At 32.2% G+C, this 113,433-nt stretch overlaps 10 protein-coding genes, 2 non-coding genes and 1 pseudogene across 16 annotated transcripts; 5 read left to right on the top strand and 8 right to left on the bottom strand.

Moving 5' to 3' along the window:
• Positions 1 to 4,980: 4,980 nt before the first annotated feature.
• On the top strand, positions 4,981 to 5,709 carry LOC123881452 (uncharacterized protein At5g01610-like). The gene has a single exon (XM_045930184.1). The coding sequence runs from the start codon at positions 5,091 to 5,093 to the stop codon at positions 5,577 to 5,579; it is 489 nt and encodes a 162-aa protein (XP_045786140.1). The 5' UTR covers positions 4,981 to 5,090; the 3' UTR covers positions 5,580 to 5,709.
• A 5,055-nt stretch (positions 5,710 to 10,764) lies between these two features.
• Positions 10,765 to 11,600, bottom strand: LOC123881373 (indole-3-acetic acid-induced protein ARG2-like). Its single transcript, XM_045930080.1, has 2 exons — positions 11,381 to 11,600; positions 10,765 to 11,236 (listed from the first exon to the last, which is right to left on the bottom strand). The coding sequence occupies exons 1-2, from the start codon at positions 11,452 to 11,454 to the stop codon at positions 11,020 to 11,022; spliced, it is 291 nt and encodes a 96-aa protein (XP_045786036.1). The 5' UTR covers positions 11,455 to 11,600; the 3' UTR covers positions 10,765 to 11,019.
• Positions 11,601 to 16,619: 5,019 nt separating this feature from the next.
• TRNAL-UAA lies at positions 16,620 to 16,702 on the bottom strand. Its single transcript has one exon. It is a non-coding gene; the product is annotated as a tRNA-Leu (tRNA).
• Positions 16,703 to 16,854: 152 nt separating this feature from the next.
• Positions 16,855 to 20,635, bottom strand: LOC123888379 (annotated as a pseudogene).
• Positions 20,636 to 20,824: 189 nt separating this feature from the next.
• TRNAL-UAA lies at positions 20,825 to 20,907 on the bottom strand. The gene has a single exon. It is a non-coding gene; the product is annotated as a tRNA-Leu (tRNA).
• A 1,487-nt stretch (positions 20,908 to 22,394) lies between these two features.
• LOC123924793 (poly [ADP-ribose] polymerase 2) lies at positions 22,395 to 30,477 on the bottom strand. The gene is made up of 18 exons (XM_045977799.1): positions 30,277 to 30,477; positions 29,990 to 30,200; positions 28,917 to 29,029; positions 28,714 to 28,795; positions 28,089 to 28,324; positions 27,687 to 27,813; positions 27,261 to 27,316; positions 26,545 to 26,618; positions 26,288 to 26,334; positions 26,119 to 26,168; positions 25,814 to 25,876; positions 24,424 to 24,504; positions 24,020 to 24,130; positions 23,826 to 23,901; positions 23,602 to 23,744; positions 23,182 to 23,255; positions 22,777 to 22,882; positions 22,395 to 22,661 (listed from the first exon to the last, which is right to left on the bottom strand). The coding sequence occupies exons 1-18, from the start codon at positions 30,364 to 30,366 to the stop codon at positions 22,563 to 22,565; spliced, it is 1,839 nt and encodes a 612-aa protein (XP_045833755.1). The 5' UTR covers positions 30,367 to 30,477; the 3' UTR covers positions 22,395 to 22,562.
• Positions 30,478 to 41,791: 11,314 nt separating this feature from the next.
• LOC123924672 (gamma-tubulin complex component 4 homolog) lies at positions 41,792 to 50,458 on the top strand. 2 transcript variants are annotated; one of them, XM_045977662.1, is made up of 16 exons: positions 41,792 to 42,317; positions 42,467 to 42,734; positions 42,819 to 42,955; positions 43,365 to 43,463; positions 44,213 to 44,330; positions 44,535 to 44,804; positions 45,022 to 45,102; positions 45,194 to 45,277; positions 46,392 to 46,478; positions 46,551 to 46,606; positions 46,728 to 46,928; positions 47,426 to 47,654; positions 48,578 to 48,666; positions 49,326 to 49,479; positions 49,758 to 49,880; positions 49,964 to 50,458. In XM_045977662.1, exons 1-16 carry the CDS (start codon positions 42,169 to 42,171, stop codon positions 50,030 to 50,032), a joined length of 2,214 nt encoding a protein of 737 aa, XP_045833618.1. In that variant the 5' UTR covers positions 41,792 to 42,168; the 3' UTR covers positions 50,033 to 50,458. The 2 variants fall into 2 exon arrangements, 1 of the variants encoding a protein (XP_045833618.1); XR_006814834.1 differs by lacking the exons at positions 49,326 to 49,479; positions 49,758 to 49,880; positions 49,964 to 50,458 and adding an exon at positions 48,206 to 48,294 and having other exon boundaries at positions 41,962 to 42,317; positions 48,578 to 48,667.
• Positions 50,459 to 54,029: 3,571 nt separating this feature from the next.
• LOC123924592 (blue-light photoreceptor PHR2) lies at positions 54,030 to 58,159 on the top strand. Its single transcript, XM_045977563.1, has 4 exons — positions 54,030 to 55,092; positions 55,772 to 56,001; positions 56,090 to 56,191; positions 57,741 to 58,159. The coding sequence occupies exons 1-4, from the start codon at positions 54,130 to 54,132 to the stop codon at positions 57,820 to 57,822; spliced, it is 1,377 nt and encodes a 458-aa protein (XP_045833519.1). The 5' UTR covers positions 54,030 to 54,129; the 3' UTR covers positions 57,823 to 58,159.
• A 1,594-nt stretch (positions 58,160 to 59,753) lies between these two features.
• Positions 59,754 to 65,904, bottom strand: LOC123924354 (magnesium/proton exchanger). Of its 4 annotated transcripts, none has more exons than XM_045977319.1 (9): positions 65,568 to 65,904; positions 64,714 to 65,192; positions 63,596 to 63,771; positions 62,995 to 63,113; positions 62,752 to 62,903; positions 62,494 to 62,615; positions 61,338 to 61,575; positions 61,099 to 61,228; positions 59,754 to 60,256 (listed from the first exon to the last, which is right to left on the bottom strand). In XM_045977319.1, the coding sequence occupies exons 2-9, from the start codon at positions 65,078 to 65,080 to the stop codon at positions 59,959 to 59,961; spliced, it is 1,602 nt and encodes a 533-aa protein (XP_045833275.1). In that variant the 5' UTR covers positions 65,081 to 65,192; positions 65,568 to 65,904; the 3' UTR covers positions 59,754 to 59,958. The 4 variants fall into 4 exon arrangements, with proteins under 4 accessions (XP_045833275.1, XP_045833211.1, XP_045833419.1 ...); XM_045977255.1 differs by having other exon boundaries at positions 65,669 to 65,904; XM_045977463.1 differs by having other exon boundaries at positions 61,338 to 61,554; positions 65,568 to 65,900.
• A 3,698-nt stretch (positions 65,905 to 69,602) lies between these two features.
• LOC123924269 (60S ribosomal protein L22-2-like) lies at positions 69,603 to 71,164 on the bottom strand. Its single transcript, XM_045977143.1, has 2 exons — positions 70,871 to 71,164; positions 69,603 to 69,935 (listed from the first exon to the last, which is right to left on the bottom strand). Exons 1-2 carry the CDS (start codon positions 71,083 to 71,085, stop codon positions 69,791 to 69,793), a joined length of 360 nt encoding a protein of 119 aa, XP_045833099.1. The 5' UTR covers positions 71,086 to 71,164; the 3' UTR covers positions 69,603 to 69,790.
• A 1,398-nt stretch (positions 71,165 to 72,562) lies between these two features.
• Positions 72,563 to 75,122, top strand: LOC123924187 (outer envelope pore protein 16-4, chloroplastic). The gene is made up of 6 exons (XM_045977032.1): positions 72,563 to 72,695; positions 72,771 to 72,822; positions 72,905 to 72,936; positions 73,044 to 73,077; positions 73,170 to 73,237; positions 74,615 to 75,122. Exons 1-6 carry the CDS (start codon positions 72,624 to 72,626, stop codon positions 74,744 to 74,746), a joined length of 390 nt encoding a protein of 129 aa, XP_045832988.1. The 5' UTR covers positions 72,563 to 72,623; the 3' UTR covers positions 74,747 to 75,122.
• Positions 75,123 to 75,616: 494 nt separating this feature from the next.
• Positions 75,617 to 81,748, top strand: LOC123924107 (caffeoylshikimate esterase). Its single transcript, XM_045976917.1, has 7 exons — positions 75,617 to 75,949; positions 76,047 to 76,140; positions 76,255 to 76,287; positions 80,479 to 80,625; positions 80,736 to 81,004; positions 81,099 to 81,197; positions 81,282 to 81,748. The coding sequence occupies exons 1-7, from the start codon at positions 75,923 to 75,925 to the stop codon at positions 81,585 to 81,587; spliced, it is 975 nt and encodes a 324-aa protein (XP_045832873.1). The 5' UTR covers positions 75,617 to 75,922; the 3' UTR covers positions 81,588 to 81,748.
• A 558-nt stretch (positions 81,749 to 82,306) lies between these two features.
• LOC123924024 (UDP-glucuronic acid decarboxylase 2-like) lies at positions 82,307 to 87,244 on the bottom strand. The gene is made up of 7 exons (XM_045976823.1): positions 86,387 to 87,244; positions 85,979 to 86,126; positions 85,355 to 85,434; positions 85,032 to 85,115; positions 84,866 to 84,940; positions 83,501 to 83,593; positions 82,307 to 82,819 (listed from the first exon to the last, which is right to left on the bottom strand). The coding sequence occupies exons 1-7, from the start codon at positions 86,990 to 86,992 to the stop codon at positions 82,607 to 82,609; spliced, it is 1,299 nt and encodes a 432-aa protein (XP_045832779.1). The 5' UTR covers positions 86,993 to 87,244; the 3' UTR covers positions 82,307 to 82,606.
• Between the last annotated feature and the right edge of the window lie 26,189 nt (positions 87,245 to 113,433).

The raw sequence follows: 113,433 nt of genomic DNA, 5'->3' as shown, positions 1-113,433 counted from the left end.
TAGAATTTGTGGTTCCATGTGGTTTTTAATTGGCCGGCACATATAGTTTATCCTCAGCTATAAATTCTATTTGACTTTTCATCATTCTATTGTCTATCTATCTGATAGAATTGTACATGGCTTAGTTGAGATTTACTTGAGGATGGACGAGAAACAAACCCTGTTACTAAAACCGAAAATTGGGTTCCACAAGAGTGCGCTTAGATTAGATAGCACAAGTCTCTTCTATCTTAATTAAAATCTTGGGTTTAATCCTTGATTTAGACATACATTGTTAAAACTAGTAAACTTATGATAGTATTTCAACCTCAATTTGCGTTGTTTATATTGAAGTTGTATCAGAATCAAACATCGGTAAAGTTTTCAAATTTCAATGTGTATGTATGTGTGCTTGGACACTTCCATTCATTGAGCCAATGAGATTCAACTTCATTTAACGATTTACACACGTCTACCAAAATGTACCAATTCCACAATTTCAGCACATTCCTGTTGCTAAGCTTCTTAATCCTATCAGCCTCTGCCAAAAACACCACAACCATAAACAACGTATATGATTGATTTCCCAGTTGGGGTTGTTACCAAATGACAAATGTGTAGTTGGCTATGAATTATTGGACAGCATTAATGAGCGAATAAGATTGTTATTTTAATGATATGTTGGTTGTGTAGGTCCCTCTTCCACGTAAACATCATGTGTATAAATAGAATTTTCTGGATAGAGGAAGAGGAAAGGATGAAAATAATCAATGTTTTAAGAACCGGACCGGAGGTCGAACCGGTGTGGCTACTGGTTCAAGGGTCAACCGGTCAGACCGGTTCAATCATTATTAAACCGTTTATATTGAACCGTTCATATAACTTTCTTATTTCACAACTAATAAACAAATTAATAAAGTAACATTAACAAAATAAAAAATTTAGAAACTTAAAATAAAGAAATCATAAATCCAAAATGCATAATTTATACCAAATAATTATACATAAATTCGAAATTCATAATTCATATAAATTGTTAAACTTTAAATTGGACAAAATCATATAAACTTTACATAATCATATAAACTTAAAATTGTTTGTTAAGAATTAAGAATATATTATACAATTAAGGCAAATATCAAAATATCAATGAATGCATATTAATGCATATCAATAAGGTAGACATGTAAACAATGCTGGTCAATGCATATCAGAAAAGTATATCAATTATATTAAATTGTATCAATTGTATTTAATAGGTTTTCCAATAAACTCAAATTATAGGCTAGGCATTAAATTGTATTTAATATAGGTTTTCCAATATAGGCTATGGATTAATTCCTTACTACTCCTTTGTTTCCTTCAGAAAAATATTAATTAAAGAAAACGAAAAAAAAATGAATTTTTTTTTTTTTTAATTTTCAAAAGATTCCGAACCGGCCGGTTTTTTCAAACCGCCCCCGGTTCACCGGTTCACCGGTTCGAACGGTTCCGGACAGTTCGTACAGGTTTCAAGCAGTTTTTTCCGGTTCTGCAGACTACCGGTTCTCAGCACTAGCCCGGACCGCTGCTGTGTCCGGTTCCCGGTTGAACCGGCCGGTCCGGTCCGGTTCTTAAAACATTGAAAATAATGAATGTATGGTGTAGTCTAGTTCTGATTTCATTGTTTTCATTGAGTTTTAATACATTAAACTCTAAAACAGATTGTTGAGACATTTTGTGTAGACTTGATCAATATGTTTTGTTAAATAATCAATAATTGAGTGAATACACAGGCAAAGTTAATTTGCCTTCTGTTCATTACAAGAATTGTTCTCGAGTAGAACAATAAAAGAACTTTGATCAAGTGTTCATGGAGTTGCCAATAGTAAGACACAGTGCTGGCTCAAAATCGGTCTCTAATATTAGTCTCTTAGCAGGACTAAAGGGTATAAACCATGGTGGTACAAAATTAGAGTGGGTTAGAAACAAAATTAAATAAACTTAGGTGGTATACAATACAATGTGCTCTGAAAATATTTATTCTCACCCTTACGATTATACCTTCACCTCTACAATGTTTTTTTTTCTTTTCGATTTTACCCATTTTATCATTTTACTTCACCTCTACAAATAATTTCGGAACATTACAATCAATTACCAAAGATGGGTTAGTAACCGTAAAAGTGTAAAAATGAATTTGGGAAGGTTAGCCACAATTAAACCGTGACTAAAGTTCAAAATCTGGAAATAATATTCAAAGTTGCAATCATTCTTCATCACCAGATATTCCAATAATAATGCCCTTTATTTAGAAAATTTTCCCCATAGTATAATTGTAGGGGCGAAAGGAAAAAATTTCAGGTGTCTTTATTTAAATGGGTTCTAGATGGGCCTTATGTCTTGGCCCATATGTAAGTGTATAGACAAGGTAACTAAGGGAAGGCTAGGCCAATATGACACACGAATGTGATATGGATGTTTTCTCTCCCCATCCTGTGAATCTTTTATTCCCCCTGAATTTCCAATTTTATCCTTGAAAAAACTTCGGTTCGTAGAAATCGAAATTTTTTTTGCCTTGAAAATAAATTTTGGTTTCTAAAATCCAAAATTTACTCTGAATTTGCACTAGTAAAAATTCGGTTTCTGCGAATCGAATTTTTTTGCAAGGGCAAAATTGGAATATTGGGGATATAAAAGATTCACGGGAGATGGGGAGAGAAAACATCTGTGATATGAGTTGGCGTCGTACTCACGGAGGTGTGGTCATACATGATGCTCGAATTAATAGAGATCTCAAAAAATCAATGGATTTGTTCAAGTGTTGAGACACTTGAACTCGTTAAACAATGATCACAAGTTTGTGTATAGAGAAAAATTGATTCGGATGGAAAAATTCATCTTGTGTTTTCTACAAATTCTTTGATAAAGATTAATCACCACTAAAGAGTGGTAGAAACTTCACAAATATATCAAGGTAGCAAAAAAAAAAACAAGAATAATAGACCGATATAAAACAAATAAACCGTGAATTTAGCCACAAACTATTAGGGTCCGTTTGGTGCACATGATAGAGAAACAGAATATGATAAAATTATCCTATCATATTCAAATTCTTTGTTTGGTGCACAGATTTGATAAGATAAAATACACCTATTACTTATCATATCTTATTGAGCCTTGGTTGTTTTTATCCTGATTTTAAGCTAGGATAGCAACATGATAGGATAGTCTGACGCCAGTCCTCTCTTCGAGTCATGGTGAATGCATTTTGCTGAATTTTTTATTATTTTGTTCACCATATTTTACTTATGCATACCACACGTGTTACTTTTTCTTTTTTTCTTTTTCCAGTAGCCCACATGTGTTACTTGATTGCTCACCCACATACTATTTCTTTTGACTAAATCTTTGCAAGTCAAAATTATTATGTTCATTAAGGATAAAAAGTGAAACATAATTTTTTTTACAAAATGAAATAGAATAATTTGGGAAGACAAAAACATCACATTTTTATTTTTAGGAATTAAAAATGAAAATTCACTATTTTTTAAGTACAAAAAACTTATTCAAGCCATTTTTTAATACCAATTAAAATACTAAATTATTTTATTTTATAAAAAATGTGTATAAAATATTTTTTTCATTACTTATTTTATTTTTCCTAATGTTAATTAAAAATATAAAATCATTTGAATAAAAAAAATAAAATTATAAAATTATTTGTTTTATAAAAAAATGTACATTTTCTTCACAAGAATAAATTTTTCATTTAAATATAATAGGTATTTTATCATGACAATATTAAGTGTGCACCAAACATATGATATGATAAAATAATGTTATCATCTTTCTTATCATGTGTGCACCAAACACATGACAAGATATATGGTTATCCTATCACTATCTTATCCTATCCTTAGACCATCTCCAATGGTGTAGTACTTATTAGGTACTCGTGGTACTTATTAAGTACTACCATTGGAGCAATACTCATTTGAGTACCTAATAAATACTAGTTCTACAATAAGCATTAGTACCTATTTTGTTTTCGTGAATCCCATTTATAATGTTGTATAGTTATTGGTAGGGCCTATTTAGAACTTTTTAAGAGATGTTGGGTTGGAGAGATTGAGTACTTATTAGGTACTATTATTAAAAATTTATAAATGAGTGATGTGTACACGTGAGACCCAATTAAGTACTCAAAAACGAGTATCTCCATTGTGAATGCTCTTACAGCTTCTTATCATATCATACTTCTATCCGTCCCAAAATATTAGGCCTTATTGACCATTGCACATATGTCAATACATAATTTTGATTACGAATATCTTTAATTTTTTTTAGTAAAAATTATAAAAATTTGATATTTTAAAATATTCATCGAAAAAGTCAAACAAGTTTTAATATGATAATATTTATATTTATATACTTTTAGAAAACTACGGTCAAAACAAGACATATGAATAGTGCATTTAGTCAAAAGAGGTCTTATAAAATGAGACGGAATGAGTATTTTATAAACAAAAATATGTTTTTAAAATTTATTGTATATTTAATTTACTTTGATCAAAATTTGTCCAAATTAAATGGTTTTTATTATTACCGGCTTGGTGATTTTTGGCCCGAAGCCAACCAATGTTCAACCTAGTAAGAGAGATAGTTTGACGACTAAATTGATAAGAGAATATTAAGAGAGTAAGGATCCGTTTGGTGCGCAGATTTACGGCAGGTGCAGTCCATTGCACAAATCCATTTGTAAGTTTGATTTTTGGGACAATAGTAGTCAGTTACACACGTAAGTGGAGTTTTTAGTAACTTTTTATTCTAACGTGGAAAAAGAAAAAGATGACGACATCATAGACACCCGAATGAATCCAGAAAGAAACAAAACAATGACAACAAAAGCGAGCGAGCCGTTCATTTCATTTTCAATCCACTGAAACAAACAACTCTCGTGCGTGTCCCACCAAAAACTCTTTAATTTATTATTTATCATTCCCCAAACGACGTCGTTTCAATCATCCAACTAACCCATCGCACAAATACAAAACGACACACACCACAACACTCAACCCACAATAATCAAAATCAATAAAATTCCAATCCCAACAAAACAACCGCACCGTATGACTAGCCCCGTCACCCTCCTCCTCCTCATCCTGACGGTGGCGCTAACTGTCTCCGCCACACCAACAGCCTACGAAGCCCTAAAAACCTACAACTTCCCCGAAGGAATTCTCCCAAAAGGAGTAACCGGATACGAATTAGACGAATCAAGTGGCAATTTCCGCGCCGATCTAAACGGTTCGTGCAGTTTCTCCTTAGAAGGTTCATATCAATTGAGTTACAAATCAACCATCACAGGTCGTATATCAGAAAACAAACTCACCGATCTCAGGGGTATAAGTGTCAAAGTTTTATTCTTCTGGGTGAACATTCTTGAGGTTGTTCGTAAAGGTGATGACCTTGATTTCTCTGTTGGTGTTGCCACTGCTTCTTTTCCGTTAGATAATTTCTTTGTTTCTCCACAGTGCGGTTGCGGTTTGGATTGTGATGATTTAAGAATAAGAAAACTTAAATTGAATACAAAAAACCCTTCTCATTCTTCTGCTTAGAATAATTTTAGCACTATGGTTCTAAGCATATTATATTTGTTAGTATTAATTAGTAAGTATATATATTTTTAGTGACCTTGAAGTGGTGACTGTTATTAATGTATAATAGTATTATATCATTTTTTATATATATGTGCATCTGTGATGTTTTTTTAAGTGTTTTTTGAAATGGAGTATTTATTGTTAATTGTTAGTTTTTTGAGCATATGTAATATGAATTATAGTATGTTTGTATGAAGGGGAGAGATCAGATTAGTAAATTTTGCAATGTGAAATCAATTGGTTTTTGATTTTAATGGAGATTAGAGACCTTAATGGTGGTATTGGTCTAAGGCTTGATGATAGATATTATGGTGATTGGATTGGATTGGATTGGATTGAATTGAACAAATCTTTTTGAGAGAGTACTAATTTTGATTCTTCATGTCATGTTGAATTAGTTAGTTAGATTTTACTCTTACTAAGCAGATCTCAGAAAGATCTTTGTAGAAATCTGTGGGTTTTTTTATCTCCTCATTTGGAAAGTCTCATCACCAATAGCTCAAAATTGGAATGGTTCTTTCTCTTGCTAAATTTAAATTTTTGGTTATGGAAAATTCATAAGAGGGCGAAAATTGCGATGGGAATTAAGTATCAATTAATAATTTATTTTAAATAATAATTTATTTTATTCAATTCATTAGTATTTCTAGTTTGATACTTGATTCAGTACAAATAAGATTATGCAAGCATAAACAGGGACGGACATAAGGGGGGGCAAGTAGGGGCTGAGGCCCCCCCCTCTTGTCATATATTTTTTTTTCCCATATACTTGTTCATGATACATACTACATAAATTGATATTTGAGAGATGTGTTAAAAGATTAGTAACGACCTTTTAGTGTAAAATATGTACCCACAACATAGTAATTGTAACAATTTACTTTAAAATATTTTGATAATATATATTATACACTATTAAAGTCCAAATTCAATTAAGTTAGTTCCGATCGTTTGCTACAAGTGAAAGATTATTTTCTTGCTATGAAGATTGTGAAAAATAGGTTGAAAAATAAGATAGAAAATGAATTTCAACCTCATTAATACGATTCAGTTGTTGATGAATTTTATGATATAGAGCAATATCGTGTACAATTTAGATAAACAATGTAATGTATTTTTTATTAAGCATATTTAAGTATTATAATTATTATGATTTATTTAATATTTATTATTTAATTATTCCGGCCCCCCGTTTTATAGATTCCTGGATCCGTCCCTGAGCATAAATGAAAGAGTTTTGAGAGAATATTTTGTTCATTCATTGATTGCTTTTTAGGGTCTGTTTGGTTCAAAAGAGTGGGAGGGGAGGGGAGGGATTTTTATAGAGGGGAGGGGAGGGTAAACTTTTAATTACAAGTGTGTTTGGTTCAAAAGAGGGAAGGGGAGGGGAGATGGGGGATTTTAATTATAAACATGTTTGGTTCACTAGAGGAGGGGAGGTATGTTAAAACTAATTTACCTATTTATCCTTATAAACAACATCAAAGAGTCTACAAATCAAACCATATATTCACAACGATTTCTCAAATTTTATGATACATCTAACAAAAGGCTATATAAATACATGAAAATAATTTATTCCTAATTATTAACATAAGTGACAACTGTACAAAAAAAATAGTAAAATATAACCGCAAATAATAATATGTAATGTTTCAAAAAACAAAATATAGAAAAACGTAATAATACAAGCAAAACGTTAACTTAATAACAAATAGAATATACATTGTAATAAAAAACAAAATAATTCCCATAAACAAAAAATAGAGATAATTAATCTTTAAAATTTTAATAATGATAGTTTTGGATTTCAACATAAAATTAGGGATAATTTTGTCATTGTAATTAAAATGATAATAACATTTATTACCTTCCCTCCCCTCCCCTCCAAATCCCCCCAATTTGGGGGGTTGCAAAAAATGAGTTTATGAGGGATTTGGCTCACCTCCCCTCCCCTTCCCTCCCCTCCAAAAAAATGAACCAAACACATAAAATCTAAAATATTTCCTCACCTCCCCTCCCCTCCCCTCGAGAAACCCCGAACCAAACAGACCCTTAAAGTGAGACACAATGCCTGTAAATACAATCCGGATAAAAATGTAAAATGACGTAAAATAAATTATTATCTAAAATAATCTATTAATTGATACTTAATCCCTGTCACAGAAATTGATCTTCTCGTGTGTAATTTTCATGCAAGAGTAAAGTGAGTTTTTACTATTTTTTAATGTTAATCATCTGACTTTAAGGAAATTGTTTCTTAGTAATTTAAAGTTTAGCTGCGAGGTAAGTAAAATCTGATAAAAAAAAATTTAACTCAAGAAACACTTGCAAACATATCTCTAAAAAATTGAATGTACACATCTTAACTCAAAACCTTAACTTATATGTTGTTCAATGTTCACTTTTAGCAATATGAGACTTCTAACTCACATTTGCCACACAACAATTTTCCCTTCAAGTATGAGTCCATTAGGTTCGTATGGCCATTGGCGCTATATCAACGAGACACGCCACATGACCACCATATTCAGGTAGACGTTCGACACAATAAGTCAATCCTTTGAGTAGCCATCGACTATGATACCGTTGTTGGGTCATGAGGGGCGCAAGTGAGACCAAAAGCAACCATAGATATATAGTTTAAAAACTAGGCGAGTTATGTGAAAGACTTCATTAAGTCTTTCATCGTGCACAAGTCATCAATACTACTATAACGAATACAAATTTTATAAAAGTCACCGTTGGGTTGAAAATTTATATCGTATTGATCATCCATATATTTTTTTTTAAAGAAATCGAAAATCATATGATATGTTATTGAGACCCATCAAAATTAACGGTTTATGAGTTTTAATTGAATATTGTTAATCTTGATAAGTCTTAATAACATATCAAATTATTTTCATTTTTTTTTTTAAATTATGGATGATCTATATGATATAAATTTTCAATCTGACGATGAATTTTGTAAAATTCGCATTCGTTATAATAGTATTCGCAACTTGTGCACCATGAAAGACTTAGTAAAGTCTTCCATATTAGCCGAAGCCTATAAACTAATCATATTATAAGAACATAAAACAAGATAATCCAAAAACAAACAAAAGATAAAAATAAAACAGCAATCCATTCGAAAAACTGCTTATTTTAACAAATTATTAGAAACCGGTGAATTAATATATTATCCAATAAAATAATCGACCTCAATTATCAACACCGTCATCTATAATAATGATAAGAACAATAAACTAAGGTGCAATGTATCTTAGGCCTCACACAACTCAGTTCATTCTGCAACAATGTTTGTAAATAACAAAATGATTGGAAGGTAAGTGAACTTAGGTCTCTCACAATAAGCCAATGAGCATAGTTTGGCCTTTGGAGGGGCCAATAATGTTTGTAGAAATAGGAGCACCGCCCCTCTATCATTATAAGAGTTTATAAATAATGGAAAAAGATATTCCCTTTTTTTTTTGTACTATAGATATTCCTATTTACTGCTACTATACCTTGTTCAATGGACCTTGTTTAAATAATACACTGAAATCCGACAATTTTTTGTTATTTAAACCAAAAGGTTTTTCAAGTTCTAGGCCAAGAATCCAAAAATATTTTAAAACAATTTTTTATTTTGTAATCTCAATTTAGAAACTATACTATTAATAAAAAGGGTGTAATATTATAGTGTTATATATCATACACCAAAGTCTCACATGATTTAAGAATCGATGTCAATAGTAGTTTATAAAAAATACATACACTCCTTGGTAGAACGAGAAATTTTTTACATAGAAAGAAAATAGATAGGGCTCACTCAAGATGTAAGCGGACAATACATTGTAAAAACATTTTTATAGACTAGAAGTTGGTACCCAGAAATTACAATTGCTTAGAAATTGAGGTTAATGTTAGATTATAAACACATTTCACACCTGACAAAATTATGAGGGTTCAGATAAAACTTAAAATAGACAATATTTCATGTTGTAAACAACTTGAGGTCACATCATCTATTTTTAAATGAACCAAAACCCAATCCATCAGGAAGACACAACCTCTCCATAAGACCACAATATCTAATCCTTTAGAACTACAACCTTCTCGATTCTCATCGAACTATAATTTTCATTGAAAAAATTAGAATCGTGGATTTAGCGTCAGATCAACATATTTTTATAAAAGAAATGTTAACAACTCTAATATTCACTTTTTAATTGGATGAAACTTGTGTGAGTCTGATCACTTAATTTATATGAAACTTATTTTTAAAACAAGTTATCTTCATTATTTTCAACCAATTAAAAAGTGGACGTAGAAAGAATATAAAAAATTGTGTTTAATTTTTTATTTTAAAAAGTGTCCCTCTGCCCTCATTATTTTTAATTTTTTGGGGTAAGAAGCACTCATATTTTTTAAAGAAACAGGCGAAGTAAAATAGTGGCGGTTCCCACCCGCAAAAAAAAAAAAAAAAGATATGAATAAATTAAAGTAGTTGCAAGTGCAGAGCCGATTTTTAGCATAAATGTTCACCTAATCATTGATAGCTAATATTTTCTGTATATAAAATGAATAATGCTACCAACATACTCTTTAACAAATACACTCCAATACACTTTCTTTTATTGGTTGAAATTCACATGGATCCCATAAAAAAATGTGGACCCATATAACTTTTATGGGACTCATATAAATTTTAACCAATAAAAAAGAGTGTGTTAGAGTGTGTTTGTTAAAGAGTGTGTTGCTAGCACTCCTCATATAAAATTGATGGATTAATATTTAATCATTTCTAAAGCCAATGATCATGTTCCAATAAGCTCCGCAGGGCCTATGTCTTTTCAATTTTACAGAAAAACCTCCACATTTTAATCCTACACACACACACACACAGTTTATTAGATTAATTTTTTTTTTATAAAATTAGATTAAAATATCTATTTAATACACGGTTGTAGATTTCTACAGGGCTTGTGTGGTTACCAATATGGTACGTATTACATGGTGTCCCAAGAATCTTCAACGAACGTGAATATTGTCACGGATCAGTAACTTTAATACAAGAGTTTGTAACCAACCACAACTTAAAATCAAACTCATGTGTGAACCTCTTTTCCAATTCACGAAAAGAAACATACAACACTCAACAATAATGATATTTTAATTTCATTTCTAAATTAAATTAAGCTTACATACGAGAACAAAAAAGTGGACATAGTCTCATAGAGAAGTACGAATCTTTATATAATTTTTTATCAAATGGTCGATAATGATTAATGCGTTAACGGAGTTACAACATGTAATCTTTTTTTGGAGAAATGCTAGTACAAGCAAGATCAATATCAAGACCAAGAAGCCACCTCATTTAAAATTGATGAAATTAAACTAGTAGTTCTAATTACTTTTTGCCCAAAACTGTGGCTCTTAGGTCAGCAACATCAACCTCGTTGGTGTTTTCCGGTTTGTAGTAACCAGTCACGGGGTCTGGGACCCACGTAACCTTTCCGGCATTTGCCACCTTGTCTTCTCCTGATTTGGATGATACTATCTTGCCGCTCACGGAGGTTGCCACTCCTCTTGTTGTGTTTTGTGTCGCTGCCGCCGCATATCCTCGTCTGTTTTATTATAAAACCATAACAAAAATTATTATTATTAGTATAATAAAAAAGTATATAATATAATATTTAATTGCAATTTTGTCCTCTATTCTCACTAGTATTTTGGAAACATTGAATAAGAAAGTGAAAACATTATGGTACCTAGTAAGAGAGTTGGAGAATCCATCAGCAACAAGAGCAGAGAAAGTCTTGATGTTATTGAAGTTGCGAGCCATTGATGTACTTAGAATTTGATTGAAAGTGTTGAAAGGTTAATTAATAGAAGTGAATTTGTGTGTTAATGAAAAAGAGAAAACAAGAGAACGATGAATCTATTTGTTGTGATGGAAAGGTTGAACAAGTGTGGAGAAACAAAGTGGTGTGTGGGGTTACATTTATAGGCCAAGGAAATTAGAGGGGGTGTAATAAGAAAACAGAAAATTCGTTGTATCGGTCGTTAATTAGTCGAATTATGAGCCACGTCAAAATTATTATTATTATTGACAAAAAAGCCACGTCAAAATTATTAGAATCTACTATAACCTCTCATTTTGTGACACCTTTACCTATTGGTTTATTCCTAGAGCCGTTTTATATTTGCCTTTTTTTATTTTAATTTCTACTTCATTTTTTTTAATTAAAAATAAATTAAATAAGACAATTACTAGAAATCCTTTTATTTGTCTGATATTTATAAATACCACTAGTTTTAAATGATTTGGGACCGTGTCCTAATTTAGGAGAACCGGTCGTTTTTAGAGGTCGGCATATATAAGTAAACAGCTTAACATACAAATATTGATGGATTAATATAGGAGGGAAATTAGAGAAGAAAAAAAACAAAAACATTCTAGTAAAAAATAATAGAATTTTTTTACTTCACATTCGTTTTTCTAAGTATATATAGCATTGAAATTTGTTATAAAATAAAAGAAATGAAAAAAATTAGTTTGTGTATGATCAACCTCAACAAAGATGGGACAACTAGGAACGATGGTGCTGAGCATGGTGGATTACTTCGAAATGTGGATGGTGGTTAGATCAAAGGTTTTTCCAACTATATAGGAGTCACAACGTCTATTATCTTAGAGTTGTGGGGTCTTTTCGAAGGATTATGCATGGCTAGGAACCAAGAAATTGTCGGACTTGAGATTCAGATGAGTTTCGTGGTGATTATTCGGAGTTTACAAAAGGATCAACATGAAAGTGCAACTGAATGATCACTCATTCATAAGTTTAAAACCTTACTGGCATTGGAATGAGAGGTTAGGATTAAACGAGTAAAAAAATGATATTATGATTAGAGTTTAATTTTTGAAATAGTTTATTTGAAAGGTAATCCAACACTAATATTTGAAAGCTAATCCAATACTAATAACAGGATTGTTATTTTACTCAAAAAAAAAAATCGACTGTTATTGGTGTTGGATTCCCTTTCAAATAAACGATTTCAAAAATTAAACCTATTTTTATTTTTATTTTGAGGAAGAGTTGGTCATTTTGCCAACCATTTCAACACTTGTTAGTAATAATATTTCAAATTTTTTAAAAACTAAAATACTAGTTATTATTTTATGATTTTATTACTCACCGCAGACAATTTGTTCAATTACCATTTCCCCCTTGTGTTCATGAAAGACTCAAACTAACACAGAAGTCGTGAAGTCTTGGTCCGTATAAGTGTCAAATAGTGGTTGTCTGTTTTGAATCTTCTTCCGTTTTTGAAACTATACACACTTCTTTGCCAACTTGTTATCAAGTGTCATTATTCAATCCTCACAAATTAATTAATTAATTAATTAATTAATTAATGTGGAAAGATGAATTAATTAACAGGTCAATAATATGAATCTTCCAATTTCATAGGTGGCTCTTTTGTGTGAAGATTTTTCACAAATGGTTGGCTACATGACTTTGGGAGAAGAGAAGATTCACCCACATCTCGTCTCTACTTCATGACTACATTTTGCAATACCAATTTTCAAGCTTGCAGCGGAATAATACATACTAACTTATAATTTAACAACTAGGACTACAAGATCTTTCAAAAAAATAAAAAATTAGGACTATAAGAGAGATGTCACATCTCAACAAAAAAATTTCAAACATTAGTTTATGAATTATTTCTTTTATAAATTCAACATTTTTGTCATTTTTAATTGATGTAAGATTTATCCACTAATACTTGAAACTAAGGTTGTCAGAACCGGACCGGTCATCGAACCGGCGAGCTCATCGGTTCAAGGTTCAATTGGTCGGACCGGGTTCAATCGGGGTCTAACCGTTTTTAATTAAATATATATTTTAATTAATATATAAATAAAAATATATGAATAATTGCTCAATATTTCATAATTTCACACATTAAAAAGATAAATATCACAAGTCAAAATAAAATAAAATTTATAATTCAAACCAAATGAAAAATAGATGAAAAACAAAAATCTTTCATATTCCTACGACGTCGTTGTTTTGTTTCATATTTTTTTTTTAAAAAAAAAGTTAAAACGACGTCGTTTTGTCCTTTTTTTTAAAAAAAAAATAAAAAAATATGCAAAACTGCTTGAACCGCCCGGCCGGTTCACCGGTTCGTCCCGGTTCGACCCCGGTTCACGCGGTTTTTTGCTGGTCGGTTTCCTATCCGTTTTTTGCTCAAAACCGAACCGTTTTCATGATCGGTTCACGGTCCGACCGGTCCGACCGGCCGGTCCGGTTTTGATAACCTTATGAAACGTAAAAATCTCTCCTAAGTGTAATTTTCCATATCCTATAGTTAATATACCAATATTCACTTCTCGCTCCCCACTAAGTCAAACCACGTCTCTGATACCACTTGTTGGAAAGCTCGAGAGAAACAACGCAGCAATGTCCCAAGACCATAAGAGAGGAAGATGTCGCATCTCCACCGAAAATCTTAAGGCATTATAATCACGAGTCAACCTTTTTATAAATTAAATATTCTTCTCATTCAAATTTTTTTTGAACGGCTCTTCTCATTTAAAGTTAATGTGAGACTTAATTATACACACTTAAAATCTAACAATAGTTTATATATTTATCTTTCAATTTTATCTTTGTTATCTAATTGATTTTTTTTTTTATCTAATTTCATATTTATTAACTAGTTTAATTGTTAATTTTAATAAGGGGTAAACATTTTTATCCACTAATATATTTGCTTTTTTTTTTTGTTACAATCCACTAATATATTTGCTATCAACTAACTTTTTGAAAAGAAGATTTACGTTATCAATTATCCACTACTTCTTATCCAAGTTCATGTTTATTGATTTGATGTTTAAGAGAAAAAGAAAATTCATATATATTGCTTGATATCATAATACATGTAATGTGATGTCGCTAACTATAAAAAGCTTTTTTATAAGCAATTTTTTTTTTTTTTTACAATAATTATAAGCAAACTTCATCAAAGTAAATTTAAGGTTTTTTCTTATCTACACTTTCATGATTTGAGGTTATTTATTTATCAATCAATAAGAACAAGTCATATGCAAATACACATATGTAAATTTATAAGTTTGTTACAAGTTAGTTGTAGGTACCATATACAAATCCACATATATAGTTTATTTTTATTGGTTGATGAATAAATACACTCAAATTATGAATGAGTACAATAGTCCTCACCTAAATTTAAATATCCTTTGGAGAATAATAAGGGCTGTATATATTCTCTACTTTCACCTGTGTGGCTGTCTCGTATATATATGCTTGGCTCCAAGGTCCACCAATGAGCCATTATGACATGACCTAATTCTTCTCTCCATTTGATTTTCATGTTGATGTTGTAAATTAATAATGCACGTCACTTTATGTAGTGGGGAATGCAGGATATTTTAAAAAATATTTGGTCAGAGGTTCGGATGCCCCATAGGCAAAATAAATTAGTTTTTAACCTAAACAAAAATAGAAAAATCGAATGGAAGACATGCATTTGAGGGTCAACTATATTTTGTGATGTACATCCCTCATTTTGAGGCACCCCTTATCCATAGCGACCAACATGGACACTTCTTAATATCAATTATATATGCCAAATGGATTGAATTATTATTATAAAAAAAAAATACGTCAATTAATCTTATACATACATGTTTTTACAAAAATATAGGAGTAGAGAAGGGTAAAAAACTAAATAAAGAAAAAAAATCCATTTGAAACTTGAAAGTTGCATATACCACAATATCTATCTCCTGTAGTATCTAACCAAAAATGGAAACATGTATTTGGAAATGGAGGCTAAGAACAATACTTGAGAATTAGTTTCTCTATTAAATAAAATGATAATTTGACTCATACCTATTGGGTACCCGCAACAAATATCCATAACGGGTAATGTAAAAACCCGCATTTTGGATACGGACACGGGTATGAGTAATTACCCGTAAAAATGAACGGGTATGAGTGCGGGTACGGGTACCTTAGTACCCACCCCGCCCCATACCCGCATAATATTTATTTATTTATTTTATATATATATATCATTATATAATCACATATGTATATCAGTTTTAAAAAATACAACACTATTAAACTGTTACACATTTTTAATAAAAAAATTATTTATAACATAATACAAACACAATGTGAATATGTCAAAAAATAAATCAACTTTAACATGAGGTTAATAAAATTTTTGTTTATAATTTTGATGAGTCAACATTAAAATCTTTAAAAGAATAAAATTAATTATATTAAAACGATATGATATTTTATAATTGATCAGTTTATTTTTAGTAAAATTGCGGGTAACGGGTACAGGTACACTTAGGTACCCATAGGGTATGAGGACGGGTACAAAGGTTGTTACCCAAGCGGATATGAGAATGGATACGGCTATTTTTTCAAACTTTGGGTATGGAGATGAGTACTATAGCACCCTACCCATACACTACTCATTTCCGTCCCTACTACTAAATGAAAAGAAACCTATTTAGTCTGGATGATTATGATTTTGTGGAAGTGCTTCTATGAAGAGGCTCAAACTTTTAAATCTTCCATTCGAACTATTTACTCTTCTGATTGAGTTTTGTACTTCCAAATTTTGTTTTAGTTCGTGGCCTTTTCGCCTTACATTGTCTCTCTTTCAATATTTTCCCTTGAATGTAGTCTCCTCTAATAGAATCTGCTTTCTCTGTTTTTGCTGCACCCAAAATATATGATTGTTTTATAAATAAAAAAAGGGTCTTGTTAACATGTGCCCTAAGGGCACATGATAAGATATACCAAAATAGAAATTTAACATTTAATGATACAAGAAATTTAATGCTTCAAAAGTCAAAATACACAAATTAGCATTTAATAATTTCTATTTTTACTTCCTTAACATGTGCCTTAAGGGCACAAGTTAACATTCTCCATAAAAAAATAAAAATATGGATGCAGGCTGTGGGGTTTGAACCCACGCGCACTCAGTGCAGTAGGTCTTAAGTCTACCCCCTTAGACCACTCGGGCAAGCCTGCTTGTTTGATAATTAACTTCATGTTTTAATATATAACAATTAGCTATGTATAACTCACATCCATATACATAGAAAAAATATATATATTTTAAATTATATCCATGCAAATATAAACTCCAACATCAACAAATCACAATACTCATTGTCCACAATCTCAGTAGCCATAACATCAACAATAATTACATTTTGCAACTTCAATCACAATTTAAAATCATTACAACATGCTAAACTAGCAAGTGACAATAACAAATGAATGTCGAAAGAAGAAGCATCTTCGAATTCTAACTAGAACATAGCAACATCGATCATTTGAACTATGAAGTCAAATCTTTTTTCTAAACTCCATATTTCTCTGTTAAATATGATCCTAAATAGCTTACAGCTAAAATTTTCATCTAATCACTATGGAAAGTAAACAAATCCAGCTAACTGTGGCCTCAGCATTAGCAATAGCAACCCTTGAATTATTTTGTTCCTCGGTTAAAAAATGAGTAAAATCAGTACATCTCACTTTATTCCCAATCTAGAACATGTTGAATCAAAATTTGTTCCGAAATACTTCTGCGCAAACCTAACAATTCAATAAAAACTGCAATCCAAGTGCAGAAGTTCTTGATTTTTATACCAAACTACATGGACCTTACACCCTTTTGTATGCAAAGGTAATCTTTCATCTTCACAAGCTTTGCAGTAATAATGTTTCCATAAAAATCATCATGCTTGCATTAAACATGATTCTTGTTTTGTAGGAATTGGCCAAAATGGTGATAACTCGACATCTCTTCCTATTATTAGTAGGGTTGGTGACTACAACCCAGTAGATGCAATTTTCTCAGGAAGTTCCTTAAGTTCTGCAACCACCTGCACGATTGAAAATAATATGTGTAAATCATTCATTAGACCTAACATACTAAAATGTCGGAACTCATAAGTCATAAGTGATGGTTTCATATTATTACAATCATTCAATTCTCAACAATTAAACTACATTTTGTTATACGATTCTTTCTTTGCGGAACCTAAAATAGCAACTTGATCAACGTCAAACTATTCAAAAATTTTGCTGACCTCACTCGGAAAGCTTAACTGGATGACCACAAAAATACAGGTTTGGATAATCTTCATTGCCCTAAGATTATGTCATGTAGGAAATTGTAGGTCGTGTAAGAGTTGTTTTATGTTTCTCTCGAGTCTTCCAAAATTACTCTTGCATATTTCTAAGAAAAAAGAAAATAAGGTCGAGAACATTCTGTGCCAAGAGCATAGTAACCAAACATTTAAACAAGTTAAAGATATGTCTAACCAATAATAAGGCCTCTTTGTAAAGATTTACTAGTAAAACAACTTAAACTAATTTCTAGTAATGATCTGCTTGTATGTAAATTAAAAATGGCCATTTCCATTATAAGCCAAAGTCTGCTTTGTAAAAATTGACTGTAATTTAACAAGATTATGTAAAAGAGACAAATAAACAATAACTTGGTGAATTTAATAGAAAGAAAGCAATTATGTTGCAAAAATGGAAGGGAAGAGACTCGACCATACCGTGCGCTGTTGAATTGTGGTCCCTCGCTCAATGGCCACAGCCGGTGTCTGAGGCGACAAACCATGATGCATTAGCTTCTGCGAAAGGGAAGGGAAGGTTGACAGGCCCATATAAACCACCAAGGTAGAATCAGGATCAGCAGCATTTTCCGATACAAACAGATGATCACTTCCTCCTTTCCTCGAATGCCCCGTAAGGAATCTCACACTATTTGCAATACCGCGGTGAGTTAATGGAATCCCTAGCTCTGCAGCTATTCCAGATGCTGCAGTTATACCTGGAAGTAATGAGACCTAATTCAATTTCACAGTTTCTTTAATAAAACATTGCATCCATAGATATCTCTCGCATGCTAAACAAAATGGTTATTAAAACTAAAAAATGGAGTCTTTTCAATGACTTTAGTATACATTATGGATGACATGCTCACTTTTGACAAGACCTTGTTCATTTTATTGTTTTACAATGTATAAAAATAAAGTTCTATCACCCGTTCCCTTTTTTTTGGTTAAGTGGCCTAGTGACCAGAATTTCACCCCTTAAGGTGAATAAATGGAGAATCTTGGGTTCGAACTTGACCCTTGCATATTGCAATGTGCCTATCAATTGAGCCAAAATCCAGATTTCGAAAATGCAAATATAAGTTGGTAGTTGTACTGAGAACAATCTTGCAGTCAATAACCATCAGTTATTGTTAGGAAGGGGAAAGAGAAAACTAGAATTCGAGGACTGGGAACCTCCGCAGAAGATTAAGATAGAGAGAATTCGGGTAAAATCTCGCTTATTTCATTCATTCCTCACATAGAGTATATATAGTCAAGTACAATAACAGAATATAAGGAAAGGAATAATCTATAAATGATTTTGCAGGATTAAGCCTAGCAAATGCCAAACAAATAGCTCAGCTTCTACTAACAGAATTTATTGCTTCTCCTAGAACGAAAACTTCTAGATGCTTTGGTAGATTGATCTATCTTTTGCGATTTTCCTTAGCATCATGGTGGCCCACTTCAGCTATATTCCCTTATCAATCTACCAAAGCATCTAGAAGATTATGTTATAGGAGGAGTAAAAAATTCTGTTAGGAGAAGCTAAGCTAGCAACTTGGCATTAGCTAGCCTCAATCTTGTAAAATCATTTTTAGATTATTCCTTTCCTTATATTCAGTACTATCCTTTTGTTATTGTAATTGACTATATATACTCTATGTGAGGAATTAATGAAATAAGCAAGATTTTAACCAAATTCTCTATCTTAATCTTATGTGGAGGTTCCTAGTCCTCGAATTCTAGGTTTATCTTTCCCCTTCCGAACAGTTATATACAGATCTGGAGGCATGAATATTTCAGACACTTCAATATAGTCAAATATGTAGGCTTATGCAATATGCCATTTTATGCTATCACCACGGATGCTGCAAGTTTGTTCGCAAATTCATCATTTTTGAGTATCTACATGTTAGGGTCACTATCTTGTATGTGCTTCATAAATTGACATGTACTCCTAATTTTCTCTAGCTTAAACAAATAAACAACAGAAAAATTAAAATAAACAAAATAACTCAATCACAATAAAAGAGATGCACAAATTGAAAACCCTAAAAAGGATACAAAAATTACATCCAAATCCTAGTTTTAATCCTAATCCTAATATATAAAAAGCGAAGAAAAAAATACCCTAAAAGGATACACAAATTGATATCTATGTAGAACCGACACTTCAGATTGAAGGTGTGTCTAAGTGTCTGCATCAACATGACACGAAAACATGTAGTTACAAACAGTGACTTCTATTTTTGTAAAATTATTGTCAAAGTCTACCGTCAATATTGTGTTCGGTGTCTCCTTCATAAATTGACATGTAAAAATTCTTGAACACGTGACCAACAAAAATTAAAACAACTTCAATTGGCAAAACACAAAAATGAGTACTTTTTATTATACCTGAGTTCTGCTATGGTATCCAGCAGTTTTTCCAACATAAAGAAATTTAGCATCGGGACAAACCAAATCCAAAACATCATTAGAAACCAATCTATCATACAACAACAAATCAGCACTCTTAATAACTCTAACAGCTTTAAGAGTCAACAATTCAGGATCACCAGAAACACTCTTTCCTTCACTACATTTCCCTTGACTTTCCCTCTTTTCCTTTAATACCTGAAGAAGCTTTTTCAGCTCTGGAAGCTGTAAAGCTATATCATCTTCTCTTATTGAACCAATTGAATTATCAAAAAGGGTTGTGATTACATGACACAGTTTTCTCATAAACCCATTGGTCTCTTTGTGTTGAGTGTTTTTCAGTGAAAGGTGAAGTAGAAGGAGTTATGCAGTTGATTGAAGAAATGGGGTGGCGTTTGTTGATGAGAAAATGGTGATTTTCAGTTTAGTTATCGTTCTTCTGTTCTTACTGATTTTGCTATGGCAACACAACAATGTTCTTCACTTGTGATTGTGAAAATCAAATTCTACATATTGAGTCTAAAATCAAAAAGGGGGAAAATGAAACTACACAAAAAAATTTACCAATGTTTTTAACATTAATAATTTCATATTTATGAGAAAAAAAAATGTATGCAGGCTGTGGGGTTTGAACCCACGCGCACTCAGTGCAGTAGGTCTTAAGTCTACCCCCTTAGACCACTCGGGCAAGCCTGCTTGAATTGTTACTTAACTTCATGTTTTAAAATATAACAAGTTATATCTTGGTGTTTATAATTATAGATCTACTGCTAATGAAAATTAGTTGTGAAGCTGCGGGAATAATACACGGGCGGAAAGTGTTCGTTAAATAGTAAAGTCACCACCGAAGTTTTATTTTTGAAAAGGGAAACTTCGATAAACCCCTTCACGAATAAGAACAAAGTCGTCGCAAAATCAAAGCTCTTCACGAATAAGATAAGTCCGAAGTTTTATTAGTGTGCTCGACAAGAGTGGTCTCTTGCCCCTATGTATCTTCCGGTGCGATGGAGAAATCAAAGCTACATAGTTCTGGGTAGAAAATGCTTGTGTGTTGATTTATTTTACTTATGAAAATGGTTTGGTCGTGCTTGGACGAAAAAGTTCGTTTGATTGAAAAGACAGATTCACATGTGGTCGATGATATTTATTTGAGAAAAATTAAACACACACGGGCGTGCAAAGAATAAAGTTTGGTGGGTTGAGAATGATTTTAACCGGAGGATGAATATCCGACCGAAAGCGAAGTATCTACCTCGTTTCCGAATATTCGGAGAAGCGTCGAGTGTCTACCCGATTTCTCCTTTTTCACTCACACGAAAAATTGTGGGATAATTTAACTATCAATCAATTAATGCTTCCTAATATTAAGCAATGGGATGTTGAGAAAGTTAAGTCACTATTTTCTGAAAGAGATGCAAATATGATACTTGTTGTCTCACTAGTATACTTGGTTGAAGAAGACAAAATAATTTGGAAGGAAGAGAGTGATGGTTTTTACTCGGTGAGATCCGAATACAGGAAACTAATGAAGGAAAGAATGATTATGGTTGGGCCGGGGGAGAGATACTTGGGGGAGCTTGTGGAAAATTCAAGCTCCACCAAAAGCCAAACACTTGTTATAGCGAATTTGTAAGGAATGTTTACTGACTCGAATGCGCTTGAGAAGTCGTTTTGTCCCATGTTCGAATGAGTGCCCATTATGCTTAGTGGTACCAGAAGAAGAGTGGCATTCGCTATTTCAATGTGAAGAAATAAAAGAAGCTTGGAATGTCACGGGACTACACCATATTATACAATCAAGGTCGAGCCCTTTTCATCATTTTAAAGATTTAATTTTTGATATTTTCATCATTTTTTTGCTTTCATCACCAGTTTAATATGGTTCGGATGTCAGTTTTGGCATTAAGTGGTTTCAGCCCCCTCTCATACCGTGGTCCTCACTACCAAGTTCAACGTCAATTACCACTAAACCACCAACTATTGGTGATATTTTCATCATTTTTGTCCAAAGTACTTTCACATGTTATCTTTTCAGGGCAATGACTTTGCATATACTCCTTATAGATATGTTATCATATTAAAAACCTTTTAAATATTTTTCTGGCTTTGTGCTTCATTTTCCATTGTCACAGTGAAAATCATTTCTATTTTTGAACAGCAAAAGATATGTATTTATATAAATGAAGATGGAAAAAGTACAAGAGGTACTCAATCTATTAGTACTCGACCCAAAAACCCAACCAAAATACAGTGAAAACCATTTCTTTTTTCTCAGTAAAAAGAATTTACACAGAAGACTTGGCAAACAAGATAATGATGAAAGATACACATCTTTTAAGCACGTATGGTTGCTACCTTCTGCTCCTAAAATTGAATTTAACGTTAACAACATAACGCATCCTAATCTGCTCCACATTATAAACAATGTATTCATTGTACAATAGAGCACCCTGCAACACAAAGGGATAGAGAATATTTATGTTATGATATATTAAATCATGGTAATCATCAACAAACCCTAAACCCTGAATTTTTTTTGTTGGAACTTTTTCTTCTAGTGCATACCTTAGTGCCTGAATTCTTTTTGGGCTTTGCAAGGGGAACTATGAGCCCATCCTCAAGCTCCTGAGCTTTTGAAAAATCGGGAGCTGTAGCTCCGACTCCTTTTGTGCTGCGGTACAGATTGCATAGCAAATAAACTCAACTAGTAAACATATAATACACGATATTTGATGTTATATGAAACCTTAACTGGTAGTGCATTTAAAATTAATGAACAAGAAATTAATTATGGACAAATGGGGAGGCAGAAATAAAATAGCCAGGCTCGACAAATATTTAATTGAATCACATTACATAAAGACATAAATCAATTGAGCAATGAGCAATATTGTTTTAATACTTCAATAAGACAATCCCACCTGTTGAAAAATAAAAGTTGGCTACAAATATGAAGTTGGATTAACATACCTTAGTTTTCCTTCTGGCAACTTATCAGCGTCATATTTAGCAGTAAGAAGCTCGGCCATCTCACCCAGTGCAACCTAAAAGTACAGAAAATATAAATAATAAATATTAAAGATGTAAATCAATAATAAAATTTTACAGCAAACAAGTTATTATAAATAAAACATACTGAAGATGTGGATCAATAATAATGACCATATTGCAATGTAAATTTCTGAAGGATTTCTTGTAGTTAATGTTGACGATAAATTTAAGCACCATAGGATAACAATGCGAATCTCCACAACTTAGGCAGTTAGAATTATCTAATATTGGTTGACATTACAAACCAATTGAAGGAATTCATGATTCGAGTTTCAATCTTCATTCCTTACACAAATCTATTAGCAATGCAACAAAGTTTACTATAAGACAAGAGACAACCTCACATAAAAGGAGCACGCCATCTGCAGCAGTAGGAGTAGGATAGCAATAATTTGCACTTTTTGAGAACATGTCAGCAAAGTACACCCCTTTACCAAACATGTAGCCACTTACAGGTGCCTCTGGAGGAGCTATGCGCAAACCTGATGATGGTGCATCCATCTTTGAGTCATATATTATTGCATGAAGCAAGAAAACTGCCACATAAGTGAGAGAAGGAATACCTTGAGATAAAATTCCAGTCCAGTTTGTGAGCCGAGACCCATGCCACAAAAGCATCCTATTCTTTGTATTAGAAAACTGTCGTACAAATTCAAAGAGCGGTCGACTAAGTTCAAATTCAAAATATCAATAATTGAATTACAAAATTATAAATTTCAATTCGATATATCCTGATTATATAATTCATGAGTCAAACCTTCCTGAAGCGTTCAGTCTCGCCTTCTTTCGATGTCCTGAATATTTGGACAATTTCCACAGTGTAGTTTGAATGTGTTTTTGCATGAGTGTTCTTCATATAATTTTCAATCTGATGACATCAAAAGGGGGAAACGATTTCAAAAAGGGGCAGAAAGTGTCAGGATTAAAAACTGAGGCTCTAGCAACAGGTCACATTAAATGACCATAGAATGCAATTTGCATTATCTTTTTCAAGCTTACGAAAAATAATATGATAATTCAGATCAAATGAGAAGAAAAACTTTCGCCATTTAAATTTCATCTTCCATAACACTAAAATGACTGCACGATTGTAAAATTTAATTGGTATTTAACTGCCTGTAACATTTACAAAAAAACTAAAACGACAGCATGATAGATTACCATGGAGAATTCCTCAGTACCGAATTCAACTGGTACCAGTTCACAGTGAAGGCGTTGATAATGAGCATACAGGGGATCTCCCTACAGCAATTACAGAATGGTAAATAATAATTTAGAGTGCGTATGGAATGCAGAAATCCTGACTCAAAATTGAAGAAAATAGCAAGTGCAAAAAAAATAGTAATGCATTCCGTTCAGTAGACACTTGCATATCATTAGCAAATGGGCCCTTTCTTGGGTATACAAAATTGTTATATAAATCATCGTGAGAATAAATTCCAATACTAAATTTTAAATTGGTCAAAAAGAAAATAAAATCAATTTGGGGCGTTTAAATATTATCTACCTGACCATTCATTACACCAATTTCACCAAAAAATAACAACTAAAACCGTAAAATATTTGCTCATTCAACATGACGGGTACCAGTGGGACAGTGACAAATAACATGTATCATAACTTCCGTATGATCCATAACGTTAATTGAAAGTAAAATTTTCAGCATTCAGATACTTGAGAAGTGAACTTTAGAATACTTGAAAATTACGCATACCAACATATATTGTATACCTGTGGATAAAAAACCACCAGTGGATTGGACATGGATATCTTAATTCAGGGTATTTTCTCTACTTGTCTATAAACAGGTCAGGGTGGCTATTACGGTATCCATATCCTCTATGTAAAATTTAAAAAATATTTGCTGTTGTGATATCTTATTAAGTTTTAAGGATGCTTTTGACTTGTGCTCAAAAAAACTTATATTTTTGTTTAGACTTATGAGACCCTGAGACCAAATGTATTGGAGTTAACTTCTGAATTTTGTTAATGTGTTGATCGAAATAATACATTTGGTTTGTTGAATTTTTTTATATCTTCAAGGTTGTTAGATTTTAACATATATCCACAGATACCCATGAATATTTATAAATCTGTTTAAAGTCAGTATGAGACGGATATCTGCACTGTACAGATATGAGGTGGATATGTGTAAGATATTCATCCAACAGGTGGGTAGCAGGGGCCTACTTCTCGCACCCACCCCATTTACATCCCTACAAGGAATAGCCTAAATACACCCAGCCCTAGCAGCTTTAAATTTAAATCTGATTACAATTAAAACCCCGAATAAAAGATAGATAATTCCTATACTGTAAGACAAAGGAAATCATCTATAAAAACTAACACCCAATCAAACCAATGTTCCAGTGTATATTCATTGTATCCATTAAGCTTGTAACATTATAACATAGCTATTCTTGGAGCTCGAAGAGAGTATATCCTCTATAATAAGTAACAGTAGCATCCCAATAAAATTTGAAAACAAGACTGGAAAAAAATGTATAAATATTGAGATCAACTGCTTAAAATAAATTCCAACATGGGGTACCTCCATTTCCGCATCATCTTTCAATAGTTTTGTGGCAACCTCGATTTCAGCAAGAGCTTCAACCTTTAATTGAGTATCAAAATAATGTCAATGATAAAACAAACATAGGTAAAAACTATGTTCTATTTCTAGGAAAATTAGCAAATTTGTGGAGGAAGTTAGCGGCACAAAAGATAGTGTATAATGTAAAACTCCTTATAAGAAAACTATCTGTCAATCAGAATAGAAACGTAAAAATTGTACTCTATGAGCAAAGCAACCAGAATAACCCGGTCGATACATATAACTGTAAAGAAAAGAATTACCATTTCCAACTTGCGCTTTAACTTCTGAGGGGTGTCGATTACAAACTCTCCTGCCATTATTTAAATTTCCATAATAACCACAGTTAGAATTTACAATTATGATTTAAAATATTATTAAATAAATATCTACACCTGCACAAGATAAATTAAACAGAGAGAGACAGCTTACGCATTTTTTTAAATCCAAAGTCATGAGGAATTACAGTGTAGAACTCTCTGCAACAAGCCCATAACCAATTATTAAATATGGCAATCCAATTCAATTTCTTTAAAGAGGAAATCTCAACCGCAAATGACACTGACAGTGAATGGTGAGGCAAACACATATCTCTTTGAAGTGAATAAATAAGAAAGGCAAGTACTTCCTCGGGAAAACGATAGAGGAAAATACATGGAGGAAAATGAAAAGACAGCTAAATTTCTTACCCGCTTAATTGTTCTAGAGCTTTCCTATCAAAGTTATCAATCACATCAGCAAGTCTTTTGAGAACATTGTAGCCCTAAATAATTTAAGAAACATGAATGGTTATTTAATATACAAAATAAGCAAAACTAGCAAGTTGAAAAGCTGTCAGTGCCTAATGAGCTGAAACAAAAGTCACCACACATGGGAACTTTAAGAAATGATCTAGACATAAAAAATGCATGTTTTAATAGTATCACTTTTGTTACTTTTTATAAAGAAGAAAGGAGTGGATTGAAACAAAAAAGGCTTCTGAATAACTATATGTGAACTAGAGCTCAAGGCAGAAATGTCTTAATTTTGTTATCCTCACCCATGATTGTCCAGTTTAAGTGCATTACATGAAAGAGATCTAGGCCAGGCTATAGTAGAGATGGGGATTAAGACATAGCAGAGGAGGAGTGGGGCAAGAGAAAGTGTGAATTAAAGAGGTGCAGGGAGGTAAAGGGGTTGAGGAAATGAGGTGTGTGTTAGATGAGTAAGAATCTTTTGGAAAATTGAAGGATAATAAAATAATATTATAAAAAGGTTTTGCATGACAGAATTTCACTGAACTATAATTTAATATAGAAGCTCGATGCTAGTAAAGAATGCTGATTCCATCAACAACATGATAGATACACAAGATAGATTTTAGTATGTGTAAAAGGAGACAAAATTGACATGCCCATAGGCTTACCTTTAAAATTGTTGATTTGCTAAGTTTTCCGAGGGGCAACTTGTTTGCATTGTACCCTGAAAGAAAGATCTCTCAGTTAAAGTAGATAAATAATGGTTTATTAGGATGGTCAAAAAAGTACAAGAGAGCAATGAATTAGTATATTGTCTTTATTTTTCTGCTTATTGTTCTTTCTCATTTCTATCAATCCAAAACAATACAATTTTTCCATTTAGCTTCTCATTGTTTTCTCCTCTCTGATTTCTTTCACTTTTGTTTCTCTCTTTCCTATTTATTTTGCAAATCACTTTTCTTTCTCTCATTTCTATTTATTTTGCAAACCAAATAATGCACAGATACCAAATGCACCCAAATGAATGTCTAGTATGCTTTGGGAACATATGATCTGGGATTCATCATGTACAAAGAAAAGAAGTAAAGACTAACCTATTTCCATCATCTGCTGATTCATCATGCTCAAATTGCAAACAAGTGATATAAATTTTGCAATGCGTGGCTCAAGTTTTGATTCCATAGGCTGCTTTCTCAGAACATGACCAGGACTTTCTGTAACCTAAAAGCAGTTTCAAGTATTTAGAATGAATAATTGATAAAGTATGTTCATTTTGCTTCCCTTCCATGGAGAGTCACACATGTCAAGATAACTATAAGTACCACTTACAAGAAATGAGAGAAGTCTACCCCAAAAATACAAGGACAAATGCCTTTTGATAAAAGAAACAGTGAACTAATTCATTGATACTGACTAGAGTTGGTTGAAAACGAGCACACCAAGTTACATAAAGAGATGGAAAATGCTACAAGGGGAACAAAGTCAGCAATACTCACTGTAGATTCTTTTTCCTTGCTACTGTAGTCCATTTCCAGCCATACATAACTCTTTGGATGGAAAACAAAATTGTTCCTATCAGACCAAGCATTCTTGGACTTGGCTAAGAACTTTTGTTCAAACTCCCGGATGGCACTTTCACGTGAAGAGTAAGGGCCATGTAACTTGTCTTGGCCCTTTATGCCTACCCTTCCCCATCTATTGTAAACAAGGAACTTACCACCATCATCAGATTCTGCAAGAAATTTTGATGTAGGAAATAAGAAAAGCCGGCTGAATAAACAAACAAACAAAAACTACTAGAGAAACAAGAGACGAAGCAAGCTATCTTTTCTACAAGTGACAAATTGTAGCAACTTGTAACTAAAAGCATTGTACGTTGGGGGTAACTAATAACTAACATATCAACCAACCATCATCTGGTATTCCAAAAAAGAAAGAGGAGCGACAGCACAATACATATTGAAAGGAGCACTAAACCAGAGTTCCAATAACTCAAAATTTTGCAGCTGCAAAGAATTGTTATTATTCCCATAACTAGTTAACTACCGCAACAAATGTCAAAGTCCTCAAAAAATTTATCATACCACCAACATCAATACAAAAATGGAATTGAGAGCTAACCAAGAACTTGAATGATATAGAACTTGTTATTGTTGTCCCCAACATTTGTCTGGTTCAACACAGCATCATAGATGTCACCGCCCTGCATAGTAAACAAAATATACCACACAATTCCAAGACACGTTAAGTAACCACCATCCGAACAAAAACAAACATAAGCAACTACTTGACGAGGATAATATTGGTAATGTAACTAGACTTGCCAGTTCAAGAACATGATACTGCATTTTTATGTGATCCGGAAGCCATTGATCGAGAACAGCCGAGCCCTTTTTGGTTGCGGTCACTATCTTTTCCTCCTCTATTGCCTTCTCCTCTGCAGCCATAAGAGACACTTCATTCAGATGAGCAAATTGGGAAGACACGATACACAATGTCTATGCTCCAAAACCAAGCCAAAACAAAAACAACAATTCCAAGCCTTTATTTAGCAATGTCAATATATAATAATAATAATAATAATAATAATGAGTCCCAAGTAAGTAGCTCGGCCAGTGATTTAAGTAACACCCAAGAAGTTTTAAGCATAAGTCAAGGGTTCGAACTCTAAAAACAAATATAATCACTAACTTCCTACGGGGATCCGTTGACTCCAAGAGTAACTTTGAAATGAGTTATTCCGCTGATAACTCATTATCAACAATGAATTTCACTAATTCAACCATTGAGTATTGTCATAACATATTAATGATCAAACTCACAATTTTATTTGAATCCGAAATTTGTATCTATGTAATCCAACCATCAATATTGACTTGGCTAAATTGCACTTTTGACCCCCTAATTTTCACAAACTTGCAAGTTTGGCTCTTAACTTTCATAATAGCATTTTTGGCCCTCTAACTTTAGCCTCGTTTGCAAAAGGTTGGCCCCGCTGATTTTGACCAAGTCAATGTACACGTGGACAATGACTCGCATGTCATGTATGCATACTTTGACTTGGTCAAAATCAATGGAGGCCAACCTTTTGCAAAAGGGCTAAAGTTAGACTAAAGGGTAAAAAATGCTATTATGAAAATTAGGGGTCAAAAGTGCAATTTAGCCTATTTAATTATATTTTTAAAATCTTAAAAACCTAAAAATGTCGAAATTGTTAGGTCATGACTAGTTCGAATCTCGGCTTCTCCACCACTTGTGTGTGAGTTTCCGGTGGCCATTTTCATTTTGTCTAATTTCAACGGCTTCTCCAACAATTCTTGAACCAAGAGTATACATATACTGAGTATATATTTGAAATACAATAAACCAAAATAGAAATTAGGAGCATTCACCGTACCTTGATCAACGAGGTGCAAATCCTGAGGAATCGTTTCGAGCGGTTGTTTATTGGAACTTCCACGGCGACTGCGAGTAGTAGTGATTTTGTTGGAATGTTCATCCCTTGGTCTCTTTCCAAGAGAGGAAGAACCATCGGCATCGGCATCGGCATCGGCATCGGGAGTCGTTAACTGATTTTCTTTGCGAAGCGCTGCTTGAAGTCTACGGACCTAAAAGTGAAGGATAGAAATGTAAGTAAGGAAAAAGACAGAGAGAAAAATAGAGAAGAGAGTTGGTGGAGATTACAAGAGTAGGTTTGGTTCCGGTGGTGATGAGTCCACGTTGATTGAGCTCCGTTCGTAGCTCCTCCACTTTCATTTTACTTGTTGTCGCCATTTTTGAGAGGGAAACGGTGGCTATCGACTTCGGATTTTGAAATAAGAGTCAGCCGCGTTGTTGCTCTTTATACGGTGCCGTTTCTTCAGTGAGGTGTGCTATGTAAGATTGCTCTCAATTGAAATTAATTAATTAATTAATAAAGTCATATATTTGTTCAATTATTTTTTATTAAATGGATGGCCGAAGCTCAAAACAAAGATTACATACGAACTTAAAATATATTTATTCATTAATTCTAACTTAATCAATAAAAATTTTGAAATTATTAGATCGGATGTCATACTCATATTTCAACATCAGTTTATCTACTTTGTGTGTATGAGTTTTCATTAATTTATCAATTTTGTCTATTTATCCAAAAAAAAGTACATACCCACTAGCAAAAGACTAAAAGTACTACATTATATCTCATCCCATGGCTAACATGTGAGCGCACAAATTGACCTCAAAGTAAATATGATGAATATGATTATGAACTTCTTGATCCAACAACAATAACCTCCAAATCTTCTTGCATAAGTTTCATCCTTTACATGCACTCTCACCTCTTTGACTAGCATTTTGACTACAATTGAGAATCCATCTGATGACGAAACCCTAAAATTCCCACGCGCAGTGACGGAACCAGGGGTGGCTGGGGTGGGTCATGGTCACCCCGAAAAATTGAGAAATTATTTTAATACCCTTGGAATTTCTATAAAATTAAAACCATATACTGAATATATATTTATTTGCACACAATAATTAATAAAATGCATGCGTAGCCAAGTGGATATGAAGTGAGACTTTTATGCCCTTGTACCTTAAGGTCGTGAGATTGCCATCGCAACTTTTGTTCTTTTTTCTTTTAAAAAAGATTATGGTCATTTCATTATCCAAGATTCGAACCCACGTACTTAAAGACCAAAACATTTTTTCCAACCATTGAACCAAATAACACTATTTTATAAGAAATTGTTTTTATAAAATATATAAATACAGTCGACAATTTCTATTTTTTTCTTCCAAAAAACAGCACAATTATTTTCGAATAAAACAATTATTCTCTTTTTAAGTATACATGTAAATCATTAATAATTTCAAGTCACTTGACACACATATAAATTAAGGTATGCAATTTAATTTTTTATGATAAAATTTGTGTTTATGTAGTAATATGAAGAGATGACGATAGTTTACGGTTAAATTGATGGATTTTCAGGCCTTGTTATAAAAATAAATAAATTGATGGATTTTTTAGAACAAAAATTGATGGACTTTTTTACCAAGTTGTTTGGTGTGGCCATAATTTTATCTCTTAAAATAAATAAATACAGAATTCTATTAGTTGCAAACTTTTTTTTTATAAGCCTATAAGTTCCAACTTTGATCCTTATATATTTGTGGTCGTGTGGACCATTAAATTGATAGTTTATTCTTGTAAGAGTAGTATCACAACACTTTTAATATGTGTAGATCCATAACGACTACTGTGACACAGCGACTACTTACAATGTCCACACTTGGAGAATAAATCTTAAACAACTTACTACTACGGCTCATCATAACTCACAAACATCTCTTATTTGAATAACATTCTCCCAGATTTGTATTTTGGATAATGACTCTATACCCATATCAAATGAAAGACTTTTGGCAATATTCATGATCGATTCAAAGCCTTTATTTCTATATTTCTCAAACTACAACGTACACTTAAAGTGTGGAGAAGTGGGAAATCCAGTACTCCCTCCGGTCCTTATTATAAGGAATAATTTGGTAAAAACACACATACCAAGAAACCTTATCTTTCTTAATAAAAATTCTAAAATTTTACAATCTATTCCAAAACTAACCTTGGTGTATTAATTTATTCTTAGGGAATATGTCACTCTAATTAATGCATAACTTTAGAATGAATTCAATTTAATAAGGGTAGAAATGGAATTGTAAGTGTTGTGGTTAAGTCCCACATTGCTTAGAAAAGTGGAGGTTGCTTAGAAAAGTGTGAGTGGTTAAGTCCCACATTGCTTAGAAAAGTGGAGGTTGAACACTTTATAAGTGAGATGACCCATAAACCTAACACCTTAAGGTTTTGGGTAAGAGTGTGGTGTCCAACTCACTTGTAGAGTTGTTCTTAAGCCCAATGTGGATGATCCCCGGCTGCCCCCTCGTGATGACCCAATAGTGGTATCAGAGCCGATGGTTCGACGAAGGGTTGAACTGGCTCCTTGTATCGAAAGTCTTCCTGACAAAGGTGGTCAGGCGGCGAGTCCCGTGGAGCAGTGTGGCTTGTGGCTTACGGCGGTACAAGTGTAGGATGAAGAAAGCTTCCGCTTGAGGGGGAGCATATCCAAGAGTGAATGGACTCACACTTGAGGGGGAGATTGTTGTGGCAAGTGTGAGTGGTTAAGTCCCACATTGCTTAGAAAAGTGGAGGTTGAACACTTTATAAGTGAGATGACCCATAAACCTAATACCTTAAGGTTTTGGGTAAGAGTGTGGTGTTCAACTCACTTGTAGAGTTGTTCTTAAGCCCAATGTGGATGATCCCCCGGCTGCCCCCTCGTGATGACCCAACAGTGGTATCAGAGCCGATGGTTCGACGAACGGTTGAACTGGCTCCTTGTATCGAAAGTCTTCCTGACAAAGGTGGTCAGGCGGCGAGTCCCGTGGAGCAGTGTGGCTTGTGGCTTACGGCGGTACAAGTGTAGGATGAAGAAAGCTTCCGCTTGAGGGGGAGCATATCCAAGAGTGAATGAACTCACACTTGAGGGGGAGATTGTTGTGGCAAGTGTGAGTGGTTAAGTCCCACATTGCTTAGAAAAGTGGAGGTTGAACACTTTATAAGTGAGATGACCCATAAACCTAACACCTTAAGGTTTTGGGTAAGAGTGTGGTGTCCAACTCACTTGTAGAGTTGTTCTTAAGCCCAATGTGGATGATCCCCGGCTGCCCCCTCGTGATGACCCAACAGTAAGAATAAATTTAATGATTGTTTCTTATAAAAAGGACCAAATTTTTTTTCCAAATTGTTCCTTATAAAAAGGACCGAAGGGAGTATTAAAACTCTGACCTCTCCAATAATATCTCTGATAGCTACCAATTGAGTTACACTTAAGAGACCAATCCATTGTGGATTTTCTTACTGGTATATGTAGGAATGTGTAATATTCACAGACCTAAGTTCCAAGTATTATGAATTTCTCAAGTATATGAATGCTGAAAAAGCTCGGGAGCTGGAGGATGGGCTCATAGTTCCTCTAGGAAAGCCCAAAACAAATATAGGCATAAAGCTATGCACTATCTGTAAGTAAATCCGAAGTTAATTTGATATTGTACTATTAATTTTTTTTTTTCCCAACCGAAGTTAATAGTACACTATATCATAATTATTCTCTATCCCTTTGTGTTGCAGGGCACTCTATGGCACAATGAATACATTGTTTATAACGTAGAGCAGATTCGGATGTGCTACATTTTCAATGTCAATGTCAAATTCAATTTTAGAACCAGAAGTTAACGACTATAGACGTGATTAAAAAAATATGTATATTTCATTATCTAGTTCGCCAAGCCAAAAACTCACGATGATCGTTTAAATTATTTGTTATCAGTTATCAGTTATCAGTTTGTCTCATAATTTGTTACATAATCTTTGGTTTTGAAGTTCCAAATCAAAAGTGAGGGTGTAATGGTATTAAACCATACACTGTCAATTACTGAACAAAACACTTAAGTTTTGGGATTCAGCAAATGTTAAAAAATGATTTCCTTCCCAAATTTAACTAGCAATGAAGTTCCTTTTTGTTGTATTGCTGTTCCTTTCTCTGAAGCATAGTCAAATATATCCATCAAGTGCTGTAGAATTTTAGCTAGCAGGGAGCATGATTGAGTTTCAAAAAAGGCTTTTGAATAGTAAGCTGTGCCTGACCAAATAAAGCATTTTACCACATACCAAGTAGCATGATACACACGCCAATATTAAAGTCTTTATAGATTAGATTTGATAATGACCTCATCCAGAATCTATGTTCTTCACTCTCACAAGATAGACTATGTCCATGCTCATTATTATAACTGTTCCACTCCATATCTTTAATACTACATGACACTAAAAAATCAAACATTTCAACATGGGCTATATGAACACTTTAATGCATATGACATTAATGTTTGTCAAAATTTAGGAATTTACTGTGAGATACTACAAGTCAAGTATTGTGTTAAATTTGGGTTTGAAACCTTGGTGCATATAATTGATATTGATACATACATACATGGAGTGAAGAATAGGGTAATGAGTAATGATGGGGGGTGCTGCTGCATAAGTATGACCTATGTTGAAACTGAAGTAGGGGATTTGAACCATTGCCGCACGTTACAGTTTCTCACATGCTATTTACTAGACTTTGTAATGTTTCATTACTCGTCCTCCTTATGGGCAAAAACTTCTCATAACATTGTTTGTACGGATACTTTTCTCTTTAGATTCAACTAGTTTTTCTCTTGCCTAGTGATGAAGGTTATAGTATTACAAGGGCAAAACTTTTATGAGTCCACATAGATGACATCTGTCTTTATTGTATAAACCGATTTTGTAAACTCAACTCAAATTTTAATATGATATCAAAGGATATTTAAAATTTGTTCGACCATTTGTTATTAGGCCACTCATGTTTGGTGGTGAGCATGAGCAGTGAGCATTGAGAGTCTCTCGTCATATTGAATATAACCTTAAATATGTTTATGAGAGACATCTCTTAATTTACAAGTCGAATTTGTAGATTTTGAGTTGGACTAAACCCAAAATTTAAAATTGGGTCAGCTTCATTTAGGTCACCACTATAGGCCACTTGGATACACTCTAGATGTTTGGCTCATAAACGGATTAAATGAAGTTAGATGCAATCTTCAATTTTGAACCTCGTCCAATCAATATCAATGGTTTAGATCTTAAATCAATTTTAATTTTTTTTATTTAATATATAATTTGAGGTTGAAATCTGAATCGTCCGATTAGGTCGGACGACCTTAAGAATGCTGATTGCATGACTGCACATATTTTTTACTTTATTGAATTCGGATCCACTTTGCTCTTGACGTATGAGGAGTGTGTTAAAAGTCTAACATTATACTATGCGATTAGACTAAAAAATGTGTCAATAAATGGTGGACAACTCTTACTTTATAATCGGGTTATGGAAGGATTGGGTTATACCCAATTTTAAATTCTAATTAATACAAACTTTTCTGATCTTTGATCATAAGATAATCACTAATTAGCATGTGATAAGTAATAAGGGAATGTAGTACAACATTTGAATATCTTATTGGTGTATCAAATGAAATATGTTTGTGAGTGGTTTGACATTAAATTTGGAGTAAGCTGAAATTCATGTTTTTCTTACTGATTCAAGTTGAGGGACATTTTCCTACTTAGGGACACTACCTATGGTGGACACCCAACAACTAAGACAGTGTTTAGGTAATTAATTAATGTACACTTTGAAAATATTGTAGTCTACCCTTGTAGTGAAAGTAAAACATTAAAAACTTTAGTAGAAAAAGGTAAGTACCTATTACTTATAGGGAATCATATCAAGCTAGTAACCTTCCAAACTTTCTCTAAAATTCACACACATGCCATCCATACTCAAAAACTTACACAACAACACGCAAAGCCTACGTGCACTCATACATTATTCTTCTTCCTTTGATGCTTCCACTATCCAATCAAATAAAAAGGGTGCCACGTATGTATGTGGACCTTACTTTTTTGATCCAATGGTTGAGATTAAATGTATTGTACTACTAGTGAACCTCAAATGAACAAAGGGGTTGGTCACTTTTTTATGAAATTAAGGCAGACAATACTCAAAGGGGAATTTCCTTCTATATCCATCCTTTGAATTTCTGTATAGTGGCATCATGGTATAGCATGACTTGGCTATGAGGTTTTGAGTGTGTTATATGTGAACTATAAAGTTGCTACTTTATTTTTCGTATAAGTTCGACTTTGTCTGATGCGTATAAGTAAATAGATTTATATCATATTTTATCTTATTAGATTCAATAATAAGACTTATTAATCGAATGATAAAGATAACTATATAAATTTGATACTTTAATTTTCGTATAAATTACGGACGCTACGCTAGCAAATGCACCGGTGTGTGCATATATGGAGTGTTGTCACACACCCTAAATATACTCAAGACTACCCCTAACTTAGTAGTAGCTTACAAAGACTATATGATTTAATATTTTAATTGCTATTAGTATCACGTATGCATTCAATTATATCTCATAATTAAATTTTTATTATTAGTAGTAGCTAGTGTATAGATGGACACGAATGTGTCCTTCCTTTCCTTTCACATTTATATGACAAAATCATAAATAAAATATTTAAAATTCAAATAGAAAATTACTTTCAATAGGTTAGTTTTATACACAATTGAGATATGTATTATACTATGTATAAATTTATTTTCACCATTTAATCATTAAATCTCGTCAAGTACATGATATATGATGACACAGATTGATGCAAGCAAAAAAAGAACTTGTAGAGTGCAACCGTATTTACTTGTGCAAAGGTGAAACACTATTATTCTTGTGAAGTACACTATACTTATTTTTGTTATTATTATTACGAATTATTTTTTCTTCACAATGTACTCATTGCTTCTGCCACATTACTTTAGTTAAATCTCTTATGTCCCTCTCTCTCTATAGTTGCCACTATTGCTCCCTATAAATAAGGAGTTTTTTCCTTTGGTTGGTTCAATTCAACTTCTACTCATCAAACACAAAGTTCATTCTTCACTCATTGGGCGAGAAACTCCTTGTTGGAGAAGCAGGGCACGTGCAAATCTTCTCCGATTCATTCTCTCAATGCATATAAGAAACTTTTGCACGTGCTCCCCTTCTCCAACACGGGTTTCTCACCTTTCTTCCCTCCCTCTCTCACTTAATTACACGAGTTAATTCACTTTCTCTTTGATCACGAGGTAATTTAATTGTCATGCTTCTTAATTATACATGTCTCTGTTTTCTACTTTAATGTTTTTAATTTGCTTCCTAAATTCTTCTTAAGATATTAAGAGATGAAAGAATTTTCATTCTATATGATTTTAACTACCTTAATTATTATGAACAATATAATTTCATTACATAATATATTGAAGTAACCATGGTGAGTAGTATTATTATAATTTCATTACATAATACTATGAACACAACATATATTTTCTTTATTTGTTACTACTAAAGAATGTGTTTCTAGCTATAGTATGAAATTGAAGCAAAAGAAAGGACATTATTGTACACTGGCAGTGTAAAAGCACTTAACCAGTTGCTGAATCTGATGGAGATATATGGAGGCTTGGACTGAAGTTAAGAAGGAATTGTAATGTAAGTGGGACACAAGACAAGAGAAGATTCTTTGGAGTGTAAAAACAGGAATGTTTGTTGTAATATAATAAAAAGTGATGAAACATGTTACGGACATACAGTACCACGGTATGGTTGTCACAATGCTCAATATATTTTCATTTTCACGTGAAAATATGTCTAAGATACATGTAATTAACAATATGTACTAGTATTATTTTCCTCGTTTTATTTTACAATATTTTTTTTTGGTTATTTAAAGCATTCATTGTACAAAATTACTGTACATTGTAAAGTGAATTCAATTCAAGTTATTCAACTACTGTTGACTGTAAAATTTATCAATTCAACAAATGAACTTAAAAGACTCTCAGTTGATACATTTATTAGTTCAAGTTGTGACTTGTAATGTAAAAAAACGCATAAATGTTTGAAACAAGATTATAAAGACTTCTGAACAAAGAAAACTAAGAAATGTCTCGTGAATTTAACTCAGTTGCTAGGGCATTGCATTTTATATGTAGGGGGCCGGGATTCGAACCTCAGTTATCCCACTTATTCACCTCAAGGGTGAGCTACTGGGTTACTTGACAAAAAAAAACTAAGAAATTATATTAAATAACAAAATTGAAAATAAATAACCAAAGATATTTGGCTCAAGAAATTAAACAACAAGATTGAATAATTTTTTGTCGGATTTTATATATCTCGCGGCCGAATTCTGTATTATCGAAACTCCTTTCCCTTAAAAATGATAAGGTTCATACGAAAAATTAATACAAAATGTTTTAGAAGCATTATGATTGTGCATATGAGCAATATAAAATTAAGTCTCAAAATTATCCAACCCCAGTATCATTATAAATTTTGTATTAATTTTTTTTATGAAATATAAATTTATATTTAGTTTAGAGTTTAATTAATGGGATGTAATTAGATGATTTGGCAGAATAAACGGTTACTATTAGTGTAAAATTATTTTACATTATCAGCATATATGTTTTGCAATGACTATAAATAAGAGTCAGGGTCAGTCACTTTCTCATGCCGGCATATATTTTCCTAAACCAATACTCACTCATTGATAATTATAGGTCGCTTTGTCTAGAGTCACATCAAAGAAGAGTCTAAAGATATTGATATTAGATGAAGAAAATCAAGTGTGCAATGAGATCACTAATGTAGCTTATCATGAGGTTTTTAATAATGTATAATAGTGTTTGTTTCTTTGTTTTTGGTCTTAGTGTTTATTTCTTTGTAATACAATTTGACGGTCAAATGAATTATTACATTTCTCCCTCATTTTTTATCATTTAAATTATTCATCCCTCTTTTTCCATATTTTTAGAAAATTCGGCTCAATTCTTCTAAATCAAGTAAAATATTATATTGAGTATAAAACCTACAATTGTCGTATGTTTTACTAAATGTTATTTTTCTATAATTCAAAAAAGAATGTACACTATGTTTGGATGCCAAAGAGATAGGGAAGAGAGAAATAGTGAAGAGAGAAATAAGAGAGAAGAGAGATAGAAGAGAAATTGGATGGAAATTTTATAAGGTTTGGATGAATAGAGAAGTGAGAAGAGAGAAATTAATAAAAATGAGAAAATAACAAATTTACCCTTTTTTACAAGAAAATAAACTAGTTGAATGAGGGTATTGTTGTAAAATTATTTATTTCACTGCTTGTCACACAAATCTCTCCTAATATGGAGAGATTTATTTTTGGCAGTTACTAACCATTATATTTCCCTCTTTCCTTATTTCTCTCCTCATCCAAACTATAGAAATAATTAATTTCTTTGCTATCTCTCTCTTTCTTATTTCTCTCTTTTGTAAATCTACCTAAACAAACACAGTGGTAGTTCCCGGCGTGCGTATGGAAAAATATTTGTTGGGAGAGATCAACCTCTTAAATGAAACCCAGTTACCTTGAGTGAATTAATCTCTAAAGTTACGTGTAGATGATACCTTTGGATGTTGAAGTTATGCTACTCAATGAAAAAAAAAAAAAAAAAGATGTTCCTCTTTGTCACAAATTTATTTTTATACATTTCAAACATAAAAATTTCAATAGACAATAGTTTGAGAAGTCTTATTTTAAAGTTATTTATTGTAGAAGTTTTCTTAATTTTTTTAAGTTGTTAAGTGATTATAATTTCGCTTTGGTAAGGTAAATAAATGAGTAATTGAGTATACAATGATATTTGAATCATGTTCCTTATGTATCATATGTGATGTATTATTTATTATGCTCACATAAACTTTATAATTTTTTTTATGCACAATGGTCGTTGAAATCTAATGTAAAGTGTTTCATGCTCCATACTGATGTCTAAATTTGGTGACAAGGACCAAATTAGGTCTTGCAATTTTTATGACGAAATAGTCTAGATATTATATTTTTTACTAAAAATTTCATTATATTTTTAGCAAAATTACACTACAGGTCATTTTTTTTTTTAACAGTTTGGTCCTTTTTTTTGGTAACATTTTGGTCCTTATCTTATTTATTTATAAAAAATAAAGGATCAAATGTTACAAATAAAAAAGATAAAGGATCAAACTGTTACAAAAAAAGGAACTAAAGTGTTACAAATAAAAAAAATAAAGGACTAAAGTGTTACAAATAAAAGATAAAGGATCAAAGTGTTACAAAAAAAAGACCAAAGTGTTACAAAAAAATAAAATAAAAGATCTGTAGTATAATTTTGCCTATATTTTCTTATGAACATAGTATATTTAAATTTACATCATAATCAAACGTTCTCGAAAATTAATTACTTATTTTACACCAAAAAAAAATTAATTACTTATTTTAGTTGAGTATTTTTCTGTTATAAATTTTCCCTCTTAACAAGATTTTTTTTCCCAAATAAATTATAAATTAAAAGCGTGAAATATAATCAAACAAGTTTAATTAAAGTAGATACAGTGAAATTGTCCCTCCACTAGTAATAGCAAGGAGCCAAGGACAAAAGTTGTCGCAAATGGTTGGACAGCTTTAGCTCACATCCATTGTGATTTGGATTCTAATATGAAATTTCACTATAAATTTCTATTATTACTATAATAAATCTTCAATTATGTTGTCCGTGATCTTAAATGGTCGAGAGTGCCTTCCTTAATTTTTTTTATTATTACTTTTTGTCCATAAATAAAATGACAATTAATATTAGAAATTCAGACACGACACAATATCTTAAGTATCTGTGATTGTGACACATTCGTTGATATGTAATGTATGGACATATAATCGAGTCATTGTGAATGGGCAGAGCCATGTGCTCGTATTTTACAATGGTAGGGACGATTGTTTTCATTACTGACCAGAAAGACACCAAATCCCCCTTTAGGTGCTTCAACTTGGGTATATATAAAAGGAGTTAGTACGGAAAAACTTTTCGTATAAAGTTTGAAATAGTGAATTGAGATAGAGTAGACTGATAATTCTGTAGTCATTTGGCCGACTATTGAAAGAAAGGTTTGCATGATCTCCCTATTTGTTAAACTAATAGGTGTGATCTCTCTCCAAACCTAGCGCGATAACTTCCCATCACATTGCTTTTTATCTATAAATTGAGTCATTTCGTTTAGAACTCAGTTGGCTCTACTTATACGGATAAGGCAGAGCATCCTTGGCGCAACATTATAGCACATTGGACTTCGACGCTCCTACAACGCTTCACTAACTCGAAGCGTCTTGCTATGAGAATCTAAGCTTTGCTAACGCTCAACTAAGTCTTGAACCCTGTCGTGTTCGTTTTCCCAGTATCAAAATCGTTTCTCTTTTCCCCTTAATTAGAAGGACAAGAAAAATATTTTTTTGTTTAATCGCACCAGCTTCCTCGCATCTGCGCTCGTCTAGTCAACTTTGCTTTTTGGAAGGTTAAACCGTAGTTGAAACAAACATTTTAAAATGACAGCAACAAAAATTTATATTATTATACGAAAACAGTTATCTCAAACCACATTCCGGAAAAACGTGGCCTACTTGAAAAAAAAATGGCCTATTTGAGAGTTTTTTTTTTTACAAATCAATAATTTTTAATTAACATTCTTATCCTAAAAAAGAATTCTCGATAATTCAGAATTTTGGTAGGTAAAGTTTGAAACTATTCTTTCTACCAAAAAAAAAAAAGTTTGAAACTATTCCCACATGTAATCGAACTAATAAATTAGCATCGAGAGCTTAGCTCAGTTGGTAATCACGTCAACTTATGTTAATTTGTTATTAATTTTTAAAAAATTGAAGAAACGAAATCAAGCAATCTCTCCCGGTATCTTTTCGGAGCAGTTCGCAGAAAAAAGTGCTACTGAATGCTGTTTCTGTTCCAACTCTCTCTTTTCAACTTCACCAAAATTCAAATCTCTTTCACTTTCAATTTCCACAAACGATAATAGCTTCATTTCTCAACAATGTTGCACGAGCTTCTCTTAGCTTTACTCGGTTACACCGGCGACTTAATCATCGACCGGAGACACAATCTCTCCGCCGATACTCCCATCTCCGATCAGTGCACTTTCAAACTCGCTCCCGACATTTCATTTATCGATCCAAGCGACAGGTTCATTCTCAAAAACCCCAAATTTCAAATTTTAACTTTTTTTTGTTCAATTTTCTAAAACCCCAAAAACGAATTTTTATTTATTTTTGATAATTTTTTTGTGGGTATGTTTAAAGTTTCAATTTTGAAGTGAATTGTGTTGGTTGCAGGGAACTTATTGAGAGGATAATCACGTTGGGATTTTACTATAGAGAGTTAGAGCGATTTTCAGCAAAGTCTAGGAATTTAAATTGGATTAGGTCTGAAAATGTTAACCCTTTGGAGATTAAAGAGAACCCTAGTGTTTATCGTAGGGCTCTTGCTAATGGCATTGTCGAGATACTTTCGATTTATACGTCTTCGATTCTGCATATTGAGCAGTTGTTGTTGGCTGAAACCATGCCGCTTTTGGCAACTGTTACTCAAGGGCTTAACAAGGTGAATTTCCTTGTACCCTTTTGTTTTCATGTTTAGTTTGATGACAATGACTTTGTTTTTTATGTGTTTTTTTGGTTGTTGCAGTTTTTTACACTTTTGCCGCCTTTGTATGAGCTCATTTTAGAGATTGAGCGCGGTGATATTCGTGGTGGTCAGCTTCTTAATCTTCTACATAAAAAATGTCATTGTGGAGTGCCTGAGTTACAAACTTGCATACAGAGGTATGCAGTTTTTTTGTTCATGCATTATATTATCGGTTTTGTTAAGATGCTTGTTATGTCATTTCAAAGTGTATGATCGGTATACATTTTGATGTTAAGTTAGACTGTTAGTTAGTCATTAAGCACTTACTATTTTTTATTCATGAGTTATTGAGTTTTTTAATGCTAGTCGCTACTATACAGTTTTTAATGTAGAAAGAGAATTATAGGTGTGAAGAATGGAAAAATTGAAAAATTATCATGTTGGGTTCGGTTGCAGGTTAATGACAGATTTCCTTTCTTTCAGAACTTATTTGTTTGTTATGGTTCTATTGGTGTCTAGAATGCTTAGACCTTTGAATCATTCTTCAGATCACACTCCCTGCTAATTATTATTTTCTTTTTTGGGTTATTATTGTCCAAAGCTTAGGCTTCTTTGGCATGGGCATCAGGTCATGTATAATCAGCTTGCATCATGGATGGTTTATGGGATTCTTGAAGACCGGCATGGGGAGTTTTTCATTAGCAGGTAGCGTCAATATTAATTTTTAGATCGCATGCTGTTGATATGCACGATTTTCTTTGTATGCATGTCTTGTATTGTATTGTATCAATGTATCTCATGTCACAATAATAGGGGTACACTGATGAAATGGTGTCCTATAACTTGTATTGCAAGTATGGCCAATTGGTGATTATAATAAGAAATACTTTTCCATTTATTGAGAGTTCAAAATATTGTGAAGGCCTTTACAAAAATGATTCTATAATTGATTAATCATGCTACTGAATTGGATATAGGGAATTATTGTTGGTATGAATTACAATCATAAGTTATCAAAATGAATGTAGCTCCCATATAGTTTTTAATAAGTTATTTTTAATGCCAAAGTAACAATGATTTGCTAGTGAATAAACAATAATTATTTGCTTTACGCATTGTATTGTACACTACAATTATGGGAAATCCTATTAACAAAGGATGAAAAAAAGAAAGGTAGGTGAAGAAGACAAATAAAGTATGACAATTTTCAGGTAAATCTAATTAGTCTTTATGACCCAATCTTCTACCCCCAAAAAATAGAAAAAGCTAAGTGGGTAAAATATGGCATACATTCATGAAAAAATTCTTTATCTTGGTATTAGTTTATCCTCACTTTAAAACTTTGTGGTTGTTTGGTAGCTTAGATATCTGATGTCTTTGGTTCTAAAGTCTGACATTTGCAATTGCTTTGCAATTATGCACTTGATGTCTTGACTCGATTATTTATTTTTCAGGCAAGATAGAAATGTAGAAAATAACTCATCTCATCCAGAGATCTCTGAAAAGATGTCACGCATGTCAATTGCTGATGCATCTTTAACTGATTGGCACATGGGCTTTCATATTTCTTTGGTAAATCCTTTTACTATCAGCGAATTATTAACAAGTCACACGGAGCTCATTTCCTTTATGATGAAAAATGTTTGAATTTCAATGTTTGTAGCTTATTTGTCTTTAATGGAAGTCCATGTCTTTTTCTTTACTGAATTATTATTTTTGTTCCCTTTTAATATCTGGAGTTCTTATTATCCTTCACTTTAAAATTCTGTTTTGCAGGATATGTTGCCAGAATATATACCTATGCGTGTTGCAGAATCAATTCTTTTTGCTGGAAAAGCTGTCAGGGTTCTGCGAAATCCAAGTCCTTCATTCTTGTCTCGGGATGATGTGTATCCTCAAGTACCTAAAAGCTTACCGAAAATACATGGATTTGCAGGGCGCTTTAATTTTCAACGAGAGCCTATAATTAATACCGGAATGCAGGTAGAAGATTTGCTTCCGCAATCTGAGGCAGACAAGATTGAAAATATGCTTCTGGACCTAAAGGTTCCGCGTCCTTCCAATTTACTGTATCATATTTATGCTGATATTCCAAAGCCTTTTTTTTTAAAGTAGCTGGATTGTTGTTTGTAAACATTTTTTGGCGTATTTTTTCAGTTCTAATAACTTCTAACTGACTCATGAATGATGTGTTGTGATTCAGCTTTCTTTCACCCTAGCATTTCTGATTTGTCTAAAGGTGACTATTGTTAACTTCCTGCAGGAGTCATCTGAATTTCATAAAAGATCATTCGAATGTGCTGTGGACTCTATTCAGGCTATTGCAGCCAGTCATCTCTGGCAGGTTCTTAAGATGAATAATCAGTTCATACGTTCGTTTGTTTTGGCGCATTTATGTTTTGATACATGAGCTTCTATTCCATCCTTGTCTGCAGCTTGTGGTTGTACGCGCTGACTTGAATGGCCACCTGAAGGCTTTGAAAGACTATTTTCTTTTGGCAAAAGGGGACTTCTTCCAGGTAAAGCGCGAACTGTGATCTATACTAGTTTTGACAAGCATATGAGTGCCACATTTGCTATTTTTGTTTAGTGTTTAAGAAAACACCATTCATTATATTTTAAGTTTGACACTTGTTTGGATGAAAGTGATGAAGAACAAAAATTTAGGTTTTTTGGGGGATGAGAGGTGGAGGATTAGGAGTTTTGAACGTATGATAACTATCCACGACCACGGGACAGTTATTTTAGTGCTATGTTTTCTCATTGAGCTGTTTTGACCCTTGAAAACAGTCATGGGTTTTATGGTAGTTCTTGTATGCGTGCATATGGCTACTGTCATATCATATGGCATTACTTTTAACTAATGGTACTGTATTCATAAGTACTTTTAGTCAATCAGTATGAATTATGCTTAAGTTGTTGTGATTTACTTATTATTTTCATAGTAGTTTGAGTAATTTGTAATAAGCTAAGGTAGGAATTATCTACTTTGTTCTTTATTTCAATTACTAGATAGGAAATTTTGCAAATTAGTTTATACTTTAAACTACAACATCAACATTGGATAATTCTTACTTCTGTCTCTATATTCTGTGCCTTGAATATGCATCAGTTACTCACTGGCAGTTTCTATGAAGTTGTACTGACATCTTTGGTAGTTAAAATCCTGATTTTAATCCTAAAATCCTACGATTTTACGATTATTCTTGCCCTCAGCGATTATGAGTACACTAATCCTATTTTTGTGGAATCAGGTGGATCCCGATTTGAATAGTATCTTACGATTTTACGATTATGTTTGGCCTCAACGATTAAACGTACACACATAAATCTTCTTGCAATTTAGCGATTATGCTTGTGTCCCGCTCAAAAAAAAAAATTCTTCCTTCTCATTCTTCTGTTTCATTTCCAAATGGCTTCAAACTCTCATGCTAATAAATTCAAATTTACATAGTATTTCAAGTGTGATTTAAGGTTTTCTTCGTCTTACTTATGCAATTTTATATGCATATTTTTGAGTTTTATGAATTTTGTATAATCTCGATTTTATGATTTGCGACTTTACTTCCCCTTCCCGATTTTACGTAAAATCCCGATTTTAACTACCTTTGGTTTGCTTGTGGTTTTTTGTAGTGTTTCCTTGAGGAAAGTAGACAATTAATGCGGTTGCCACCTCGCCAATCAACTGCTGAAGCTGATCTTATGGTTCCATTTCAGCTGGTACATATCAGTTACATAAGCATGTTCATAGATTCATCCACAAAAGACTAATGCATTTTCTCTGCAATGCAGGCTTCATTAAAAACTATTGGCGAAGAAGACAAATATTTCTCTAAAGTGTCCTTGCGGTTAGAATCCATATTCACCATTGTTATTCATATTGAGCTGCAATGCAGACTCTCACTTGTGCCAGCTTCATATTGAGCTGTTGTAAACTATATGCCCTAAAAATTCCTTTTCATCTTCCAGGATGCCATCTTATGGAATCACAGTTAAACCTTCCCTATTAGATGTACCAAAGGCAACCTCTGCTGCTGCAGATGGTATTTCTGGTGCTTCCCTTTCAAATGCTTCTTCAGAAATGTCAGTTGATGGTTGGGATGGTATTGCTCTTGAGTATTCCATTGATTGGCCTTTGCATTTGTTCTTTACTCAAGAAGTCCTCTCTAAGTAAGACACTACTGCTATTATCCTTCTGTCAATCATGGCTTCTTTTATCTTCCTAGTTAGTTATTTTAGATATACTAGATCTAACTAGGATCACGTTTTATTTGACAAAACTTTACTTGGAAAGTGTCACGACTTCATTGCAAACCAAGTGTGCAAGATGTATATGAGAAGCTACATTACCATAAGGGACCGTTGGTTTAAGAGATATACGTATAGCCTATTGGTGATATGTCTTCTGGAAGCATTAGTTTACTTTTATTATGAACAAATCATTACCATTGGATCTTAGCTGACATAACTGGCTAAGATTTAGAGAACTTTTAAGAAGTCACACGACCTTGCGTTTCAATCATGACCATTTATGCAATATCCAATAGTCAAGATTTGCCCCTCACTCTCGTAATAAAACAATTTTCTGGCATATCTGTTACATAATAAAGTCATAAATACTACTTACAAAGTCAGTGTCTGCACTTCACAATTAACACTTTTGACAGGTACCTTAAAGTATTCCAGTACTTACTGCGGCTAAAACGGACACAAATGGAGTTGGAGAAGTTATGGGCATCCGTAATGCATCAATATCACAGTGTTTTTGCAAAAAATAAAAAAAATGACCAAGACAAGAGCCCAACGACACAACTGAGGGATCAAAGATTTCGATCAATGTGGCGTGTTAGAGAACATATGGCATTCTTAATCAGAAACCTCCAATTTTATATTCAGGTTGTCATTCATATCTTGTGCTATGTATGTTTGATTTATTATATTACTACTACAAATATTGTTTGAGCTTTGATTTATTAGATTGAGAGGTTGCACTATCATTAGGATAGACTGCGTGGGTCGGTACAAGGAGTATCTCCCCCATACCTGTCGTGTTATGGGATATTTCTTTTGTCGTATCCTTGTTTCCTGATTCCCCATAGCAAGGTTCCCAAAATTGTCACAACACGACACTAACACAAGGAGCCTAGAAGCCACATTCAATCAAACAGCATCTCAGTCTACTATTTCATCACAAAATCATAATCGGAAACCTCCATGTGCTGCATCAAAAAATAAGCCTCATAACAAAAGTACAAAACTCACTTGTATGAAAGGAAGGTTGAAGAATTGTAACTTCTATTTTGAATATAATGTATCATTAAATCACATAATTACTAAAAAGTAACATGTGGGAGGGTAAATTCTTAAATTTATTTATATGGGTGGAGGGGGAAATTGCTTTCCCTTGCAATCTTGGTTGACAGTAGGGGAACATTTCTTTTTCCCAGGCTTGATGATTGACCAGTGCTTTGCTCTCACGAATAAAAAGTGTGCTTTATGAGTTAAAATTGGAGTATGGCCAGCTGAACATATTCAAGTAATGTTGCTTTCTCCTCTAGTGATAACTTCTTCACCCATATGATGAAAAATAGTTAGAACGGTTGATGTCATTTGACGTTTCTATGGATTTTCTGTTGTTATGTATGTAGTCTGGAAGATTTAAATATAAATGCAAACTTTTACACTTATTTAGATGGATACTTCAGTTTGTGTTGAATTGGACAAAAGAAGCACCGAGTCTTAATGACAATTCTTTGATGTGTACTGTATCTTTTTATGATGAATGTTTCACATTCAAAATTTTATGTTCTCCTTTACAGGTGGATGTGATAGAATCTCAGTGGAATATTCTACAATCTCATATTCAAGATTCTCATGACTTTACGGAACTTGTGGGCTTTCATCAAGAGTAATAATTTCTCGATTGCATGTTTTAAATTTTCACATTTTACAGTGACATAAATACTGTATTGTTTGCTAAACTATTTCGCTTTAACATGCATAAAATGATTATCAGCGCAATCATATGTTTATCCAAAGTACATATAGCTTCTCGGTGACCATGAAACCGGTGGGCCAACTTCTATCCTATCGCTGTCATCTGTCAAGATTAAGTATCATATTCCAACATTTGTGGTTGAAGATAACTTAATTTTCAGTTGTCTGTTACCAAGCATAGTACAATTGCTAAACAAACAGCTCTCTGTGTTGTTAAATAGCGGTGCTGTAGCATAGCAGAATGTGAACAAATTGCTATTGTTCTACGATACACTATGTAGTACAAAGTATTGTAAATAGCGAATATAGCACTGTTCAGTAGCATAATTTGAACTAACTGTTATTTTCTGTGATCCGCGATTGACAACACTGTTCTCTAATGTATTCAACAAGTTTAATGAGGAGAAATAGGAACAGTGTTTACATGCACTTTATTCTCTCAGCAGGCGCCTGAGTATTTTAACTGTTAAAGCTACATGCATTATAAAGCTTTTGGTGACTGTTTTACCTAAGTATTACTAATTACTGCATCGTTACTATTTCTTTACATACTTTTAATATCTCTTACAGGTATCTGTCAGCCTTGATTTCACAAACTTTCTTGGACATTGGTTCTGTTTCAAGGATACTGGATGGCATCATGAAGCTTTGCCTACAATTTTGCTGGAATATTGAGAACCAGGATAACTTCTCAAATACTTCTGAATTGGAACATATAGCTGAGGTGATGATGCATTGCTTGTTTTACCGAAATAATAATGTATAGAAATAGAATCTAGCATCTCACCGAAAGAGATTATTTTCCTCATACAGCTTCATATAGATAAATAATTGATAAAAGTACACTTTGTTTCCATTACTATCAAGGCATCTCACCGAGAAATAATTGGGTCTGCTTCTCACCCTAGACAGGACCTTTTTCAAATTCAGTTACATGTCAAAGTACACTATTTGTTTCCATTACTATCAAGGTTTCTTTTTTCTAACTTAAAACATTAATAGGAATTCAACAAGAAATCAAATTCCCTGTACACTATACTGCGCAGCAGCCGACTTGCTGGAAGTCAGCGGACTCCATTTTTGAGACGTTTTCTCTTGCGGTTAAATCTGAATTCTTTCTTTGAGGTAAAACAATCTGACATATTCTCAGTTTTACAGTTGACTTGATATCCTTGTATCTTACTGTCTGTTCTTTTGTTCCTTTACAGTCAACTGCGAAGGGGGTTATGAATGTTGTCAGGCCACGTCCTACACTTCCTGGTTTAAATCAACAGTAGTGTATTTCATTCCACCACAAGTTCAAAGTTTCTCACTTGCAGGGGTATTATTTGGCATGTGGCCTTCGACTGAGTAAATTTTCCCTCCCCAATCCCCATCATCTTGTTGGGAGGGAGAGTTTTCGTGCTGACAATCACGTGCTGACAATCAGGTTGCTATCTATATGTCGTCGCCGTCGGACCATCCTGCAACTGCCTTTTGAATGTCAGCTACACATTCCATATGCTTTTTTGAGAATGTGGTTGTTGATCCAGTTGATTTTATTTTAACACCGGACAGTTTGGAAGTTTTTATGGTTGTGTTTCTTAGGTAGTTTGTGCTGTCTTTCCCACTTTGTTCCTGTTTATTGATATATATGAGCTGAGTGTATATGTAATTGATTTTCAATGTTAAGATTTATGATAATTATAGAAGTTCTAAGGAAATATATATGCCTTGTGAATGTGTGGTTATTCTTCAAACCCAAAAATAAGAACTTGAAGATTTAATTATTTTTTATTGATCTTAGCTTCTTTGGTTGAATTTGAAGTGCATCAAACGTGTTATTTTTTCTTCCTTTACTCAATCTCATGTTGCAATATTTTTATAATGAAAAAGGAAAACCGAAAGAATGTGCAAAGTTAATTTAACAAATAATCTTGCAATTCCTAAAAAAAATAACATGCAAATTAAAAGGCAATTTTATTCTTTTTTTACGAGAAAGAAATGGCAATTTTTTTTTTTAAACAAAACATGCTTATAGCATTTCATTAATCCAAAAATACAATGTTATTAAATGTAAATTTATGTGAATATATATAGTTTTTTGCTATTTTTTTTGAGTAAGTGTCCTAAAAAAAATGCATTTGATCGGGATTTGAAACTAATTTGAACTGCTAAGAAACAGAATGTAAAATGTAGGGAAATAGAGTCCATTTCATTAATGCAGTAATTGTATAATGAAAATAGAAAAATGATTTTTGCTTATATTTTGTCACAAAGAGAGTATGATATAGTTATCATATTTTATCTCTTATCTTGCGTATCAAATGGATTTTAAAGTTTGGATAAAAAAAAAATCCACGAAAAGTTTGAATCTTTTAATGAAAAATTAGATAAATCGTACATAAATAAATTTTTATTTTTCTCGTATATTAAATATGATATTTTGGAGTCATGCATATCAAGCAATAAGAACACCATCAACCCCATATATACATATTAATCACCAACACCACCTCCAATTAACTACATCCATGAATTTTGAATTCATTTTTTCTAATTTTTCATATACTAAATATGAATTTTAGAGTCATATATATCACATGATAATGAATATTATATATATTACTTAGAAATACAAAACGATCGTAAATTATACCTCTTATTACATACACTTATTATACATCCTATTATATATCAAGTAATTGATTTTTTATTTTATTTATATATAAACAATCATATAAACATTTTTAACATTCCATTTTTTTTGGGACAAATTATATTTCTTGCAATTACCACTTTAAAAATAAATTATTTTTATCTCTTAATTTCATTCATCTATTCTTTTATAATTTTCTCTTTTTTATTTGAATAAAGACAAAATTGTATTTTTGGCACCTTAATTTTCACAAACTTGCAATTTTGATCCCTTCACTTTCAAAATAGCGTGACATTAGAACGCTTGCCATTTGGCAAGACACGAAGACGTGGCATGTGAGTCCCATGCAAAATTCACGTTGACTTGGTCAGAGGGCAAAAATTGCATGTTTGTGAAAGTTATGAGGCTAAAAGTGCTATTTTGAAAGTTAAAGGGCAAAAATCAAAAGTTTGTGAAAATTAGAGGGGCAAAAGTATAATTTAGCCTTGAATAAATTACACTTTTCTTTTCTAGGATAAACTTGAATTACAATCTCATTACTTAAGCTTAATTTTATTTTGGATGTAGTTTTCAAAATGATTGATTTTGCCATTCAAAAATGATTAGCGGCGTAACTTGTTGTCCGCTTGAATTTTGAATAAATTGCACTTTTCTTTTCTTGGATAAACTTGAATTACAATCTCATTACTTAAGCTTAATTTTATTTTGGATGTAGTTTTCAAAAGGATTGATTTTTCCATTTAAAAAGGATTAGCGGCGCAACTTGTTGTCCGTTTGAATTTTGTTGATAATATAAATTTAATTTTTTTTACTGATCATCTGGTGCAAGATTTTGGTAACACACTGCACAATTCCGTGGAAGTGCTAGATTGTGTTCTATACAACATTATAAGACATCATAGTGACTAGTAGACATCAGAGGGACATCTTAAACTATACAAAGTGGGAGGGCCAAACCTTACCTAGATAAAAGCAAAAACTTTGAAAAAATTTCTGGTACTAAAGATGAGTCTAAATATCTGTTAAAAAAATCTCAAGTTGTGCAGCACATTACTTTTTCATATTACCGTATGTTGTTTGGCCATCAGAAATGTGACCAAACTGAAAAAACTATCATGTCATACGCGAAGAAATTTAGATAAGTAGATATATTGATGAAAACTGATATTGTATTGCTAATTAAATATGATAAAATCAATATTATAAAACAATTTAGTTTGTCCACTACAGTCTATCATATGTGGCTGATATCTAATGTATGAGTGTTGTAAATATGTATGAGTATTGTAAATATGAGAGTAAAGAGTTTAATTCTTTTTACTTTTGGGGTAGATAAAAAAAATGTTAAAGTCATTATAAATTCACACACACAAGTAGATGAGTTAATGTTCAAATTTCAGTTATGGCATCTGATCTAACAATTTCAGCATGTTTTTGCCGATTGAACTATGATTTTATTACCTAATTATAATAAGTTAAATTCTTATTCATAAAATAATTTAATGAGTTATTTCATACATACTTTCAATCCAATTTAATAATAATAACCAATCATTTTATAATTTACTTTTTTACTAAAAAAGTCATTTTATAATATACATTGAATTAAATTAGTTCATTGAACTTGAAGGATGAAAATGAAGCTGTGTATTTACTATTTAGACCAAATACTAGGGAAAGTTGTTGAAAAGGTGACAGCAAAAAAAAAAAGGGTTTGGTGGAAATGGTTGTTGATGAATTGAACTCCCTCCAAAATCCTTAAAAATTACACACATCACACTAAGTCAACATAAAGACAACAACATCATCACAATTAAAAATTCAAAAACCCCTGAAAACTCAAAATTGCATTCCAACAAAACAATCCAAGCCACACACACAGAAAAAGACAGTTTTTTTTTTTTTAAGTACTTATTTGGCTTAAATGCAGTTTTGACCCCCCAAGTTTCACAATTGCTTGATTTTGGTCCCCCACATTTTAATTGCTTGATTTTAACCCCCTAAGTTTCACAATTGCTTGATTTTAGCCCTCCAAGTTTCAATTGCTCGATTTTGGCCCCCCAAGTTTACCCCATTTTGCATTTGCTAGCCCCCCGTTGAATATTTTCATTAAAAATTGGTTATGTGACATTTTAAAATTAAATAAGTATTTAAAAATAAATAAATAAATTACAAATTGTTTTTTAAAAACTAAATTATATATTTTTTTATTATATGTAGTTTGTAAAATAATTTTGTTATATAAAAAAGTAAAAAAAACATTTTATGAATTATTTTTTAAAAACTTTGTAAACTTTTTTTTAAATAAAAAATAATTATTAAACTTTTTATCAAAAAAACAATTTTTAATACATTTTTATAAAAGCAAATATTATTATTTTTTAATTAAAACATATTTTTAATTTTTTTAAAATGTCACATAAGCAATTTATAGTAAAAAAAGTCAACGGGGGGCTAGCAAATGCAAAATGGGGTAAACTTGGAGGGCCAAAATCGAGCAATTGAAACTTGGAGGGCTAAAATCAAGCAATTGTGAAACTTAGAGGGTTAAAATCAAGCAATTGAAATATGGGGGGCCAAAATCAAGCAATTGTGAAACTTGAGGGGTCAAAACTGCATTTAAGCCTACTTATTTTTACTCACTCTATCTCAAATTCTTAACATCACAAAAACCAGAAAAACAGTGGTTGGTAACAGATAACACAAACACAAAAACATCATCTTTCAATCCAAAAAATGGAACCAAACAACCACCAACCACCACAAGATAATGAGAATCTGAACCAAACACCACTTCCCACCACCGTGCCGGAACCCTCATTTCCACCATCAATAGCTTCAATCTCTCTTTCTCTCTCCTCAATTCTTCCCTTATTTCAACCCAAAATTCAATCTTTATTATCACCACCACAACCCAATAAGGTTAAAGTCCCAACCCAAGCTTCATCACTCACAAATCTTTCACTTTCAACAAAACCCAAAAACAAAACTTCATTCAAATCAACATTTTCTGCAAACACTCTCAAATCACCACTCTCTTTAATTCCTAACAAACCCACTGACCCTTCTTCCGCCGCTGCTCTCCGCCGTGTTTCTGTTGTCTGGTTCCGTAATGACCTCCGTGTTCATGACAATGAATCTCTCAATACTGCTAACAATGAATCAATGTCTGTTTTACCTGTTTATTGCTTTGACCCTGCTGATTATGGTAAATCATCATCTGGGTTTGATAAAACTGGTCCTTTTCGTGCTAGTTTTCTTATCGAATCGGTTTCTGATCTTCGGAAGAATCTTCAGGCAAGAGGGTCGGATTTAGTTGTGAGAGTTGGGAAACCAGAGACGGTTTTGGTTGAATTGGTGAAGGAAATTGGTGCTGATGCTGTTTATGCTCATAGAGAGGTTTCTCATGAAGAGGTGAAAATGGAGGAGAAGATTGAGGGGAAGATGAAAGAGGAGAATGTTGAAGTTAAGTACTTTTGGGGAAGTACTTTGTATCATGTTGAAGATTTGCCTTTCAATTTGGAGGATATGCCTTCAAATTATGGTGGTTTTAGGGATAGAGTTCAGAAATTGGAGATAAGGAAAACTATTGAGGCTTTGGATCAACTTAAGGGTCTTCCTTCTCGCGGCGATGTTCAGATTGGTGATATTCCTACTTTAATGGACCTTGGACTTAATCCATCTGCCACAATGTCACAGGTGTTTTTCTTTTTAGTTTAATAATTCATTGATTTCATGTTCAATTTGTTGTTTGTTTTATGCTGCATTTTCTCATTCTTAGACATTATTGTTGTAAATCTAATGTTTTTGTGGTTCTTTTTATGTTTTGATTTTTAGTGGTTCCTTTTAGTAGTTAATACTAGTTTTATCTTTGATTAGATTGTAATTTGTATGTTGGCTCAGAAGTGAACAACTGTTATTATGGAATTCAGTTTAGTGGAGGAAGGTATGAAATAGCTATGAAGCAAGCACCGACACAAACATGGACACCGGACATGACACTGATAATAATTTGAGAAAATGACATAATTCAAAGTAATCATAAGTGTCGGTGTTGTGTTAGTTAGTGTCGGACATTGGTGGGTCATAGTGAGATAGTTCTAGTTTTGTATCTTCAAAAAGTTTTAGCTTTTAGGTGCTGTAAAAAGCTTTCTTTCATAGTGGCTGATAAGTTGTGCTATGCTACCTGCTTGGTTGAGAGATGATATTAGTATACTACCTTGAGGTTTGAATCTATTGATGAAAGTAGGATAACTGTGCTTGCGATATTATGTCTGTTTTTGCATTTATGTTGCGATCCTTATTTTTCCGGACTCCTTGTGCCATTCTATAGAAGTATTGTCATCAACACTATATATTGGTTGTCAACATTGTGCAGGATGGGAAGCCAGGTCATAATACTTCTATGGCAGGAGGGGAGACTGAAGCACTACAGAGGCTTAAAAAATTTGCAGCTGAGTGCGAAGCTCAACCAAACAAAGGGTTTAAGGATGGAGCACAAGATAGTATATACGGTGCCAACTTTTCATGCAAAATTTCTCCATGGTTGGCAATGGGATGCCTCTCCCCTCGCTCAATGTATGATGAGCTGAAGAAAACTGCCAGCAGGTGCACTCCTAGACGTTTTTCTGTTTAACAATGTTTGGCATTTTTTCCACGAATACTATTACTCACTGATGAATTATATCTCTGATAGGGCTGTTTCTGCTTCATCAAGCCGAAATGACGGTGGTAATGGCTCATCCAAAACTGGAACTAATTGGTTGGTGTTTGAGTTGCTATGGAGGGACTTCTTTAGGTAACTATTCTGATCTTCTTACATAGTTTGAAACGTTAGTGTTGCAGACTTGCAGTATCTTTTCTTTTCCCGAGATATATAAGTAGTGCACCAGTAGGAGATTGTTTTCATAACTAAAAGTTATAACTTTTTTTAACGAAATATACTACTTTTATCACAGTAGCCAATAGCATGTGATAGGCTCTATTAGATCATTAAATAAATTAGGCCATAGCTTTTTAGAAGTCTATTTAGTTAAAAAGTTCAGACTTTAGATCATTTGGAAAGTAATAGGTTTTGCTTTCAAGCTAGCTAGGTCAGGTCTTAGAAAAGGCTTATACCAGATAAACAAGCCAGACCCAGGCCTTAAGTTTGGGACATTAGCCCAATTTCAAGTCTTGGAAAACTATGTCTAGTCTTGTTAGTTTAGTTTTCTCTTTTGTAACTGTCCTTAGCGGTGGCGGTTAGTTACAGTTCAGCACCTGTATAAACAATTGTAAGTAAAAAAAACTCATTATTCAAGTAACATACAATTACTAACACAAATTTTCCTTTGCATTTCTCTTCAATTTTTTCCAATAACAATTCTATTTCAACCTCTACAATTTCTAGCCAAGTTTTTTATTTTTGTAGTTTTCACTGTGACAAGTTTCTGTCTCTGAGTTGTGTCCGTTGTTTATACTTAAAATTTCAATATGTTATTCACAGTTGATAACTTTCATTTTTATGGAACTTTTATTCCAAAAAATATGCAACTATTTTCTTTTTGTTCTGCAAAAATGTTACTTTTCGATTTAAAAGGTCCTGATATTGCTCTCTATTTTTAAAAAGTCCTAATGTTACTTTTCGATTCACCTTTTCAAGTTCGATGTCTGAATTATTACTTATGTTTATGATTTAGAGGTCGTTTATTTTGGAAAAAAATCACTTTTTTTATAAAAAATAATCACTTTTAATTGTTTTGCATCTGTTTGTTATAGATTTTTAAAATAATCAGAAGCTAAAAATGAGAAGCTACTAAGTGTAGCTTATAAAATAATAGATTTTTTTTAGAGGAGGGAGAAAAGAAATGTTAAAAGAAGAAAGTTATTTGTAATTAAAAAAATCACTTTTATAAGTTGTATCCAAACAAACTAAAGATGATTTTATTTAAAAAAAAGTGATTTTTATTATAATAAACAAACACAAAGTTAGAGGGTGCTGTCAAAAAATTAAACTAAATGGTGAATAGGGATATCATTCGCCTTTCCTAGAAATGTAGGGGCTGTTCTGTTATTGTTCTCAGAATCATAGGATTTAATTTATATACATTGACTGTGTTAATACAGTTCAATAATAGGGTTGGCTCTTTTAGTGAAAGGGTGCATTTCAGAGTGAACAAAGTAATAAACTAATAATAAACGTATCATTAGAAAATGAAATTAGATTTCAACAATTTTGCAGTTTAGCTTGTTATGCAAGTGCATATATTGTTTTTCCACAAATTCAACTGTTAATCTTTCAATAACTTTTATCACTCAAAATCTTACTCAATTCTGAATGTGTTAACTTTTGTTGATTTGTCTACCAGGTTTATTACCAAAAAGTACAGTTCTACAAAGAAACAACTGGAAGCTGCTCCAGCCACTGCTTGTGTGGGTGCAATTGCTTAAGCTACAAGTTTTAACGGATTTAAGAGCCTGTTTCATGATGTCGATTAATTCCTCTTCACGAGTTCTGTTGTAACTAGCAATCACATTATATCAATATGGGAGCTTTTTACATTATTTTTTGGATGGCAAATGTTATTCTTAAATCAGCATTTAGACTGCATGGCCATCTTTTCTAACTAGATCTTTGGGTCCAAAATTTATGCCTCTTCGGCTCCTTCCCAATGACGATTTTTTGGGAGAAATTCGAAAAATGGACGGGGTTCCCAATCCCAAATATTTAGTTTAGTTGTGAAGAATAAAGGAGGTCACAATAATTCAGTGTGATTTTGTTTTTAAAGTGTAGTTTTTGTCGATTCTTGAAGTTCACTATGATTTTGTCAATTTAAACAAGCACGGATTTGTTCTTTTTTGGTTTACAATGTTATCAATGAAGATCGAACCTAGTTTTTTTTATAGGAAAATGCTTAATTTTATGAACACTCTCACAAGAAAAATAAGAATGACGTGGCGTTTCAAACATTGGGAAAATAATTCTGTTTGATCCTCACAATATTTCTTTCCCCCTCATTTTGCTTCCTTCTGCTTTAAGCAAATCATCAATGAAACGATTCTTGCTAACTCAACGTGACTCGGTCTTCCTGGCTCAGACGACATTGAAACGATTCTCGCTTTTCTGACTTCGAAGACCACAATTGATGCTTGATTTTTTTTGTTAATGGGTTTATTGGAGTGGGAGATTACCTTTTGATTTTTGTTTTTGGTGTGTTCTATATTGTTTTTGATTGATGCTTCAAAGATGTTATTTGTCTCTTAAGGATTTTCGCGATTCTTATCGACTAGGGATGAAGGTGGTGACAGAATTAGAGTGTTCAAATTGTTGAGGCGGTGGTATCGACATTTTCCATAATTAGAGTGTTCGTATTGTTGATGAAATTAAAGTTGATGAAGAAGATATAGTTAGTAGGAGTTGCTGAATTTAGAGTCTGAAATGAAAGTTGTGATTTATGAAATTTTTAAATCTTTCTTGGTAAATTCATGTTAGGAAAATTGCTGGCACCTAAATCTATTTTTCTTCCTAACCCATAGCCTAGTACTTGTTGGTGTTTCTGTTTACTGATTCTGCGTTACTATCTACCTGATACTGTATACAACGGTGCTTCCGATTCCGGAGGAGTGGACGGGGTGGTGCTTCACTTTTGAATATTTTATTATTGTTTTATTTAAAGAATTCCAGAGTTTGGTATATATTTATGATAAAAAAAATAAAATCAAAAGTTATGGCCTCATGGACTGGTAGGTTGGGTGACAGATCGGCCATAGGAGTACTCCGGGATATAAACTAGGGCAACCAATGTCGAGCATACGACGATGCCGCCCGTTTTCATTTCGTGGAAGTCCCCGGCAGAGGAAAGGGCTGTAGGTGATGGCGCATTCTGCTTCTTATCTAGATATGCACGTGAGCCACGGACGTTCTTGTGTTTCGTGATCGTGAATGCTACTCTTAGTAAGAAAGAGCAGCGCTGTTTTTTATATGATAGTACATCATTTGAGAGCTCATTCATTCTTGAAATCTGATTAGTTGGATAAAATTTAAACAAGTTTTCCTAATGAACATTGAATAGTCGACTAGTTTTGCAAAGTTGTGATTTAAACTATATCTCTCATAATTTCAAATTAACAATCAACTCTGAATTAATGTATTGATTTAGGGTTAAAACTTTTATATTGAAGAAACATACAATCATAAGTCACACTAATAATGCTAAAGAGGGGTGAAAGGATTCAAGAAATAGACTTTATTGAATAGAAAAATTGTGCTACAACTCAAACATCGTGATTATATATTCTTGTCCTTGTAAAAGAAAAACATTGCCCCAATTCTATACAAAATTAAAAGAAAGAAAAACTCCAGCAAAAAATATATGGGTATGTAATACATCAAACTAAAAGGATTTTTTATTTATTTATAAAGCTGAGGTATGGCAGTACATGAGGGAAGGAGGAATAGTAATGACGATAAGAGAGGGCACTCAGGAAACACGCGCACATATACACACACATGCCATGCAACAATGAACAAAGAATGATGGTGTGTCTGATAAATTAAGGGACTGAAAATGTTTCCCAAATACAATCCTAAATGAATCCAGAAACCTTAAGTGAAGACAGTACAACAAAAATAACCCAGAGCAGCATGAAAAATGCGCAGGTAATCCATGCCCAAAGCCTTGGTCCTCCAAGCTCTGCGCCAAAAACTATACGCCTAAGAACCAAAACTGATATACATCCAACAGAAGTGGCAAAGAAAACAATCAATGAAAAGCTAAGTCCCCCTGCATTTTGGATTCGAAGAGGTTCTCTATATGCTATGAAATTGTACAAAGTATCTATAAGCCATGGAACACCAATGCCGACATATATATTCACTGAATTACTGCAAAAATAATAAATGATTAAGTTAGATTGAGCTCAATGCTCATCAACTTTATAAAGATTCGTCATAAAACAAGGATTTGGCAGGCCAACAAAATAACCTAAATACTCAGATCTGTGTATTCCACATACATATTGAATGATCTCTAATTGTCATGAATGTAGTTTTTTTTTTTTTTTAAATTACAGAGTTTGACATGATGGAAATTTGATCCTGTCACATTCAAAAAATGTACTCACTGGTCTCAATACATTTCAATAACAAAAATCAGGTCTGAGTAGTGCTTTTGCCTTTCAATTAAATTTCATCTTAGCAAATAAATAAATGCACGACCAGTTCACCTATGTTCATAATTCTCAAGAATTAGAGAACATCTTTGTGAAAAATATTTTATATGGAATTAACATTTTAATTTTCACTATGATAATATCATAACATAAAATTATACATAGTTTGCTGAGATACTTCAGTAAATTTCGATATACCAACTCCATGACAGTTATATTTAAGACCGTAGAATCTAATAATACTGATCAATGTATTCCATAAAAAAATAATAATACTGATGAAATTTTATTTTAAATTAGTATGAGATGTTAGAAATGGGTATTCAAGTCCATAAGGGGTTGAACCACACTAGATGTTATAAACTCCTTTCAATACCTTCAGGGTAAACTAAAAAATTACCAAAAAATCAAAAGCTGACTCAATGAATTTCAGGGAAATGACTCAATGAATTTTGTTAATTATTAATATCCTTCAAGAAATGATTTAAGAAAAATCATGATGTAATTATGACATGTGACCAAAAGCAATAAAAATATGTATGTTGAGATGAAAACCTGCAAGTGATGTTTGCAATTGCAGAGTCTGCTGTTTTTTGACGTTCAGCAGCAATCTTGCTCGCCACTAAATCAGGCCATGAGGTTCCACCGGCTAGTGCTGTAAATGCTATGACGTAGGCATTTATTCCTGTTAAAGAGATAAAGAAGGATGAACAAAGTAATTAACAAGGCAACCTTAAATGTATAATGAAATGTAAAGAAAGTGGATTGGAATATCATTGAGCAAGAAGGAAAACCTGTGACACAACTTATAAGATCTGTTATCTTAGTCACAATGTAAGCTATCCCACTGATGAAAATCAGAGAGCAAATGAAAGAAATCCAACCATGAGCAATATGGCATGGGGGAACAAAAGCAAACATAAATCTCCATGGTAAAAGCAACAACTGCCAGAAAATTTTAGCTATGCGGGTATAGATATTGTCCATCTTTTTAGATTTTTGGCTCTCCACCTGTTGAAAAAAATTACAGACCTGTCATCAGCAATCGACGATATAAGTACTCTTTATTAGTGAACTAATGTTCATAAACTGATGCATCTCTTTACTAAAGACATGCATTAGCAAATAGGTTTAATGTATTTTTTAATCCTTCCATTATAAATTTATAATTCAAATAAATTTTTATTTATCCATTCATAAACTAATGCATCTCTTTATTATCAAAGGATGCAGCATCAGTAAATTTCTCAATTATCCAAACCGCCTCCAAACTTTGCATCGTTTTTTACAATGAATAACTTCTAATTTTATGCATTTCATTAAGCAACTTTCTATCCAAGTCCTAAATTCAACAATAAGGGCAAGGTAATCAACATCTCAAATTTATAACTACGTAAAGTAACAATATGGATTTTTCATTAAGAAATTTAGCTTGACTAGTTAAGAATTTCAAATTAACAATTTCCTGTTCGTAATTTCTTAGTGTGGAATCACCAACACATACTGATTCAGTGAAGTTGGAAAATAATATTCAATAGATCCTGTAAACTCCATGAGGCCTCTCTTCTGCTTTGATTTGCAATAATATTAAAATTTTCAATTGATTTTCTAGTAAATTTTATTGATAACAAACAATCACATAATTAATTTATTGAATAAAAAAAGTAAATGATGTACTTCAAAATCTCATCATAAGAGGCCTGCACTATAAGCAAGCCTTCATATCCACAAAATTCTATGATTAAATAAACCATTGTAAGTTAGTAACAGTCTTACAAACAATGTTAACGAATCTCTGATGAGACCTTGCTTTAAATAGTTCTAAAAGAATTGTGGATTTTGAAGAGCCGGAGCCTAACTACACCAATTGGTTGTGGTTGTTGTTCATTCTTGAATCTATGATATCAGCATTTAATCTTAAAGACACACAAACACTATAAAATAAAGTACCGTCAGTGCATCCACAAATTGCTGTCTCCAAATAGTAAGCAAACAGGTATCCTCAAGCTCTGTTTCCATAAATTTGCCAGAATTTTCTGCATCGTCTGTTTGTGGTACTCTTACGTATGTATCTGCAAATTATAAACATTGTGACATTAGATTATTCTTACATTTCAGAATGTTTCTCATGCTAAGCAAATTATTTCAGGAGAAGAACACATTGGAAAAGTAAAGCCAAAATTCACTACATTAAGATGGAACAGCTACCTCTTGAGTTTTCTGAATGAATGGAAAAAATATCAACAGTGTCCCTGTTCTCTTCATTAAAATGAGTTATCTCAGAGCACTCCACTGTCTCAAGGGACTTTTGTCTAGGAATCTCTTCCGGAACCCAATCTTCTGGCCTCTCATCTCTTGCACTATATAAAATGAGGTGTAAGAATAGATATGTCAAAATTTGAGGATTGTGAAATTTTGATTCTAAAACTTGAAACAAACTGAAGCACATACATAGGTAGAGAAATATAGGGCCAACGTTTGTCTTGAGCATAAGCATGAATTAACAGTAATCCATACTGAAGTACTGTCAACAAGGCCTCCAACAAAGTTATCACGTTTGGAGTCCATACCTACATTCAACTTCATGATGAATATTCCGCATAAAATGGACGATCAAGAATAATGAATTGAACAAGCAAACTGATGATACAGTTAAACGGTATAATCTGTTATATGTTAACTTTTAAATACTTAGGATTGTTTTTATACTTATCAAACAAAGTTATAATCGCCCTAACTTGCAGATTGGGATACAAGCTTGTGTTGGATATTCAGTGCCCACTTAGAAGATGCAAATGTAATTATACATGTTGGCCATGGAAATGTAAAACTATATCTAACATCCCTTAAAGTGAGAGGTAATCTCAGTAGTTTTCTTGCTCTTTCTCTAAATTTTGCAATAGGTTAAATAGTTTCTAAGGAGAGAAAGCTTCTTGTGAGAAATGAAGACTCAAATTATAGTTCTTACAGATCCATAAATGAGTTAATAAAATTAAGGAAAAAAAGAAGTTCAATTTACAATGTTCAAAACAAAATAATGTTGGATTACTACCTCCAAAATGATGTATAACCAAATATAAGCCCAAAATGACCAAAATAACTCCACGATCCATACTCCTAGATCAGCAATCTTTTTCAACTCTCCAGCTTTTGGAATTACTACACAAACAGCGTGGATGGGGAAGAGGTCAAACGCAGCAGAACCCACGAGTGTTCCAGGTCCCAAACCTGAATATTAAGCACAGTTAGGGAGAGTTATAGTTATAATGGTGCTCAGCAGTCTAAAGCCCCTCAAAATGTTGCAAATCAGAATAAAACAAATACACATACTGCAGCTTCAAATACTATTAAAAGGAAGGAAGTCATTGCAGCACTCGACTCACTCAATAAACAACTTTTTGCATTTTCCAGCAGTGATAGATAAAAAAATCATACACACAAGTCTTAGTGCTGAAAGCAAATCTCTCTTTTTTTCCTGACAATTAAATTTTAGAGAATAAATGTCATTTTATTCAAATGTTCTATTTAAAACTTTTGTACCTTTAAAGTCTCATTTTACTATATTACAATTGATGAACAAATGATGTCTTGTCCAACATAAGCTAAAAAGATCAAGTAACTTGAAGTCTATATGGATGAATTTATGCATGCTAACACATGTTTTCTTTCAAAGTGTGAGGTGGCAAGATTCAAAGATTTTGAACAGTTTAAGGTTGTTAGCAACTAACCAGTACTTTAGGTATGGTAATCATAGGTGGAGTCAGAAACTTCAGAAAGAGGGTACAACCAAAGCAAACAAGTAAAATAATGACAAATCAATTTATTAGTCTATTAGTAGAGTACTTCAAAATATACCAAATATGTCTAGTTTTGTCTATCATTATTGTTGCCTACCCGAATGACCAAATAATTATAAATCTTTTGGTAAAAGGTAAGTGACAAAGTGGAAATACTCCCTCTGGTACTAATTAACATGAGAAATAATGACAATAATTACTAACAAATATAACAAAACCCTTTTCCCACTAAGCAGAGTCAGTTAAATAGACATCGCATCATATCATATGATAAATTTCAAGTAAACCAATACCAAAAATCAATGAACATATCAAACATGATTCAAGTATCAATCATAAGAAAGATAGAGTTCAAAGTCTTTGAAACACAAACCTCCAGCATAGAGATTCCCTAGATTTCGTATAGCATCAATAGTAGCCAACGATATCTGAGGAAAACTGGTTCCAAAGGCCAACAAACTAATATCTGCAATTGTATAATTCCAAACTTTTTCATGTGTAATAATTTCAGCTTTAGTAACAGGATCTATCACCACTACCTCCCTTGAATGCTTGACAACATTTTCCATAGATTGAAAGAATCGGGCCGTTATTGCCGATAACCCAATGAAACAATAGGCAAGACCAAGAAAATACAAAACTATCCTAACACTATTCCCAAGAGCAGTTTCTCCACTAAAAATCAAGTAGCTGTCACATTTCTCAGCATACCCAAGTATACTGGACAAATAACCAACCATTTTATGAACCTTTCTTTGCCAAATCTAAGTGGCAAAAGCAAAAGGGTCTCTATCAGTCCAAAATTTCAGATCAATTTTATATGATCATCACAAAAGAAAACATTCACATCACCTGATAAATAGCATAGATCAGTATTAGAAAAACATACATAATAACTTAATAAAAAAATATCATCAATTCAACGATACTAAGTTAATTACACAACAATGAAATGCAACCCAGACAACAAACTGCGCCACTAATCCTTTCTGAATGGCGAAAACAATATATATAAGCAAAAAGAACAATAGATAACTTTTGAATTAGAGAATCAACAATATCTTAGATTAAACACATTAAAGTTGAATCAGTATCAGTTGATAGTAGATTAGGATAAACTACAAAGCCAAATTCAGTTTTTTCTTCATCAATTTTTTTTTTTGTTGAAATAATTGAAGTTGTATAATCACAAATGGAAATTGAGCTGAGTGATGAAAAGACATAAACCTAAAATAATTGAGCAAAGGCAAGTTGCAGTTTCTGATCTGAAAATTAGAGCGGTAAAATTGGAGATGAAGGGATTGAATTGAAATGAATGAGAGACTTACCGGCGAAGATAGAATTCGCCGGAAATATTGCCGGCGGCAATGACGGAAATTGTTACCGGGAAAGAGAGTAAGAATTTGGAATTGAGGGTAGAATGAATGAATGGAATGAATTTATAGAACGTGTTTGCATGCTACTCGGTCTGTTTTCTGTTTCTTTCGTGTGAAATATAATTTCCTAGATTTTTGTAGATGAAAATTTAATTCACCTTTTTGTTTTTGTGTGTGACAAAATTTCACGGTTTTTCTTGAGATTTTTGTAGTCCAAACATTATACTCCATTTTGGGGTAATCATCATTCCTACAATCATACTTCATTTAGTCAAATAAATAAATAAATATGTCTACAAATTCTAGCTCAACTAGCAGAAATTTCAAAATTGCTAGTGTCGGATGTCGGGACTGGGGTTCGAACCCCGATCACTCTATTTTGTGTGAGTGAGCTTTCAATAGCTTATAATTCATTAGTAAAAAAAATCATAAAAGCGATAATTTTTTTTTGTGAAGAAATGTAATATTATGCGTTTCCAAAATAAAAAATGTTATGCATATGAAAAAAAATTAATGAAGATTAGTCACTCTTAAATTACTTAAAAATTTCGTGATAATAACATGTAATGTAAATAAAATATTATAAGAAAATTTAATTGAGAAGAAAAAAATATTTTAAAAAAAATTGAGAATAAAGAATTTGTTTTTGTATTTTATCATTATTTTTTGTATTAAGTGTAACAGTGATGAAGTTGTTATTGGAAATTATGGTCCATCATCTTATGGTGGAACTTTTAGAAACTCACATGCTAACTTCCTGAGAGGCGGGAGCTTTTGCATATAATCTTGGAGTTTATAATTCTCATATAGCTATGCAATTGAATTAGCTCATCATCATGGTTGGTTTAATCTTTGGTCGGAAACTGATTCTAAGTTTGTCTTTTTGGCCTTTAGTCTTCATCAGTGGTGTCTTGGCAGATAAGAAACATATGAGATAATTGTAAATATCTTATCACGTTTATGGATTTTATTGTATCTTATTATTTATAGGAAGACAATTCTTGTGTTGACACTCTTGCTAATATTGGTCTTAATATCCCTAACCTTCCTTGGTGGAATGATCTTTCTCTCCAAATTAGTTATGATTTTAGTACAACACAAACTCTTTATATATTTTAGGGTCCTGCTCTCTGCAAGTTCCCTTTGGTTCTTAAAAAATGTTTTTATATTAATTTAATTTAAAATAAATTTAATAAACAAAACAAATACTAGATGAGGGTTTAATTTTATTTTGGGTTTATTACAAAGAAGGCAAAATTCAAGAGAATTTTTTTTAAAACTACACGAACACCAGAAATCTATATATATATATATTGGATTCATTTAAAATCGATCCAAATCGATTCAATTACATCCCTAACTACAGCTATCAGTCTTAACTAATCGTTGACTGACAGTAATTTAGTTCAGAAACTAATTTAAAACATTTCAAATAGTTAGAGAGCTATAGATTAATATTTTGAAAAAATTATAAGAAATATTGAGTGTTTCATCAATAGCACAAAAAAAGAATTAAAACAAAAACAAAAATAATTGGGGTGTGTCATAGGATAGATACAGCTGGAAACACAGATCACGTGTTGAATAAAAAAGTAGCCAGGCACCACTTGGATTGGTAAGGACGTGTAACAATTAAATGTTTGATTGTAGTATTGTTTAATGAAAATCAAGTTCAGTTTTGTATAAAAAAAAAATCGAGTTCAGTTATGTCATCAGGTAGTTTCATTTTTTTTTTATTATAGTTGTGTTGAATCGTGATACATTGATACTCCTTATCAAATTTAGCGTCAATCACCACTGAACCAATTAACGAATAATTATTTTAGTGTTAAATTTACTCGATTAATATATTTCACCACGTTTATCGAAAATGTATTGATTTAATATAATCTCTTAACAAGTTAGTGAAGTTGCTGCAGTTAATTTATTAATAAAATCAACACCTCCTATGAAGCACGAACACCTTTATGATTAGATGTGTCTGGTGTCTGACACGTGTCGGTGTCCAACACTCAAATGATACTCCTTTGATCGGTGTCTGACACCTGTAAGACACTCGTACGTCCCGTGTCGCACAAATGTCCCAAATTTTTTTATTTTTTTTTGCTTATGCTCTCCTTAGGCATATATCAGACATATCTACAAGAGTTAAAGATGTATCGAAATAACAATATTGATCAATGAGACATTGAAGACATTACATTTGATTATAATATTTTTAGTTTTTTTCGATAGTAGATGGATAAATAAAGGTAAAATATCATCCTATCTTGTTTTAAACTTTTCACATTAGCGGTGTCGCATTGTCCGTGTCGTGTCGCGAAATCCGTGTCGGAGTTGGTGCTTTATAGAACACCACTACTCGAATCCAACAATTGTATATTCGATAATAAGAGTCCGTTCCAACTTAACTAGAGTTATGGGTTCGAATCTTTTAGGGAGAGCTTAAGCGAGAGTTTTGCAAGGGCAATTGCAAGGGCATATTGTAAGGGGAATAACAAACAAAAAAGCACTTTCTTTCCAAATTCTTCGCATATACACCCTTCGTGACAATATATAAGCAAAAATTACATTTCTAGGTTCATTCCATAATTAATTTATTTGGTCTATAATATAGACCAAATACATTAAATATATAATGAACCTAAAAATGTAACTTTTGCTTATATATTGTCACGGAGGGAGGGAGTACGAGAACATGAACATCCCAAAAAAATAAGTGGCAGGACCAATTTGTCTCTAATCTCTATTCTGTTTCTTCCCTAATCCAAACTAGGAGGGTGCTGAACTTCACTCCAGTCTCTCTTTCTCTCTCGCCATTTTCGTTTAAGTTGAAGAGATTGCCATAACACAACACAAAAAGGAAGTTTCAAAGTTTTTACTATTGTACCTTTGCCCATCCTCTATTTCTCATCAAGTGAAGAGAGGAACCTCCACAAGAAGAAAATGTAAATAAAAACAAATTCTTAAAGCTCCACTTTCACAAATCTCACTCATTATATTGGTTTAACTTTGTCATTTTTTTTGGTTCCAAAAAAAAAAAAAAAACTTTGTCATTTTTTAGTAAAATATATAAATATTATTACCAATAATCTTTACAGAAACACAATCCATTTTTAACCAGTAATCTCACTAGATGCCATTTTCATCACAACATGACAATATTGTGGTGCCTGGTTTTGTCCTCAATAAGCAATATGCAAGTGCTAGTTTTTCACTATGATGAGATAATGCAAATTCCTTTCCTTCCTCATCCAAATCAAGTAAAACATCATTTGTGTTAGGTACATAAACATGCTTTTCCAACCTCTTCAAAATCTCATCAATCATTCTATGTATATTTCGTGTTTCTGGATGGGAATCATCTCCGACAGAAAACTCATGAAGAACACCATATATCTCAACTAAGCTCCCCATATTATCATATCAATTCAAACGACATTGCGTTTCCTCGTTAGACTATGGATGGAATCCTAAAACTTGGGTGGCAGCAAATAGAGCTTGCAGTGTGAAAATAATGGCGAGAACAAAAAAAATGACAACATTTTGCCTCTAAATTTGACAATTGTTGAACGTTTGAGAACAATTGTTGGGTTGTTGATTTTAGGATGAAGATAAAGTGGTTTAAGAAAAGGGCTCTGAATTTGGCTACATTAGCTGAAACTGGCTGTGGAGGTCAAGTTGGAGGACAAAGATCCAGAAGATCAAATTTCTATTGTTTCCTCTTTACAAAACCCCTTAAATTCTACTAACCATTATTATCATCCAAATGGGGACTAACTTCATGCTCCATGGGAATTTCAATTTTGGAAGAGGAAAAACTAGACAGGAATCCACTGAGTTTCAATTTCATGCGAAAATAAATTTAACCGTGCAAGCATATAAATAACTGAATCTGAATTTTTATGACAAAGTCTCCAATAATAACTATAAAACTTGCTGAGGGAAATAATTGGTTCCAAATCAAAAACAGAAATTTTTAAACTGGTAACAAGTTGCCAAAAAACATAGATAAACAAGACTCCACAGCAATTACACCTAAGGGAAAATGCCTCAAGACATAGAACAAGATCTTCAGTCTTCCTCTTCACCCTCATTCTCAGCAATGTTGAAGTATCTCAACTCATAGACATTGCGGTCCTTGTTGGAGGCAATAACACGAAGCCAATCCCTCACATTGTGCTTTTTCAAGTACTTCTTTGTTAAGTACTTCAGATACCTGACAATGGTAACAATGATTAAGACTAAAACAATCACATGAAGGCAATAGAAAAACCAAAGAGGAATTGTATCAAAAGAAAACCAGGACATGAAGGAAAAAAATTGATTTCAATGGAATGCATACAGAGTTGAAAAAAAATTGTAACTAAAAACAGCTAAACTGAGCTGGAACAACCATCCAGTTCAGTCACTGCACCAGAATGAAATTAATGTCGACTTTGATTAAGTAAACGGATAAATTACAATAATGGGCACCAGGAAATGCAGGAACAGTAGCAATAACACAGATCATACTCGCTCAAAGTTAAAAATGTCATAAGAATCTTATATTGGAAGTTGGAATACATGCAAACGTCACAAGCAAAACCGGGCTCTTGATGAAATTTTCTTATATCCTTCTCACAACAAGCATACAATAACAACAACAAAAACTAACCTCACGCAACTAGTTGTCACAGTTGAGAAGTTTATAAAAAAGCACCTAAATATATTGATTTAAGAAAGAAACTAAACAGTATCTAACAGCATGTTTGGATTAGCAGTAAGATTGTCATGATCACGAAGAGCCATCACAATTTTGGAAAAAGCTATAATTTGGAACTTTTACAAAATTAAGTTGCTAACATAATTTTGACAAACTCACAAGCCATCCAAACATACACTAAATATATAGCGATTTTCGATACAAAGAGCCTGAACCAGTTATCATGCAATCTAACAATACAGAACACAAATTAAAAACAAAAACATTTCAAATCACACACGATGAATCATACAACTAAAAAAAGCATATTCCAAATGATCACAACATTCAATCTAATTTCACATTCACATTCACATTCCAAAGGTACAAAATTCTAGATCTACTCTACTCAAACTGCAAAAATCTGAGCTAACAGAGCAATAACAATAAATCAAAGACAAAGAAGCTACCTTTTGGAGAAATTGCTATCGGAAGTAACGGTGATCTTACTCTTCTCACGAGTAACGGTGACGGAATCACCAAGAGCACCAGCTTTACCACCAACCTTAATCCTCTCTTGAAGAAACTTCTCGAGAGAAGCAATGTCCATAATCTTGTCTTCAACTGGCTTCGTGCAATCGATCACGAAGCTTGTTCCCTTCTTCTTCCCCTTTGTTCCGCTCATTTTCGCGCCTCAGTAAAAAACTTCTCCTCCCCTTTCTGGTATGATAGGATACGAATTAGGGTTTCCGTCGTCGAAGAAAAACCCTAGTTTATATTATTTTTCAATTTTTTGGGCCTTCATTTTTTTAAAAAGTCTTTGGGCCTTTAAATATTTTGGTAGAAAGCTAGATAGCTATCCCATAGGCCCTATCATTCATGAAAGCCCCCTATTTGCTAATTTTTACCTTCACCGGTAGGGTTTATTTGAAGTCAAAGTTTTACTCTATATGAACTGATTCAATACTCTGATCTCAAACTTTCACTACCAAGTAAAACCATGTGGCTCACTTCTAATTTTTCAGATTTTTTTACACCTTCAGATTCTACAATTCCAATGTGTAAAATGCCATGGACACTCATAAGGTCTGTTTGTTATAGATTTTTTTAAAATAAATTCTTATAGTATTAAATAATTTCGTGTAACTTTTGTTTTACAAATAAATTTTTTTATAAAAGCTTCAAATGAAAATTTGGTTTGAATAGTTATTCTTAAAATGTTATTTTAAGTATTTGATCATTTTATTGAAACATTTTTTGGAAATCAAAATTTCAAAACATCTCTTAATTTTGAAGCTATTTCAAATAGATTTTCATAAAAATCATTTTTGAAATACAACTTTTTGAAAAAATTGTGATTTTGAGTATGTTTTGATCTTCAATAATGTGTGTATATGTTATATGATGTCAAAATTAGTGTTTAAATTTAGAAAAAACAAATATAAAAAAATTTGTAATATTTTGAAAACGGTTTTAGAAAATCTATTTTAAAAAATAGAAAAAAAAATCTATTTTTTTAAATCTAAAACAAACATACCCATAATATTTAGCATTTTGACATGTTATGATTCAGTGATTTGAAAGTGTAAACTACTCACTTCAATTTTTCCAATTTTTTTACACCTTTGAATTTTATAATACAGATTTGTAAAATGCTCACTTAAAAAATTTCAACCCGTTTAAAACTTCATAATCTACTATCTAAATGTGTGTAAAATTTTCATTTCAAATATTTCATTATTTTTACATATTTTGATTCTACGATCTAGAGAAATGCCTTTTGAACTTGATGATTTGAATTTTGACCCAAAAAAGGGACAGCTTCCCAATCCTTCCACTATATGCTCAAATCTATAAAAGAAAATACACTACTAAAAAGTGTACTTCCAACGTAACCTTATATGAGATGACGAATGTTTTTTCTAGGTTAACCAAAGTCCCCTTGACTTTGACATGCAACAACGTTAAAACCCTTAAAAGAACTTGCCATCCATCTGGATTGCACAAAGCTTGAGAGATTAAATCTTTATAATCACGCGCAGAGAATATGTTGGTGTACTCAAAAAAGAAGAAGTGTGCTTCAAGTAAAATGCGGTATTTTAGAGCGAAACGAGAGAAAAGGTAAAAATATAAATAAATTGGGCTCATCCAAGAAAAGGCCCAGTTGTGTAAAATGTCCTTACCCAAGCCCCAGTACACTGCCGTGTCGGGAACAAGGAGAATATGGAAGAAGACCTGGACGACGTCGTTCCATGTTCATCCCTCGCTGTTGAGTCTATCCTTCGCGTCGGAACGGTAACGTCGCTTATCTTTGTTAACTTCATCATTTACGAATTCAAACACAGTTTCAAACTCTAAATTGTTCTTCAGGCTGGTGCAATTTGGGGATTATGTACTGGTCCCTACGACGCTCGTATACAAGGTAAACTAAATTCAATTCAATTGTATTGAAAATTGTTCCTTTCAATTTCTAACTTTGTAACCATTGATTTCTGTGTTTACAGGTCTTAAAGGCATTCCCAAAGCTTATTTTGTGGTAAAGAATTTTTTTTCGAATTTTTTGGTAGTCTATTGAATTTTAAATTTGATGCCAGGGTTTACTATTCTGTGAGGTGATTGTTTGATTTTGGTTGTCGAATGCAGGCAAACTCGGTTCGTGTTTTTGGGACTCAATGTGGTAATTCAACTGTGAATATTTGATAAGCTGATATTTGAGACCTGCATTCATTGTGTTTTGTAGAATTGATGTAATTTTGTTTTGGATTGTAGGACTTGTAGCTGGAGTTTTCAGCATTACTCGCTGCGGGGTTAAGAAATACCGGAGACGCAACGATTGGGTTAGTTAGTTAGTTAGCTGGTTACTTCTTTCTTATCTATACTTAATTTTCAATTTTCAACTATTCTATAAATCAATTCTATGAAGTGTATTTTGTGTGATCATCTCGTAAAATGTTATGAGCAGAAGCTCAAAAGGAGAATTCATCCCAAAACCTTAAAAGATTAGACCATTAGGTGGGAAAATTCTTAGGCTTTTCATTTTCTAGGTGATGAAGGACTCGTAACATCGACGAGCTGTATGCAAGTGCAATTAGTCATTCTTTTAACATCATTGGATTAGTGATGAAGCTTATACTTTGTTTCGTAACCCTAAATTGGAATGCGCATTTAAATATTTTATGCTATTGCTTGGTTTGACAAAGCCCTATAGGTTATAGGCACTGGGTGGTCATGTATAACATAATCTTGGTAATGTTACACAGTAGCTTCTTATAACAAAGGAAGTATATCCACAGATAGGATGAAGTAAACTTACTAGTCCAGAATTGTAAAAGAACAATGTCTAAACTTCATTACCTTAATTTTAAAGATGATTCAACACTAAAGTCAGTCCCGGATTTGAAATGGGGAAAGTATTAGCAAATATTAGCTTACTTGGGGCACACACTTCTTTGTGTGTAAGGATATTATTTATATCCATACCTTAATTTTGGGGGTACTCTTATTGCTAGCATTGGGCGTCAAGAAACTTTTCTTTTATATAAGAATATTGATGATCTTTTCCTACAAAAAAGGCGACACATTTTCCAATGCTGTAAAGGGTGGATTGCATAAACATGCCGGCTCTCTGCAGCATTATCTTAACTCTTATAAGTACTAATGTTGGAAATAAATATACTATACTGCTTGCCCATTTTGTGTGAAAGTGTCAATTTTTATTTTGCTTGCCTGTTTTTTAAGACTTGTAAGCTTGTAATATGTCCCTGTAGTTAGCCTGGTGAGCCTGGTGGTGAGCCTTGTAAGCTTGTAATTGCTTCTAATCATATTATTTTTACATTTCCATCAGTGTGGTGAGCCTGGTGACTACCTGCTTAATGAACAAAACATAGCATTTTTGTTCTTTCCCTTGGGCAACATTAACGAGTCATTAGGAACTTAGTTGTATATTTCTCCGAGGAAATTTGGTTTCCTGTTTTCTGACTAGATTCTTTTTGTCCGGCAATGCACTCCATGTGATCGGTGGTGTGGGCCAAATGATTTGATTAATGGAATATTGCACATTTGTATGAATATGCTGGAACATATGTATATTTGTATTTTTGGGGCCAATTTTCGCTTTGATTCAGAAAGCACCATGAGCATGGCTCATTGAGTTGCTATAGTTTGCTTTTTAAATTTCCCCGTTTTCGTTTTTGCTAAAAAATTGTCCCCAACAGGTCAATGGTTTGATTGCGGGAGCTGTAGCAGGTGCAGCTGTTGCTGCTAGGACACGAAGTTGGCCGCAAGTGGTTGGGATGGCCGGTTTAGTTTCTGTTTTCTGTGCTGCAGCTGACTATTCCAGAACATAAAGTGCATTTGTTAGAAATTGTGACAGAAGAATATACGATAGTCATAAGTTTCTCAGTATACATCAACAGGTCAAAATTGTTGCGGTTTGGCAGTTTTCAACTATCGTACATTTTGTTTTTACGACATGTAAATGTATATATTTATTCATGTGTTTAGACTTTAGAGTAATTTCAGCCCTGTTTCTCTTCATAGTCCACACAAAAAAAACGTACATCACAAAAATGTTCTTCCTTGTCCTCAAAGTAAGACGGTTTCTCACACATGGAAAATTTTGTCGAGCTTGATTTTTTTCTTTTTATAGAATGTTGAGTTCAGTTTGATATTTAGATCAAACATAGTGAACATTATGTTATTACAGTGTTATCATTATTATTAGCATTATTTTGTCTTAGAAGAACCCTTACAATGTGAAAATTAATAACTTTAAACTCCAATTAATCCAAATTAAGTTTGGTGCATTTGCTTGAAGATGCAAGAAAGTGGTAATAAATGCCAACTAATTAGTAATCATAATGCAAATGACATAAACCAAACATATACATAATCAGAGATCTTTGTTTGGGAAACTTTACAATTAAAATTCACATCTCACCCAATTGATTATTAAGATGTCTGAACAAACATTATTTGAAAATTTTAATTAATTATTAAAGCCTATATCATAATATAAGTATTTAGATATATACTTATAAAAACAATATTTCTTTGTTTTTTCCTTCCTAGAAAAGAGAACATGGATAATAATAGGCTTAGAAGAAGACGAAAATAATGGTGTGGGCGTACGTAAGATCCAAAAAACAAATGATGGAGAAGATAAGGAATGGGCTATGTTCAATGAAAATGGTTACCTCATTCATTTTCTATTCTTAGTATAAAGAAATAGAAGAAAAATAAAAGCAAATTATGAAATAAGTGAAACACCATGACACGTCTTTCTCTTTAGCAAAGGATTAGGACCCCACCCTCCTTTCCTCTGTCCCTCTCCCATCCCCATTTCTTATACCATTCATCACGTAACAAGAAACTAGAAAAGCCTCTATCCCTACATGAAGATTTTCACCTCATCTAACCTTCATCACCACAACCTCTTTATACTACTCTTCTCATCATTACCAAAGTCAACATATTGAAGTTCTATATATATCTATTTCTTGTTGGACATATCCACCAAAGTCATGGATTTGAGATTTGAATATCAAGAAGTAAGTTTTTTGTTTCACGTTCACATTTCTTCATATTTTGTGTAATATATTAATCATGAAGATTAATGAATTATTATTTATACTTAATTAACATTAGGGATATTGGAGGAACACAAGGGGAATGCAACTCTTCACATGCAAATGGTTGCCTATTTCTTCTTCTCCCAAGGCTCTTGTTTTCATTTGCCATGGTAATTCAATTCTATTTCTTTTCCCTCTTTCACTCTCTTTCTATCTCCTCATTAGTCATTACTTGGTGTTGTGTAATCTAATTATTTAACATGCTATTGATTGCTTATTTGCAGGATATGGAATGGAATGTAGTAGTTTCATGAAAGGTAATTAACACAAGCTCTTGGACAGCTTTTTTTTCTTCCTTTATTTGCCACTTTTTATCCATTCTCTTGATTTTCAACCCAAAATAATTATTTATTCACAATAGAAGTGTGTGCTAGAAACATTTACTCTAACACTCACTTAAAAAAATGAATGTTAGAGTATGTATGTATGTATGCTAGAAAAAACTCTACAGTCAAAGGTAGTAAGAGTTTCTTATGAAGATTCAAAGACAATTTTATTAAAATGTTAAGAACATATAACTTAATTACTTGGACAAATCAATAGTAATACAAAACAAGCACCTCGATTCGATGGACAAGAACTAGCTAGACAATAACATGGAAACTTGGAAAGAGATAACGGTCGGTGGGTGAGTGTGTTCTGCTTTGCGGCAGCCCATATCTTATTATTATCTTCTATACTGCCTGCCACCTTTGTCAGCCCATTCCAAAGCCTACCTCGTTCAAAAGCATATTTATCATGTATTATTGACGGTCGTTGACGTGGCCACTACAGTAATATTTTATAGTACTATCTACTTGACACAATACATGGGCATCGGCCGGGTTCGGAAGTATTCGGGTCCAAAAAACTGAACACACATTTTTAAGGTCTAATTCCATCATTGTATCGGTTTGAACGAGTTCGGTTAAGTCTGGATTACACCCGTTATTTTAAGTTTTAGATCCAACCAACCATTGACCCAAATAGTTCATGGGAGAAAATGGAGTTATTTGAGTCCTGGGGATTGACGGGACGAACTGCTAGTTTTCGGATAGGGGATATATTCATCCAAGTCACTATGGACGCATTTGTTTAATTAACACCTTTGAAAGAATCAATGTCGGACTTATTGGATCCTTGACAATCACACAAGGATTGGTCGTTGGGGGTCTATAGAAAGTCCATTTTATGAAATTTCAGAGAGATAAAAAATAATATGAATGTTTTATTTGTTACTAAGTAGAGATGAATACTATATGGTAGGGACGGAAAATTATTTAGCACTGATTCGAGATATTCAGGAAAACCCTCGAATTATTTCTGCTAGACTGACATATTTTTTTATGTCTTTAAAAAAATTAATTTTTTTTCAATAGTATTAAAAAAAGTCATCCATGAATATTTGTAAATATTTGCGGGTATCTCAATATCTGTGGATTACCCGTATAGTAGATATTCGCACGAATATGGAGCGAACATATATATATCATATTTATCTAACGGAGCAGAAACAAATATCATATTATCTGTCCACATAAATATCCATTTACATCCCTGGTTGGGATACTTGTGATGATGATATGATCAACATTGACCGGTAGATAAAACTTGATTGGCTTTGGTGTAGACGAAAAGAGAAGGATCACATTTTCTAGCTTTAAATCCAAATTGAATAGAGCAGTAGTCAACCTATGAAAACATTGTTGAAGAGCCTATTTCAATCCATATAGAGCCTTGTGTAGCTTGCAGACCATATAAATGCAGTTTTGGTCCCCAAAGTTTCACAATTGCTTGATTTTGGCCCCCCACGTTTCAATTGCTTGATTTTAATCCCCTAAGTTTTACAATTGCTTGATTTTAGCCCTCCAAGTTTCAATTGCTCGATTTTGACCCTCCAAGTTTACCCATTTTTTCATTTGCTAGCCCCTCGTTGAATTTTTTGATTAAAAATTGGTTATGTGGCATTTAAAAATTAAATAAGTATTTAAAAATATATAAATAAATTACAAATTGTTTTTTAAAAACTAAATTATAATTTTTTTTTTTATTATATGTAGTTTATAAAATAATTTTATTATATAAAAAAGTAAAAAAAAAATTATGAACTATTTTTTAAAAACTTTGTAAACTTTTTTTAAAATAAAAAAGAATTATTAAACCTTTTATTAAAAAAACAATTTTTAATACATTTTTATAAAAGCAAATATTATTATTTTTTAATTAAAACATATTTTAATTTTATTTTAAAAATGTCACATAAGCAATTTTTAGTCAAAAAAGTCAACGGGGGGCTAGCAAATGCAAAAGGGGGTAAACATGGGGGCCAAAATCGAGCAATTGAAACCTGGAGGACTAAAATCAAGCAATTGTGAAACTCATGGGTTGAAATCAAGCAATTGAAATGTGGGGGGTCAAAATCAAGCAATTGTGAAACTTTGAGGACCAAAACTGCATTCAAGCCTATAATATTAGATATCTTCTGCATAGACTGCATGTAAACTTTTTCATCAAGCGAGCCGTTTCGAAAGGCATCATTGACATCCAATTGCTTGAGAGGCCACTTGTAAGTGATAGCTAAGGATATAATGAGTCTGATAGTGATGAGTTTAACCACAAGGGAGAATGCTTCATTAAAATCAAAACCTTGTAGCTGGTGAAAACGTTTAACAACAAGTTTTGCTTTAAACATGTTAATTAAAAAAAAACTCATTTACATCCAATATTCTTTTCTACTTGAAAGTAATGTCACTAAGGACCATGTGTGATTTTTATGTAGAGCATCATATTCTTCTTTCATGACAGCATGCCGGGCAACAATTTTGTTATAGTAATACATATAACATAAATAAATATTTAGAAAGACGCTTAATTTTTTATAATAGTTTATATTAATAGATAAAGGGGTAATAATTTTTAGTAATCGTGTATTTTTAAAAATATCTTTTATTTTTATGCACGTATGCAGAAAGAAGAAAGAAAGGAAAATACAAAAGAATAGATGAAAAAAAATGTGAGAGATGAAAAAATAAGTAATGGATTTTCGATAAAATAATAGAACCTTATAAAGTTTATGTGATTAATTAATTGAATATAATAAGTTATTTGATAAATAATAGATACGTAAATGTAATAAGAGTTTTGTCATAAAAATAAATCAACAGGGATTAAAATTTACAATCACGTTGTATTTTCAATCATATTTAATATTCATTCTCACATAACATGCATGACTACATATACATGAAAAAAAAAGAGAGATTTGTATTATTTACAAGATATATTGGTGGATATCATGTATACAGTTGTTGGTGTTTTTTGTGATTAAAATACATGTTTATGGTCATATTTAAGTCATGAAAATGAGAGAAAATTAATTGTGTGTTATCTAATATTTAAAATTGATTTTTATTTTAGAATTAAAAATGTATTAATTTTTTATATTTTCTTTAATTAATATTCGAAACACTACTTTTTAAAATTAAAGTAAAATGTAATTTTAGATCAAGCTCAAAATTAAATTAGGTTGTGGATCTTCTGAAATAGTTCAAAGGGTTATATATATAATAATATTGTGTTTTCTAGGTTTATGGATGTAATTTTTCAGATGATTAATTTTATCATTTAAAAAAGTTTACCGGCACAACTTATTGTTCATCTTACTTTTTATTCATATATAATTATTTTGAATATATATACACACATAATTTTCATTGTACTTTACAGTAAAAAATTAATCTCTAATTTGAACAAAACTCGGTATGTTTTTTTTATCACCCGACCCGACTGAATTTCGTATTACCAAAATATATTTTTTTCTTGAGAATTGGAAAGATATATAATTTTTTATTTCAAATAATTGACGATTCTCATAACATAACATGCTTACTAGTTTGGAAAATTTGTAACTCACTTTTTATAAATGAAATAATTATAATGATATAATTACGAGGACACTATTATTTTAGTTGACATAGAGCACCAAAAATGTCAATGTTGACCCTGCATAGAGGAATGCATTGCATCTACATATACCAACATGATAATAGTAGAGTTAGTTAGAGGTGAACAAGGAAGGATCATACTTGTAGGACATAAATCCAAAGTTACCCAAAGTGTGATTGAGCGTTTCAAACCAACACCTAGGGCCTTTTTTAGACCATATATTGTCTTGTTTAGGTAACCTATAAATATGGAATTATTTCACATGTCATTTGAACAAATCAATAGTAATGTCGTTTAATGAAAGCGCTTGTGTTAATTTTCTCAACCAGTTGATGCAAGAACTAACCCCCGAATCAGATTAGGTGGTCCAGTGGACCGAATACTGGTGGTGGAAAAAAATACTAGTACTTTAGAGTTTAGAACCATTATTGAAAAAGTACTTTCAATACATTCTTCACGATTTTGATATACCAGCAGTACTTTCAAATTGTATTTATGAATAATCGTTCTCTTCATGCCTCTAGAAATTGGAGAAAAGTTAGCGTCTGCAGGATATGCTGTGTTTGGGATGGACTACGAAGGACATGGACGCTCTGCAGGTGTTCGTTGTTACATAACCAAATTCGACAACGTTGTTAATGACTGTTCCAGCTTTTACAAGTCAATTTGTGGTAATGACATAATTTATTGTTCTTGCCTTTATATTCAACAATATCAGTGTTGAATTCAAACACTTAGGAACTTGTTTATGCTGAGTTGCTGACTCATTTGGGTATTTTAGAGCTCCAAGAGTTCAAGGGAAAGGCCAAATTCTTATATGGAGAATCAATGGGAGGAGCTGTGTCTTTACTGTTACATAAAAGGGACCCTTCATTTTGGGATGGTGCTGTTTTGGTGGCACCAATGTGTAAGATATCAGAGAAGTTGAAACCACATCCTGTTTTTGTTAGCATATTGACAGGTTTGGAAGAAATTATTCCCAAGTGGAAAATTGTTCCCACAAAGGATGTCATCAATTCAGCCTTCAAAGATCATACCAAACGGGAGACAGTGAGGCTTAATGTCTCTTTTTCCTATAGTCGAGGTTTAATGTTTTTGTTCTTCCAGTTAAAATATGTGTTTTTTTCTATGGTGATGATTGCAGATAAGAAATAACAAGTTGATATATCAGGACAAGCCAAGGTTAAAAACAGCATTGGAACTACTAAGAACTAGTTTGAGTGTTGAAACCAGCTTACACCAGGTGACAGCAGACTTGATTTTTTAATCTTACTTGTAATTAATCAAATTACAGTTTTTCGAGTCTCATAACCTGAATTTTGAACAGGTGACACTGCCTTTCTTAGTATTACATGGAGAGGAAGATACAGTGACAGACCCAGAAGTAAGCAAGGCATTATATGACAAAGCTAGTAGTGTCGACAAGACCTTGAAATTGTATCCTGGAATGTGGCATGGATTAACATCTGGGGAGCCTGATGAAAATATCGAACTTGTTTTCGGAGACATCATAAGTTGGCTTGACAAAAGAGCTACTAGCAAGGCACGTATTGAGTCTTTTCTTCCAATTACAACTTACAAGCGCAGTAATCTTCTTGAGTTTCAAGAAGGTCGCCCTCGCGCATCACTGTAGAATTATAAACAGACTGATGGGCGTTCTGAACTATGGTCATGTTACACATACATTGTGTTATACTGGCCAAACGTCATTATTCCCTCGGTACATAATGTACTAATAGGGGTTCAAATTGTTTCAAAAACAAAAGCAAAAGCAAAATATTACATGTTTCAAAATCAAATGTTTCACTAAATTTAGCATGGCAGACAGACATAAATTTTGGTGTAGGCAGTATCGGTGGTGACAGAGAGTCATACCAGATTCATGTTGGTGAGGTATTTATAATAGAGAAACAGACTATATTATTGTCAATGTTACCTTACCAGATTAATCTAGGAATAAGAAACCTTAAAACTAGGACCCCCAATTATTGACAAAATGGAAATTAAAGAGATAATGCAAGACCCTGGGAGACTAACTAAACTCAGACAAGGATATCCACAGAGCAGCTCCCTGAAACAGAGATGATCCCCCCCGTGACCCAAATCTGTTTTTAGTGTGTTTATGATTAACCACTAATGGGAAGGGGGAAAAAATTTGAAAATGTTGCTTTATCATTGGTATTATTAATTTCATTAATTTAGTCATATGCATAAAATGAGAACCTAATCCAGGTAAATTTAGCATAATTTGGACCCTGAGTGTCCAGTAAGGAAGAGGTAGCAAAATCGACAAAACCAGAGATCAAATTGCAAACAAGAGGTTGTAATTTATGAAGTTGGAGCAAAATAGAATAAGGTAAAATGTTGAAATAGCTATAACTGTAGTCACTTGTACATAATAGTACCCACTTACATCCAAAAAATATAGAAATAGAATTATATAGATTGTAGGAAATTGAAATCATGGCTGGCTATGGCTATCGATCAATCTTCCCTCATAAGAAGATTGAGAAAGAAGAAACAACAAAAGGGACATTTCATATGCTGCTGTGACTAATGGAAAACACCTAAGTGTTGTTATCCTTGGACTACATCTTTTCCCTTTCTCACTCTACTAAGGTACACATAACATAAACATAGCACATTCAAGAATTAGGCCACAGTTCCACCTTCCTTATGGTCACCAAAAATACGTTGTCGGAAGTCAGAAACCATTAGTGGGAGGCCCTTGTGAAGGTCCACCTTGGGTTCCCAACCAAGCTGCTCCTTTGCCTTAGTAATATCAGGCTTTCTCTTGTGTGGGTCATCCTCTGTATTTGGCCTGTACTCTATCTTTGCATCTGGGTCGATTGTTTCTTGGACCACCTACACACCAAACGTACATATATTATGATGCATTCAATAATAAGGTTTATCAGATGTAAGACTTCCACCGACAGAAAATAAAGAACTAATCCAAAACTAACATTCTTCATTCCCATCCTCATTATAAGAAAATCAATAATAAAAAATAATGATTATAGGAAACAGTAATGCAACCAAAGAATAGGACTGACTGACCAAGGAACTGTAGTTTTAGGGAACTAAGAATAGAAATGAAGAAACTAGTATTTCATATCAAGTATGATGATGTATTATGTCTGTGTTTGATTTTGCGGTGATAAAAGTTGATTTTACCTAAAGATTTTTAGTTGAATGTAAAATGATTTATATGTGAATATTTTGACGTTAAAATGGATTGAATGATAAATTCAAGACTTAAAATCAATCTTAGAGGCATACTCTCCAAATTCGAGTTTCAAATTAGAAAAAAATCTGGACCTAAGGAGGTAAAATCAATTCTCCTTAAGAACATTCAAACATGTTAAAATCAAATCTACACCTCAAGAATACTTTTGATTATTCTAAAGTGGAACAAAACATATATCATATGGTTCATGAATAAAGCTTCATTTAACTTAGTTGGATGAATATGGCTTTTGGATTTATCAATGTAATGCAAATGATTATATGCTCATATCATATTGTTTCCTTCTAAATATTTACCTTGGCAAGTTCAAGCATGGTAAATTCACCGGGATTTCCAAGGTTGAATGGTCCTACATGTTCTCCTTCCATAAGGCGCATTAGACCCTCCACCTGTGCCATAAAAATCACATTAATGAGCAAACAGCAACATCTTCAGAAAGATTCTAAATTCAAAGACATAGCAGCAACCAAAATAAAAATACATATAACATAATCTAATAATATTCACAATGGAATTTAATTATTCACAGGACACGTGTTATTCATCAAATTCATGCATACATCTTGTACACGAGGCAGCCACTTTGAATTATTCTTACTACATTTTCAACTGTAGTTGTCAGAGATGAGCTTTTACAACTATTTAATTGTGCAAATTGCCATTATAAGAGCTGGCCCACCGGTGCCTTTAAACAAACCTTTAGTCACGTGCAAATGGTTCTTAAGTGAAATGAGCCAATGGGCAATGACCACATCATTTAAATATCAATACAACTTTCATTTATTAGTTATTACTTACAAAAGAAAATACTATTAGCAGAAAACCATGAACTTTTAACAGTTAATGTGCAGTGCAGCATGCACATGCGGAGATGTTAAAAACTTCAACAACAAATACTACAGCTCAATTCTATGTACATGGTACAAGTCTTGCATTATGTACAAATTATTTTTCATTACTTGATCAATAAGTTCTACTATGAGATCAAATGAGATATGATTAGTCTTATTGATTTAATAGTGCGAAACACAATTGTGTATAGTGCAAGACTATTTTATTTATGCACGTTAAAACAAAGCCACTAGTAATCCAAATTCAAACATGGGGAAAAAGAAGACTTAAGAGCTACTACTACTACATAGTAAAAGTAAAGATTGAAAAACATTTTCAACTATACTATTTGAGATCATGGTGGCATTGTGATTTTGTTGAAGCTATAAAGTGTAGTTTTTGCCAAAATCATGGGCAATTCTGACGTATACCGTGTGTATTTATATTTGGTTATAATGAGAGAAAAATTGATTTTAAAAATTGATTCCGATTAAAGATGAGTCAAATATAAAATGATTTATAGGTTTACATTCATAAGAAAATGGGTTCAAGTATCAACAATAAATTTGAGACTAAGAATCAATTGTAGAAGCAAAAACTTCGAATTCTAGCTTCAAACTATAATTAATTATGTAGGTAAAATAAAATTCTGAATAACATCTAAAATGTCAAAATCAACATTACACCGTAAAATCAATTTTGTCAACTCCAAACGTGAAAAAAAAAAAAAACACTAATATCAAAAGTTTTTTAATTGAATTCCATAAACAAAGACCAAGCCAAATGAGCATATAGATTATTAGATTAGTTAGAAATGCAAAAGTGCTTACCAAGTCAGAGACGTACTGGAAACTTCTTGTCTGCTTCCCATCCCCATAAACTGTCAAAGGCTCCTTCCTCAGCGCCTGCATGTAGGCCAAACGATTAGAAACAACTATTACAATTAAATATTAAGAAGTAAAGTACTAGCAAAAAATGATAAGAAAGGGTGTGTACCTGAGCAACGAAGTTACTAACGACACGTCCATCATCTAAGCACATTCTGGGACCGTATGTATTAAAGATCCTAGCAATTCTAACCTGCAAAAAACATATATTTCACAATAAGATAACAGTACACAATTAACAATGAGCTTATGTATCACGGTGAATATGTCATAATTACAATGAGTCACCGTAATTTTGCATAAAACTATATTCTGTAGCTTATGCAAAATCATGGTGGAGATCACCGTGATTCTGACATTCTCACCGTGATACCAATCATTCACTTAATACAATTATCATTATCAATGAAAATATAGGACAGTGAAAATGACCTCCACACCGGCCCCTCTGTGGTAGTCCATAGTCAATGTCTCAGCCGTACGCTTTCCCTCATCGTAGCAGCTTCTAACACCTGTCTCATATCACAACAATTTCTTTATTATTATTACCCCATCAAAATAAAAATTACCCAACACAACACAACACTACATAGAGACAAGGACAAAACACTCTCTATGTGACCAAATTACCCTCCTTCTTTAACCACAATAAAACCCATAATTACAACCCAAGCACTGTATAATGTGGAAGCAGATTTTACAGCACACAAGAGTGATTTTCACGTTTATGCAACGTGCCCCATCAACAACAATCATCTGAACCGTTGATTTAGTGGACCCGTAAATCACGGATACCTAAACAACACCCTAAAATTCATACAAATACGGTCCTCTTGCCACGTTCCACGTATCTAATTAGTTAACAGAAAAAGAAAAAAAAAATCCTAGAATGGAAAATAATAAAAGGTACAAAAAAAAAAAACCAGTTTTTGACAATTGAAAAAGCAAACAAACATAACATGCAAGTTCCTAAATCCAAATTGATTCATACTTTATACCCAGAAATAGAATCCAAATTCAAATCCACATTCAAACAAATCCATCTAATTTACTTACCAATTGGATTAACGTTTCCCCAATAAGTCTCCTTCTGAGGATGCTGCAAAGGATCACCATAAACCTCACTAGTACTTGTTAACAAGAATCTAGCTCCAACTCTCTTGGCCAATCCAAGCATGTTCAGTGTTCCCACAACATTGGTCTTGTAAACATTCAATTAAGGAAAAAATAAAACTCCAAAAATAATTAGTCCTAATTTCAATGCATAATCACAAAATTAAATTTACCATAACTCATCGTCAGTATTACAGTGAGTATATCAGAATCACTATCCGAATCACGTGTAAAAGCTACACTCTGTAGCTTCTACAAAACCACGGTGAGTTGAGTTGTGGTTTCGTGATTTTAATACAGTGATATCAAACGTAGCTGACAAAATGATATTGAAATAATGAAAAAGGATATAATAGTCTTGACAGGGTTGAATTTGTAATGAACAGGTGAAGCAGGACAAGCAAGATGATAGATCTGATCAACTTCAAGCAAAAGAGGCTCAACGACGTCGTGTCGAATAAGCTCAAATCGAGGGTTACCAAAATGATGCATAACGTTTTCTTTTCTTCCAGTGAAGAAATTATCAACAACAATAACGCTATCACCTCTCGCAATTAACCGATCCACAAGGTGAGAACCAACGAAACCGGCTCCTCCGGTAACAACGATCCGAAGTCCCTTTCGTTTGATTCCTAACGGAATCTTCCCAAATGAATGAACAACCGCGGCGGCGCGTTGATGGTACGGTGTGGATTTTGGTTCATTCTCGAAATATGAGATCGGATGAGAATCGTAATGAACGGTTGAGAATGAGGATGATGATTTGGTAGTTGATGGTGCGAGTGTGAAGAATAAAGTTGCTATGACGATTCCGATTAACACGAAAACGAGTCGTTGTTCACGAAGCATGTAACGAATCGGACGAATTGCTGAGAGCCATGGTTTGTTTGGTTTCGGTGAGTATTCGTCGTTCACTTGTTGTGCTTCGTGTCCTCTGAAAGTCAATTCTGAACTCATTTTTCACGATTTTCTTCTTCCAATCTGAGATAGGAAGAAGAAGACAGATAGTTTCGGTTTTGTGAAGTGAAATGGAGACCAGAAATTGAGTGAGTTACGAGTTTAGGAGTCGCCGGAACTCAGCTCCGGCACGGTGGTGATTGAATTTCAAAGTGGTTGAGGTGTTGTTAAGTTGAAGATCCGATGGTGAGTTTTTTGGTATTTAAAGTGAAAAGATTGAAAATAAGAGGTTTATGTGGAATGACGAAAATACCCTCGAATGACTTTCAAAAGTGGATCGCTGCCATTGGGTGTAAGGTCAAGATGGTGGGTGAGATTAAGATTTGGGGTTTGCTAATATTTTTTATTAAACAAAATGGTAATTAAATTGAGTTTTTGAGAATAAATGGGAACTAGGGGTATTTACATTTAAAGATGATTTTAATAGGGGATGGTCAGTTTTTATTTTTTTAGATTTTTTACTTTAATAGACATCTAGCTTTGACCAAACTATTTAAATTTGTCAATGGAATTATAAATAGAAAATTATTTGTTTTTTTAGGAAATAACAAAGGTGATTTATTTATTTTAAGCCACTAGTGGTGAGAGGTTTGGGTAGTATGTTATAGGTCTTGGGTTCGATTCTCAGCTCATTGTAAACCAAAAATATTATTTATTTATTTATTTTAAGATGACCAAAGAATTTTTATTTTCTACTATGGCAAAAAAAATTTGTCTTATGTTATTGTCAGTTTGTTAATAAAAGATTTTTGCTGCTACAAAAAAAAGATGTGTCTTATGTTATGGTGAGTTTGTTAATAAAAGATTCCTAAAAAAAATCAAGGTTATTGTTGGTATTATTAAAAGTTCCCACAAAAACTCATGTATTCTCTTTATACATAGTACATATAAAGCAATTCCAATTTTTCAATTCTAAGAATCGGGTAGTTTTTTTATCAATAAAAAAAATCGGATAGTTTTTTATAAATGCGTTAATATTATTAAAGAGAATAATTGATTAACAAAAAAAAAAAAAAAAACTATAACTACAATTTCAACTTGCAATTGGAACTTGTCAAAGACATTTCCATTTTAAATACTAATGGCGAGACGGACACGTTCCGTGCCCGTATATGTGATATGATTTTATGAAAATAAAAACATAAATGGTTAGATGAAAACAAAAAAATATATAGAAGTTATGTTATTTTATCTTTGAGAGAAGAAATTATTTCGATAAAATTTTTTAAAATAGAAGTTAAGAAAAAAGAGTAGAAGTTAGGAATAGTTAAAAAAAAAAAAAACTGTTTAGGAATAGTTTTTTAAAAAAAGTTAAAGGTATTATGTGAATTATAAAAAAAAGCTACACCAAATTTAAAGTTTTCTCTTTATTATAGGTATAGATATAGATAAAAACATAAATGGTTAGATGAAAACAAAAAAAAAATAGAAGTTATGTTATTTTATCTTTGAGAGAAGAAATTATTTCGATAAAAAATTTTAAAATAGAAGTTAAGAAAAAAGAGTAGAAGTTAGGAATAGTTTAAAAAAAAACTGTTTAGGAATAGTTTAAAAAAAAAAAAAAAACTCTTAAGGATATCATGGGAATTACAAAAAAAGACTACACTAAATTTCAAGTTTTCCCTTTATTATATGTATAGATATGTATAGATATAGATAAGAGTAGAGAGAAACTAGAACTTTCACCCATGCGGTGCATAAGTCTAATTAGGTGTAATATAATATGTAACAATAAAAAATAAAATACAAAAATTCTAAGAGCATTTTCAATAAGAGTAGTATATGGAATTTCATAGACTAATTATTCTATATTTGTTTATGTGCTTATTTTATATTTTATATATTTTTTAAATAATTTTTGAACTCCATCGTTTTGTTTACTTATTAAAAAAAAATGCTGATAACTAAAGGTTAAAAAATTGATGATAATTAAAGGTTAAAAAAAATAAATTAAAGACGTAATCAAGAACATAAACTTAAGTAGACATCCATAAATAAATAAAAATTGTGATTAATTCCGCCGTTCAAATTTATTGAAAACAGGGTTAACATATTAGGATTCCTAAATTCTTTCATAATTGAAGCACATGTTTTAGCGGTTGAAAGGTTTTATTGTAAGTAAGAGATGCAGGTTCAATGACAAATCTGTATATTTTTAATATAAAGCTGCAATAAAAAGAAAGAGAAAATGAGGGGGGGAAAATTTGGTTTAGGGTTAGCTTATGTTAGCAAGCTTATAATATAAGAGATTATCGGTTTTTAATTGTTTAAATTGTGTAATAAAAATTGATGGTGCTTAATTGTCGTATGAAATCTTTCCTATGAAAGTTGATGGAGCTTAACACTTTGTGGACATAATTTAAATCACAATTGGTCTGCTAGTGCATATTATATCAATTGATCATCGGTTAATATTAAATCTGCAATATTAAAAACAAAACAATAAATGTGATTAGTGACATGACTATGGTTGTGTTTGGTTGTATTGCAAAAAAAAATTGATTTAGTAGAATTGAGTTTGATAATAACTTTCCAAATTACACGTGATAATAACTTTCCAAATCTCACATGATAATTATTCTCTAAATTTATGATCCGGTAGAAAAAAAAATCATTGATCAGGAAAGACATAAAAATATTTCGTGATGAATAATATAGTCAACAATAATTTTGATATGATATACTTTTAAAATTGATGGTGCTTATCAATTATTGCACATAATTTTAATCACAATTGGTATACTTGCCATAATGGTTGGAAATATTGTCTTGCATTGAAGGGTTGTGAGTTCGAATTCTAGTCAAGACAAAATTGTATTATTTTTTAATAAAAATTGCAAGATAAAATGGAGGGAAAACAGGAAAAACAAATTAGGGTTTAGAGTTTGCTTGTGTATACAAGCTTATAATATAAAAGATTATACTATTATTATCATTACTAGCGGACAAGCAGGCGCCTGTGTCTAACTTATGTAAAAAAAAAATATGCCTTATCTAATGCTCAGTTTGTTAAAAAAAGATTTTTATGTGCCTTATGTTATGGTGAGTTTGTTAATAAAATTTTTTTGTTGCTACTAAAAAAATCAAGGGTATTGTTGGTATTATGAAAAGTCCAGACCAAAACTCGTGTATTCTCTTTATATATAGTATAAATATAGATTATTATTATTTTTTTAAAAAAAAAAAAACTTGGTATCTGGCAATAAGACCGACTAATTCAAGGGGACCAATCTCACCGCCAAATTGCGGGGGGCCCATTAAAAGACATAGTTTTTTTTTTCTTTTTCTTCTCTATATGGACTTAACCCATCGAAATTGGCACCAAGGAAAATCGAACCTGAGACCTTGAGAGGAGCATACCCCAAGGACCCAAACCAACACCACTAGACCAACCTCAAGTGGTTAGTATATCATTATTATTATTATTATTATTATTATTATTTGTAAATACAAAAATTACCCTTGACTAAATTTAGTTGATTTTTCAAAATAAAAGTAAAAAATCAATTATTAATCTAAATGTTTTTTTTATAATTAATGTAAATGTAATTAAACTATTATTATTATTATATCTTAATTATACAATTTTAAAAGTCAATTTTTTTTTTTCGGTCAGGCAAAAGTCAAAATTTAAAAAATTACTGTATATAAAATTTGACTCATAATGAATGCACAATTTTTAAATGTCTAGGTTTTTTTTATTCACGACCCTGCTTTTTTTTCTCTTAGGTACGACAAAGAATATAGTTTTGTTTATAAAAAATAGTAAATTTTTATTTTATGAAAAATATTTAACTAGCAAACGACATAAATTTTAGTATTTTTTTAAAAAATCCAAAAACCTATAACATTATTGGTTCGGTGAATTTTTTGAATTGGGTTTGGTTTACCTAGAACTAGAACACAACTTTTTTATGAATTTTTTATTGAAATTTTTTTTCTACCTCTACATTTAACACTTTACCCCTACGTATTTTCAAATATTCCGATTTTACCATTATTTTCCTATACTATTTTTTTTATCATTTTCTAACTTTTCTGGTGAATATTGTACACCCATTCAAACACATTGCTCCGATACCGAAACACTAGTGTTCCAAAAGTGTTCCGGTTTATATAATTTTAAGAACTGGTTAAATTTGTTTACCGGAACACTTAAAAAAAGTGTTCAGGTAAATTTCTATTTTTTTTTGTTACCAGAACACTTTGAAAAAGTGTTCCGATTTGTTATTTCTCATAACTGATTGAAACCCAGGATTCTCAACGGAATACATCAAGCAAAAGCTTTGCCTCCGTTCAGGAATGGAAACTTTGAAGTACCAGCCCTCAAAAAGAATTTCCTAGCAGTGCCATCAAAGTGATACCTAAAACCCCAATCTCAATTCAATAATGTAATTGTAACATCCCAAAAGCATGATTCAATACCCGTTGTGAGAGGTTCGAAGTTGTCGATTGGAGGGTGTAGGAGAGTAAATAGGTTTTGAAGATTGAGATTGTTGTTTATCTTGAATGGGATCGGTGTGTGAATTGTGAGCATTAGTTTGAGAGAATGGTGATTATTATTACAAAGAGGAAAGGGTTAGAAAGTGCGTGTGAAATTTGAGGAAGAATTGTGAGCGAGTAGATTGAGATTTTTACACCTGAACACTTTTTTCCAAATGAACCGGTAAAAAAAAATATTTACACACCTGAACACTTTTTCAAGTGTTCCGGTAAACACATTTAATCATTTCTTAAAATTATACAAACCAGAACACTTGAAAAGTGTTCCGGTAAATTTAACAAATTGGAAAAGTATAAGAGTTTACTGGAACAATGTGTTTAAAGGGGTGTACATAATATGATAAAAAAAATAGTATAGTAAAATAAGGGTAGAATAGGAATATTTGAAAATACGTAAGGGTAAAGAGTTAAATGTAGGGGTAGAAAAAAATTCCTTTTTCATTTTTAAAATCCATATATACCCAATTACCTGAACCAACCCAATTTTTTGGATTGAATTGGGTGGATTTGTTCGGATGGACTGAATTTCCTCAATCTATACATACACCCCTACTTCTATCTCTTTGATTAATAGAACGCTTATGTGACACTTTATGGACTCATTGTTTTAATGAACTGACCAATAACATGGTGACTCATGTCAATCATGGAATTTTCAAAAATAATAGTAATAAAATGCAAAGAATCTCAATTAAATGATAAATGATAGTATTTATTTCGATTATTAAATTAAAAAAGATAAAAAATACATTTCCACATAACAAAAACCTCCTATTATTATATATATATATATATATATATATATATATATATATATATATATATATATATATATATATATATATATATATAAAAACATAACCCAACAACAACCTTGCAGAATCATCTTTCTCTTCATTTTTTTTCTTTCAATCACCGCCACCTCCAAATAATTTTCTTCTCTCAATCACCAATCAAACCCAGATTTCGCAACAATCAATAAATAAGAGGATATCAAATCAGAGAGAAGAACAATAACAACACCAAATTCAAACTCTAGAAATCCCTAACTCTATTCAATTTCCCCCAATTTTAAAAAAACTTCTTTAGATCCTATCAAACATGATCCAAAAAACAACACAACAACCCGGCAACGCGTTCATCAATTCTTCAACAACACAGCAACGCAACAACACAGTTGACAACAACAAATCGGCCACGCGTACCGACTCTTTCGTGTCTAGAACCGCCATGGGTCTGAGCCCGTCTACAAGGAAAACAAATCGAGCTCCAATTGCAAGGTACAGAAAAATAAATCTGGGTTTTATTTTTCCCCGTTTATTGAAGTCAAAGAAAGAATAGTGATGGTGGGGGTGAGAGATGAAGGTCGAAGATGTATTATGGTGAGCGGGGTAAATGAAGAGCAATAGTGATGCAGTGGTGGCGATGGCGGTCGATGTTAGGAAAAAATGAAGAGAAAACAAGTTTTGGTGTTGATGAGGATGAACTATGAATGTTGTTGTTACCTCGTTGCTACATTGTTCTTGTTGGATTTGCAATATGTTTTTGTATTATTGTTGCATCGTTGTTGTATTTTGGGTTGTAAAGTTGTGTTTTTGTGTTGTTGTATTCTTTTTACTGTGTTGTTCTTAAAGAATTGTTGTTGGGTTGTAATTTTTCTTGAGTTATTTGTTTAAGTTAAATTAAGTTTATAAAATTGCCAAATATATTGACAATTCAACTAAAAAATTGGGCCCACCAAATGTCACATCACGGTTATCACCATATAGTATGTTTTATGCTTCAGGGGTTATGTATTGTTATGACCGCGTACATTAGAAACTTATGTCCTATCTACGAACAAAGGTCCAAACAAATCCATTACCGTTGTAGATTTAGCTCAATTAACTTGTCAGAACGCGGGAGAGATATCTCTTCTCCCTCTACCTAACTCACTGGGTGTTGTGATGTGATACTAAGGATATATATGTCAGACAAATGCAGATTCTATTTCATTCACTTTTTACACAAATTCATAAAAACTCTAAAACCTAGAATTGGTGCACTATCAACTAGGTTCCCTCATATCCTTAACCAGAACAATAACATAATTGAATGTGTTGGAGTCGAACAATAACACATGTGAGATATCAAATACAACTTAAATTAGGAAATTTAGTTCTACAAGGTTATAATTGAAATTAGATCTTTTTAATTAATGGTGATGTGAAATACTCGTACCTATGATTATAATAAAAATTGAAACATGATTGAAATTTTTTCACTTTCACATTTTCCTGCAAATACAAAAGTATGAGTATCTGAGACACTCGAATATAGCCATATTGTAAGTTTATTTTATTTTTTATTTCATACTATTAACATGAATGATGTGAGTTTGTTAAAAAAATCAATATTTTAAGTTTTTTGCAACTTTAAATTTATATTGCAACTTTATCAATTTGATTGAGTGAATATTGTTTATTTTTAGTAAAAAAAAATACTCTTAATTTATTTTCATATCTTAAGTTTTTTAAAAGATTGGAAAACGTTGTATCTTTAGGAATTATAATATTTTATAAAACAAAAAAGTTGTTTGTAAAATTTTAAATTTAAGTGCTTAAGAAACTTAAATTTTAATATTCCAACACTTTTATAGGTTCCTTGGTTTTAAAAATTCACATTTTCAGAAACAAGATATAATTCCAATTTTAAGTTTTTCTACAAATAATATTTTATTAACAATGAAATTTTCCAATGGAGGAAGGAGAAATGGAAAATGAAAAGGGGAATAAAATGATTTTTTTTTGTAAGATCAATATAGTACTAAGTCCAGTTATAGATGTATATTAGATGAGTTATGTTATTATTATTTAACCACTAAATAAAATGTAATTTATCAAAAAAAAAAACATAAAACACCAAAATGTAGATGTTTGATGACAGTCAATTATATGATGTTTTTAATACTATTTTAGAGTAGTTTTAGTAGCAATTAAAGACCAAATGCAAGCAAATACCTAAAGTTACGGAGTTACTTGTCCAATAATCAAGAAAAGTGGAAAATGCATGAAAAACGGCAAAAAAAAAAAAGAAATTGAAGAATTCATCGCACCACGATGGATGACCATCGTAGCACAATGAGAAGACGATTAAAACATCATAACAAATCAATCCATCATAGCACGATGGATCGCATCGTGGCCATGATGAGAAATATGTGAAGCACCATGGGCACGATGAGTTCGATGCACAAGATGAAAAATGAAGAAATATCACATCGCACCAAAAACACGATAACTGGAGCTACGAGTATCGGATCGAGTCATGCGACCATGCGTTGAAATGCTAAGACAAAGAGCTACAACTTTCGTGTTGAAGCAAAAATCTAATTCTGGACGCTATCGTGGCTACGATGGGATACATCGTGGCCATGATGAAGGGAAAACTTGGCCACCAAGTCTGCGTGCTGATCAAGCAAACAATACACATATCGTAGCTACGATGAATCCATCTCGCCACGATGGAAAAAGCCCAAATCCACTAAAAACTATAAATAGAGCTCTCATCCTTCACAATTATTCATTCAGAAGTTTAGAGAACTATAAGCTCTCTAAGGAGCAAAGGAGGACGAGCAAAGAGGGCCAAAGAGCTCTCAATAGAGGGAGACTCTCTCCCACCATCGGGAGACGAACTTCCTCCGCAAGGAATCAGGGTTATTTTTATGCATGTTTACTTTATTGTTCAATATGCTTAATATTAGCTAAGTCCCTTTAGGTTAGGGCAAGTAGATGAACTCCCCTAGGACTGCTTGAGACATATAATCTGGTTATATTCCAAGTCTATTTACAAATTGCTATTCATTTATTATATGTTAGTATCTATATTTATCGTTTTATACACTAGCATATATGAACGCGCGCATATTCTGTTAGTAACTAGGGTCGAAGTGGATATCGTGACACATCTAAGACTACATAATCAAAGAGATACTATAACCTACCAATATGAGACCATTAAATTCAGTATATGCGGTTAGGTTTGAGATTAAGAATCACACATGGTTAAATTCTGTACTGATATTAGGGAATCCGTTACGCTAGAGAACTTGTTAAATTATGAACCTCTAAAGGTAAGGACGTCCATTAAAGGCTGAACTCATTAAGGGTAAGGACACGAAGGCTAAACCTAACTTAATTGGTTCGACCTAAACAGATTACAATAGAAGTAAGTATAGTTATACTAGACTTACTTTAATAGAAATTAATCTCCAGATAATGCTTCAATAGTGAGCAGATATAACGCCAGTTACCAAACAAAAATAGGGGAGGGATTCGAAAGCACTTAACCTACTTTTATCATCTTGAACTCTTTCTTTCATCTTTAGTCTTATACTATCTAACTTTGTCTCAAAACCTTTTCCAAACAAACAAAGCGAAAGCAAAACTATCATAAATTCTTAACCGAAATTGGTAGCTTAGGCACAATCCCTGTAGAGACGATAACTTACTACTTTATTACTTGGTAGCGATTCTGTACACTTGCAGAGCCACGATTAATGTTATATGTGACACTCTATATTTTTATCTCTATATTATTTTTATCTTCTATAATAATTCATTACAATATCATTTTGATGTCAAAATATCATTTATCACAACGCATAATTAACCGTCCGAAACTAAGACGTTATCTCTTTGCTCCTCGGTATCCAATTCCCATTTTATATATTAGACCAATATATATATAGGGGAGGGATCAAATTACACCGGTGTAACATTTGAGTAATGTTACACCGCTCAATAACGCTTCAACGAATACAAATTTTACAAAATCCACTGTTGGATTGAAAACTTATATCGTCTAAATCATCTATGTTAAATTTTATAAAATTCTAAAATCGTTTGATATGTTTTTTAGATAGATCAAAATTAATGGTTTATGTGTTTTTATTGAATACCGTTAATCTTGATCTATCTAAAAAACATATCAAACGATTTTAGAATTTTGTAAAATTTAACATGGATGATCTATACGATATAAGCTTTCAATCCGACGGTCGATTTTGTAAAATTTGTATTCGTTAAAGCGTTATTGAGCGGTGTAACATTACTCAAATGTTACACCGGTGTAATTTGATCCCTCCCCATATATATATATATATATATATATATATATATATATATATATATATATATATATATATATATATATATATATATATATATATATATATATATATATATATATTGAGCAAAATTAGACCCAAACATCTGTATCTATATATAATCTATAAAAATATATACAATATTTAATTAAAATATGTTAGAATTGTGGGGTTTTTTTATGCATAAAAAACATTATTATGTTGGGACCAAATGTAAATTTTAAAAATAAAATGGATTAGTACAACTGATTTTCTTTTTGAAGGAAATTAGTACAACTAATGTATATGTCACTTTTGTGGGTGGTGTATCATAATCATTTTAGTAAGTGTTGCTTACCATAATTTAAAATATGATTTTTAATACTGTTTTTAGGTGCAGGTACTTCCAACGAGTTTTGTTTAATTAAGGTCGTGTTTCATGATTAGTTTTACAATGTACTAGTCCCACACCCGTGCGATGCACAAGTGTTATGTGATATTTTATATTATGATGTTGAAAAATTATTCGTATAAATTGTAACAATAAGTGTTGTGAAAATGAAAATAATAATAATATTAATAATAATAATAATAATAATAATAATAATAAAAGTGATGTAGTTATCACTTCCTTCGACCAATATATTTTCAACCTTATATGTTGATCCTTCTTCAACCAATTTTTTTATCTTTGAAACCAAACTCTTTCCCAAAGTAGCAAGAATCTTATCACACTCGATGATCAAAGTAAAAAAAAGGGAAAAAGTCAATAATAAAAAAAAAAACATCAATAGAGATTTTGTGAAAATGTGATAAGTATATCAAGATAGTACATCACCTTTTCATCAACAAACAATATATTCATAGACGTACGTAACCTCAGTTTGTATTTGTCTTTTACATATATATACCTATATGTATAGAGAATGAGTAGGGACCATCAAAATTGAATGAAATATGATAATGATAATGGTTATATATTTCAATCTCATAACCTAACTTTTTGCATAACCTTCACTCTTCTCTACAATTATAATGTAATTAAGTCAATAATGTATACAATCTTCGTATTTTTTTTGTGTGACTAAATTATAAACTCTTTGTTGTTTCTATGAAAAAAATAGAGATGAGATCTTGTGACATCAACTTTTGGATAATTGGAGAAACATAATTCTTTATTATTTATTATGAGATTGATATAATATAAAAAAAAATAGAGATGAGAATGATATAATATAAGGAAGTGATGTGGCATTATTGTGTGATTTAATTGGATGTAAGTGGGTGATGTGGATTAGGGTTAAGATGGATAGTAGGAAAACTATCTAGGAATTATATATATAGATAATAGAGGAATGCGTATACATATTTTAGTTTTTATCATAGTTATTATTATTAGTTGGGCACAAGTACTTTATATTTATTTATTTTTGGTAATATGGGCACAAGTACTTTGGAATAAATCTTTAATCTCCTCTTGAAATTTTAGAGGTTGATATTTATCCTCTAGAATTTTGTAATATGCAAAAAAATAATACATTTTAAATTACGTTGAATAATTCAGTCATTATGTTTACTAATATATAATTTATTGTTAAATTAATATCTAAAAATTATCACTTATTAGCAAATTAGTTGGGCAGCACGAGGGGAGGCTGGACCTGGAGATGACTATTGTATGCGTGGGAGGAGAAGTTATTGGTTGATGTTTGTGATCTATCATATAATATTGTTATGGAGGACAACTCATTTTGAGTCTTTTTCCGTTAAGTCAGGAAGCCTATTTGACCTTGACATTCCGAGAGGATGATGTTGCCGTTGATGAAGGGGCATTTTGATTTTGTTTGGAATAAAAGTGCTTCTCCGAAACTTTCGGTTTTTGCAATTGGCGTTTCTTGGCAAATCGACTACCAACTAAAGACTTGGAGTGCACTGTGCTTTTTCTACTAATGTTATCTCTCATGCTCTTCAATTTAGGGGTCTTCAAGTTCATTTTCTCAAAATTAAAGTTAGCTTCAATGCTATTTGGGTGACGAAAATTTGAATGATCTGAAAAGTTAGAAATGATTGAGTTTTTAATCAAAAATATGTTGAAGTAAATTTCGTGATTGATAAAATTAAAAGTCAGACTTGGTGGTGATTTAAAGTGAAATTCGAGATCTTTGACAGTAATTTTTACATGTGGTATTCAAACCCATTATGATGTTTGAGGGCTATCTGATGTCTCTTTTGACACTGTAGTAGTAGTTGTTGTTGTTACCTTTTAGGTGCGTTTGATTCGTAAAACAGCAATAACTAGATAGAACAACACATGACAGAACAAATATACAGGACAAGACAAAACTGTACTGGAGAGATATAGCGCGGTAATATTTTTATATTCGAAAACAAAATGAGTATTTTTGTATTTTTTATAGTTGTACCGTGGACAAAAAGTTGTCCTATGATTTAGTGATGAACAAAAAATATGGTTTTTGTCCTGTCTCTTGCTACCTAATTTGTCCAGTCCGATAACCAGTTTCAAATCAAATACGATATAACAAAAATTGTCCAGTCCCCTATTTTTTACTAGATCAAATGCACTTTAGGTTGTATTGACCCTTGTTTTGACATCTAAATTGTGCACCTTGTGCCAATTTAGTGTGTATTTATTGTTAATATATCTCTACCTTTGGTTGCTTAAAAAAAGTAGCTAGCTAGTTTCTAAATTATATTACTTACCAGCAAATCACCCTCTAATATTTATGTTGCTTATTGTTAACCTAGTTCTTATGAGTAATATAAAGACTAAATTGTCCGACATCATTCAAAAAAAATCTTTTGGCCTATTCACAAATTTTAGAAGATAAATATTTGACCCATATTTTTTCAAAAAATATCTAGGTCCTGTTTATTACATAATTGTAAAAAAAAAGTGATTGTGTTTGTGTTTGTCTACAATAATAAAAAACACGAGTAATTTTTTAGAGAAGCTTCTATAAAAAAAATATTCTAATTTGAAACAGTTTTTAGTTTTTTTTTTCTTTTAAAATGGATAAAAACTTTTAAAACTTACCAGCTTTAATAAAAAAAATGCATTTTACACACAAAAAACTTTAACAAACAAACTCATAATTTCTCTATAAATTAGTTCTATAAATTTAGCTATATACCACAACAAAGTGAAAATTCATCTTGAGTGGCTCGTTGTCTATTTCCTATTATGAATATGAATCTTAGAAAATAAATGGACTATACATAAACGGTAAACATAACTTTATCCAATATTTTCCCCATCTTAAGCACTTTTGTTTTTCATTCAATCACGACATGAAGTTGAGGAGTTGATAAGATTTACTAGTAGTACATTTTTTTTGACTCAATTTACTACATTTGTTAATATGGACAATAACTTAAGATGCAAAACAAAATCAACTTTATGACTTGTCAAAGCTTAGAGAAACTAATTTAATTATCTTAACATAATTAAAAAAAAGGGTTGGCGTAATACTTTCATATGCTTCTTAAGAAGGGAATTCAAAGCCATAAAAAGTTAAGTACAATTGATTGTAAAACACCTAACATACCCACACATATAGCATTAGGTTTGTGGAAAAGATAGTGCCTATGTTTGTTTACAATCACGTGTCTAAATAATCACCTTCAAATTATTTAATCATAAAGTCATATTTTGCCAAAGTAGTGTATAATTCCTTGTTAAAACTTTATTTACTATATGTGTTGCCAAATTAAAATTACTAAACTTGACGCAAAACAATTACACTAACCTAACAATTTGAATTCTAAAAGTGTTTTTTTTTTTTTTACAATTGAAAGTGTTTCTAGAACCGACATATAAAGGCTGCTTAATTTTTTATTTATTTTTTAATGAGGCTGCTTAATTTTTTTAAGAAGTAAAGATTCCTCAATTAACATTAAGATATATTTGTTATCGACATCTTACTTATTCACCTTAATGGTAAAATTTCTAATTATTCTAACAACAACAAAAATATTAAGATATATTTTGTTTGACAAGAACATAAAATATATATATATATGACGGTGTTAAGAGTTCCACATTGAATGAGACATGACCTAAAACTATGTTTATAAATGAGAATAATCTTGTTGTGGCAAATGTGAGATGAGCTAATGTCCCGCATTACTTAGAAAAATTGAGATTGAATACTTTATAAGTGAGATGACCTATAAACCTAATATTTTTAAGGTTTTGAGTAAAAGTGTGGTGTTCAACTCACTTGTATCGTTGCTTTGAGCCCAACGTGGATGATCTCCCGGCTGCCCTCTCCTGACCCAACAGGTATCAGGGTTCGACGACTCTTGTATTCCTGGCAAAGATGGTCAGATGGCGAGTCTTGTTGAGTAGCGGCAATGACGGTGCAAGTCTTTGTGGTTGAAAAAACTTTCACTTAAGGGGGCATGAATAATTGAATGACTCACACTTGAGGGGGACTAAGTCTCATATTGCTTAAAAAAATTGAGGTTGAACACTTTATAAGTAAGTGAACTCATAAACCTAATACTTTCACATATTTATACACTCAATAATCCGAAAATTTAAACAATATAAGACTTCAACCAAACACCAACAACACAACTACCATTTAACTAGAACTTATAGATTAACATTGTAAAACTTTATATACCGACATTATCTCAAATAAACTCTAAATAATAAGAAGGAAAAGGCAGATTAAAGAGTAATTTGGTGGGGAACTTGAAGTAATTTTCAAGCTTTTTATTTGATGCATATTTTCAGGCTCTTTGTTTGACTAATAAAGTGCAACTTTCATTTGCGGAAATTTATTTAATATTGAGTAAAGAACACCTTTTTTTATCAATCATGTTATTGGTTATTCCCTTACCCTATATATGCTGGGGTATCATGAAAATGATTTTGTTTTTTTCACGCCAAAAACCCCTTTACGTGATAATATCTAACTTGTCATATCTCCCAAATCAACGTCGGCACCCTTTTCCTTCATTTCACCATAATAATAAGACTCTTTGTTAATTTTTATTGAAAATTCACACATGTAAAATAAAAGAATTGAGATTCAAACTCGATTATAGTATCTGATTTACTCCCTCAGTTCCTTTTTAAATATCATTTTTTATATTACTATGCACTATTTACATAATCTACTTTAACAATAACTTTTTATTAATATATAAAAATAAATGTTACCGTATAATTAAGATACTGTTCAATTTATCTCGACGAACATTTTTAAAAATATAAACTTTTCATAATTTTTTATAATAAATAATTAAATATATTAGTGATCAAAGTTGTACATTGACATGTGTGCATTAGTAAAAAATGATACTTAAAAGTCAAAGTCATTGATTGAATAAGCACGAGTCGAATCTAACCTGTTAATCTGAACCGAACAAAAATTCCACCAATACGGGACAACAAAATAACGCTACAACAAGACAATGATCAACACAACGTTGCACTAAGACGACAAAATTACAAAAAAAATAAATATATATGAAAATTACTTATTTAATTGAAAATGAAAGGAAAAATAATTATTATTTTTTTACTAATAAGGAAAAATAATTTAAAGGATGATTTTGAGTCAAAAATTAATCTTAAAGCCACTCTTTTTTAGTGGATGAAGAAAAAAAATAAACTATCACAACGGCTGTTGAAAGTAAAAAGAATAGGAAGTGTTTTTTTTTTTTTACCAAAAAGAATAGGAATAGTGTTATATACTATTATATACAGTATATCGTAATTTGAATCTAACAAATATGTGTACATAATATTTTAATCGTTATATCTAATAATCTCGTGCCATTTTGAATCAAAGTGCATTTTATTTTAATTTGAAGTAATTGTACTTTTAGTCATCAAATATCATGTTCATGCAATTTGAGTTGGCCAAGCTAAGACTTGATTGTAAACTCTCACAGAAAGTTTAGAGTGCTAAAAAGCTCTATATCGACTAAAAATGATATAAATATGAGTTTATAAGTAAAGATAATCATTATCTTATCTATATATATATAATTCCTAGATAGTTCTCCTACTATCCATCTTAACCCTAATCCACATCACCCACTTACATCCAATTAAATCACACAATAATGCCACATCACTTCCTTATATTATATCATTTTCATCTCTATTTTTTTTTGTTTCCACATCACTTCCTTATATTATATCATTCTCATCTCTATTTTTTTTTTTATATTATATCAATCTCATAATAAATAATAAAGAATTATGTTTCTCCAATTATCCAAAAATTGATGTCACAAGATGTTACAATTTTCTACATTATTAATGAATTATACCTCTCCAATTATCCAAAAATTGATGTCACAAGATGTTACACTTTTCTACATTATTATAACATTTCTTAGTGACAATGAAGATGAACATAGTTGGATTCTCTTTCAACATTTATCCCATTTAAATGTCAACCGTTTTCATAGAAACAACAAAGAGTTTATAATTTAGTCACACAAAAAAATACGAAGAGTGTATACATTATTGACTTAATTACATTATAATTTTAGAGAAGAGTGAAGGTTATGCAAAATGTTAGGTTATGGGATTGAAATATATAATAACCATTATCATTATCATATTTCATTCAATTTTAGTGTGTCGCCTATGCGTTGCACTATTGCATTGGTTGGCGCACCCCACAAAAAAAAAAAATTCATTCAATTTTGATGGTCCGTACTCATTCTCTATACATATAGGTATATATATTGGTTGGATGGAGGAAGTGATAAGTACATCACTTTTGTATTATTATTATTATTATTATTATTATTATTATTATTATTATTATTATTATTATTATTATTATTATTATTATTATTTTCATTTTATAATACTTATTGTTACAATTTATACGAATAATTTTTCAACATTATAATATAAAATACCACATAACACCTGTGCATCGCACGGGTGTGGGACTAGTAAATTGGTTATCTATATATATATAATTCCTAGATAGTTCTCCTACTATCCATCTTAACCCTAATCCACATCACCCACTTACATCCAATTAAATCACACAATAATGCCACATCACTTCCTTATATTATATCATTTTCATCTCTATTTTTTTTTGTTTCCACATCACTTCCTTATATTATATCATTCTCATCTCTATTTTTTTTTTTATATTATATCAATCTCATAATAAATAATAAAGAATTATGTTTCTCCAATTATCCAAAAATTGATGTCACAAGATGTTACAATTTTCTACATTATTAATGAATTATACCTCTCCAATTATCCAAAAATTGATGTCACAAGATGTTACACTTTTCTACATTATTATAACATTTCTTAGTGACAATGAAGATGAACATAGTTGGATTCTCTTTCAACATTTATCCCATTTAAATGTCAACCGTTTTCATAGAAACAACAAAGAGTTTATAATTTAGTCACACAAAAAAATACGAAGAGTGTATACATTATTGACTTAATTACATTATAATTTTAGAGAAGAGTGAAGGTTATGCAAAATGTTAGGTTATGGGATTGAAATATATAATAACCATTATCATTATCATATTTCATTCAATTTTAGTGTGTCGCCTATGCGTTGCACTATTGCATTGGTTGGCGCACCCCACAAAAAAAAAAAAATTCATTCAATTTTGATGGTCCGTACTCATTCTCTATACATATAGGTATATATATTGGTTGGATGGAGGAAGTGATAAGTACATCACTTTTGTATTATTATTATTATTATTATTATTATTATTATTATTATTATTATTATTATTATTATTATTATTTTCATTTTATAATACTTATTGTTACAATTTATACGAATAATTTTTCAACATTATAATATAAAATACCACATAACACCTGTGCATCGCACGGGTGTGGGACTAGTAAATTGGTTATGTAAGAATGAATTAGGTCTAACTCTTAATTTTAAAATAGTATTTAATTTTATAGAATTAAGTTAGATTTAACTCTAAATTCTAAAGAGTTTTTCCATAATAAAGAGAAGAAAAGTTCCTATACCACATGCCTTTTTTATTATAAATGGAAATTTAGGCCAAGAGATGTACATCTCCATACAAGTAATATACAATGAGGGAAAACATAATTAAAAATGAACCACTAATCTTAACGAGAATTTAAATTAGAGAAGGAATTTGTTGACTCCAGGAGTAAGTCTTACTCCGGTTAATAACTTGATATCAACATTATATTTTTTCAATCCAACCGTTGAATTCAAAGATCTCATTGAGTAGATTAACACCACAAATTTTTATAAATTAGGGGATGCATAATATAGTGCACTCTTGCGTAGAGCGTGATTTTCTTGTAGTGTCTTGGCACGTCGTCTCGTCAGATAGTTCTAATTTTTATATTTTTTTGGTACATCCATGATAGTTCTAATTTAAATATGAAGCAACATTGACTTGTCAAATATGCACTTGGCACTTAAAAAATGCTTTTGTTTCTCAACCTTCTATGGGACACCATTAAAGAGAATCTCAACCTACCAATAAAAAAACATTGTTAAATTTCTTTGCATCCTAAATACCACGTACAAAGTCCCAAACCTATCTTTGACAAAAAAAAAAAAACAGATACTATTATGTTAAGTAATAATCTTTGATCTTTTCTAATTTCTTATTTTTGTCTTAAAACTATTTTTTTTTCTTTACAATAATAATTTCAATTCATTTCATTTAAACATAAATTCTCAATACAATAAGATAGCAAATCAAACAGGTAGCATAAATTCTCAATACAATAAGATAGCGAATCAAACAAGTAGCAGCTAGAGTAAAAAGTATCCGCCCTATCAAGACAACAAACAACCATATTCATTTAAACAACAACAAAAATTTAATACCGGAAATTATAACGCGAAATACAAATTTTTTTTTTGATAAGCAAATATTTGTATTAAGGAAGTACTAGGGGTATTTCAACTCTTACAATTACAAAAAAACATCAAATACCTTCTAAACAAGCTAGAGGATTAGTGCACCAATTGTAAAAAATGTAACAAGAGTTGTGTCCTCTCCTATTGATAAACCATTGCCAAGAGAAAAACTTGATTTTAGAGATCAAAACATCCAAGCTAATTACACCTCCTTTGAAAATAATATTGTTTCTCAACATCCATATGCTCCAAGTTGTTGTACACCAAATAAGGTGTCTAACTTTGTTGTGCCTGCTGCTCTCAAGAAAGCTTCCAAAAGCCAAAAAGTGTCCCCATCCGGTTTCTAAGGAAATGAAGTTAGTCCCCATCCAAGAGTGAATACCATCCCACACCCTTTTTGCCAAAGGACAAGAGAAAAAGAGATGATCGCAACTCTTAATAACATTAAAACAGAAAGTACATAATCGAGAGACAAAATCAGTGATAATTCCCTTGGCAGATAGATTGTCACGCGTTGCCAGCTTGTTTTGCAACAGGATTAGCATAAATTGCATCCACCACAACTTTAAAATCACTCTAAAAAAATAACACCACGTCCCGCTAGTGACACTTGAACAACTTTCAAGGTTTCGTTGCTTCCGTGAATCACTTGAGTGTTATTGCCCATTCTTTCCATATCTCCAATTGCTTCCAATACGCTAGTACTTTTCCACGATTCTGCTAGTTTAGAAACTCAGGGTTCTCCTTCAGTTATAGTCATAGAGTTTCCTTTGGTTCCATGATGCGTCTGCCTTCCCAAACATTTCATTGCTATCTGGATTGCTATGAAATTCTGCATCAACATTAACTTTTAAAATTATAGTAATTCATTTAGAAAATCAAGATAAAAATTAATACTTTTTTTTGGATTTGACTTCTCTAAAATGGGTGATTTTAGAGTGTAAAACAAGTAATACCAAAGAGTTATAAATTAAATGTAAATATCATATATACATCAGCTAGATATATTGCAGGAGGCCGATGTTCGAATCGCGGTCATTCCACTTATCCATTTTAAGGATGAAATTTCTAGTCTTTAAACTACTTAAAAAAAAAATAAAAATCATGCATTAAATCAATTTTACTTTGACTAAATGAATCAAAAGCTAAAGGAATAATGTACCAAAAAAAAAGAAAAGCTAAAGGAATATTAAACTCATTTTACTACTACTACATATGTGTCATGTTAACAAGTACTACCCTTCAAGAAAACACTTGTTATTGAATCAAAGAAAATTGTGTTGTAAAAAGTAAAAAGATCTTTTTTAACTTTTAAAAATTTGACCACAAAACTTTTAATACTTATTATATTTGATTCTTTAAGACATATTTTTAAAACACCTGTTAGTATTTTACATATTAAAAATATGGAAATAGACTCTCCTTTGAAAATCCCCCATGTGTTACAGTACATACCGTTAAAGTCTATTTTCAATATTTAATTTTTTTTACCTTTTATTTTTTATAAAAGATTTCACTAGACTCTCATTTTTTTTTTATAAAAGACTGATATTTCACTAGACTCTCATTTCAGGGAGAGGGTCCGGTCCCAAAAATAGGTGTACATGACTTTTATAATCCGGTTCCATCTCATGATAATCCAGTTTGGTTCCTGTTACAATCAAGCCAAATATTTAATTTTATTTTTTTGAGTATACGCTAACGTTTTGACCAATTAAGTCTAGCTTCATAACAAACATGTCGTATTCATCATCTGGCCCTTAAGTTATTTTTAATGGTTTCTATATCACAGATTTTTCAAATCATTATTTTTTTATAACCTGTTTTTGAAAATTATTTTGCGTAATTATTGTTTTGAACTGGGCCTAAAGCTGACCCAATTTCTCTTCTGCTAGGACGTCGATGACATCCTAACAAGACATGGCCTTACTTGTCCATGTCAGCAAGACATGTTTCCCACGTGCTCCTCCACACGAGAACGCGTGCTCATCCAAGCTTATCCCTTATTCCTGATAAGCGGAACAGCTTGACCCAGGATGATGAACCTAAACGGCTCATCCCTACATCTACATAGAGTCCTGATAGTCATTCTTATTGGACTGCTCAACACGGACGAGTTGTTGGCCATCGATTTACTCTGATCATCAGGTAAGATCAATCATATATTTATCTTATGTGAAATAACATATTATAGGTTTTATGTTCGATTTCCTTTGGAGTGTACCCCTCTCGAAATTTTAAGTTCAATTTTTTCTGATGTCAATTTCAGTGATGCTAAACTCGTACGAATTGTCAAAATCAGTAAATGTCTCTCCTACAGTGTTATGTCACCGTCGTCCGTTGAAATTAATTATTTTTCCAGTGAAACGGCATACTATATAGTTAAGGGATGTTTAAGTGCCCTTGCTTGCCTGCCCCAGTGAGGTACATCCTCGGTATGAAGCAACTATCAGGATTCAGGCCCAATAGTGGTTTATAAAACAATAAGATGATTAAATAGTAACATGATTATGATATGAGAGAAAAAGAAAGAAATTAATGGTAGAAAATAAATATGTGTATTTTACAAAAGAAAAGAAAAGAAAATGAATAATGAATAAGATGATTAAATAGTAACATGATATGATATGAGAGAAAAAGAATGAAATATACATGTGTATTTTATAAAATCACAAAAATAACAAACGTAAATTCTAAAGTTAAAAATAAATTACATGGTAAATCCTAATTCTCAAATTATGAAAATATAAATGCATTATCCTATATTGTTAGTTCGTGAACCTGATTCAAGACTCCAACGTGGTCAGTCTAGATTCAAATTTGAAAATGCTTGGCTTGTTGATCCTGAATGTAGTATTTTTGTCAAACAACAGTGGAGCACTTACGGGTCTCAAGGCATAACAAAAAAACTGAATTGTTGTGCTAAAGATTTATCTCAATGGAGTAAAACACATTTTCATAATATCAGACGCGAAGTGGATAAATGTAGGAAAAAGTTGGATCGGATCAGAGTTCATGTTGACTCTTATAATATCAATCTCTTTAATGCTCTTCGGAAGTGTATGTCTTCTCTTTTGGTACAGGAGGATACTTTTTGGCGGCAACGTGCTAAAACTTTCTGGTTACGTGATGGTGATCTAAATACTAAATTCTATCATGCTTCAGCATCTTCTAGGCGAAAGGTCAACAAAATTACATCTTTATTGGATGCTTCTGATAATTTGATTACTGATAATATTGAATTATGTGAAGTTGCTCGTGATTATTTTGTTGACATTTTCCAAATGCAGAATAGTGTGATTGAACCTGTTATTAATCTGATTGACTGTTCTATCTCAATGGATGATAACAATTTGTTAACATCCCCTTTTGTGATTGACGAGTTCAAAGAGGCTATCTTTTCTATGAAATCAGACAAGTGTCCGGGGCCAGATGGCTTCAATCCAGGTTTTTTTCAGCATTTTTGGCCTACTTGTGGGCAAGAGATCTTCCAACAGTGTTGTATTTGGCTAACAACTGGTACTTTTCCAGCTAACTTGAATTCAACCAACATTTCACTCATTCCCAAAGGTGATAGCCAAGTTTCGATGAAAGATTGGCGTCCTATCTCTCTGTGTAATGTGATTTACAAATTAGTGGCCAAAGTACTAGCTAATAGACTGAAGAACGTTCTTGATAAATGCATTTCGATTAGCCAATCTGCCTTTGTTCCAGGAAGATCCATCCTGGATAATGTTATGGTTGCTTTTGAAGTCATCCACCATATGAAAACCAAGACCAAGGGCAAGTTAGGAGATGTGGCCCTTAAGCTCGATATTAGTAAAGCTTATGACAGAATTGACTGGAATTATCTCCGAGGCACTATGTCAAAGATGGGTTTCTCCAATCAGTGGATCAGTTGGATCATGTTATGTGTTGAGACAGTGGACTACTCAGTGTTGGTTAATGGTAATGTGACTGAGTCTATTAAGCCCAGCCGTGGGCTTAGGCAAGGAGACCCTTTATCGCCTTATCTCTTTATCATTTGTGCAGAAGGCCTTTCAGCCCTCATCCGCAATGCAGAGGCAAGAGGTGATTTGCATGGTGTCAAGATTTGTAGAAACGCTCCCATTGTTTCTCATCTTCTTTTTGCTGACGACTGTTTTTTATTTTTTCGAGCCAATACTAATGAAGCAGATACTATGAAGAATATTCTCATTACTTATGAACAGGCTTCTGGACAGGCCATTAATTTTCAAAAATCTGAGATTTTCTGTAGCCGCAATGTAGATTCAGCAGTTCAGAACAATATCTCTAATATCCTTGGCGTTCAAACTGTTCTTGGTACAGGGAAATATCTGGGGCTCCCTTCCTTGATTGGGAGAAGCAAAAAAGCTACTTTCAATTTTATAAAAGACAGGGTGTGGAAGAAGATTAATTCGTGGAGTAGTAAATGTTTATCAAAAGCGGGGCGTGAAGTGCTCATTAAATCGGTTCTTCAGGCGAATTATTTCATGAGTATATTTCTCCTGCCTTCTTCCCTATGTGATGAGATTGAAAAATTGATGAATTCTTTCTGGTGGGGTCATTCTGGAACTCAGAACAAAGGTATTAATTGGTTGTCATGGGATAAATTATATATGCATAAGGATGATGGTGGCATGGGATTTAAAGATCTCTCAGCTTTTAATCTAGCTATGATAGGTAAACAAAGTTGGCGTATTCTAACTAGTCCCAACATTCTGATTGCTAAGTTATACAAAGCTAAATATTTTCCAAATTGTAGCTTTCTTGATTCTAGTCTTGGTCACAATCCTAGTTTTGTTTGGAGAAGTATTTGCAACTCCAAATTCTTAATTAGAGCAGGTTGTAGATGGCGGATTGGTGATGGTAATAATATTCCACTTTGGAATGAAAATTGGCTTGCTGATGCTCTCCCTCTTGAACCAATTAACCATAACAATCTAATGTATTTTGGTTTTACGGTCTCTGACCTCATGGAGAATGACTCTAAGGATTGGAATGTACGCCGTATATCGTCTATGTTTGATCAAACTTCGGTAGCTAGAATTCTTGCTACCCCCCTCTACCCATCAGTTTCGGATGATAGACGACTTTGGCGTGGTGAAAGCAAAGGCGAATATTCTGTTAGAAGTGCTTATAGAATTTGTGTACATGAGCTCCTTGATACCTCTCATTTGCGTGTTAATGGTAGTTGGAATCTGGTGTGGAACATTGAAGCACCGCCAAAAGTTAAAAATCTGGTTTGGCGCGTTTGTCGTAAGTGTTTCCCGACTCGTGTCCGGTTGCGAGATAAAGGAGTTGATTGTACGCAGATATGTGCCTTGTGTGTTGGTAATAATGAGGATAGTGAACATCTTTTATTTAACTGTCCAAGTAGCCAGAATGTGTGGAATATGGCTGGTTTTTCTCAAGTTGTTTCAAATGCTTTAGCTAATAATAATGATGCTCCGGCCATTATCTTTCAAATTCTGCAGCAGCTGTCGAAAGATGATTCTGCAGTATTTGCTTGTGTTTTGTGGAGTATTTGGAAGCAACGTAATAATCAGATTTGGAATAATGTAATTGATGCTCAACATTTTGTTTTTTCCCGTGCTATTAATATGTTGCAGGATTGGAAAGCAGCCCGTATTGTCACTTCCAAGCCAGGCCCGACTGTTCAGGACTCTGCGGTAAGATCTTGGCGTAGACCGACGATCGGCCGAGTGAAATGCAACATAGATGCTTCCTTCCCGCCGAGCTCTGACAGAGTTGGCATTGGGATTTGTATCAGAGACGAACATGGTGCTTTCGTTTTAGCTAAAACGGAATGGTTCACACCAAAATGCGAGGTACACATTTGTGAAGCACTCGGTCTTCTGTCAGCGCTAAAGTGGGTACATGAGCTCCAGCTAGGTCCTGTTGATTTTGAGTTGGATTCAAAGAGAGTGGTTGATAGCTTCCATTCTTCAGTTAAAGATTACTCTGAATTTGGTGTTATTATGGATCATTGTAATCTTGTTTTTAATAATTATTATAGAAACTCTAGTGTTGAGTTTGTGCGGAGACAAGCAAATGAGGTTGCCCATTGTCTAGCTAAGGCGGCCACATTATCAGCTAGTTTCCAGATCTTGGTTCATGCTCCAAGTTGTATTGAACACATTTTAATTAATGAAATGCTATAAGCACCCTTTTGTCAACAAAAAAAAAATGCAATAGGAGTGGTGATTAAAAAGTGAAATTGGTTTTACTCAAAAGTGCTTCATTGTTTCAACTTCTTCTATTGTTAGGGCTGTTGGTTAAATTTCTCATACTTGTACCAATACAAAGAGTTGTTGTTTATCATTTTCCTAATTTCTTCATAATTTGGAAATTAGGGTTCATAATTTTTCTCTCAATAAATTTGTGATTGTTATTGTTGATGAGGTGGATAAATCCATATTAAATTTACTTTGCATTAGTCAGAAGTTTAATGTCAATTCAACAATACAGAAGATTGATGAAGAATGTAAGTTACATTTGCCTTTGTGATTGGCCTATTTCTCTTCTCTTTCTCACCTCCTTTTATTTCATCTATTTTTTTTTTCATCAACCAAATAAATGAAAACAAAATAGGGGCTAATTTGTCCTGAATTATTTTTTCTGCGAGATTAAAAGTTGTTTTTATTTTTCTCGGGGACTAATTAAATTGAATCCTGCGATTTTTTTAAGGAGTAAAATGAATCTTCCCTCTATTTTTATAAGTATACATGAATAAGTTAAAATTTAGATATTGAACACAAAACTCAACTTTGTAATTTTAAGAGTTAAAGTTCAAATGACAACTCTTATACGTAGAGTTTTGTTGGGTATATCCAACAACAAATCATTTAAAGTCATGTCATTTTTTATTTAATCATATTTTAAAATTTAAATTAATTTTGCATTATGGATATCACTAACCACCTTTTTTCACAGGTACGAAAAAATTCTTCTTTAGCACCCATATGTATAAGGCAGTGGGCTGTTACACTCTCACACACACAAATTTATTATAATTAATGAAGAATAATATATTATTTTAAATCTCAATAAATATTATTTTTAAATTATCTCAAATTTCATCTAGCATAAATTATGTCAATAAATCACACTCCTCTACTTCTACTCTTTTTTTTCTTTTCAAGTTTAAATATCTCAATAAATTTGGTTATCAACATTTGTTGAGTAGATCTTTCTTCAAATGAAAGTTCACCCACAAATTAAACGAGAAAAAAGAGTGTGTGTGTGTGGTGGGGGGGGGGGGGGGGGGGGGGGGGGGGGGTGGTGTCTGAGTAATTGGGCCTCAGCCCATGTGAGGAATCATATGAGTTCTCTAGGAAATAGGAACCATCATGAATCAAAGTTAAGTTACTCTCTCTTGGGATGTTTTCTCTTTAGGCCCCCCATGATTCTTTCCCTCCTGAATTTTATTTTTATGTCCTTTAATAAAAATTTCGGTTGCTACGAATCAATTTTTTTTTGTCTTGAAAAAAAAATTCGGTTTCGGTTAACCGAATTTTCCTTGAATTTGAACTAGAAAAAACTTCGGTTTCTGCGAACCGAAGTTTTTCTCAAGGGCAAAATTGGAATATTTGGGGTATAAAAGATACACGGGAGACCTATAGAGAAAACATCATGAATAGGTGATCTTGTGAAATGTTGTAGCATCTCAATCCAAAAATTAGAGAGGAGTGAATGTGTTATCGTTTAGCTATTGTTGTATTCTTATTTGAGATAACAAAGTAGTCGTTGAGTCATTTCTATCGACGTGGGCAGAAAGCGCCAAACCATGTTAATTCTTGTGTGTTATTATTACTTCAGTTGTGTTTTGAGTTTCATTTAAGATCTTATGTGAGTGTGATTTTTCTTAAACTCAAAAGTTATAAATGAAATAAGATGACAGGACA

This window comes from Trifolium pratense, linkage group LG1, assembly GCF_020283565.1.
Source record: "Trifolium pratense cultivar HEN17-A07 linkage group LG1, ARS_RC_1.1, whole genome shotgun sequence".
Taxonomy (NCBI): Eukaryota; Viridiplantae; Streptophyta; class Magnoliopsida; order Fabales; family Fabaceae; genus Trifolium; species Trifolium pratense.
This window is presented reverse-complemented; position numbering and strand designations above follow the sequence as displayed.

Bases quoted from the DNA above. Each gene is read 5' to 3' on its own strand.
- LOC123924024 (XM_045976823.1), bottom strand. From the start codon at position 86,992: ATGAGTTCAGAATTGACTTTCAGAGGACACGAAGCACAACAAGTGAAC. The intron at 83,594-84,865 runs GTAAGCACTTTT...TTTATGGCACAG, and splicing joins TCCAGTACGTCTCTGACTTG to GTGGAGGGTCTAATGCGCCT. The intron at 82,820-83,500 runs GTAAATATTTAG...TTTGGTGTGTAG, and splicing joins CCATGCTTGAACTTGCCAAG to GTGGTCCAAGAAACAATCGA.
- LOC123924187 (XM_045977032.1), top strand. From the start codon at position 72,624: ATGGAAGAAGACCTGGACGACGTCGTTCCATGTTCATCCCTCGCTGTT. The intron at 72,696-72,770 runs GTAACGTCGCTT...ATTGTTCTTCAG, and splicing joins CTATCCTTCGCGTCGGAACG to GCTGGTGCAATTTGGGGATT. The intron at 73,078-73,169 runs GTAATTCAACTG...TTTGGATTGTAG, and splicing joins TGTTTTTGGGACTCAATGTG to GACTTGTAGCTGGAGTTTTC.
- LOC123924269 (XM_045977143.1), bottom strand. From the start codon at position 71,085: ATGAGCGGAACAAAGGGGAAGAAGAAGGGAACAAGCTTCGTGATCGAT. The intron at 69,936-70,870 runs GTAGCTTCTTTG...TACCATTGTCAG, and splicing joins GATAGCAATTTCTCCAAAAG to GTATCTGAAGTACTTAACAA.
- LOC123881373 (XM_045930080.1), bottom strand. From the start codon at position 11,454: ATGGCTCGCAACTTCAATAACATCAAGACTTTCTCTGCTCTTGTTGCT. The intron at 11,237-11,380 runs GTACCATAATGT...ATAATAAAACAG, and splicing joins TTCTCCAACTCTCTTACTAG to ACGAGGATATGCGGCGGCAG.
- LOC123924592 (XM_045977563.1), top strand. From the start codon at position 54,130: ATGGAACCAAACAACCACCAACCACCACAAGATAATGAGAATCTGAAC. The intron at 56,002-56,089 runs GTGCACTCCTAG...TATCTCTGATAG, and splicing joins CTGAAGAAAACTGCCAGCAG to GGCTGTTTCTGCTTCATCAA. The intron at 56,192-57,740 runs GTAACTATTCTG...TTTGTCTACCAG, and splicing joins CTATGGAGGGACTTCTTTAG to GTTTATTACCAAAAAGTACA.
- LOC123924354 (XM_045977319.1), bottom strand. From the start codon at position 65,080: ATGGTTGGTTATTTGTCCAGTATACTTGGGTATGCTGAGAAATGTGAC. The intron at 61,229-61,337 runs GTTTTCCTTCTT...TCTCTTTAACAG, and splicing joins TCTTATAAGTTGTGTCACAG to GAATAAATGCCTACGTCATA. The intron at 60,257-61,098 runs GTTTTCATCTCA...TTATTTTTGCAG, and splicing joins ATTGCAAACATCACTTGCAG to TAATTCAGTGAATATATATG.
- LOC123924107 (XM_045976917.1), top strand. From the start codon at position 75,923: ATGGATTTGAGATTTGAATATCAAGAA. The intron at 81,005-81,098 runs GTGAGGCTTAAT...TGATGATTGCAG, and splicing joins ATCATACCAAACGGGAGACA to ATAAGAAATAACAAGTTGAT. The intron at 81,198-81,281 runs GTGACAGCAGAC...AATTTTGAACAG, and splicing joins TTGAAACCAGCTTACACCAG to GTGACACTGCCTTTCTTAGT.
- LOC123924672 (XM_045977662.1), top strand. From the start codon at position 42,169: ATGTTGCACGAGCTTCTCTTAGCTTTACTCGGTTACACCGGCGACTTA. The intron at 42,956-43,364 runs GTATGCAGTTTT...TCCAAAGCTTAG, and splicing joins TTACAAACTTGCATACAGAG to GCTTCTTTGGCATGGGCATC. The intron at 46,479-46,550 runs GTACATATCAGT...TCTGCAATGCAG, and splicing joins TTATGGTTCCATTTCAGCTG to GCTTCATTAAAAACTATTGG.
- LOC123924793 (XM_045977799.1), bottom strand. From the start codon at position 30,366: ATGGCGACAACAAGTAAAATGAAAGTGGAGGAGCTACGAACGGAGCTC. The intron at 26,335-26,544 runs GTAAGAAATTTA...GGCTTGTTGCAG, and splicing joins GCTCTAGAACAATTAAGCGG to AGAGTTCTACACTGTAATTC. The intron at 23,745-23,825 runs GTATTCCTTCTC...CACCATCATCAG, and splicing joins GACTGGAATTTTATCTCAAG to GTTTGCGCATAGCTCCTCCA.
- LOC123881452 (XM_045930184.1), top strand. From the start codon at position 5,091: ATGACTAGCCCCGTCACCCTCCTCCTCCTCATCCTGACGGTGGCGCTA.